The sequence below is a fragment of the Oculina patagonica genome, chromosome 14 (genome assembly GCF_052425735.1).
Source record: "Oculina patagonica isolate OP01 chromosome 14, crgOcupat, whole genome shotgun sequence".
Lineage (NCBI taxonomy): Eukaryota > Metazoa > Cnidaria > Anthozoa > Scleractinia > Oculinidae > Oculina > Oculina patagonica.
The window spans coordinates 14,500,005-14,634,503 of record NC_135771.1 but is presented as its reverse complement, the minus strand read 5'-3'; the positions used below and the strand labels follow the sequence as shown (position 1 = coordinate 14,634,503).

The 134,499-nt window shown below is 38.9% G+C and overlaps 9 protein-coding genes and 1 long non-coding RNA gene across 12 annotated transcripts in view; 3 read left to right on the top strand and 7 right to left on the bottom strand.

Annotated features, from left to right (window-relative positions):
* Positions 1 to 4,467, bottom strand: part of LOC144638004 (neuronal acetylcholine receptor subunit alpha-7-like) — a 12,598-nt gene extending 8,131 nt beyond the window's left edge. The window contains exons 1-3 of one of the 2 annotated variants that reach the window (XM_078497100.1): positions 4,383 to 4,467; positions 4,184 to 4,287; positions 2,550 to 2,698 (exon numbers count right to left, since the gene is read on the bottom strand). In XM_078497100.1, coding sequence (XP_078353226.1) covers positions 2,550 to 2,698; positions 4,184 to 4,287; positions 4,383 to 4,417 — 288 coding nt within the window. In that variant the 5' untranslated portion in view covers positions 4,418 to 4,467. Of the gene's footprint in view, positions 1 to 2,386; positions 2,493 to 2,549; positions 2,699 to 4,183; positions 4,288 to 4,382 lie in introns of those variants that run through there. The other variant, XM_078497102.1, reaches the window with a different exon arrangement.
* A 9,578-nt stretch (positions 4,468 to 14,045) lies between these two features.
* LOC144638709 (uncharacterized) lies at positions 14,046 to 36,993 on the top strand. Its single transcript, XM_078497929.1, has 6 exons — positions 14,046 to 14,349; positions 19,517 to 19,661; positions 28,854 to 29,081; positions 33,411 to 33,501; positions 34,420 to 34,530; positions 35,499 to 36,993. Exons 1-6 carry the CDS (start codon positions 14,269 to 14,271, stop codon positions 35,578 to 35,580), a joined length of 738 nt encoding a protein of 245 aa, XP_078354055.1. The 5' UTR covers positions 14,046 to 14,268; the 3' UTR covers positions 35,581 to 36,993.
* LOC144638989 (uncharacterized) lies at positions 28,783 to 32,960 on the bottom strand. Its single transcript, XM_078498257.1, has 2 exons — positions 29,929 to 32,960; positions 28,783 to 28,800 (listed from the first exon to the last, which is right to left on the bottom strand). Exon 1 carries the CDS (start codon positions 32,936 to 32,938, stop codon positions 29,945 to 29,947), a length of 2,994 nt encoding a protein of 997 aa, XP_078354383.1. The 5' UTR covers positions 32,939 to 32,960; the 3' UTR covers positions 28,783 to 28,800; positions 29,929 to 29,944.
* Positions 36,994 to 43,746: 6,753 nt separating the features above from the next.
* LOC144638055 (uncharacterized) lies at positions 43,747 to 45,976 on the bottom strand. The gene is made up of 2 exons (XR_013567876.1): positions 44,925 to 45,976; positions 43,747 to 44,449 (listed from the first exon to the last, which is right to left on the bottom strand). It is a non-coding gene; the product is annotated as an uncharacterized LOC144638055 (long non-coding RNA).
* Positions 45,977 to 46,460: 484 nt separating this feature from the next.
* Positions 46,461 to 73,903, bottom strand: LOC144638016 (G-protein coupled receptor 143-like). The gene is made up of 8 exons (XM_078497119.1): positions 73,410 to 73,903; positions 60,653 to 60,765; positions 58,382 to 58,473; positions 57,933 to 58,025; positions 52,381 to 52,487; positions 50,525 to 50,630; positions 47,654 to 47,762; positions 46,461 to 47,154 (listed from the first exon to the last, which is right to left on the bottom strand). Exons 1-8 carry the CDS (start codon positions 73,639 to 73,641, stop codon positions 46,834 to 46,836), a joined length of 1,173 nt encoding a protein of 390 aa, XP_078353245.1. The 5' UTR covers positions 73,642 to 73,903; the 3' UTR covers positions 46,461 to 46,833.
* A 3,758-nt stretch (positions 73,904 to 77,661) lies between these two features.
* LOC144637707 (spindle assembly abnormal protein 6 homolog) lies at positions 77,662 to 90,956 on the top strand. Its single transcript, XM_078496777.1, has 19 exons — positions 77,662 to 77,822; positions 77,904 to 77,961; positions 78,153 to 78,232; positions 78,470 to 78,574; positions 79,485 to 79,653; positions 81,554 to 81,631; positions 82,436 to 82,555; positions 83,302 to 83,370; positions 83,981 to 84,028; positions 84,461 to 84,535; positions 85,310 to 85,456; positions 85,958 to 86,095; positions 86,388 to 86,441; positions 86,685 to 86,738; positions 87,917 to 87,988; positions 89,107 to 89,188; positions 89,505 to 89,626; positions 89,700 to 89,774; positions 90,145 to 90,956. Exons 1-19 carry the CDS (start codon positions 77,761 to 77,763, stop codon positions 90,415 to 90,417), a joined length of 1,881 nt encoding a protein of 626 aa, XP_078352903.1. The 5' UTR covers positions 77,662 to 77,760; the 3' UTR covers positions 90,418 to 90,956.
* A 3,671-nt stretch (positions 90,957 to 94,627) lies between these two features.
* On the bottom strand, positions 94,628 to 101,927 carry LOC144638531 (solute carrier family 35 member E1-like). Of its 2 annotated transcripts, XM_078497725.1 has the most exons (7): positions 101,606 to 101,927; positions 100,274 to 100,278; positions 99,610 to 99,675; positions 98,568 to 98,705; positions 96,292 to 96,417; positions 95,524 to 95,766; positions 94,628 to 94,985 (listed from the first exon to the last, which is right to left on the bottom strand). In XM_078497725.1, exons 1-7 carry the CDS (start codon positions 101,925 to 101,927, stop codon positions 94,878 to 94,880), a joined length of 1,008 nt encoding a protein of 335 aa, XP_078353851.1. In that variant the 3' UTR covers positions 94,628 to 94,877. The 2 variants fall into 2 exon arrangements, with proteins under 2 accessions (XP_078353851.1, XP_078353850.1); XM_078497724.1 differs by lacking the exon at positions 100,274 to 100,278 and having other exon boundaries at positions 101,606 to 101,780.
* Positions 101,928 to 102,063: 136 nt separating this feature from the next.
* On the top strand, positions 102,064 to 109,932 carry LOC144637787 (N-sulfoglucosamine sulfohydrolase-like). Its single transcript, XM_078496867.1, has 4 exons — positions 102,064 to 102,348; positions 105,433 to 105,584; positions 106,748 to 106,931; positions 108,103 to 109,932. The coding sequence occupies exons 1-4, from the start codon at positions 102,081 to 102,083 to the stop codon at positions 109,035 to 109,037; spliced, it is 1,539 nt and encodes a 512-aa protein (XP_078352993.1). The 5' UTR covers positions 102,064 to 102,080; the 3' UTR covers positions 109,038 to 109,932.
* Positions 109,933 to 116,707: 6,775 nt separating this feature from the next.
* On the bottom strand, positions 116,708 to 118,411 carry LOC144638578 (forkhead box protein D5-B-like). The gene has a single exon (XM_078497768.1). The coding sequence runs from the start codon at positions 118,229 to 118,231 to the stop codon at positions 117,371 to 117,373; it is 861 nt and encodes a 286-aa protein (XP_078353894.1). The 5' UTR covers positions 118,232 to 118,411; the 3' UTR covers positions 116,708 to 117,370.
* A 15,429-nt stretch (positions 118,412 to 133,840) lies between these two features.
* LOC144638478 (uncharacterized) overlaps positions 133,841 to 134,499 on the bottom strand; it is a 2,757-nt gene continuing 2,098 nt past the window's right edge. The window contains exon 5 of the mRNA XM_078497678.1: positions 133,841 to 133,991. Within this exon, the coding sequence (XP_078353804.1) occupies positions 133,939 to 133,991 (53 nt within the window). The 3' untranslated portion in view covers positions 133,841 to 133,938. The remainder of the gene's footprint in view (positions 133,992 to 134,499) is intronic.

Genomic DNA, 134,499 nt, shown 5'->3' with positions numbered 1-134,499 from the left:
AAAAAACACAAAATATGGAAACGAAAATAAAGTTTTGGAGATTTTGCTTACAGATGGAGTCTACTGGTGAAACCTAAACCTTCTTACTGGACCAACTAATAGGAGTTTCTTTCAATGCATTAACACCAACAGAAGATTTATTATCGACGTCATTATAGCCTGTATATCAAATATTAGTTTATCGTAAGAACTCGTGAGAGTCGCCACCAAGTACCACCAGTAGTTTTTTTTTTGGAAAATCATTGTTTTTTTTTTTACTAATAAAGCAAACTTCCCGCCTAATTCGGCAATCATGTAAGTTAGATTACCTTGGTGGATTTTATAGTCATTTTTTTGGCTCTCTAATTTCGTAAATTGATTGGAGGGCACTCCCACAGTAAGCTGGCAAGCAAGCTAACGGCAAGCAAGCACGCTATACGTATGTACAATGCTATAAAATGCTTTGCACTCTTGGCCTCAGCTATCCGTGGTAAATTAATGTTTATGGTCTTTATGATTCTCTGACGATACTTTTATAAAGATTGAAATAGCGTCATAACGCTAAAATAAAACAATACTCGAAAAGTTAAAAGTACAAAAGTATAATAAAGTTCTCACTAAATGGGTTGAAAGTGCCTTTAAAATAGTTAATAGTTCCAAACGTTTCGGGCTTAGCCCTTCATCAGTGGACTTTCCACTGATTTCAGTGGACTGAAATCTTGACTTTCCACTAATGAAGGGCTAAGCCCGAAACGTTTGAAACTTTTAACTATTTTAAAGGCACTTTCAACTCATTTAGTGAGAACTTTATTATACTTTCGTACTTTTACAAGTGCCACGCAACACAAGGAAATTTATTCTTCCATTTCTCACTCGAAAAGTTAGCCTGTGAGTTGTTAACTTTGAAAACAAGTTTTTAGCGATGTTTCATAAACACGAGTAAAGAGGACGGGTTTTTTAACATACACTGCCATAAAATAAGCTTATATTTTTACTGCTGTTATCAATAGAGGCCCTTTTTACAAAAAAAATTATAAAAATTTACATAAATAGACATCTATTGCAAGTTGCAAACAAAACTAACGAATGTGTGACACCTCCTCCACCTTGCAGTGTTTTTAAGTCGTTGTCGTTTTGTTGCAAGTTGAAAATTGCCTTGTGTAACATGGCCTCTCTGCTCCAAGATACTGTAACCGGATCGCGGATTAAAAGTGTTCCTTTTCCTTAGTGACCTCTGCCTTAAATAATCTCAGAAACTTTCGAATGGGCGATTCTTTTACGATCTAGGGGTCGTTACTTTTCAAACTATGCGATCGTTATGTTCATTAAAACAGTTTCTAAAACCAGTCGAAATAATATAGCAAAATTGCTTTCTTGACATGATCTCTGCTTATAGCTAATCCTTCCCCTTTGAACGCCGGCCACGCAGGCTACTTTTTGGTACGCTTCGGCGGCATATCAGGCGAGTTTGGTCGAGCCCTGGTTCGTATTTTGGCGAGACGCAGTCGAGCCAAAATACCCATGGTGAGACCAAACGAGCCTGATATGCCGCTGAAGCGTACCAAAAAGGTACTATTAGGTATTTACCGTACCCAAATTCAGCCAAAACTCCGGTGATATTATTCGATCTGTTGAAACCATGCTTGCCAGACACGTAGTACAAAATTTGACCTGCTTGTATTGATACTTTTTTGGTCTTCAACACTTTTATCAAGTCCTCTTCTTGCATTTTTTTACTCGTTTGTTTGGAGTTTCATTCCCTAAATTTTCAAAATCCAAATTTAGCGAAAAATTTGGAATATCCCGACTCTATTTTTTCAGTCTGAATGTCTCAGTACTCGTCGGCAAACATCGCGCAATTGGCGAGCGCGCTCAAGTTTAGTTTTGGCGGGAAAGTTTTTCTCATTTTACGACCTGTAAACACCAGCTAATTAAAAATACTAGTTTCTGTTTTATTGGTAAAACCTCTTTTCAATTCATCGTACAGAAACACTACTTTAATTCAAAGTGACCGTGATATGGTGGCATATCAGGTCAGTGACTTGATATCGTAGGATATCAGGACAGTAGATCGCGCTTCTGATTGGCTACTTGCGAATTTGGGTACGGTAAACCACCATAGTATAGCACCACTGTTCAGGACATTCTAATGTTGTATTTCTTATAAAGTTTCTATTTCTTCTTTTCTCGGCGTTTGTCATTTGATTTTATAACATATACACAGCCTAAGTGCTCGCCTAAATGCCGATTTTAAAAAAGTTTAAGTTTTTGTACAATAACCATTTCTAGTAGTTTGAATACTTTGGCGACCTGTGACCATCCAATCAGAGCGGGTTGAGCACTTTATGCAAATTGTTAGAGAAGACCTATTTACGTGACCTTAATTTAAAGAAAGAATTGCCCGTACCTGTCGATTTTGTTTCAAATTCAGTGACGTTCCCATTAACTAAAGCCTCGCGGAGAGGGTTTTCCTTGCAATGACAATTTTTTTTGCGCCATATGATAAATTTGTTATGGACCTCGGTGTCCGGTCGTCGTTAGCTGAAAAAAAAAAAATGGGATTCTCATACCACTTTGACAAGCCTGCTGATTCTCAATGCGAACAACACCTCAACTTCTCTTTTGCCCTTTAAAACTGGCCGGACTTTTCTGTCGTAATTATCAAGGAGGTCCGCTCGGATATGATGCTCCCATGAAGGGTTTGTTGAACCTGAAGAACCTAACAAAAATCAGAGCGATCGGACAAGGTTAGTAAAAAGAAAAGTAGAAAACGAAAGACAGACACCGTGTTTTCACGAGAGAAGTTTACCTAGGTCTTCAGTTTTGTACCTTTTAATCGTATAAACGCTATAGTAAGCAGTCATGTCAGTGAAATTAAATGTAAGCTAACCAAGGTTTCCCGACAGTTGAACATCTTTCGTGACCGTTCTTGGTTGACGTTCGTAAAATACGACCTTCTTGATTTTTGTAAAACATATTTCTTCGCCTGGCTGTTCTGCAGTCTACCTTGATGTTATCAGTGCATGTAAAAACAATTCAGTTAACCAAAGTCAAGCTAACTCTCTCGTGAACACACCCGTCATAAGCCGTACAACGCATTCTTACAAACTTAGGAATATAGAAGCTATGCCACACAATTCAAGCAATTAGTCAGACAGACAGACAGAAAAGAAAGACTACAAGTCAGATAGTCACTGAGTCTGTTCGTAGCTTAACCGTTGACTTAGCTTGTTTGACCTTGTTTGTCAGTTACTTAAAGCAGTCAGGTATTCCACTGTTACTATTCAATTACGAAAAGGGCAATTGAAATGCAATCGGCTGAGCAGGCAGCACAAGTACTCATGAGTAGTGGGACCAAGCTGGAATTAGAGAATTAACTTTATGATCGTATAGCCTATGCATCTCCTTCTGAGCGTTGGCAATAAGTTTTTGTCTTTGCCTCGTGTGGTGTCCAATTTCCCGGCTTTCCAAGGTTGACTAACCCTCAAAAGGAAAAGGTAATATTTCTAATTATTAAAAAAAAAAAAAAAAAAAAAAAAACAAAAAAAAAAAAAAAAAACCCAAAAAAAAAAAAAAACCCCCAACATAATATCCTCTATTTATGGTCAGCCAGGTCACAGCGGTATTCATTATCTGCATTATTCCCGAACTTGCCATGAAGTCAATTTTCACAATCTCTTTTTAGACTATCATTGGCCATCCGTTCAGAGATTAAGCATCACAATCATTTTTTTTTTCGTGAGCAGCAGAAATCCTTCTTTTGCCGTCTAACTTTTGTCGATTTTCCGGTAAAACTGTGGTTTAGCGTTTGTGAACGTGAGCACACAATTCGAGAAAAAGTAAACTCACACAAAGGATGTTAAAAAATTACACCCTGCAGTTACGTACCTTACGTCAAATAGACTGTTATGCAGTTTAAATTGAAGCGTACGGGAGATATCGAAAATATCGAGAAATACGTGCATGTATACGATGGCTATACGCATGCGATTCAGTATGTGTCGATTATGTGAACTACAAAAACGTAATACCATGACAACTTTGCAACTCAAAAAGAAACTGAAATGAGATGTTACTTTAAAGTGAACAAGCTAACCGCTACGAACTTCAGAAAATGAATACTCTATTTCCCATTGTGTAAATCTATTATTAAAATAATAAATTCTTCCGGCAAGAAGGGCGCGATTTGTACGGGTTCACTTACCCTCGAACAGAGAGAGTATTTCAACACAGATCAGGACTGCTGTGATCGGATTCATCACAAAACTTGTGGAGAAAAATCCTTCTTGCTTGGCCTGAATTGCCTGGCTTTACAAAGAGACGAGGTCGCAGTTTAAGCTCTTACTTGAATGATTTGCGACGCAATACAGTCAAATCAAATACGTAAGTATGTTATTCGGTACCGGTATTTATCCGGTAGAGATCGTGCTGACATCATGCATGGGTCACGCAAGGAGACCTATCCACCCCCAAAAAGTAATGACTATGACAATAATGCCATAATAAGGACAACACAACAAGAAATTTATGACAAAGTTTTCCATGGGCAGAACTATTGTTAAACATTTTAAGCCAAACGCACAAGCGTTTACCGATGCAGTATTGTATCCGTTTCAGTGACGAGTTACGTTCCGGACCACAGAATTTGCAAGAACTAAGGGTCACTACGCAACCTGTTTAAAAAGAAGACATCTAATTCTGTGTCTTGTTGGTTCTTTTGTTACTAGGCTGACTGGGCTAACACATGGAGTCATTTCATAACACGTTTCTAAGGTAGTTCAAGTCTCACTCGAAAATGTTGGCCTGATCATTGAAAACTCTTGTCAAGATATCAACCATGATGTCAGCATCAACACAGCAGTAATATCATGACAACTTAATGGCAGGAACTCGTCAGTCAATATGAGAGAACGAAAAACTGTGCGTACTTGAGACTAATTGAAATAGTAATGAGGCTAAAACCCCTGTAAAATGGAAAAATTGCATTTATATTGAAAACACGCGTGACTTCAATCACTAACAACTGACATGCTTGTACGATTGGAATTACGCACGTCGCAGCAAATATTACTGATAAACGGAAATGACGCAAAACCCACATTGGATTAAATTAATAATTCATTTTTAAAAGACGGAATTCGTGTTGCGTTCGGGAAACTCCACCTTGCGTTAAGTAACCTGCGATCAGGCGTTATTTTTAAAATCAAAGTCTCTTCGAGATATCGACGTTTTTACATGAAGTATGAGTCGAAGGTTTATCCTGTGCGTTGTTCTTCGAACTTATCATTACAGTTTCTTCGTAGTTTAGTTTAACGATTTCCTATCTTCGCGGAGGAAATGCAGCCATATAATTTTGTCAAAAATGGCTCGTCCGCGCCGAGTATTTATACACATATTCCTTAACATTACACAAATAAACAGTGCAAATTCCACCGAGATCTGACAATTCTATACTTTAAAATTGCAAGGACCTTTCGAGGCAGTCGATTACGGCAGCGAAATTAGCAAATGAAACAGCAAAATATGCGTTCGACGCTTTGTTTTTGCGACGCCATATTTGAATTGTTATAGGTAGACCGCTGTTCAATGTGTTCAAGGCCGTATCGTTACGATTGCTCCACGAAAAAGCACGAAAAAAATACGGATATTTCCGACTACTGTCGGAGAAAACATTGCGCATATAATTGCGGCGTAAACAAATCGTTACACTCAAGCTGCGTTTTGTCTAGGCTCTTCGAAGGTCGGATATCAAGACCCACGATTAAACAAAAGCCATATATACAGTGAATGCTTTCGAATTATATTTGAAGATGAAATTCGAAAGAATTTTGCTGTCTTTGACTGAAATTCCACTCGAACTGCGTAGATACGATCGCATGTTGCAAAGCCGATTCATGCAACATTGCTGTCAACGGCTCAACGCGAGGTCTCTAAAAGCTAAAAGAAGCCCCCATCTCTTGCATTTGTTTTAACTTCAATAATATCTTTGAAAAGAGCGAGTTTTTTGGTATGGTTTATTTTTGACGTTTGTAATTTTTAAACGATGTAAGTGCTAGTGATTATTTATTCGTGTTTTAGTTACGCCATCCATTGTTTGTGCGACGCTTTTTATACCTTATTGTTACTTATTTTCGCGGGACTTAATTTTCGCGATTTCCGCGATTTTCAAAAAATCGCGAAATTAAAGACCCGCGAAAATTTATTTCAAACGTTTTCTATTGTATTTTTTATGTTAATTACGTATTTTTGGCCAAATCGCGAAAATAAAGTCCCGCGAAATATGCCTGTTCCATTTTCGCGAAATTAAGTTCCCGCGAAAATAAGTAACAATAAGGTAGATCGCCTTTCAGGCACACGTGCGTTGAGATAAGAAAGCTGACATGTCACTTTTAAAATTGTTGCGTTCGACGAAGGAGAGCGCAAGCCTAATTCTGTTTTGCGTCCTGTGTCTTTTGAGTTGGTAGGCCTGTGCACTGTTATGCGGAATGAATCGAGCCGTAATGCGCACGCAGGTGTATGGACTCCAAATTGGCCGCCCCGATTGATTTTTGCAGGGGCAAGTCTCGGCCGGGAAACTGGTGCGACGATATTTTAGTCTCGTTTTCGCATTGAATCGTCCCTTTTGTCGTCTTTGGTCGCTGTTCTGCATGCGTGCTTCACGAATTCGCTTGAACATTTCGTTTGGTCGCTAGATTGTGTACTTAGTAAAACTGTTTACTTTCGTTCTCGTACAAGAATCGCCTCTTCTGTCGTCTTTGGTCGCTGAACTGCGACCAAAACTGACCGTTGCTTGTGGTCAAATAGCAAATGTTTTGAGTTGTATGAGTTCAAACAACAAACTTTCCGAGTTATGTAGCTCGGCGGCTGTTGAGCCACTTGATCATTACTTGTGATCAGAACACGGCGTTATCGAGTGATGAGGCTCGCATTTGCGTTAAACATTTGCACGGTGTAGCTGACATCAGAGCAGATGAAGCGATCGAATACAACCGAACCATTGTTCAGTCGAGTAAATGCGGCACCGGAAGCATTCTTTTGTACAACGTGACCAAATCACGTCGTGCACAGAGTTCTGTCCAGACTTCGATAAATGATACCCACAATAATTATGATAGTAAACTTAGAAAGTGATATGAAAGAGATGTCCGTGTTGTAGCTGGAAAGAATGGCGATAGGAGTTGTTCTGTTGCTATGATCTCTACAAATGCTGAGAAATCTCTTGCTGTGAAAAAAGCAAAAAGCAACAGGAAACGAGACAGAGAACCATCTCGAATTTCTGTTCGTAGAGTTACTAAATTGCTTAGAAGAAAGAAATATAGAAGTAGACTTAAAAAACTACTGAAACATAATTTCGCAAGCTCCTCACTTATTAGAAATTTTTGTAGCAATTACAAGAAATGGTTTATTTTGTATAACTCTGAACATTTTTACAGTAAATATTTTTTTTTTTTTTCATAAACAAACAGAAAGAGAAAAAAAGATACAAGCATTGCACTGGTAAACAGAAAGAGTTATCAATCGACATGCTTCAAACAAAGTCTGACTTTTGGTCATATTTTCCAAAGTTCAAATTTAAAAGGAGGTATGCTTCCTGCAAATGACAGTTGTAATTTGCCTTGGGTATCTCTTAATGAGAGACTTTCATTAATTAAGTTTAATGCCTTATGATGTTGGTGGGAGTGGAGACTGTTTTTTTAGGTCAGTTTCACACCAACTGTATGGAACTGCAGAGTTGCATTTTCAAATTCGTGCTGCTGGTATTAGGCACGCGAGGTATTTTAGCCTTTGACGTCAATTTCTCCCTATTCGCAACCAAGCTTGGAACAAGGTTGTTTAATGGCGGCCATAAAATATCGGAAATAAACGTTAAAACAAAACGACTTCTGATGTTCGTAATGGATTGAAAATTTGCAAGGTGAGTAAGAAAGTCTTATTGTACACGAAAATATAAAAATATGGAAATCGAAAATTTGATCGTAGTAGCACTTTAATATATTGCTGTTTTAAGTTAACAGTGCTTTCTATGGAATTCACATGTTGCTGTTTCAAATATAAAATAATGTGTCTGTAACCTTAAAGGAACAGTGCCACAGCTGAGTTTAAGTTTGAACTTTGAACTGTGTCGTTACTTTCATACTTGTGTGTTACACATAACACACATTCAAAGACAAGCAATTGTCGTTCATTTTTGGAATTAATAAAGTTATTGTTCACAGTTTATTCGCCATCAATGTTGTTAAATTATTCTTACAAACATTTCACCTTTCTCATTTGTCCCATCACCAACAAATTGTACAAGAAAAAGGGGAAATCTCGGTCAACACCAAAAACTACCCCTCCCTTCAAGCCTTACTCGAACGCATTCCCCTAATCGCTGATAACTACTAGTTATATAACGTTTGTAAATGTGACAAGTCACGTTTTTTCCACAAGATCGCAAGTGATCACCCACAGCGGAAAGTAATCCCTTGAGAAATTAAAACAGTCCCTTGAGAAATTAAAAAAGTCCCTTGAGAGTTTACAAATATGTGGTTCCAAATCTTGTCCGCATAACCCCTATTCTACCAATTTTAGCTTGTAAATAAGCAAAAACGTCGAAAAAAGAAAGCCTGATCGCAGGTTATGCGTTAAGTATCCTGCAGAACAGGCGGTTTATTTTGCGGGTCGAAGCGCAAAGTGCGAGTTTATATTTTGCGGGTTATGCGTTAAGAAAATACACGGCAAGTTATTGTTGCCAAAAAAATAAACCACGAATGTTAAGCCGCAGGGGGGGGGGGGGGGGTAGGCCGGGCATTTAAAGTAAGCTGAGACTTTCCAAGAGCATTTGTATCACTAAGCTTCAATACAATGTTTAAAGAAAGTCCATTTATACGGTCAAAAAATCCGACAACGGGCAAACAATTGCTGTCAAATCCCCTGCCTATACTCGGCCTCACCGTCGATTTAAATCGATTGAAAAGAAATAGAAGTAGAAACCTCGAGCTCGCCAAGTTTGCGAGAACGAGCCGATAGGCGAGTGTTTCCACAGCGTGATCGAGTTCTTCCATCTTTTCTCAAGTGTTGCCACAACTCGATAGAAACACTGAAAACATGTTTTCTATTTCGTTTAGAAAACAGGGCAAGGAAAAAATAAATGACTGGTTTATTTTGATCATCAAAATGTAATGCTGCAAAGGACACAAAATAATGGATGGGTTAAATGTTGAAATGAATATTTTTCCCGTTTGATCAGTCATATTTTTATTCAGCTAATGTAAATGGAATCTATTTCAGGGAATAAACAGTTATGGGCGGGACTTCCTTATTACTTCTAATTTTCGCGACTTCAAAATAATCGCAAATGTAATAAGCGCGAAAAAAACTACGCGAAATTTGAACACGCAAAAATTAAAACCATATTTTATATTAAGACAATTAAAACTAAAAAATGTTTGGAATTGCAAATATCCTCTTCAAAGATGTCTGTCCGTCCTTATTTTCGACAAGCACCCTTCCTCTGATTACTGTTTTATCAGCTTGTAAATCGGCCAAGACCACTTTAGTACAGTCACCGAAGTTTCCGTTTGCAGGCTTCTTGTAGTTACTCGAACCCGACCTTAACATGTTTCCAGTAGTTCCTTAGTCTTGGAAGAATGATCTAGAAAATCCTGACAAAATCGCCGAAAAACTCAATACACTTTTGCTTTAAGTTTTCTTGCAATCGCGAAAATTAATATTCGCGAAATTCGGCACCCGAATTTTCGAAATTAATTTCGCGCGCAAATTAGAAAGAATACTGAGGCCGAAGGTAATGAATGGTTAATTATTAATTTCATAATGTAAAAAGGAAAAATTCACGAGCGCAATTTGCAAATCCGGAAAGTATGTTACCTAACAAATTGCTACTCGTTCAAGTATGTTCTGACAACTGTCCGAAACGGCTTGGAAAATTCTCTTGTAGACCTCGTCACATTGCACGTGCGGCGCAGGCAGGTGTTGTTTTCAAAGAGAACTTGTAGTCCATGTGATTCATACAGTTCTTGTCTTTTTACATTTTGGTTTTAATTTTTTAAAATGCCATGGAAACCTTAAACCAGGCGATGATGTTTAAAATTGTCTGTATTCAAAATTCAGTATTGCTTGTCGCAATATACGTACCTCGCTGTTAAATTTTCATTCACAAAATTGCTTTCTTTATTTTACGCCAGAAATTTTTTCTAATGATAATCCAAATAACGAAACTTGAGATTAAGTTCTTTACGGCAACGTCTTTTCTAATGTTTGTTATTAGTAAAGAAAAACATTCAACTTCGAATGTGCAAATTTTCGACTGTGTCTAAATTTTTACAAGAACAGCAAACAGAGAATAGGTTTACTTAAAAGCTTAAACGAACGTACAACTTGATACTTTGAACAGTTTAGTTTAAAGCGGAGTTATTAGTCTGTTGTCAAATTTGTGGTTTTGCCGATAATTGGCACTTTGTAATTCAAGGACTATATTGTATAACAGACACCCAAACGAACTATTTTAGTTTCCGCAACAGACGACAAAAATACGGTGAAAATACTGTTTGTTTGATGGAAAACTAATTTCCTTCCTGTCTTTTCCCTATAGCATTAGCCCGATGAACAATAAACGCAAAGGCGCACACTAAAACTCCCACAAACACAAATAAAGTTCCAAAAACGAACAGAATAATTATTGTTTCGTTGTCAACCATGGCACACGAAGCAGGTGTCGTTTTATCAGGAGCGCTGTTGTTTCTTCCAACACACTTGAAACCGAGGACAAGAAAAATCACTCCTGGTAGAAAGAACAATATGGTAGTGATGAGCAAGCCGCAGATGCTCAAGTCTAGTTTGCTGCAAAATCGCATTTTAACTGACTCGAGACTGTGTTTTGTATCCTCTGTACAGTTGAAGTAATTAACGTTGTGGCGAACTATATCTAATTTGTTGTTTGGATCTTGTAAATGCGTTCCGTTCCGATGTCGCCCGAAAAGTCGGGCCGTAAAGTTCTTTTTCTTTCAAAACATTTTTCCTTAAAAATTCAAAACATATAAACAGATCTTGCTTTTCTAGTGCGCTTCCCACTTGACTTGAACGTCGACTCACTTCCAGTTAAAACGTTTTCGCTCTGGTGATATATGTTTAGTGATATTTGTCTAGATGTTCATGGAGCTATTTTGAAGCTACAGTGAAGAGAAAACCTTGACAGCAGGTGTGTCTGGAGAATGGCGAAACCTCCTACGGTTTCCTTTCTCTTCAGAATAATGGTCCGATCTCCGATCAATTATGTGATTAGAATTTTTTTTTACAGCAAATAAAAGGCCCGGAGATTTCACCTTTCATTCCCGGTTTACAATAAAAAGAAAGTAATTTTACAGAATCATTTGTGATTGGATAAAGTTGTGCTGTACATTTGTTATAAGTGTTCGCGTGGGAAGTATCGTACAATTTGAATAATATCAGCTTACTTCAACTATCTGTTTATTTATTTAAGAGTAATGAAATTTTCTCGACGTCACAGAAAACAATACTTTTTTTAAAGAATCATCACATTTTAATTTAACACGACATAGAAAGTATTTGAATTGACATTGCTGCTGTGTCTTATCCGCTGTAAACAACAGATTTTTTGCCCGCCTTGACAATCAAAGTTATTTCATGTTATGCGTGAAGCCTCGCCATGTCATCAAACAAAAAAAGGGGCTACTGTAAAGTGCCAACTAAATCTGTCGAGTGAAGACTGCTTGTCAACACACTCGTCTCCTTCACACATTGAACTAGCTACAGCACACACGGTCACGGTGTTTTCAAGTTGGCCATTCGTAATCTTGTTTATTTTCGGTTCTTTGGTGTTTTTACCATTATTTTGAGGTTTCCTTTCATTTGAAATAACTTGTACGTCAGAATTTGAGATACGACAAAGCTCCTAATCAAAGAACTAATAAGGAAAATTTAATTATATATATGAAGACAAAGCCCCTACACCAATCCCCCTCCGTGAAGTAGTATTTGTGCTGATATTTCGAGGCGAAAAAATTGTTCGGCGCTGAATAACTTTTTGTTACGCACTCACTCAGAACGCCTTATCATTATCAGTTTTTACGAATGGTTTCAAAGACTCTATAAAAGAAGACTTTAAATAACTTTTTCCTTGCACAACAATAATTTGTTAAGGATAGCATCAGCCTTGTGGTGATGTGTTTCTAAATCACAAACTGTTGACACTGGAAACCAGGCAACCTTTAAACTATTTCAGAATTCAGGATCACGTTAGCTTGCAACACTCTGTATTAGTATAAAAATAACTATCACATGAATTGTAAAAATACATCATGCTATACATACTAGTTATGCAACGCTTTCGAGTGGTATACTATGGAATATCCCACGAGACACTTGTATTTTCTCGGTATACACACGAGCCTTTTATTTAGGCGAGTGTGTATACGAAGAAAATACAAGTGACAAGTGGGATATTCCATAGTATACCACGAGAAAGTGTTGAGTAACTATTTTATACCATGTCATAGAAAATACGCTTACTAAATTTTGTCGAGAATACAATCGCAGCGCACGATGGGAAGGTTGGGTTGAATACCGTCGAATATACAACGGCTTTCCTGTATTCTGATTGGCTGTATTTTCTATGGCATGGTATAAAGATCTATACATATAGCTTAGGGTGTACAGTCTACTCATCAGTTGCTATATCGCTAGCTAGCACTAGCACATCTCAGTTAGCTACGTTGGCAGTTTCCCCTCCCCTTCCCACCCAGGGTATTAATTGCGGGCCCAAGAGAGGCCCGCAACCCTAATCTTGACAGTGACCAGCGGATTGCGTTTTACGCGTGCGCGCCACGTTAATAGAAAGCGAACCGAAAACGGAAGTTGAAAATTTTGTTCTTCCACTAAGAACGATCGGAATGCGAAAAATGTGTCAATCACGACAGTTTGTCGTAACACCGGAAGAGAAAATCTGTTCTCCAAGAACGATTGTCACATAAGATCTAGGCTTCTGTCACATGGAAGATTGCAAACATTACAATTTGCAGACGTGTTTTACGCCCAGGGGGGGGGGGGGGGGGTACTCCGGGGTCCAAGTGACGGGGATGTGCGAGGGATTTTTTTGGGGTCGAAATTTTCGATTCCGGGATTTTTTTGGGTAGGAGAATTTGGCAGGTATTTTTTTGGGTGACTTGATTTAAATAGGGAGGGGACTTTTTTGGGTATTAAAATCAAACTAAAGTGCATAGCGCGGCCTTGGCAATTTAGGGGTAATTTGACTAGGGATTTTTTTGGGCGTTTTTTTTGGTCCAGGGATTTTTTTGGGCAATGTCAGAAGACTCAGGATTTTTTTGGGTCCTGAGTTTTGCCTCCATTCGATCATCCCCGTCACTTTGATCCCGGAGTACCCCCCCTGGGGTTTTACGGGTGTTGCTTTTGCGAAAATTTGCTCTGATTGTATCACGCATAAACCACGGCAAAGCGAATGATTCCAACAACGGTTATTCTCGAGAAATTCGTTATAACACTGACAACATAGCGAGTTTATCGACCGAGGAAAATCACATCTCAATTCACACCGCGTGCTCGACTACAGTTCACTAAACTGTCAATCCGACAAAAAACAACTCTAACTGGTTCGCGGCCGGTTACAGTTAGCGGCAACTAAGCGTGATTTATCATTAATCGCGCCACCTTAATAAAAGGCGAGCACAACATAGCGAGTTTACCGACTGAGAAAAATCACATCTCAATTCACACCGCGTGCTCGATTACACTTCCCAAAACGATAAAAACATGCATTCCTTGCGTGACGCGTTACTCGGGATAATTGTCTTTTGTCCATTTAATCATTTATTTATTGACACTGCCATCTAAAATTACGCACTCTCGTACCAGTACCTTTTCTAAGTGCGTCAAGGCCCGCACTTTCTAACCTGTGGTTACCACTAGTTAGTTATTATTTTCTAATCGGACAACCTTTTGACCTACACAGAGAAGTCAAAATAATGCGAGGAGAGGGGAGGGGGAAAACACAAACCAAAAATGTCGCTTTCGTCACACATGCAGTCGAGGCCAGCGAAGTGCCGTGGTGACCAAGTAAACAGGACAACAAGATGGCGACGTATGAGCAGAAAATGTTTGTAAAGCTATCAATAACGAGGCATTCCTAAAGTGTTTCAGCGAAGATGTTGGTTTGACGACAGCTAGAAATTACATATGTACTAAACTGACCTAAAAGTTGGCTACAAAGCCCCAGGAAATAAGATATACAACAGTCGAAATCACGGATATTTGATGGGATCTGCGGCTTCTGCCAACAGACGAGGTTCGATTTTAATTAGCCCAAGGGCTGAAGCTCTTACAAGGGGAAATGGGGTAAGTAAAATAAGTTGAAACGAAATGCAGTATTTAGTTTTCTAACTAATGCTCATTTCCATGGCTTTCGCACTCTTGTAGATTAGCACAACTAGCCCAAGTGCAAGCATGCCGTGAGCATATAAACGACATAAACATATGGATTTGAGCACAAGGAAACATGTTCCTGTTCCTTTTTCTTGTGCTTATTTCAACTTCATTCAAAGTTTTTATACATTTTAGCTGCAATATTGGACAAAGCTGTTAAAACACTTTGCACATTTTCACTAATTTAGCTAACAAAGTTCTTTTTGCACCCCCCCCCCCCCCATTTCAATGTTGTTTTCAAAACAAAGACTGTCGAGCCCCAAACCTCAAGAAACAATATGAGTGGGGAGAGAAGGAGATAAAAATTGTTTTACCCGCTTGCAAGTCTGGACATTTGTGAAATGTATTTGTTTCATCTAGTTTTTTTCAAGATTGTGGCAAGTGTTTAGTGCGAGAACACTAAAAGGAGACATGACAACTTCATCTCGATTTGAGTGTGTACCGCAAATTTTGCAGTCGTTAAGAATTCATATATTCAGTCTATTGTTCTAGCTGATTACATATTCCCACCGAGTAGTTTGCCGAGAATGTGGCATATTTCCGAAGAGCCTAAAGAGCGCAAACGCTTTGATGTAGGTTAGACTTTTTCCTTTTGTTTTGGTCGTTTTGTGAAGTTCAATAAAACCTGTGGGACTAACTTGCCGCTTGATTGATTCTGAAATGTCACTGTTTGGCATGCCGCAAGCCGGCGAGAAGAAGCGAACAACTTTTGCGGAGAGTTTAAAATGTGGCGTGGCGCGGGGACCGCTCAAAAAAATATGAAGTGATATTTAAAACAATGTTGGCTTAGCCGACACTGTAACAATCCCGTTGTTGTCATTGCTGAAATGCACTGAACCTCGCAAAATAAATTTAAAATGCTGTACAACAACCTTCGACTCAAACAATCGTCTCGCTCGTAATTGCAAATGTAAACATTGCTGTTGCTTGTGTAAATGAAAGTTTTTCGGGCGAAAATAACCTCAATTTCTTGTCTATACACTTCAAGGATTTTTTTCTGTGAATTGAGAAAAAAATTTCCCCGCTTGTTTCATGGCAACTTCAGTTCCTTCGTTTTAATTTATCAAAAGCAAAACTTCTTTTTAGTTGTTGATTTCATATGTCTGCGTGACAAAAAGTCGCGGAATGTTTTTGAACAAACTTCAAGATTTGACACGAAAAAATTAAATACCTTTTATAGAAAAGCATCGGTATTAAATAATGCCAGGTAACAGTACTTGAAGAAAGTAACTATTAAAATGTGATAGGTTACGTTTAAGTTGTTTGTTTAACTGAAGCGCTCACGTCGATCTTTCGACAAAAAATATTAAATCCAGTTGACTCAACCCTGGTTGCATACAGATTTCCACTTTTGGATTAAAACGTAGGGTAAACGCCATTCCAAATCTTCACTCCGTTTTGCTATCATTTTGATTAAGAAAAAGGCCTTACATAATTCACTTTTGTGGTCGGCAGTTACAGGATAAACACGCGCCTTTTGTTTACAATGCAGACAATGCGTAATTCCGCCGCGAATCTCGGCTTACAGTGGTCGTCAGAAGTCGTTCAACATCTCATTTTAATGGTCTCAAAATGCTCTGATTCTATAAAATAATACAAATCAGTGTTCGCATTACTGGGCAAACTGTTCAAATTCTTAAAATCTTCAAACTACTTTGACAAGGTTGTTCACACATTTACGAACAAAACAGTAAACAAAAGGATACTAATTCTACTGTCCAGTTCGTAGTCACTTAATTAAGCTATTGTCCTTCTCCTTTGAAATCGGTTAAATGTCTTTCCCGTAAATATCGCACCGTTTTTCAAGTCTGACAAAATGAATGGTACCGAACACTCTTCGGCGTGATGTTCGTAAACACCAAAGGTATTCCCTGAAGGAATAAACCGAGCCCTCAGGGTAAAAATACCAGCAGCTTTGCCCATTTCTGAATGACACTCTCAAATCGTCGTGAAGTTGTAATGGATGTTTTTGGATCTGAATTTTTTGCACTTTTCAAAAAATAACTGTTGAGAATGTTGAATCAGGACATGGCACTTCAAATTTTATACGTGGGATGCAGGGACTCGGAGTCTGGGACTTGGAGTCTGGGACTCGGGGACGTGGGACTCGGGATCTGGGACTCGGGGACGCGAGACTCGGGGATGTGAGACTCGGGGACATGAGATGGGGTGTGGGGGCACGACAAACAAGCAGTCACGGAACCAGGTTTTCTGCGTTAAATGTGTTAAATACAATTTCAGGAGGTGTTGAGAAAGGTATTAGATTCTGGAGAAGTTTTCAAATATAGCCAGATTCTTGGTTTTATTGAGAAAAATAAGAATAAGGATTGAAACATTGAAATTTTTACAATAACTGAGCGAATTCTCGTATGCTGATTGGCTAATTTTCATTGTCAATAAGAGGACAGACGCATAAAACTCGTTGCTGACGCAATCAGCGAAGGTTTTGTCAAACTTTTCAGCACTGATGAGAAAAAGGAAAACACAAAAAATATGGTTATTAAAAAAATAAAGAGAGAAAAAAAAGGAAATTTATAAGAAAAAAAAAAAGGGAGGAGGGGAAAGTGTGCGAATAAAAAAATGAAACGCGTTTTAGCGGATTATTTTGTAAACACTTTTCACTGGATTAAAGGTTAGTTGAACAATTCAAATTTTCTCTTGTATTTCTGGCTGTATTCTTACCAAACGTTTAATTTACGTTTTTAGTTTTTTTTGCGTCAGTCCTGTTATTAATGATAAATTTTGTCATGACATTATCAAAGTTTGTTGTAGATCTAGCAGCTCGTGGATCTACAACACTTTGACAATGTTATGACGCAATTTATCATCAATAGCAGGACAGACGCATAAAAAACTGATGTCCATTTGTTAAATATATGGTAATGAAAATAGATAGAGACAAAAACACTTCGCAAAGTGGAGAGCGCGAACAAGAGGTCCAATTTTGTTCACTTACCTCTTTCACCGTGAGAGATCTGGAACAGAATATTTTCAATGCAGGTTGCTGCGGTACCTGGAAAGGCAGGAAAACTAATGAAGTTATGGAGGATTGAAAATAAAGTAAATGACAGGTCTGCATGGACTCCCCATGGTGCATTTTGTGGTCGCGTCGCATTGACACCTTCAAATTATATTTTTTTGTGAGCTGATGACTTTGAGGGATTTTTTGAGAGATTGGAGGGTTTTTAAAAATTGTTTTAAGGAAAGGCTGATTTTGTATAAGGCACCAAAAAATGGTCCATCAGTATTAGCTTAACATTATTGAGGAGGCTCAATATAGTTTTTTGAGCTCTAGGGTTATTATGTTGAAAATAAAAATTCGATTGATGGAAATCTTGGAAACATTTCTGCTGGTGTTTTCATTTCTGAAGTCCCCTATCATTGTGAACAGTGGTAAATAAGACTTTGAGGCATTGTAGCAGTTCATGTGAAATAATTTGTTTTATTATTGGAAGCAAAACAACCACCATTGACGTTCCTGTAAGAAAACAAAGGCATCATGTTACAAGCTTTGCAAGATAAATTAAAGTATCAAAGCAAAGTAAAATGAGACAATTAAACATAAAACATCATTCTTTCAATGCAGTCTGCTCTATCCTTTCAGTCTCTGCATTCAAATTTGCTGTATCTTCAATTTTTGACTGAAACAGTTTCTTAACTCTAAACGTTTCAGTGGTGTGCTTGCTTAATTAAACAGTTTCCAAACAATTTTGCCCAGTTCACAGCAATATTTAACAGTTATTCCACTAGCAGTTGTTGGATATGAGATGGTAGATAGCTAACTTGGTGCTATGCACTTCATTGGAAATAACTATCTCATATCCAACAAGCCTGAGTGCAAAAATTGTTTTATTAAAAAAAACACCCAAAGAATTGCAAAATTTGAGCTTCCTGGCAGTTCTTTTTGACGCATACACCTACCATATTTGTGGACCTTGTTATACAAGCTCATATAACATGCGGCCTGTAAACCAATCAAAACACAGGAATTGCCATATACCATAGCTAACAAAAAAAAAAAAAAAAAAAAAAAAAAAAAAAAAAAAAAAAAAAAAAAAAAAAAAAAAAAAAAAAAAAAAAAAAACCCCCCCCCCCCCCAAAAAAAAAAAGAAAAAAAAAAAAAAAAAAAAAAAAAAAAAAAAAAAAATTAAAAGATTGTGGTTTAATAAGGTGGAGTACACTACTCCCGAGATGAGCAACTTTCAGTGGTTCTTTCTTTACTATCGCCACCACCAACATAATGATATTGAGCTGTATAAAAGATTATTTAAAGAACAAAACAAGAGAATAGTTAAGAGCTAAATTTGCTCTCCGAAATTTGACAAACAATCGCACAGTTGGAGTCCCAGCCTTCTAAAGTCTTCAGCTGTGTTTTATTCAAATACCAGTAAAGCCAGCTCAAATTGCATTGCATATACAGTGGCTATTAAGGAGGATAAAAATTGGTATATTTAACAGTTATTCCATGAGCGTTCGATATGAGATGGTATATAGTATGCGCCCAGTTGGCTTTAACTATCTCACATCCAACAAGCAGACTGAAGTGGAATAATTGTTAAATATTAAAAACACCCATAAAAATGAATTAATGCGTATCGGCTACCATACACCTGTATTTCTGGTGAATGGTATATGAGCTCATGTATCATTGCCTGTTAACTAATCAAAATTCAGAAATTGCAATTTACCATTGCTACAATCAAAGACAAAAGTAGTTGACACATTGACTCTGTTCTGCTGTTTTTATGGCAAGTTTACCACTTGTTTTTAAATTTCATGACTGTCTGCTAAAATACCCCCGACTCCCCCCATCCAGTGTTGTAAAATTGTAGCAAAGGGCTCCTAAAAACAAACTACAACATTGATAGGGGGAAGGGGGGTTGGAAAAGTGGGGCGAAAGGATGAAATTAGTCCAAATAACAATAAAATAGACCTGTCCTAAATTGATAATGTGTTAACACTTTTGTCAATGATTGTAGTTTTTAATAATTATTATAATAATTACTGTTGGATGAGTTATGTCAAGGACATTTTGTTGTTTGATTAATCACCAACAATATATTCTAAAATGTTTTAACAGCAACTCATGTTAGATTCGCCAGCCTTGATAGATCTGGGACATGGTACAGTACGTTATCGACTGCCAGATGAAAAAAGGGAACAGGAAAACACCAAAGTGAAAACTGGGTACTTCTATCACCCTCGCCTTGATGACTTCAGTGAAGGTACATTGTATGAAAAACTCATTTCTTTACACTTAACATGTATATTACATGTACCTGTGGCTAAACATGCATGTAGGCATGCAAACTGGTCAGCACAACCTGTGAGGTTACTTCTCAGGTACATTAGAGGGAGTATATGTTTCATTTAAATGTAGTTCTAAAATCCCAACAGCATATTGAGTAGCTTGTAAGCCTGTAAATTAACGCTCATATAAGCTATTCAAATTCCCTAGCCCGAGCACTGTAGCAGGAAAACGAAGCTTTCATTATACATACATACAACCTTGCTCCCCCTGGGCTTTTCAGTGTCATTATTTTCTCTCTAGATGATTTCATACTAAATATACTAGGAAGAATCTATCTTTGATAGTCGGCTGCAGTCTTCTCGAGGGGGCTCCATGGGTTCGTCTGACTTCTGTGTCGTCCTCTGACCCTGGCCTGGAGGATGTTCAGCATGTGCTTCTGGCACGTCCGCTTTTTCTCCTCGCACTCTGGGGGTCTCGGCACGCGGGATGTTAGACATTTGGGCCTGTGCGCTCCTGAAATTACTGGTCGCAACTGGTGCCATTTGCTCTTTTAACTGGTGTGGTGTCTTTTGTGCGTCTGGTCGCTTCGGCGGCAAGTTCTTCCTTGTATTTTTTTTTCTTTTTGTTTTCGCCCTCGTTGACAATGTTATTGACTTCGTGAGTGACTTCACTGAAGTCATTATAATTGTGGTTCTTTTCTCTGGAACAGAACAGAGTTTAGTTACAGTAAAATGACTGAAAAACGGAAGGGACCATCACCAGGTGTCTGTCTTATGGAGGTGTCTATCTTATAGGGGTGTCCGTTAAGAAAGAGTTGACTTTGTGCAGAAAAAAATTCTGCTTTGTATTCAGGGAGCAGGGTTCGATTCCCAGACCTGGTGTCATACTTGTACAACTAAGTGGGTTGAGTTTGGTTCTTGTCCTTGCAACAAAGGTTTTTGTCTGGGTTATCTGGTTTTCCTCCCTCCTGGAAAACCAACATTTCCTAATTCCAATTAGTTTTACATTTCTCCCCATTTTATTCTCCGAAAAAAAAACCCCCCGCCCGCGGTTAAAAAATTTTTTTTTTTTTTTTTTTTAAAATGTAAAATATTTTATATTTTGTATTCAAATCTTTTATATTTTTTATTAAAAAAAAAAAAAAACCCCCCCCCTTTTTCTATAAAAAAAACAAACCCGCCGCCCCCCCTTAATATTTGCCCAAAAAAAAATTGGACTCGTCGTCTAATTGTTAATTAGACCTGGATAGAGGAACCCGCATGAAAACCAGCAAGAGCTGATGTGGCTTCCTCTCTGACTTAATAAAAGTAATGTAATCTACTTAAAAAATAATTCAATTTTAGCCGTTATGTAAACAACACAGTTAACATCTCAGATGTAAGAAGATATTTTTGATGTATGTAGTCAATTACTACTGTTATCAAGCACTAATAGCCTGTGTACAGCCGTCCCGCTCCGTTAAAAAAAAATCGCGAAGGGGATGTCTGTGTTATGGCGTTCTTAATCGTGTTCCGCTGCGGGTGGTTTTCCCGGAATGTGTGGAAAATGATCTGATTGGCCCTTACACAAAAACCATTCATTCAACCTGCTGTAATTGCCTTTAATTTATGCAGGTGATAGCTTGTGGCGTTCCAAATTATTTCAGCTTACGGCGAGCATTCGACCTTTACAGCCTTTTGCGTCTCACTTGTTTCTGAAGGGCACAATATGCAGTATGCAGTATTATTTAAGGCCAGGACAAGCTGGAAAGAGCCGTAGTTTGGTGAAGGCCGTGGTATAGAAAATTTCTGCGCTGTAGTTTGAAACCTCTGTAATTTGCCACACCTTTCGTTAAACTAGTACGGTTTGTTTTGGCTCATTTTGATTTAAAATGTTTGGTTTGGAAGGACTAGCTCTGAAATTTATCCGTGAAGATGAATGACTACTTGGATTTAAGAGCGAATTTTTTTGTAGACCGCGTGAAAACAAAAAAATGCGGTACAAACTTCCAAAGTCATCTACCTTCATTTTTGGCTCAGAGATACCTTATGGTAAGTCAATAAACGTGGTGTATTTTTCTCGTTTAAATCTATTTTAATTTTCGAGAAAATATTCAGAAACTGTAACGAGTGCCCGGCGACATAAAATGGCCGAAACGAGAAGGACGAACATGGTCACAAGAACTTAGCTCATCAAAAGCGTAAATTGAAGGTGACCTTTCTCAAGTTTGTATATTTGTACAGGAGGCATTGACAAATGTTACGAGTCTAAAATAAGGATAATCAACTGAACTATGAAATCCAGGCAGGCGTTAAAAAATCACCATGATTTTCTCATTGTTTACAGATTTCATTTTGGAGACGTTTTTCACGAAGCACTTTTCCTATGTGGTATAACTCGGATTCGCCTGAAACTTTGGCTTAGATAAGTAGAAATGATATACTTTTTAAGTATATAAAAATTTGCTTAGGGCTTTTGTTTTTATTCAAGAAATAGACCGTCCTACTTCGAAGAAATCGCTTGACAGTGACTTATGTAAACAAAGCAAATAATCGAATTACGCAGTACACTTTCTCTTAATATAGCCAAAATTCGAACACAATCTTATCATTTAGCTACACACGAGTTTATTTATTAATATTTTACTCTTACCTTGCAAAAGCAGTGGTAAAACATTGTTTTTCCCCATTCTTGACATTCTTTTGTCGGCAAATTGCACGGGCAAGCGGCTATGTTGCTTATGATACAATCAGTTGCTATTAGCAAAGGCCCTCGTAAACATGGTATTTCTTGACAATTTTAACCACATTTCAGGTTTCATGCAGCCATTCGTACAAGGGACTTGATAACACGATGAACAGATTCACTTAACAACGTTTCAAGCCTCAAATGAGATGTTGTGAAATTCAAAGAACGGTTACATGTCATTGCTCGTGAACCCTCGTATTTGTCACGCAATGAGTCACGAACTCCCGGGGGGTGGGTGGGTACTGTACAGGGGGCTCCCTACAAAGTCTGCATTTTTTCAACTGCCATTTAGATACAGTAGACTCCTGGTAACTCGAATTCGCGTTTTAAAAGTTTTCTCATGCTCTCTTGTTCGTCCACATGTGCAACCGCTCACTCGGTCATAAAAAAGCCGCTTTTTGAACTCCATTTTCCCTTTTATTTATTTAATACAAAAAAAATCAAGATGTACAGACTTGAAAGAAAGCACTGCATCTAGCACCAACGGTACGGTAATTTGTACAGGCTTTTTATTCCTGTTAAAATTATTATACTATTATACAGAACCCCATCTGGGCGTGGTAAAACCTTTTTAATTTGACCCCGGAGCCGGATACCATTTCTATGTCTTATCAATGATCTGAAGACTGCCAACAAATCACGAGAGTATGTTTTACCCTTAAGTGCAGCTCAAAACGGAACCTGTGGTTAAACTGACAGGCAGCCTGCCATGTCCTGAACACCATATATGTGTGACCAAAATCCGTAACTTAACCATAATATGGGAGTTCACCCTTCCCACTTCCAATACACAGAGGAGTTTGTCATAAACGTTTTTACTTTTATTCATTTTATTTTGGGGGGTGATCAACTTATCAGTACGAGATCACTAGGAACGTCCCGCACACTTTTAACGGGATCGCGATAATGTTCGACTGCATTCACTTTGGCCTGCATAGCAGGCGTCAGAAGGGGGGGGGGGAGCTGGGAAGAGGGAGAGAAAGAGGGAAAAAACGTAGGGGGTTCCCCTTCCCCTTTTTCCCTCCCCTCTTTTTTACGCCAGCCGCGCAGGCTAGCATTCACTCGAATGCGGTGCTTTTGTTTCAGCATATTATTACGTTAGGAAAACGTTACATAATCGACATTTGTTATCAGACGGTGCTAAGCTCGATTTTATATATATCCGTCACCACCGTTGCCAGAATTTATCAGACTAAAACAGAGAAAAAGAACAAATCACATTGTGTTAGGTTTCTCCTTTTTTAACTTAATTATATCGCATTTTATATAACCACAATATTAAACGGACTGAGAACTGACTTACAATAAACCCCTTCTTACAATAAACCCCTTCTTCTTCTGTCTAGCTCAAATTTGATGACGATAATGCTCATTCATGAACATAGCGCACTCGAGGCGTCACAGTTTCTATCCTTCGAAGCTTCGCGTATTGGGTAATTTACGATTCCGATTATAATTACATAGTTTCTGGAGGAAGAAAGTGGCATTTAAATTTTAAAAGAGTTTGGTCTTGAATATAATATTCATGAAAAATTGGAATTCCGGACAATCGGAAATCTGGATAATCGAGGTTCGACTGTACTTTCTATAGAAAATTAAAAAAGACTTACCAGACCCAGCAGGGACAAATATGCCCGTACGCCGAAGGATCGTTCTCAAAACGCTTTGTTGATTCCCTGGGGGGACTCGCATATGAAAGTGATGGGGATGCTCATCGTCTCGCTTAGGGGTGTAAATTTTGGATATTCGGTCTCACTTAGGGTCTTCCGCGAAAAAATAGCAATATTTTCAGCCAAAATGGTCTCGTTCAGGGTTATACACGCAGAAAAAAAAAAATAGCAATTCTATTTTTAGTTTTTTGGAGTTGTCTAGGGGTCAAGAAAAGCTCGAGCCACACCCAGATTGTTCTCTTTGAGGGTTTTTTTTTCAAAATTTCTGATGAGCATCCCCGTCCGTTTCATATAGCAGTCCCCCCGGGTGTTGATTCCGCGGTCAGACTTGCGTGATTTCCCTTCTTTGGCATGCCTCGATAATTCTGCAGGAACGTGGAACCGTTGCGAACCTCTTCTCCATCCATTGCCCAGAGAGGACCGATGAGCTGGGCAGATAGTAATGTCCGAAATATGCAAAGGTACATTGAAGATTGATGCTGTGCTAAAATGATATCTACTTCTGACTCAACATCATTAACACCCGCAGCCAGTTTGTAAGCCGAGATATCTTTTTCACATGAACGCAGAGGCAGTATAACAGAACTTTTTTCCGCAGCTTGACTTCACTTATCTTGGGAGCAGTATCCCCCAACTAATCTTTGAAAAGAGTAATTGATTTCCATTCTATACTCTGTAAAATTCTCTACTCATTAAAAGCACGAATCAACAAAATCAACAAAATATCAGTTCTTGTTTGCTTTGGAAACTATGGCGCGACGCTCATTATATTGTTAGAGCTACACCTAATCTAGTTTATTTTTCCTTTCTGATTTGTAAATAGAATCTCTGATATTTAAAAATGCTATTTCTACTTTGTTAAAACAAAAAATATGTGACCCCTTTCTTTAATCCGTGCCAGACCTTGACGTTAAAACTCCTCCCCAAAATAAAACCAAAATAAAAATAAAAATAAAAGTTACTTCGAAAAAACAAAACAACCAAAAATACAACTGCAGTTACTCAGTTACTCAGTGACCTTCTCCGTTTCAGGTTTAATAAAATTTTTTTCTATAGTATCTTTAATTTATTGTGTTGTTTTTTTTTTTAACGTGAAAACGTACTTTCATCTACATATGCCGTGACTTTTTGGAAAGGGTTTTTAGACTTTTTATTACCCCGTTTATGTGCCATTACGTTTATATTAAGCCCCACCAAAACCACTTACGAAGTTGTATAAATCCAGGGATTATAACCGAAATTTTACAGTATTTCTCAAAGTACATAGCCCACCAATTTTAATTCAATGGGTAACCTCCCCTTAAGTGACATATCATTGCGTGACAGATGTCAAGCCGCCATTTTCGCTCTAGTTGATCTTCTGCAAAAACGACGGCCAAAACGGGGTTTTTAAACTGTGAAGCAAGTTTCTTCTATGAAGTGGCCGTTTTCACTAAAATTATGTGGTTGGAACTGTGAAGACCGGAATGCGGTGTTTTTTTTTTTTCAAGGACCTTCTGGCAAAGTTATTGCTGATTTGTAATTCTTGGGAATTCTGAATACTGTGATTTGGTAAACACCGTCCGACTCCGAGTGCTGGTAACGTATTTGAAACAAAAGTAGGATACAAAGCAATCTTCAACAAATTGTTATGCCAGGTAAGCTAAATATTGAGTTTTGGATTCAAATAGGGTGTTTACTAATAAGATTTTGTCGGAATTTTGGCTTTGAGAAGGGAAAGTGGAATTCGAGCCTTATTCGATTATTTGCGGTTGTTGACAAGTTGGTGTTGTGATTTCGTCCAAATTGAAAGGGGAAGTTCTTCGTAGCAATTAAAAGCCCCAGACTGATTTTTATACCATTAAAAAGAACATCATTTCCACTTATTAAAGCCCAAGTCTTAAGTGATTCTGAGTTATACCGCATAGGAAAAGAGTTCTTTGAAAAAATGCTCCAAAATGAGATTTTTAAGCAATCAAATTTTTGTGATTTTTAAACAGGCTCTAAATATTCAAATCGATCTTTGTAATACTGTTCTTAGACTTAAATCATTTGTAAATGCCTCCTTTACAAATACACAAAATCGAGAGAAGTCTACTTTATTTTGCGCTTGTGAGCAGCATCATTCTTATGCTCTTAATCGTGGTATGAAATTCGACCATTTCATGGCAGTTGGCGGGCGTGACAGTTTTTAATTTTTTTCTGCCAAACAAAGATAGCTCTTAAAGAAAAAATCATAGCACGTTGATCGACTCACCATAAGGTATCTCAGTCTGAAAAAAAATTGAGGGTAGGCTTGTTTAAAATGTACCACCTCTCACTCGGTCACGGGAAAAATTTGCTCTTATGATAATAATTGTGATTCCAGGTCCGGCTGTTGACTAATACTGTTGCACAATAATGTATTGTACGAATGACACATTTTAATATCTTTGTCTGGCTTTGCCGAAAACTGTTGTAGCTTTACTTGGAGAACAAAGAAGGTTGGTTAAAGAGATTTTGTGTTGTAAACGTTATGCTTCTTGCATTTTAGCGATCTGGCGCTTTGTCTTTGAGCTCGATGATATTTTATCTCCCTTGTTTGTTGTGTTATATTTGGAACCGCATGATTCAAATCTGGTCATCCGGATATCCGATATAATAATTTATGTGAAATTTAAATCTATAACAGCAGGATACTAGAACACGATTAAGAACGCCATAACACAGACGTCCCCTCTGCGATTTTTTTGAGCGGAGCGGGACGGCTGTACACAGGCTATCAAGCACTGAAAACAATATTTTTCCTGGAAGCATAGTTTTGCTTGTAAATGTAGTGGTGTTTTACTTGCTAGAATGATGTTCATTTCAGGCACAAAAATAACCATTTTGTGCAATTTCTTCAGCATTCATGCAAAAAGATTCACAAGATCTGACAAAAATTAAAATGAAACCTTGGAGTAGTATGTATGAAGTCTTCTTTTCCTTAGTATTTGAAGCACTACCCATTTTTTGAACCCTGTAGTTACATAATTGGGATTTTCTTCAATTATTGCAGACATTCACTCTAACACTTTGAGTCTAAATCTGACTTGCATGATTGCTATCAAAATGTGGTTGACAGGCCTGTTTTTTTTCAAGTAAAATAACAGTTAAACTTCAAAAGCTTGGTTTTAAGCTTTCTTAATTTTTCAAATTCTTTTTCAGTGTGAAATGAAATTATTTTTTATGCTATTTAATTGGTTCGAGTTAATAACATTACCTGTAACTGCAAGAATTTGTCAAGGAAGGTGGATCAAATCAAGAGATTTTGCAAGGAGGGAAATTTTGGCACCCTAGCACAGCACACTCAAACTGTGTGACTCATGCAAACTTTGGACTTAAGTGACTGCTTTTCTGAAGGTTTTTTGCTGTCGTGCATTACCTTTCAAGCTAAAAGGTGGTTAAGACTGAATCCATCAGAAAATCGAGAAATATTCATCTTAGTTGGACAAAAATTGAGTACCTTAATAATTTAAATCCTAATGCATTATATTTTCTATCCTTTTTACAGATATGTCCAGGATTGAACGCTAATGAGATGCATGTTCCTCATAACAGGCACCACAAAGTGTCCTCATTAATAAAAATTCACCAAAACACACCAAATTCTGTCAAATATGAAGCAATATGTAAATGTCAAATAACACAGTCAAACATGAAGTACCTATTAAACAATATTTGCGTTCAATCCTGGACATAAGTGCCTTTTTAAAAGCTAAAGATGTAAGTAATTATCCGTGATAACACCAACAACAATTTCTTTTCAGAGCCTGAGAAAATGAATTTCAAAGTTCATGAGAACCATGTAAACTATAGATAAAATTTCATGTGTAGCTTAATTTTGTAAAATTGTCTTTTAAGCGATTCAGTGGAACTTCAAAATTTGTTTCAGTTGTTTAGTGTATAAACTATTTCTTTTGATAAGATATTTAAAACAGTAACACAGAAGTTTGCAATAAGATGCCAAATGATTTTGGTACATAATGATTCCGTCCTTAATATTACAGTCAAAATAGTGAGCGCGTGCCGCCTAATATTCCGGAATAGTTTTGATTAAATTTGAATGTTTGAAACAAATAATGCAATCCGTTCGGCATTAATCAAAACTATTCCGGAATATTAGGCGGCACGCGCTGACTATTTTGACTGTAAATGCCTGGTTTTGAGCTTCATTTTTTTTATTTTCATTTTTTGTCCACACTAACACTAAACAAGAGCTCATAGAGCTTAAACCGCTTCTCGGAGCACTTTAGGGAGCCATGTGGGGGGAACAAAAATATCCCCCCCCTTCCTCTACCCCCCCCTCGTTCTTACTCCTTCCCTTATTACCCCTTTCCCCATCTCGACACGCACTACTGCTTCGCTCGTTCCTAGGCCTTTCCTTCTCGCCAACACTCAACAAATAAAAATCCTCATTTAATGTATTAACAATGCTGTTTTTATTTTTTATTTTTATTTTTTATCACTTCTTTTTTTCGTCTCACACTTGTTTCCTCCCGCTATTCTTTTTCCTTTGGCTTCATCGATATTTCACACTTTTTAATAAGAAAATGTTTCTTCTATCCGTGACTGGCTGACCGGTGGAGGTGGTACAGGTCACCGACAACAAAAATAATAATAAACCCCGTGCAGAGCAAGAACTGCGCAGCGCAGTTAATTAGAACATCAAATTAGACAGGAACAAGTATGTTGTTGTCTTCTTGCCTTTTCCACAACCTAAGAATAAAAGTACCAACACATTTTATTTATTTGTATAATTTTAAACATAGATGCTGAAGTTCGACCAGAGGACAGTTTTAAATTCCACTACGTGTTTAAAGGACCAAAGAAGGATGGTAAAGTAAAGCGGTTGTACTATGTCTATGGAACAAGTTTATCTGCTAAGGATGAAGGAATAAAGCAAGAACCATATAGACCAGTGGGGAAAGGCTATAATTGGCCAGAATCTTACAGGAAGGCTAATAACTTGTACTATGAGCTGACATTTGAAGATCAAGGTCAGAGTTGATCCATAATTCCAATGTGCATGTACCTTAGGTACAGCTTAGTTTCATGATCCTCTTTAAGTTTTGCTTATGCGCGAGCCGTCAATATTTTGTGGTATTGCTGTCTTACTTTCCGGTCCGTGATCGGTTCTAAAGTTGACATTGATGTCGGTGTGCTGAATTGGTTTCCGCTCACATAGGCTTTAGAATTCAAACTTTTCTGCAATAAATTGGGGGTAAACCTTTTCTCTTGCTGTTTGCACAGTTCAAACAACTTTTGCTGTGCACTTATCCATCTCTACAAGTTATTTAAACAGGGTAAAAAGGGACTCGATAGAAGCGAAAAAAGGAAGAGGTATAAAACATTTGAAAATACTTCAAAACAGTCAGTCTGTAGTTTATAGTGTGCGCTTTCTCGTGATAGACGGCATAATCTTGTTTTTCAGAACAAAGATAAGGTCGAGCAAAGTTAGTTTTGGTTAAGCTTTTCTCATTTGTTGTTGCTCATCACTTCTGAAAACCTGGCTTAGATACACTGTATGAATTTTGTTGAGGTTCTGTGAGAATATGTACGGTTAAAAGACGAAATTCAAGTAGCTTGTTGCGAAGCTGAGCAGTTATTGTGTGTTCTTTATTTGGGGTTCGTTGCTTCACAACTCCACCCATATTATACAGAATATTTTTCCTCTCAACTACTAGCCCTCACTATAATGTGGTATTACTGTCTCAAAATCGTAGGAAGTTTATAGTGTAGCTAAAGTTATTCATTAAATAAAACCTACAGCAGTCTGCTGTATGAATGCACATATCATAATGTACAGGTGTACAGTGCAGATGTTTATGTACTACTGGTACGAACCTAGTCATCATCATCATCAATTCTCGTCGTGCCAGTAGGCGCATAAGGCCGTCACGTTTTCTGTCCAACACTGCCTGTTCTGTGCCACTGCTTTGGCTACCTCCCAGCTTGCCCACCCTGCCTTGTTTCTTTCCTTTTCCACTGTCCTTCTCCAAGTTGTCCTTGGCCTCCCTCTTGCTCTTTGTCCTTCTGGTGTCCATCCCAATGCTGTGAAGCAGCCATTTGCACCTTCTCTCCTGAGTATGTGTCCCAGCCAGTTCCACCTCCTTCGTCGTACCTCACAGCTTATGGCGTTGACCTCTGCCATTTCAACCACTCTCTTGTTTGTAATTCTTTGCTGCCATCTAATTCTCAGTATCCGTCTCAGGCATTGGCATTGGAAACTGTTCAGTTTTCGTTCATCAGCTTTAGTGATCTTCCATGTTTCACAGCCATATAGCAGGACCGGTCGAACTAAAGTCTTGAATAGGCGTATCTTGGTTCTCCTTCCTATTCCTCTGGCTGCCCATACTATCCCTAGTCTCTGGAATGCACCACGTGCCTTCTGCAGTCGGTTCGTAATATCTTTACTGCCTCCTCCTTCTTTGTTTACCGTAGCACTTATGTATACAAACTCCTCAACGTCTTCTACATCCTCACCATTAACCACGGCGCCCTCTGAGCTACGAGCAAACTCAGTCCTCAGTGTCTTACACTTTCTTGCATTAAGTTTGAGGCCTACTCTGGCTGCTTCCTCTGCCAATCTCCCAGTCTTTTCTTGCAAATCCCTAATCTTGGATGACAGTAGTGCAATATCATCTGCAAAGTCAAAGTCCTCCAGCATCGTTGTGAAATTCCACCGTATTCCTCTTCTCCTGTCTGCTGTTACCTTTCTCATGGTCCAATCTAAGGCCAGTAAGAATAAGAATCCTGACATCACACACCCCTGCTTTACTCCAGACCTGATCTTAAACCATTCTGATGTCCCACTTCCATCAACAACTACACACTCGAAGCCCTGGTATATGCCTGCGATCACTCTCACCATCTTCCGTGGTATCCCATAGCTTTTCATGATGTTCCATAGGCTTTCTCTGTGTACCGAATCAAAGGCTTTTTCAAAATCCACAAAGTGCACGTACAGACCCGTCCTCCACTCATTTGCCTGCTCCAAGATGTTTCTTAGTATAAATATCTGTTCAGTTGTACTTCTCTTTGATCTAAACCCAGCCTGCTCCTTTCGAAGCTTCTTGTCTACGCCTCTCTTGATCCTCTCTAGCAGCATCCTACAGAATATCTTACTAATGACGGGTAGTAAAGTCACTCCTCTCCAGTTGTTACAATCCCGCAAATCACCTTTCTTTAATATCTTAACAACCAGTCCCTTCTTCCAGATTTCCGGCCACCTCTCGGTCTCCCAAAGCCGGTTATAGCATCTCGTCAACCTATGTGCAGTGTCTTCCATGTCCGCTCTCAATAACTCTGGGCCCACTTCATCTACTCCAGGCGCTTTCCCAGGCTTTGTCCCCTTTAGTGCGTCCTTTACCTCTTGTAATCGCCAACTTCCTAAATCTATCTCCCTGATCTCTTCCGGTTCTTCTATCTCATCATCTTCCACAGGATTCACCGGGTCATCTCTGTTTAATATTTCACTAAAGTGCTCTACCCATCTCTGCAGCCTCTCTTGCATTTCTGTCTTAAGCACTCCCTGTTTGTCCTTCACGCCTACTTCTTGTCTCCTCCGTTCCCCAGCTATTGTCTTGGTTATGCTGTATAGTTCCTTATTTCTACCATTCTCAGCGGCCTTTTCTGCTGCTGCAGCCTTCTTCTCTATCCAATTCCTCTTATCCTCCCTAGCACTCCTTTTCACTTCCTTGTTCTTCGCATCATATTCCTTTCTCCTTCTCTGTTTTAGTCGTTCCGACCTAGCACCCTCCATTTTTTGTTTCGCCTCTTTCCTCTTCTTGATCTTTTCCCACATTCTGTCACCTATCCATGGTTTGCTCTGCTTTTTAGACCTCCCGATAGCTTTCTTTGCAGCATCCCTATACGTTGCCAATATCAGGTCGTGCTCTTCCTCCGGATCTTCTATATCACCTAGGGCTTCAAACCTGTTCCTCACCTCGATGTTATATCTCCTACAGATCTCTTCACTTTGCAGCTTGCATACGTCAAACCTTTCCCTTGCTATTGTTTTCCCTTTAATCCTTGCCAACTTCAATCTTATTCTGGTTCTCACAAGGTAGTGGTCACTGTATACATCTGCTCCTCTCATAACTCTGGTGTCCAGGATTGATGTTCTCATACGTCCATTCACTAAGACATGGTCAATCTGGTTTACTGTCCTCCCATCTGGTGACCTCCAGGTCAACTTATGGATCTCTTTGTGTGGGAATATTGTACCAGTGATGACTAATTCGTTTGCACTACCAAAGTCACATAGCCTCTCCCCATTGTCATTCATGACTCCAATGCCAAACTTCCCCATAACCTCCTCTCTGTTAGTGTTGTTGTCTCCCACTTTAGCATTCATATCGCCCATCACCACAATCATATCATGTCTATTGCAGCTTGAAACAGTGTCCTGCAGCTGATTGTAAAATTCATCTTTCTCCTCGTCCACCGCCTCATTTGTTGGTGCATATGCTTGTATCACTGTCAGCTTTTTGTATTTTGAGTAGAATCGTGTTGTGATGATTCTTTTGCTAATTGGCGTCCATTCCATCAAGGCTCTCTTTGCTCTCGCACTCATCATGATGGCTTCTCCTCCCTGGTGCACCTTGTCATCTCCTGAGTAAACCACTGTCTCACCACTCTGCAGTGTTACTGATCCCATTCCTTTCCATCTGGCCTCACTTATCCCTAGCACTTCAATTCCATAGTTCAACATCTCCTTGGCTACCTGCCCTGCCCGTGTTGTTTCTGCCATGGTCCTCACATTCCAGCAACCGATGGTCGTCTGTCGCTTGGGGGCTACCATGGGGCCCATCGGCCTTTGGGCTTCCCGCTGGCTTTGACCCAAGAGCGTCATTGCAGCCCCAGCAGTGATACCCCCAGCTAGTGTTGTATCATTGTCTACGTTTCTGGTTTTTGTAACAATTCTGTTTTTATGGGGTAGGGTTGTTAACCCTACGCCCAACCCCCAACCTGGAGGACCAGGGGGTCACTCTTTGTCTGGTCTCTACCCTTCGACCTGTTCGGCATGGGTGGCCCTACCAAGAGTACAAGACTCCAGCCGACATAGCTCTAGGGGTCATTGAGACACACAAACCGCTCCACCACGATAAGGTGGTGACCCCATTCGGAGCAGACGAACCTAGTCACAGCAACATTACTTTGATCTTTTGCAGTAAGTAACCATTCAACAACTTTCAAATTATTGGGAAAACATGTACTATAATATTGACTTCTTTTTTTGATCCATGTTACTTTGACTAAGCTACAACCAGTTTTAAAATTGCTGAGACACTTCCTGAGCCAAGTGTATCATGCTAATATTTCAGGTGAGGAAGACTTTACAGACACAGACAGTGTGAAGACTGGAACAGATTCTCCTGAATTGGCTGATTCTGTTCCTGATAAGGATAACTTGAGGTATGCAAATCATCTCAATATCAGATTTTTTTACTTCTTTTTATAAAACTATTTTTATATTTTCTGGGCTGCCTAGAGTGAGCCCAGTTCGTAATTAGTTTGCTTTGCTCTTTCTTAGTTGAATCACTTTCTACCTTCACTTGACTAATTTGCAAGGAGAAGCCATGGAATGTGGCTGTATATTGAACACTGAGCTGCTATCCCTCTGCTATATTGTAACAGAGTATTTATATCATTGAATATTCCTTTTAAGCAACAAGCCTTTCAATTGAAGATTTAATCAATTATCGTTTTCTTAAAGATCGTAAGTTTGTATAAGCCTTGCTCTCATTGTGTGACACCTAAGGGTCCGCTGAGGAAGGTAACTTTTGGATCAAGACTTTAAAAATGCTTCTCCTTCACTTTCTTCTGATGTTATGTTTAATTTTCACAGCACCTTAATTATAACATTTCATGGGAAGGAATCACACCAGTTTTAACTCATTCCAAAATAAATGTACTTGTCTTTTACCGCACATGCAATTGTGTGCTTGCCTGTCACATGGCTAGTCTAGAAGGCTCCCAAGTTTGCACTTGCTAGATGAGCCTTGAGCTCATTGTGGAAGGTTACATGTAGTTGCAAATATATAATGCTACCATGCATTACAAATTGCTTTCTATTTTATCTGGAAAGTGTTTCAGGCTGAATTTTGCTATTATACATTTTACAAATACAAGTAAGTCGAAAACCTTGTAGGCCCAGGCCTACAGGCCTATAATCTGGCTACACCCCTGAGTGGTCGATTGATTTAACATTACATGCAGACAACACTTTAAATTTTTGTTGCTCTGTTTTGTAAGAGCCAACTGTAACTTTACAGGTTATTGCACCAATGTGGATAGAATCCATCTCAGTTTATTGTACTTTGCTTCCATTAGAATTGTCCTTGGTGAAATGGAAACAGTAGATTCCCTCAAAATGAGGATGTCTTTACGACTGTTGATACCCGCAGTTAACTTTCATATTCTTCACAACAAAAAGGAGCTAAGGTGGGTAATATTTTCTTTTTATTACTAATGGCAGAAATTTCATGTGTAATAAAGGTTCTGACCAATATTTTGCACATGATAAAACGATACATGTACATTATGTCCAATCAGCTTCCCCATTAGCTTTTTCCCATGTGAAAATACAGCCAATCAGAATCGAGATAAGATCTCCTAGCCAATCAGAGTATAGCAGTCAAATATTTTCCCAAGTTGTCAATTAAACAGTACCCACGCAAAGTATGTGTTAGTCCATATTTTTGAAAACCCTGGCATAAGCTTAATGTTTTGTTCCTCTGCAAGTACCTTCAGTTAGTTTTCCTGATTTTGAAGAGGAGCACACAACAAAAAATACCCCCATTTATTATTATTTTCTCCCGGTTTAATCTCTCATCTGATTGGTAGCAACACAATTGACATGTCTAAATTTAATCAAATCAGAAGGCAAAAGGGTTTAGGATTGCTGGCAGCAGGTTAATAAGTCAAGCTGCTGCAAACCCAACACCTTACAACACCTTACCTTACTGTATCTTCTGTACAGTGGTCTGACATTGCAACAACATGTAGATGACAGTACATGTATGTTATACTCTAGAGAACTATAACTAAAATTATTGTAAGAATGCGATGAGAAAGTGCTTTATTATATAAACATCAGTCCGGTCCGCGCCGTCCCCCTGGCCGGGTCCCGTCTTCCTCGCCCCTCGTGGTCGCTCCCTCTTCTCTCGGCTCCGGTCTTTGTGGAACGATATGTGCGACCTTCTGTTCCTCCCCTGATCTCACTGATAATCTTATATCCTCTATATATGGACCAGTAAGATCACCAATTGTCGACTGTGATCGATCAGCTGTTGTTCTTCTTCCAGCATTGTGCATTGTAACACTGAACACACACTACCCTGCAGTTGAAATACATACACAAATAACTTTTTCTTTAGTCTCAAATGTCAATTAACTTCATCTTAACACAGGCCTGAAGACATTGTTGGAGACCTGAGGACACCTGAACAAGGAAACTGGCGGAACTTTGCTGTTATTCTTCATTTAACCTAATTTCAAATTTCACAAACAAGTTCTCTACTGTACGATTTCAGTAGATCTGTATTGTAAATATTGACAAGTAGATGTACATAAATCGTGTTCATTAGCTCAACTTATTCAGGCTAAGGTAGGTTGTCTGAGACGTCAGCGCCAGTACGACCTGATACATTCATTGCCGGTGTCACTAACCATTCCAGACAAGATCGCAGGCATGCGCCGGGGGGTGACAGGGTTTATCGCCAACTGTCGCAGCCCCCAGAGGAGGTTTCGCTCCATCTCGAGTTCGCAACCAACGAGTTTGCTCCAAAGAGAAATAATTAAAAAAATAAAAGAAACGTCTTTGCATTGTTATTCCTTGAAATTCGAAGCAATATTCGGCATTGACGAAACATCCAAGAGTTTAAAACAAAGGTGACAGCTAACTCGAACGGGGCGAAACCTCTGGTTACTGCATAGTTAGTCTCCCTCTACTAACTATGGTTACTGCTAGCAAGTGTCTGCCATAATTAGACCAGCCTACTTTGTAGTCCTTGTCGCAGGTGCACATTAACTTCATATTATAAAATAGCAGCCTTTCTAGGTTGTCTAGTGGCAGCAAAACGGGACAATCAATACAGAACTGAAAAGGAAAGAAGTCTGCAAGACTTTTTCACAAACCTTATTGGTTTCCCCACTGTTTTCCACTCTCCAATAGAGCACCATTCTTGAGTTTGGCTTAAATGTACACAAAAATGTACACATTCGCTTTGGACTGTTATTAATTAGTCTACAAAACAATTATACTTTTATACTTCTCGCCCTAGTTTTCTTTGAGTGGTAGTCAACTCTGCTTGGCCTCGTTGACTATTCCCTCAAAAACTTGGGCTGGTAGTCTAATTGTTAAAATAAGTGGTAAAAACAAACAGTGTGTTCATCATTAACAGTTTGTTTGCAACGATTATTTATTATACGCTGTTGAAGTAAGTAGAATATAAATTAATTCGCATTTTCCACAAATTAAATTAGAATAAAACAGTCCAATCAAGATTAGTTAGGTCAATGTAATAATGGTCCGTCCCTTAGGAAGACGAGGAAGGTATTATTATAATAGAATTATTATTAATAGCTTGTCTGAAACTTCTACCTTTCATCGTTATCCTTGATGGGACTATTTTTTTTCTTTCTCCGGCACAAGAACACTGTCATCTTAAAACTGACAGCCTGAAGAAGAACATTAAAACTATTCAAAATGTCGGTTTTAAAAGACATTTTGTACCCTCAAAAATGTCCCTCCAGATGCAAAAACTTAATATTACATACAGTATTTCTAAATTAAACTGATATCATCTATGGGGGTGGGGTGGAGAAGGTTTTAAACGACTGTATTTTTAGTATTTAAAAAAACACAAGTCTAAAAAGACTAAATAAAATATATTTTTACATTCATGGTGTACCAGTTGTCCGTAGTCCTAACAGACCAGGGCTATAGTCACGCATCTCTGCAGTAACTTGAGCTGCCTTCTCTGTTTACGACATGGCCCTTGCATTTCCTGAGGCGATGTGCAGTGTTTCTCTGGGGGAGCAGCGATGGCGCAGTAGTGAGAGCGCTCGCCTCCCACCAAGCGGCAGGAGATGCGTTTAATTTTCCAACTTGGCACCTGCCAACCGCGCGGCCTCAACTTAGAGACATGACTTTAAATAAATACTCTCGTGGCGTATTTTTAACGGTCGTTTTATTTACGACCAATTTACCACTGATGAAGGGCTAAGCTCGAAACATTTGGTTTATAATGAACTTTTTGGCACTTACAATGTACTTTTTTTTCGCAATACTCACAATTAGAAGTGCCACGCAGCGAACGAAGATTTATTCTTTTTAAAAAACTAGTATTATCATTTCACTGCTGCGACTAAAGAACTACTGCTATGCCGAGCAACAAAGATTACCTCCACCGATTTCCAGCTAATGTCCATGAACCGACAGACTCTTTGGCCATGCATACGTTCTGCAAAACGAGATTTACCAGTCACATTAACTTCCTTGGACGTTTGCGCCGCAGAGTGGTACCAGTTAGTTTTTCCATTAAATTCCATCCGTCCAGTCTTCCCAATGGGTATGTCAAAACCATTATCTACTCATGCTCTAGAAAACTTATGCAAGCCACGATCCGTTCCATGACCACTAAACTTGATCTGGCTTCCCATGGTATCGAAGAACACTGTGACCAATTGCGAGAAGCTTGCTCTGAGGAAACTTTTCATCTCATAGGAGTATCAGCAAATCATCAAAACAACCGTCAATGAAATGATACACGCCAACGAACTACCGACATCAGCAAAGAATCTTGTTTTACAAACTCCATGGACTTCCAAATTCTATCTCCTCCCAAAGATCCACAAAGAGAACAACCCTGGCCTTGGGCGACCGATTGTTTCCGCGTGCAATTGTCCTACTGAAAACATTGCGTCGTACTTGGACATGTCTCCTCTCGTATGCAATCTTAAAACATACGTCAAGGACACAAACCACGCACTTGTGACCGTCTCTCAACCAACCCATTCACTACAAAGCCACTGATACCCACAGCTATCTTCATCACGACTCATGACATCCCCGCCACTGCACTGCCTCCCGCACAGTCAGTTTTTACGCCTACGACGCCTCTGTTCTACTAACTATGGTTCCGACAACGCCGACTTTCTCAACCAAGCCCATGAGATGGCTTCTTTCTTTGAAAGGCGTGGCTGCAATCCACAAACCCTCCAACAAGACCTGGAGAAGATAAAAGATCAATCCCAGACCGACGCCCTCATAAAGAACATCTCAACAGAGGAAAAGGTGAACAGGATTCCTTTGGTTCTTACATACCACCCTCTTAACAACAAAATCAAGCGAATCCTGCTAGACAACTTCAAGGTAGTCACTGACCACCCTGCGACTACTCACATTTTCCCTCAGCCGCCGATGGTCGTGTTTCGCCGAGATAGAAACTTGCGTTCAACACTAGTACACACAACCTCCAAGCAAGCTACCGCACGCTCAGGGTCTTAGTAACACCAACATTCAGGGCCCAAGGATTCTATTAACATTCGGGAGTCGTCCCTGTGTTCGTTCACAGGACTCATTCACTGCATCTCCTGCCGCCGCTGCCCTGCCATGATTTACATCGGCGAAACTGGACGCACTCTAAGGGAACGTTTTGGGGAACATCTAAGAAGCATTACCATTACCGTATTTTTAACGGTCGTTTTATTTACGACCAATTTACCACTGATGAAGGGCTAAGCCCGAAACGTTTGGTTTATAATGAACTTTTTGGTACTTACAATACCGTAGAATTCCGGTTATAAGCCCTGGGCTTATACAACTTCGTAAGAGGTTTTCGGTGGGCTTATAAGCGGAGGGGCTTATATCCGGGAGGGCTTATAAGCGGAATGAAAAAAACGTTTCGAAACGAACCACGGGAGTGTTGATGGAAATACGTTTTTTTAGTTAAAAACGCATAATAAAGTAACATTTGGCCCTATTTAGTACTGTCGTCCGGTAGAGGGGGGCTAGGGGGGGGGGGGCTTATAATCGGATGTATTTTTTTGTTTCCATGATGATGGGCCTATAACCGGGGGGGCTTATAACCGGAATTTTACGGTATACTTTTTTTCGAAATTCCCACCAATGCGACCCGGGTTCAATTCCGGCCCGGTGTCATATGTGGGTTGGGTTTGTTGTTGGTTCTCGTCCTTGCTCCGAGGATTTTTCTTGGGGTTCTCCGGTTTTCCTCCCTCCACAAAAACCAACACTTCCAAATTTCAATTGGATCGGGAATACACGGCCCCACAAGCTTATAGCTTTAATCCTTACCGTGTCTAAATAAAGGTAAAAGGTAAGGTAATAGGTGTCGGTTTTGACCATGGCATGTCCTCCTTCCTCCAAACGAGGAACCTCTTTTCGCGCATTTCTTCAGGTCTGTTACTCTAGTACTTGATCTAATTTTGTAGCTTTCAATCTTTTCAGTACGGGATGGATATGCTCAACCCTCCTCCTTGTTCCAGCCGCGCTTGGGACCTTAGCGGAGTTGCCCCCAACGCAACACAAGGCTCTATTTCCGCCGCTTTCTCAAGTCCTACTGGTCCGCTCTTCACTCGCGTTTGAGAAATGAAGGAGTGCGGGCTCATTCTCACGAACAGTGCCTGGTAATCGAGCCAGAGCGCAAGTTGACTTTCGCGTGTTGGGCCGGACGGGTTGACGTGAGAGTGCATCATGACCGTCACTGTCATCATGTTAAACATGAACTTGTTGGGTATTTAATCAGGGTCTCAAAGGGGGGTCCCTGGAGCCCCGGAGCCCTGAAATTTCTGCTTTGGAGCCTGGAGCCCCATCATTTTACTGACTGGAGCCCTGATCCTTTTTTGGATGCGGAGCCCGGAGCCCAAAGAAATTTTCCGCGGAGCCCAGTGCCCAGCGTTTTGAAATTTGATCATTCGCAATCCCAGATTGCATTTTTTTCTTGTTTTATGACTGCATTTTGTATGTTTGTGCGTGTAAACTGCCACAAAGAAACAGAATCTGAAGAGAGGATAGTACTTTTTACAAGTATACGTGATTATCTTCATAACCGGCTTCTTGGGTTTAAAAAACTGGTCGGAATTGTGGACGTTTTAATTTGCGGACTTGATTTAGCGTTGCAAAATAATTTTTATATTGTTGATCATAGTGGAGCCCGGAGCCCGAAAGCAGGTGATGTGGAGCCCTGGAGCCCTGACATTTTCGTCTTGGAGCCCTGGAGCCCTGCATTTTTTAGCCCGGAGCCCTGGAGCCCTAAACCCCTTTGAGACCCTGTTTAATAGCTTGGTTCCCTCTTTTTATCAGCAAATTGATCACAACACTTCTGTACTGATGGCAACTAGTACTATACAAATGTCGACTCAAAACTCTGCTTAAGGTCCTGCCCATGTTCTTTTTGTAGTGACCAGACTGCCTCAAATCTTAGAAATCTATGCCTACGCGAGGGCTTGCGCATTTTCCTTTAAGTAAAAGTAAACCTGCGTACAAAAAAAAAATTCTTGTGGATGTTTTGCATAAAAAGCTTGGGAATGCCAAGTAACTACAACCAGAAGCATATAGTCTATAGTTTTTATAACACTATAGTCTAACAATTATTCCACGAGCAAGCGTTGGATATGAGATGGTTGATAGCCAACGAGGCGCGTTGCACCGAGTTGGCTATAACGATTCCATATCCAACAAGCACGAGTGGAATAATTGTTTTATTAAAAACGCCCAAAGAATTGCAATATTTGAGCTCTCTGGCTGTTCTCGTTAACGCGTATCGGCTGCCATATTGTGGTCAATGGTATATGAGCTCATATTGCCTGTTAACCAATCAAAACTCAGGAATTGCAATGTACCATTTCTAGTTTTTTAATTACGTCGAATAAACGACGGCTTACCTGAATTCTGATTGGCTGTATTTTCTATGGCATGCTATAAATACCCCTTATTCGATGGTTTAAAACATAACACGTGCGGATATTTTGCGAGTTGCGTTGTATTTTTAAAAATACTAACCATTGAATAAGGGAATTATTATTTGATAATTTGTACTCTAAATTTGGGTCCGTATTCCGTAAGTTTGTCCGTCCGTCTTGTTGTCCTTTGCCCTAATATGGTTAAATGGCGCAATGGTGGAATAAGAACTGGTATTGCTTGTGACAAGTATCCAGGAAGGAGAGCCAATCTGACCAAACAAGGAGGTCAAAACAGTTTCAGCCTCAAGTGCACAAACAAGTTTTGCCGAAACAATCATGAATTTATTTGTGGTCTTACTAGTAGATACCCATCTAATACCACGCTTATCAGTTGAGTACGCAACGAGGGAAGTGTTGCGCCCAAAGTTTACCATTTAAACATCTGCTGTTTTCAGGGGCGACAGAGCTAGTTTCCATTGGAAACATCTCGTGCTATTGACGTCAGCAGTCCCGTTCGTGCAAAAGTGGGTCTCTGTAAAAAGATGACCGGATGGCGGATGAGAAAAGGCGGATGACAAAATGCGGATACCAAAAAAAATAAAGAAAGAACTTTTTTAATATATCAATAACTTAATCAATTAAATAATTTAATCGATAAATTAATCCGCCATCCGGTCAGCTTTTACAGAGACCCTGCAAAAGTTGAATCACTAAAAAGTGCGACAGACTGCTGACGTCAATAGCACGAGACGTTTCCAATGGAAACTAGCTCTGTCGCCCCTGAACACAGCAGATTTTTAAGGATTAGTGGAAAACACGGGGCCGGGGTTCCGTGGTCCCGGGGTGTGGAAAACACGGGGTGTGGAAAACGCGGGGTGTGGAAAACACGGGGTGTGGAAAACGCGGGGTGTGGAAAACACGGGGTCCCGGGGTCTGTAGAAAACGCGGGGTCCCAGGGTCTGAAAATAATTTTTTGGCTAAAAAGACAAGTTTAATAATTTATCATTAAACTTAGGATCTTCGTGAAACGTCTTTCCTTGCGTTGAAAAGCCTAATATACATGTCATAAAAAAAGTTTGTGAATCAAATACTTGTCCTTGTGATCTTTTGGGAATATCCGTTTTTTCCATTTTATAAAATTAACAATTTATCAGGAATCCGAAAATAAATTTTCAGACAAACTACGCGCCAACTTCGCCCATATAATTTTTGTTATCAAAAGACCAGTACAAAAAGCAAACCTGGTGTTCTGCCGAATAGGAGGACCGTAGTATAGCTGCCTGCCTCTAATTAATTTCATTACGAATTTTTTTTTTTAAATACATAACATAACTTTACTATTTCTATAGCGCAAAATCCATGCATATATGATCTAATGCGCTTAATACTAGTCTATTCCACTCTTTTTCTTCTGTACCAATCACCTTAGCGGCGTCTGCGTACAGGTTGCAAACATTGTCCGCCGAATAAAGTCAAAATATAATTCTTTTATCAACTACCACCCGATCGTGTATAAAGTCTGTCGCTCTCATTTCGGACTCCAGCAAAGACTCAACATTGATTTGCCATATTCATGTAGCTCCAAGCTGCAGCTAAAAGGAAACATTGGCATTTGCGTGGAATAACTTTGACATGCTACCGGTCATAAATCAATACACAGAAAACGGAGATTAGATATAACAACCATAATCAGTAGGGTACGGTGGATGAGTTAACTTCAAGGGTGGATCCAAATGAGACCCTCCCGATTTCTTCTTTCTCGCTTATTTCTTTCTACTGAAACTACGCAATTCCGTCCACAATTAACTTTTTTGGCCGTGTTTTCACGGTCGGCAGCTTAATAAAACACACCATTTCTTTTTAGTGCTGAAACCACGGCACCGTACGACGATTTATGAATGAAACTAGGCGAATGAAGACAATGAAGTCAGCACCTGTGCCAGATATGGGCGAAGTTGGCGTGTGGTTTGTCTTAATATTTATTTTCGGATTCCTGATAATTTGTTAATTTTATAAAATGGAAAAACGGATATTCCCAAAAGATCACAAACTTGGATTGCTTTTTTACGAAATGTATATTAAGCTTTTCAACGCAAGGAAAGACGTTTCACGAAGATCCTAAGTTTGGTGGTGATAAATTATTAAACTTGTCTTTTTAGCCAGCATTTTTTTTTACTTTCGTTTTATTTTTAGACCCCGGGACCCCGCGTTTTCTACAGACCCCGGGACCCCGTGTTTTCCACACCCCGCGTTTTCCACACCCCGGGACCCCGGGACCCCGGCCCCGTGTTTTCCACTAATCCGATTTTTAATGGAAAAACTTGGGCGCGAAACTTCCCTCGTTGCATTCTTACACCGTTTGCATTGATACGCGACGCCAGAAATCAAAACCCCTTCAAACTTTGATTGACGGAAATCTTAGAAACGTTTCCGCGGGTGTTTTGATTTCTGGCGTCGCGTATCAATGCAAACGGTGATAACTGATAAGTGTAGTAAACATTAAACCTCGACAACTGCAAGAGCGTAAAATACAATAGAGAATACTTGGAGCGGTTTTCACTAAAATGTCGAAAGTAATTCACGTTTACAGACCTGCCAACCCCTGATAAAGGAAAATGTGGAGACCCATGAAAAAAATATGGAGATTCTACAAAAAGTACCAGTGGTGAGATTCTATTTTTTCCCAATCAGATTGAAGAAATCCTCATTTTTCCAGCATGGATTCAGCATGGATTCCAGGTTCGGTTTACTTGTTTATTTCATTTTTTTAAAATGTTAACATTGCCTTTACAAGAAAAGGGGAACCAATATATATAAAGTTACATTTCACTTAATAAATCACACACACAAAAATAGCTTTTACATCGCTACATGTACTACTTACAAAGAAAAATACAATCTGACAATGCAATTTCACACAAAAAACAGTGTCTTATTATGAAGTTAAATATAAAATCTACAGGTTTGGCTAATGCTTAACTTGAACGCTGCGTAAAATTACTAACAGCAGAACCCTTGGAACTAGGCAAAAACGGTTAAACATAAGTACAAATCAGACAGAGAGAAGAAAAAATCGTGACAGTTGGCTGGTCTGCCGTTTGCTTTGGTTTTGCATTACTACGCTTTGTGATTGGATTAAAAAAAAACTCGTGCCACTTTCTCAGCCAACCAAAAGTAAAATGACGACTACGTGTATTTACTTCGAGTTTTGATTGGTTTTGGTTATATGACACTCAATTAAAAACAGCTCTTAGGGTAATGCTTAACTCACACGCAAACTCATATAATGATACGAGAATAATTTAACACTCAGCTAAGTGTTTGATGACAAAAACAAATCCATATAACGTCTCGTGAATAACAAAAATGTTACGCAAAAAGTTAAAATTTATTACGCAAGGTTTTATAAATAAAGTGTTATTATTATTATTATATACTACTTATTAACCGAGAGTGAGGTCATTACAGGGGAATCTCAGACCAAGGCCTTGATGTATTGACCGAGCGATAGCGAGGTCAATACATCAAGGCCGAGGTCTGAGATTGCCCTGTAATGACCGAACGGACGAGGTTAATAAGTTATTTATTATATGGCCTTTTAGCGCTATTCTAAACTGAAATATCTAAAAAACACCGAGGTGAAACTTGCTCTCGCTCTCTGTGGCTCTCTTCGTCGCTCATACTAAAGAAGTATCGGTATGCTAATATTTTTCTTTCAGTTGTTGAAAAGATAGTTGCATTTTGTCGGTATTTATTGTCGTTCTCGCAATAGCTTTTACTCACAACTCAAAAAAACATGTAAAAACCGCCGAGCCGAGAAATTTTTTCATAATGCCCGGTCATTACAAGAAAATAATGCCCGCTCAGCAGCCAATCAGAGCGCGCGTACTATTGTAGCCATATAATAACACTTAATAATAATAATAGTAATAAATAATATTATTATATCTCTGAGATAGTACGCACGCTGTGATTGGTCAATTTTACGGGCCGTATTCTGCAGTACGGCCCGCGAAATTTGACTGAGAGTTCTCCTGATGCCGTACGCCTTTGCAAGTTGAAATGTCTCGCGAAGAAGATTTTCAAAACTTCCTACATCGTTTAAAGTCAGAGGAAAAAAGCGAGGAACAAAGACGAAGCGAAGAAGGTCTACCGAACTTTAAACTCAATTTTTGTGATCCGTTGGAAGGAGAAAACTTCCCTGATGTGGCGGACTTAGAGCAACCCGAGCAGGATTCAAGTCAAGAACTTGAAAGTTTGTTTCATCGTGCCGAGAAATCTGCAAACACGGCCAAGAAGACGAAAAGTGAATGGAATCGGTTCGAAAATTATTGTCAAGAGCAGACTGATGGAACATTTCATGTAAAAAACCGTAGCTGCTGACGTCCTCGATAAGCTCGTCGGAAAGTTTTTCAAAGACGTACTCAAACGCGATGCAGTTGAGTACGAGCCAGACAGCATTTCAAGCTTTCAAAGAAGCATTCATCGCCGCCTTAAAGAGCTAAAGTTACCCTTTAACATCCTACAAGGTAAGAGAATGAATGCCGTCGCTCTTTTCTTCGGCAAACATTGGATCTATTTCCAATTGTGATTTTAATATCCAGCAAACCCGGGAGCAACCTGTGCCAAGTCATTTTTATGAATCAGCTGCACCTAGCACCTCTAGGGAAGACACAACTTAGCATTACGTGGACGGCGATATCTGAGGCTTTTTTTTCAAGTAGTTTCTTCAAACTTTATACGTGTTTTCTCGTTCAGTATTTTCTAGAAACACTGCCATAAGTTTTCGAAAGTTTGATAAGCGAAAACATGTTGTCAATCGCGGCACTTTCGTTGCCAAGCAAAGAACTTCAGAAGTTATTCCAAAGGAAACTTGCACTGTATCTAGTTTTCATCATGTCAATGAAATTACTGTAAAACTAATTGCAGAAATAAAGTAGTGAAGATTGGATTCAAATTATGTTTATACACTTATCAATCAAGCTATTAAACGGCCGAATTGTTTACGAAAGCCAATAAAATTCACTCGTCCATTCGCCTTTGACAAACGTCAGTCAAACGAAGCCGCTTCCCGCACGCTTGAATTGAAATGTTTTCTTTTCTCCAGAGTGAGAGATATAATAAATATCTTATTAACCTCGTTTTCTCGGTCCGTACTGTAAAATACGGATCCTCGTTTTTTCCCGTCGATTTATGGCCCGCGCGCTTCGCGCTTGGGCCATAAATGCACGGGAAAAAACTCGGTCCGTATTTTACAGTACGGACCTCGAACTCGATTAATAAGAGGTATTTATTATTTTATTCAAAAGTTGGAAACTTCCTCTTCCTCCTTGATTCCAAAAATAAAACTATAAGTGTCTATGTTACAGCTTTATAAATACGGGACAAATATCGTATCTATCGTATCAATATTATTAAAAAAATAATTTACTTTTAAAAAATATCAATTGTGCAAAAATATACTCTTTATACTTTCTGTACACTTGTTAGAAATTAATACAAACTCCACTATGAAAAATATAAAGCCTGATATTTTACCAAGGTAGCAATACTCAGAATAGAAAAATTGATACATTTGTCCATGTATTACTTTACACTATTTAAATTCGTTAAAGAATACTTGAATCTTTTCATTTGTTATTGTGTTTGCACTATTTTCATTTTTACACTTAGTGATCCTGATCAATCGACTCGAAATTGACACAAGGATAACCTAATTAAAGACCTCCATTTCGAAGATAATATTAAATAATATTCACAATGTACAACAAAAGCAAGGAAAGTCAGGATCTTATTTTCCCCAGCTGACCACAGATGCAGTTATCTTGCAAATTCCCCCAATAACTTCACCGAGAAAGGTGCTCTGTTGGGACTCGCCTCTAGTGGAGGCCTCCTACTGCCAGAAAGTAATGGCGAAATCTCGCTGACTGGAATTGTGACTCCAGAATAAGAGCTACTGTTAATAGTCAATGCCTCGTTTCCTTGCCGAGCATCACTTCCAGTTTTACGATCATAGTTGTTTGGGCTAGAAGATGAATTACTACGAACAAGCCCCAAAACATGGCTGCAGAATGAAGCAAACTGTCTGTGTTGTCCATACACTAAACAGTTTAAGAAACCTTGCTGGGTGTTTACCACGGCCTGTGAAAAAAAAACATAAAATAATACTATCAGATTGGTCCATGAAATAAGAGTGGTACAAGCTCCTTTAAGCTCCCGCCCATCTAATATACACCCCCCCATATACACACACACACGGTATATGGACGGTATGGAAACAAAGCCTGGTGAAATAAACCCCATAAAACAACATTGAGTGGGGGGAGAGGGGAATAACATGTTTTTAACAAGCTTGTACAGTCTGTGTAAGTCAAGAAAAATCTGCTAAATGCGATTGTCTCAACTGGTTTTGTCCCAGATGGAGCTTGATGATCGTTATTAGGGGCAAAAAGAAATAGAAATGGAGGTTTTCAAAATAACAACGCGAGAAACAAGTTTTATATAAAAAATTAACAATACTTCAAAGGTAAGAACTATTTCAAGGATGTACAATATTAAAAAAGAACATTACGGAGTGACAACCGTAATGCAAATGTTATTTTTGTAAATTGATTAGCAGTTAAAAAAATAATATTAATACCTCAAACATCCAAAGACTAAAGTGATTTGCATCGTGATCAAAATGTCTATAATCTTGTGTGATAAACACAGCAATATCGTGAAGTCCATCAACAAAGTTGGGTAACCAGCTGAAAAAATAGTAGCGAGTCATTGTAGGGGTATCAAATGGTCTTTGCGAGCATTTGCCAGTGATTTGCGAGCATGCGAGCAAAGCGTTTTTCTTTGCGAGCACGAGCACTGACAAAAGTTTGCCTTGCGAGCAGCGAGCACTTTTCAAAAGGTTACACCACTGAAAAACGAGCATGCGAGCACTTGTAAAAATGTGCAAGCACGAGCAAACGAGCACCCACTAAAATTTTGCGAGCATTGCGAGCACTGCAAGATTTTGAGGGACCATTCATGACCCCTCATTGTCCAAGAGAAGGCATATCAACTGAAGAAATTAATGGAAACATGACAAGTGCCTTTGGCTGCCTCACTGTGGTTTATGTTTAGCATTAGCAAGAAAAATTGGATTACAAACTGAAAATTCATGAATGCCCAGTTCCCTCTACGACATGCGCCTGTATGAAATCATGATAGTTGTTGTGTGGACTTGCTTAGACTGATTTTCATATGGTCCAAAGTCGCTCCCTCTTACTCGAGAGGAGGAATAGAAGTGAGAGCGAGTCACCTCAAACCATTAGGCTAGAACTTGTTTCACAACTGCCATGATTCCATACCAACCTTTTAGTTAAACTGCTTACTTCCCAGTGTTCTCCCTAGGATTTTGGGAAGGCCAGGCGGTATTCGGACTGTGATTTTTAAATGCCGTCAAAACCTGATTTGCGGAACTTGTTCCCCCACGTTTCTATCACTTTTCTATTTTTTTTTTACAGAGTAAAAATTTACTAATTTTGCTTTAAGAAGCTTTTAGTTTCTTTTCTGAGTAACCCGAGTCGGCTGAGTTCACCATTCTTTCCACAAACACGAGAATTTCGTTAAGTATTCCATGTACGACACCTTGAAGTGCTGTTGTATTCCTTTGGAAATTTTTGATAAAGCTAAGATAGCTGGCGTTCAAGGAAACGAATGAATTACACTCACAGGTTTGAACATGTTAATGCAAGGGTAAATAACTTTTATGATGATATTACAGGTGCGAAAACAGAGTAAAGAAAATAAGTGATTTCGTCTTTGCTTATGGATAGCAATCCCCAGATCTCAAACAGTAAGGTTACTTTGTGTTAAATCTTTAATTTTAAGCCAGGCGGCAACGATTTCCTTGCGAATCAAGCTAGGCGGCCCGCCTGGCCTAAAATACCTAGGGAGAACACTGCTTCCAGCAAATATCTTCTTTTTCTACGAATCACACTTCTTATTGATTAACATTTTACTGGGAATGTGTTATTCTACTAAAAAAAGTCAAATTTATGTTGTAAAATCAGTTTTGTTTCTTACATAGCATAAGATAGCTAAAGAAAACAATACATACATGCATACAATTGAAATTTTTCTAACGTTGCTACAAAGGGGGCAAAAGGTCAAGCTCAATTGATTTAATTCAGGCACAAGAAGTTTTTTTGTAATCAAGGGCATCAGACGCAGATCCAGGAAAAATAGTCACCATTTTCTAATAACACTGGCGCCGAACTGACTCGTCCCCAGTCGTCTGTTCTGTCTCTCCTCTGTCGAGGGAAACTGGGTCAAACTAAAAACGGAGGGAATCATGGGAAGGAAGAGAAAATGCTTCTCACGTTAATATTAATAGGCGAGACTGAGAGACGACTGGGGACGAGTCAGGGCGCCGAAGGCATGAGCCTGTTGGGGGTCCAAAGGTATGCTTCCCCGGGAAAAAGTGCCATTTCCAGGTATTTTGAGTCACTCGGACAAGGGGTAGACCAATTTCCGTAAAACATTGGAAACCGGTCTGGATCCGCGCCTGGGCATGATTACTTGCTCTGTACTGGATCAAAGCCGACTATTTTTCTCTACTGAGTTGCTTTTAGCTTGGCAATCATTGATTGATCCAATCAGATTTTCACAGGCGAGTTTTCTGTTACAATAGCTTGTTGATACTTGAATGGGAGACCTCAAAAAATGTTACCCTTTATGTGAAAATACAGAGGAAAACGTAGTGTCCACTTAATACACGGTGTCTGTTTAAAACAGGTTCCTAATAAACATGCTATATTATGTGTAAAATACTATTCAAAGAAATTTTGGGATACTTCTGGGATTACTCTTGCAAACTATACCCATGTGTTAATGGATTTATCACAATTTATCACATGATCATGTCGAGAAACTAGAGATGAAACAATTTCTATACAAATAAAACCAACTGAGACACGAGACAGTTTATGTTAAAACAAAGCATTGAATGATTATGTTATTACAAATTTTGTGAAAACATTTCATCTTCTGAAAAAAATGTTGATGCACGATTGCTTTGGCTTCAGGATCTTCTTGCTTTTTATTCTTTGATAAAAGCAAGAATTCTCCAGCAATTTAGAACTTGGTCAATCTTAAAGATTTGACATCAGGACATTTGTGTAATATATTCATTATCAGTGGCGGATCCAGACCTTCAGGTTAGTGAGGGGGCGATCATCCAGACCCTGGAGTAACCGGGGGAGGGGGGCTCTCGAAAATAATTTTTCTCAGCCCTCCGTGCCTTAGTTTGGCTTAAAAATCCACCACAGTTGACTGATTATAGCATCAACTGACATCAATGTATAAGTGGTGAAAGTGCTGGAAGCTGTTGCCAGCTACCTTAATACAGGTTTCACTTTACACAGAAAACTAATCCCTAGTTGTACTCAGGCCCCCATGTTCAACTATTCTAAAAATGACGTTTTGAGTTAAAACTAATATATTCCAGTTTGGATATGATGAAAGATGCACTCACCATAATACAAAGACAAATACAATTAAACAAAACTTTTTCCGCACTGACTTCTGTATTTTTCTCTCAGCATCTGTAAAATAGCCATTTCTTTTGATATTTTGTGACACTGAGGAAAAGAAAAAATAACTAATAATTATTAGTCTTGAACAATGTCCTGGGGATCACATGCTCTGTAAGCAGTAAAGCTAAGTACTTGCAAATACAAAGTTCATGTGTTACTTTAAATGCTGTCAATTGTTTGGAATCAAACGGCTTAATTAAAATTCGAATTTAAGAATATGGATTTTGCAACACCCTGATAAGTTTAAGACTACTAGTAAGAGCAGTTTTCAAGTAAGTGTTGTAAAACCAAAACCAAAGTAATCACTCTAGCCAATGACAAAGAACACAGAAAATCCAGTGAACCAATCAAAACTCGAAGCAATACATGTACTAGCTGGAATGAAGCGCAGGAAAACGTGTGTGAGCAAGTCATGATTTGTTTTGGTTTTAGTTCTGATTGGCTAAGAAAGTGGCGTGAGAATTTTAATCCAATAACTAAACGTAGCAATGCAAAACCAAAGCAAACGTGAATTACTTTCGACACTCAAGTGAAAACCGCTCTATTAAGCTTTCAGACTCACATAGATTGTTTATATTTCAAAAAAAAAAAAAAATAAATGAATATGAAATTCTAGTCAATTTGAAATAACCCTGATGATGTTCTTGGCAATGCTCCAATAAATAATTTAACAAAAATAATAATGAAGAAGCCATAACCATGTTGATAATGTACATCATCAAATTCTAAATAAGCATTTCAAAATACAAGATACAAAACGGAAGAAAGCAAAAACTTAAAATTACAAACAACAACAATGCATTTAATGGAGATAACAATAAAGAGCGCCTAGGTTCCCTGCCAATCAGCAGTGTTTGGAATGTGCCCAAGCGCCAGGGCTCCACGTGGCCAGAATTGAGATGTGTTGGTTAGCGTTTACAGTGAGCGTTTTGCGTGGGAGCCTGTCTTCAAGGTTGTTCCCCCCCCCCCCACCTTCCCTCCCTCTCTTTCCAATGTTTAATCAGTGTGGCAGGTGCCAGCTGTGTCCCCTTCTGCAAGGGGGCTCATGGCTGGGTTGCCAGGATTTGCCAGCCATGAGAGCAGTCTCCATCTAGGAGCTGGCTGCCAATAGTGGAAGCTCCTGGATGTATTTGGCAATGCAGTTGTGTTAAAGTTCTCTTTTATAACAAATATCTGAAAAGCTTTATTATACTTTTTCATTAACTTTAATATAATAACACTGCTCTTTCGCTCCTTATTCTTATCTACTCCGTCACTTTGCCCAGCACATACAATAACAGGTGTATGAAAGCTGTCATAAGTACAGTCATAAAGCAATCATCTCAATAATATAACTTGCATGTGAATTAAGAAGCAAGTGCAACCTCATCTTTGCTCTACATCCAGCCATGTAGCTCAGAATTGAAACTGGTGGAAGTTTCTTTGCTATAGGTGGGTACAAGCCAAGGAAAAGTGTTCAAAATCTATTGAGTTTCCCCACTTCCCAGCCTTCAAAGGTGGTGAAGGTGAAATTCATGTAACAGTCAGGTATTTTGCTTGGCTCCTGGCCTCAATCTACAGTACAACCATTATTCTCTCCAAATTCCTACAAATTATGCTTTTGCTGGAATTATTAAATGCAACTTGCCATTTTCCTAAAATGAGTAGTTGCAGTCAAAAGAATTTTTTTAGAGTGCCAATTAATAACACTACATGATCTATGCACAGCGATGCTATTTAGCCAGAAGTTGAATTTGACTAATGACTTTTGACTTTAAGTTGTAATTAATAAGGAGCAGTGATCATACAATCTTACCTTTTCGATAAGCCTTCCAGTAAATGAGGGGAAGGGCTAACATGACCAACAGCAGCGGAACATAGCAAACCAAATAATGAACAAGAGCTTGCTCATGAGATGAGCAACTACAAATGAAATATAAATAAAATTCCAATGTTGTTAAAATGCACACATAGCATCTAATTTATTAAATGTAAGCCCTGTAGTGAGGGCCTCCCAGGGGACTCTAGTACCCATCAAAAAATTTCCTTTTTCTCCCTTGCATCCCATTACATGCATTTTAGGCATCCTACTGATAAACGGTTATGGCAATTAGATATTTTCAGGAGCACCATCACGTTCATGGTCTGTCCCCTTAGAATTGATAAAATATAACTCAACTGTTACCTTGTAAAAGGTTTTGCCAAAGTTCCTGTTAACAGCAGAGATATCCATTGATCTCTCAAAATAATCCAAAAATATCCCTTATTCCAGTAAGTAATTCATCTTTTTCCCTTGTTCCCCAAACCCACTGAGGGACCCTCTGCAGTGAATGATATTTTTCTCTCCAAAATTAATAAAATCTCCCAGCATTTATGAAACAGTCAAGTAGCCTTATCGGCGCACATGACGAAAACTGGCGTACGTACATTTTCTGCTAGGCTTCCAGAATCTTGCCGTCGATTTTGTAAAATTTAACAACACAGGAGAAGCTTAATCTTAGGTATTTGCAGTACAGTGCCCAACAATAAAAAAATTGCAAATATGTATATCACCATACATGTATGATCCCCTCACTAATAACCAGAGACTCATCACATGCTAGGTAACTATTGTCTTGTGTGAATTTACCTGGCTTTTCCACACCGATTCAGGTTAAAATAGAAAATATCTATCTCTTCGAAAAAAAACTTCTTTAATCAAAGTCTCTTCGAGATACCGACTTTTTTGCATGAAGTATGAGTCGAAGGTTTATCCAGTGCATTGTTCTTCGAACTTATCATTACAGTTGCTTTGTAGTTTAGTTTAACAATTTCCTATCTTCGCAGAGGAAATGCAGCCATATAATTTTGTCAAAAATGGCTCGTCCGCGCCGGGTATTTATACACATATTCCTCAACATTACACAAATAAACAGTGCAAATTTCACCGAGATCTGACAATTCTATACTTTAAAATTGCAAGGACCTTTCGAGGCAGTCGATTACGGCAGCGAAATTAGCAAATGAAACAGCAAAATATGCGTTCGACGCTTTGTTTTTGCGACGCCATATTTGAATTGTTATAGGTAGACCGCTGTTCAATGTGTTCAAGGCCGTATCGTTACGATTGCTCCACGAACAAGCAGCTATTTCAAAAAGAAACAGTGTTTCGTTTCCAGATTCCGGAAGGGTGAGAATAGCGTAATGTTTAAGGAGAGATGGGTTTGTGGTTTACTTAATTTGGAGAAGGTCCTAGTGTATGTTGAATTTGCCGAATTTATGCACGAGTGAAGAATGAAAAGAAGATCTTCATATTCAGTAGTAACTTAACCCTATTCAGACCGGGGGGGGGGGGGGCTTTTGAGGCCCGCACTGACTTTGAACTTTTATAACTTTTTTAAGATTTAACCAAACGCTGCAAAACTTTCTGAGTTTTCCTAAAATTTATCTGGCAACAAATTGGTAGGGTTGGATGATGTGTCAGGAACTTGACATCACCATGGCAACGGCATTTTGACAGGCATGTTTTCCCAAAATTTGTAATTTTGCGTGTTTCTGTTAATAAAAATCAACTTAAATGGCATTATTTTTACATTTTTACGGGTTTAAAGCACATTTTTATTCATTTTGAGTACTTTGCAATGATTTTGGGTGGTGTTCTGGCATTTTGGAAAAAAATTTGAAATCCAAGATGGCGGATCCAAGATGGCGGCTGTTTTGACATCATGATGTAATTGTCACGTGATGTGACGTCACCATCCCACGTGACGTATACCAAAAGAAAGAGTTTCGGACGTACAATACATCCTATAAGTTTCATGGTGATTGCTTAAATATTCTGGAAGTTACATAGGGGGCCTACTCAGTGTCCATGTTATGTAAAGGAGACATAAACTACGTCCTGCTGCAGTTTGGCTTTCAAGAGTTTAAGTAACACATAAATATTTCTCTTTATAGAAATAGCATGTGTCTTTCTCTCCAAATTAAGTTAAGTGAAGGGAGCTTGCCTTTATCGTGTTTACTCATCCAGTGAAAATTAAAATGTTTTTTTTATTATTATTTCTGCAGAACACTTTTTTGCTTAAAAATGGCATCTGATAGCATAACTTTGAATGTTACATGAATGGAAAAATAACTTACAGAAAATATTTAAATATATTCCTATCAATGTGGGGAAACATCAAACCACAAGAGTAAAATGCAAGATCAGAGCAATGCAATTAATTTAAATGGTTTTGAAACAAACAATCCTAAAATAAATCAGTTCCATAAATAAAGTGGTTTGTGACTACTGATCTCTGATAAAATGCAAAACAACACTTTAATCGTAGATGAAATTATTACCTTTTGACAAAAAGCTTGAGGTATATACTTCTCTGAGTTGATCACATGCTCAAATCAAATAAATGCCAAATTCAAGACAAACCAAAACCTTGGTCGACAAGAACAGAGATAAGCACACTGTTTCGAAGCCATTTCTTCAAAATTAAATGCCTGTTGTCACTTTACAAAGACACATAAACAACCTGGGCAAATTGATGTAATAGCTACCAAACACAGATTTTTAACCGGGATTTTTAATTGAGCAAAATTCGAGTTTAAAGAAAGTTTTATGTTATATGTTATATATAGTCATACCAGGGTTGTATTCAGTGCTCGATCCGCGCTGCACGCTCTCCTGGCAAATATAAAATTATCTCCACAGAATAAGACACAGCCAAGTTGCTTCTGTTGTCAGTGTAACAGCCTTGCATTGGTAACACTGATAATAACGATTTGCATTTTTGGCGATACTGTGGAGTTTCGATCAGACCGCGATGGCTTTAAATAAATACCAAATAATGTTTATATCATTAATTTCATCTCAGAAATCTGCTCCAGCAGTTGCAACGTTAGTTAATGTTGAGCGTTACATCAACTAAGGAGACGAATTTAGTTCGATACGGCAGTTGCACACCTTGCTATACGATACTGTCCACACAAAATTTAAACTTTGAACAGAACTTGACTGTCTTCTTTTTCATTCTCAACTTTCTGTGCAGACTCGAATGTTTTTGCGACGTACGTGACACTTATCACGCAATTCCGGGTAGATCCACGCGAGAACCCACGCAATTTTGCGTGTATTCGCGCTGTTTGTGAAGTCGAAGATGCCGTGAATTTTCCTGTACAAATAGAATAGGGCAATCTCCCACATTTACACATTCTTGTAACATGAAGTGAAATTAACTTTGTAACTCACCTGCAATTATGCACTTCTCTTTGTAGCGCACTTAAGCTCTACCGTGTGAGCAAACACGAGATACGCTAAGTCATCCCGTTTTTCTTTGCGCTTGCAAACACTGGTTGGTGGAAATTTACTTCCGTTTCAGAATAATATTAAACGGTACGAGAGCTTTCTCTAGTTTCCTTACAATACATCGCTTTAATCAAACTTAAAACCATTGCAGTCGTTAGATATTTCTGTTTGCAACAAATCTCAATATTTTTGGTCATGCTGAGGAATATATTTCCGATAGTTGAAGCACATGTTTTTACGAAATTATTTTGCCATCGGTCATACGTATTTACTTTGTGGTTACGACCGTTCTTATGATTGGATAGCAGCCCCCCCGTGCGAGCAAACACAAGTCATCCCGTTTTTGTTTGCACTTGCAAACACTGATTGGTGGAAAGTTACTTCCGTTTCAGAAAATCGCTAGAATGTTTACTTAACAATTAAACGCTACGAGAGCTTTCTCTAGTTTTCTTACAGTACATCGCTTTAATCAAACTTAAAACCATTGCAGTCGTCAGATATTTCTGTTTGCAACGAATCTCAATACTTTTTGATCGTGCTGAGGAATATCTTTCCGATATTTGAAGAACATGTTTTTACGAAATTAATTGCCTTCGGTCAAACGTATTTACTTTGTGGTTACGACCGTTCTTCTGATTGGATAGTAGGCCCCACTGTGTAAATAGTTCACTTTAAAGCCAAAATAATACCGTATCGTTTCTGAGGAAACGAAACAAAAAGCACAAAAAAAAATACGGATATTTCCGACTACTGTCTGAGAAAACCTTGCGCGTAAACAAATCGATTCACTCAAGCTGCATTTTGTCTGGGCTCTGCGAGGGTCGGATATCAAGACAGCTTCTTTGTGGGCTTAAGAAGGATTAAACAAAAGCCATATTATACAGTGAATGCTTTCGAATTATATTTGAAGATGAAATACGAAAGAATTTTGCTGTCTTTGACTGAAATTCCACTCGAACTGCATAGATACGATCGCATGTTGTAAAGCCGATTCATGCAACATTGCTGTCAACGCGAGGTCACGTCCCTAACGACCTAGGCTGATGACGAAATAGAATGGCGCTTGTAGCGACCAAATTTGGCCTAATTTTTAACTGCTCCTAAGCTAAAATACCGTATTTTCTCGATTAAACGCCCCCGGCGTTTATTTCAAACTTGGCCCTATAGGGCCGGCGTTTATTTGAATTCAGGAGTTTTTTCAAGCCCTATGTTTAGACATTATTAGACATTATTTTTAAAGCATATTCAACCTTTAATAATTGTCTAAGGGGTTTATTTTCAAATACAACTTGGAGACCCGGCATAGGTTTTTTAACTTAATTCGAATTTTTTTACAGTAATTAGCTGTTTGAAAAAGTCAAAAACACAGTGTTTCTCTCATACATTCTTTTGAAACATCATTACTGCAAATATGAAGACCAGACGTCCAGGAATCTAGGGCTACCCTGGTAAAATAAAGTTCCTTACTAACTTAGCGGTTCCAATGAAATTAAAACCTCACACAGCATTACTGACATAGAGTGCTGCCAAGGCCTAGCTTTTTTAAAAAGGCTGTATATGGAACTCTGAATTGCAAAAAATAACAACAAATAATATACCTTATTACGTGAAATTTTCGCACACTTATTTTTTGCTTCACTTTAATATCGCAATTTTTTTTAATAGGGAAATTTGTGAAATTAACATGTCAAAAAAAATTCATGTTATAAGGTAATACACTTTGTTTGCTGGTTTGACATATAATATGCACGGATATTTTGTGAGTTGTGTAGTATTTTTCCTCATGCCTACAGGGCTTGGAAAAATACAAGCAAAGAGCAAAATGTCTGCTTGTGTTATATGTTAAACAATCGAATAAGGGATATTCCACAAGGTTTTCCACTTAGTTTGGGTCTGTAAGTTTGTCTGTCCATATTTTAGCCCTGTTCTACAGTGTAATAATGTGGCATGCTTTGCATGTTCCTTTGTCCTAATATGGTAAAATGGTGCAAAAGTGGAATAAAAAATACTTTTGTTTGTAATCCCTGCAGATTTAATTAGTAATCCAGATATACATACTGTGTAAACATTTAAAAATTCAACTGACTTACTAGACATAACTCCCAAAATATGCATATTGACCCCATCCTACAAGCCAAGCCGCTACAGGCCACGACATCAGGTGGTACAGTTTACTGTTAAAGCTGAAAAGAATGTGCACAAATATAAGGATTATGATTTTTTTGGTCCTTGACAGTTCAGGCAGGGCAAATTACACAGTTTACGGTAATAAAAAGACCAGGTACAAGTCCTGGGCTTAAAAAACTTTGTAAGGGGTTTTGGGTGGGCTGTTAACTGGGGAAGTTTATATCCGGGGGACAAAAACAGCATTAAAAACCATTTTGAAATACCTGATATGAAAACACAGTAGTTTTTTTGTGTCTTTCCCATTTGTTTAAAACTCTAAATTCTTACTTTATTATATCTTCATTCATTATTTAATAACACAGTCTACTCAAACATTATTATTACTGTAACAGTGCCCTTACAAATTAGTTACCATGAATGCCGTCTGTGAACTTGAAGACAGACGTCAAGTGAATAAAACAGTGTCCACATATAGGATGAAATGTATGCAAACATGGTGAAAGACTGCAAGAAATAATTGAAAGAAAATAAATTATTTTATTGGGAGTACTTAAGGTGGCTCATATTACAGAAGTTGTGGTTTGATTGATCAGTATTTCCACAAATAATTGCACAAACGGGGGGAGGGAGCAAGGGAGGGGCAGAGCCACGTAAAATTCTCTACAATTTAAGGTCGTTCTGAAGCCATGCCATAGAAATTTTTAAACTTTGCATTTTTACAGGTTATACTGTTGCTATAGTAACCTTCAGTTTTACATGACAAACATAGCCACAACTTGTTCACCAATAATTTATAACAGTTTTTATTACCCATAAATGATTATGCATTAATTTTGTCAGATACCATTACAGTCAACTCTCTCTTAACGGACACCTCCATAAGACGGACACGTGGTGATGGTCCCTGCCATTTTTCAGTCATTTTACAGTAAGAAAACTCTCTGTAAGATGGACACCTCTCTAAGACGGACAACGGACACTTTAAAACCGCCGACGGACACCCACAAAAAGTTATTTTTAAGTGAATAATACTTCAAAACTTGTTATCGACATGTAACATAGTAGGTCAGCGCCTTTAGAATACCAAACTTACCAAAAACAGTCCGCTAAAACATATTACTTCTCTGCTTAAGTATATGGGCAGCAAAAATTTAATGGTAATACTGTAAGTATTACCGTTTGTTACAGCGTATTAACAAACAAGTTGAATTTCTGATATTATTTTTGTTCCACTTTATAGGTTTTGCTAACGTAAGCGACTCAAAACAGACGTGTATTCGTTGTGCATTGCCGTTTAGCTTTATCGTCCCAAAATTTCTGGTGTCACGTTACCTCCACTCTCTATAAGGCGGACACCTCTCTAAGACGGACATTTGGGGCCGGTCCCGACGGTGTCCGTCTTAGAGAGAGTTGACTGTATTATAGCATCAACTGATAAACAGTGGTAAGACTGACCCATCAACCTAGATTAAAGTGCTGGAAACCATTTAAGACAATTTCCAGTCCATACTGTGCAATCACAACCCACAATGTTTATTAGAGTCTCACATGAAGGAAGGTTTACTAATAAAAATTTCAAGGCAAACTTTATTATTTTCTTCATTATTAATGCCAGATATCCTTGCAAAACAATAACGAGAAGAACCTTTATGTTACTCCAAGCCGATTTCAGCCTATCAAGCATTCCTAAACAAAACAACCCGTAATGGCAGAGTCAAACACTTCAATGTACACAATTACCAAAGTGCAACAGATGAACGTTTCACGCATTTTCTACTTTGTTGAAAGAACTTGGTTTCGTGTCATTTGTTGTTAGCAGGCATCGACAGGAAGGTTTAATTTGTTTAACTAAGCAACGGAAATGAATGAGTTTTTTGAGAAAAGTTAAGAACGAGAACATGTTAATGGAAACCTTGATGAGTTCAAGGTTTTTAGAGGGAATTCTTCGCAAGGGATTTCACAAGTGCAAGATGTTGTATTAAGAAGAAAACAAAAGCAGTTAAAAACTATCGATCGGCCGTCAAGACTTTCCCACAACGGATTCAAGTCAAAGTCAGTGATGTTTTCAGTTCTTACATGTTATTTAGTTGACAAGTATTTTGTTTGATCACAATTCAGTTTTTAGTGTTTCTGTATCCTGGGCACGGGTGCTTTGTATTTTCTATGAAGACAAATGCTGATTTGCAAAAACTAGCTCGATTATTCAGAAACAAATTGAAATAAAAATCAGCAACATCAACTACATCTGGTCTCCATATAATAAAAAGAACATTACAGGTTGGCTCAAAGATATGAATTTTATGTTCTCGTGGCAAAAACGATTTCTCACTCGTTCGCTACACTCACTCGTTTATCGTTTCTGCCACTCGAACATAAAATTCATATCTTCTCGCCACCGTGTAATATTCTCTACATATTAAGCTGCATGATGCATGGTGAGTGTAACTCCAAACATTCCCAAACAATACACATTATGGCCTAAACATTTGATGTGTTGTCTGTTTGGTAGTGGTAGCAGGTACATTCACAGCCACAGTGACATGCATATGTGGCCCTGGTGGGTAAGGATGCCTCTTCATGAGTCATTCTAACCACCACGAGGAAAGTGTCAAGAATGTTGGACAAATGAACAACAATACAGCCACAGAAACAATGTAAAGGTCAACTGAGTTTGTTTGCTCACCTCAATGGGTGTTCCAATCCACACATAATATTGGTGATAGGGTTTTGGATGTTCACCTTGAAGCTTTACGGCAGGTTTAAATGAAAGAAACAATATGGACATTGATATTGCACCTAACAGGAAAACAGAACCCAAAAAGAGTTAATTAACAATTATTTTGAGCTTGAGATTTCTATAAAAACAATAGCCTCCATATGGCATGAATATATGCACTGATATTTGTCTGTCGACATAATCTATTCCAAGAAGCGAACATTTTCCAAGAGTGAAGCTCAAGGAAAACTGAGAGCTTTGAGGAACAGATAATGTCCAAGCCAAGCCAAAAATCCATGCATATTTTTGAAGCCAAACTGAGTTCTATTTAACCTTAGTATAAGCAGTATTCAGAGAGCTGTTTGGAACTGGCCTGGTAAAACTCTTTCCCCAGGGGCACCTTTCAATCGCTCCAACTTTTCTATGCCGGATTTTTTTTTTCTCAAAGTTTTGAGTTTACCTCACCCCCACTAACTGCTCCTGGGTCTCCAAGGATGGCCAATGCCGGGCAGAGGAGCTACTTAACGGAAAGCAACATGTTCTCTGTAGCTTGCGTTGCTAGAAATGCAAATTTTACGCATTTTTATGTCCTTAGACATTATCTGTCCCTTGAATATCACAACTGTTTGCTTCTTGGAACAGATGACATCTGTGGTCAAATGTCAGTGCACATTAGCCAACCACCTAAACCCTACAGAAACTGAGCCTGCATGAGACGTCTAATTGTTTTAGCATAGCCCAGAGACCGATCCATTCAAAAATTCAGTAGTTTGTTTTAGTTTTGGTTTGTGGTTTCAGCCATTCAACTTCTGCATATTCCCATGGCAGTCTGTCGAAAATTAGACTGCACATGCGTAGCCAATTGCGAGTTTGCCTAATAGTTGGTCATTAGGTTAATAATATGCAAATTGGTATATAAATTCACTCCTTCAGTCAGCTGGTGCATTGGAGGATAATGCCCAAGGCTGAAAGATTGTCCAAAAAAATAAACAATTGGCCGATCGAGGAGGGCAACATTGAAATTTGAGGACAAGTTATCCTCCAACATTATCCTCCAACACACCAGCAAGCCAAAAAGAGGTTTATTTATTAAATAAATTATTACATATTAATTTCTACAACATGCTTTATTGCGGTGATCACAATATATTGTTACGGTTTAAATATGTGGAAGTTGAATGGTGGAAGGATTATTTTACACTATGATTTGATTAAAAAGTTAGACCTGAAAGAGTGACTTTGTTCATTTCTTTTGTATTTCTCTATAAAAATGGGTGACAGATTCTCAAATCGGACGGGGTATTTAGCAACTATTCCAGAAGAGCGTTGGAGATGAGGTGGTAGATAGCCAAGGACCCTTTCTTTCTTTGCTCTCCCTGTTTTCCTGATAATTATATGTACTTATATGCAAATAATTATATGTACTTATATGTATATTATATGTCTTATATGCATTCACACGACATTGTTGAACCAACCAAACAAGAATGTTGTCTATAAGATTCCATGTGAATGTGGTAATTAAAAGTAAAAATTGGGAAACAGGGAGGGCAATGAAAAAAATCTCGATGATTTGGTAAGTGCAGAATGCAATATGGAACAATTGAAAGTATGATGTATATATGTTCGTGTTTATTTGCTTTATTTTACTTTCGGAAAAACTGTTCACAGGCTACTTGTATTCTTTCCCAGGTGTTCCTTACGCTAATCTTTGCAAACGTAACACGACACTTTTGTTCGTTTGTAACAAAATACTTTTGTCTTCCTTGAAAATGCGATAACATGAAACTTTTGTTTTTTGTTTGTTTTACGGCGGCATCGATGACATTTGTTTAATTTAATTAAGTTACGATTTCGACTGCACGAAAGACGATTCTCAAAAACTAAAGAAACAAATCTAATCAAAAAACATATTTTTCGACAGGTTTTTTTTAAAACGCAGTACAGCTAGGATATTTGTTTCCTGGTTATCAGGTGTTCACGCCGAAAATCCCGGTGCAAGTTTTTGCATACCTAATTACGAAAGCGCTGTGAAGGTCTCAAAATCTAATTTAATTAATTTGCGGTTTTTACTTGGCGCCAAGAAGTCTGCAGGAAGCCTACCGCAAACACGCAATATAAGCGATGTTCATGATAGTTCCAGAAAACAACGTAGACTAATCTGCGCATGCGTTTGGTGTAAATTACGTTGAGTAGTACCACAAGGAGAGCAAAGGTTTTACTGAAACAAATATATACCTTTGAGATCCTCATATAAAAGTAACGTAGATGTGCTCTACGTTTTACTTGGGGGGTATGGTCAGGTGCTCCCACCCCAACCCCCTCCACAGGAATAATTAATTAATTGATATTAATTAATTAATTGACTATTAAAGTTTACACGTTAGCGCACTAGCGGGTTAGCGGACGACAGCCCCAACAAACCATCACAATAGTGCATTCTGCACTAAAAAGGATCGAAGAATACGACAGAGATATACCGCTTGCTCATACTTAAAGCTCCACAGTTTCGGAGTATGCTAACAAAACGGGGCATCTTCCTTTATGGAACGAAGTTAAGGTATCAGCCACCGTTTAAAAGTGCAGTTTTTCTAAATTTGAGATTTTATGATGTTCAGATAAAGCTCATCAAGGGCGTTCTTTTACAAAAAAGTTTGTAAAAAATCTTATTTCTACGCAAAGTTATTGCGCGATGAAGTTTTTGCAAGGTTAACGGGCAATTATTGTCCGTTGAGATGTTCTGTCAACGCGCCATGAAATTCCAGCTCCATTGTTCACGCCCCGGGGGGGGACTCGCATATGAAAGTGACAGGGATGCTCGTCGTCTCGCTTAGGGGTGTAAATTTCGGACTTTTGGTCTCGCTTAGGGTGTTCCGGGGAAAAACGCCCAAAACGCCAATATTTTTAGCCATAATGGTCTCGTTTAGCGCAAACGTATTGTTTTTAAAGCTCAGACACATTGTACATGTATGTAGCTGTTTTTTTTTCTTTTTTGTTTGCAATAAACTATTAAAAAAAAAAAAAAAAAAAAAAAAAAAAATGGTCTCGTTTAGGGTTACACACGAAGAAATATACAAATATAAACTCCATTCTTAGTTTTTTGGTATCTTTTAGGGGTCAAGAAAGGCTTGAGCCACACCCAGATTGGTCTCTTTTAGGGGTTCTTTTCAAAATTTCCGACGAGCATCCCCGTCCCTTTAATATGGGAGTCCCCCCCGGGGTTCACGCAAGAACATATTTGCAAGTACAAGCGCTAGCGGTCAAGCGCCAAATACGGACAGTCGGTTTCCGCACCAACAAATGAGAGCCGATCGGAAATTCATGTTGAAGAACTGGTCGAAGATCTAGAAAGTGGCCACACTGAATAGAAGACGCGTTACTGTTCAATGGAGACAAGCACACATCAATATTAAAATAAAACTACTGTGACAGCGGATACTGCCTGCGTTGTGAAACATTTAGGGTTTACAATAACGATATTTGTTGTCTGAATATATACCTGATTGAAGAAACGTTGACCCGTGAAAAGCTCAAACCATGAACGATACGATATGGAACGATATGGAATTATGGGTAGATAGCATTGGTAAGCTTAGTACTATTTTATTAAATCATAATCAAAGAAATATTTTCTTTGAGTGCTTTAAGAGCATAATTTATGCAACCTGCGGTATGATAATGTTCCTTCTTTCACAGAAAACGATTACTTATTCCTATTTGCCAGTAAACATTTGGGTCACTGATTGATGAGCCCACTGATTGGGTGAGTAACCTGGTTGTTGCGACAAAGGAATCAGGGGATTTGAGACTTTGTCTAGACCCACAACAACTGAACAGAGCACTAAAAATAGAAAGATACCCCCTACCTGTGATAGATGATGTACTGCCCAGCCTCTCACGAGCCAAAGTATTTACGAAAATAGACGCCACGAATGGCTACTGGCATGTGCAGTTGGACGACGTATCCAGCAAGTTGACCACCTTTGACTCGCCCTACGGCAGATACCGGTGGAAACGACTCCCCTTTGGAGTCAGCGTTGTCAGTGAAATTTTACAAAAGAGGCTGAACCAGGCACTTGATCGACTTGATGGCCTGCTTACAGTAGATAATGACATGGTCATCTATGGCGTAGGAGAAACGCAAGAAGAAGCAACCGCTGACCACAACGCTAAGCTGCTAACGTTCTTACAGCGATGCAGAAAGAAGGGCATAAAGCTGAACAAGAAGAAGCTTAAATAAGTTACTTTGCACAGAAATCCCCTACATTGGACACTTAGTAACAGCAGATGGTCTGAAACCTGACCCAGAGAAGATAAAAGCAGTACACAACATGCCCAAGCCCAACGATGTGAAAGCTGTGAGGCGATTTTGTGGCTTCGTGAACTACCTGGCAAAGCTCTTGCCCCGTCTGGCAGATGTACTAGAGCCAATACAGCAGTTGACACGTAATAAGGAAGTACCATGGCAGTGGCAACATGAGCTTGATGCAGCATTCGAGAAGGTCAAACAGCTCGTAACTCAGGCACCCTTGCTTAAGTACTACAACCCAGAAGGAGAGCTCACTGTCCAATGTGACGCAAGTGATAAGGGACTTGGGGCCGCCCTTATGCAGAACGGGCAACCCATAGCATTTGCAAGCCGTGCCCTGACAGACCCAGAAACTTAATATGCTCAGATAGAAAAGGAGATGCTAGCAGTAGTGTTTGCGCTTCAGAAGTTCGATCAATATGTTTATGGTCCCCCAGTTACAGTCCAGAGTGACCACAAACCGCTAGCTGCGATCTCCAACAAACCACTACGAAGCGCACCAAAGAGGCTACAAGGGATGCTGTTGAAGGTGCAGAAGTATGACATTGTGATCGTCTACAAACCAGGCCCAGAGATGTACCTGGCTGACACTTTAAGCAGGGCATTTCTTCCTACCACAGAGAATACCCAGGGAGAGTTTGAGCGAGTGAACGCTGTCAAACTTCTGCCAATGACGGATGAGAGACTGGAGGAGGTGAGAAACAGCACCCGTGTCGATGAAGTGCTACAGCAGTTAAAAGAAGTGATCCAGACCGGCTGGCCAGAGGTGAAGGAGGAGCTCCCAGCAGTACTAGCTCCTTACTTCAGTTTCAGAGATGAGATGAGTTTTTATGATGGTCTTGTCTTCAAAGGAGAATGACTCCTTATCCCGAAGCAGATGCGGTCAACAATGAAGGAACGTCTGCATAGCTCACACATAGGCGTGAATGGTTGCTTGAGAAGAGCCAGAGAGTGAATGTACTGGCCAGGCATGACAGACAATATGAAACAACAGAGAGAGTCGTTAATGAGCCATGAAATTACAGAACGCCCGTGGGAGAAGATTGGAACAGACCTCTACACCATTGATGGCCAGGACTACCTGATTGTCGTTGATTATTTCTCGAATTTCCGGGAGATTGACCACCTTCCCAACACAAAGGCGAGCACTGTCATTAATTATGAAACTGAAGTGCCACTTTGCACGACAAGGAATCCCGTACATTGTAGTGAGTGACAATGGCCCACAATTTGCATGCGAGAAGTTCACAGATTTTGCCAATGAATGGGGCTTTGAGCACTGACCGGGAAGTCCTGGACATCAGCAAACGAATGGCAAAGCAGAAGCCGCTGTTAAAGATGCAAAACGCCTTCTGCGAAAGGCCAAAGAAACCAAAGGAGACCTATACCTTGCAGTACTGGCACAATGAAACACCCCAACTGAGGCAATGGGAATCAGTCCTGCCCAACGATTGCTAGGCCGATGGTGTAAGACACAGCTACCAACAACCAAAGAGCTACTGAAGCCGCAGTCTGTTCAAACAGAAGCAATCAAGAAGAAAACCCAGGAACAACAAGCAAGACCAGCCAAGTACTACAACAGGGTAACTCGAGACCTCTGCCCCTTAGAGGAGGGTGACCTAGTCAGAATGAGACCATTTCGACTTGGAAAGAAAGCTTGGGAAAAGGCAACTGTGACCAAGCGACACGATGAAAGGTCCTATGAAGTCGAGACTGAGAGTGGAACCTATCGTAGGAACAGAGTAGACCTGAAAAAACTGCCCACCCCTTCAAGACCGTTGGAGCAGACGCCCAGTCCTACACCACCCATGACTCCAAACAAGGATAAGGTCCCAGCCGAAGCTAACAGGCCACCTGAGACATCTGGCACAAGCCAACAACTGAACGAACAGCAGACGCCTTTTTCTGCTGCTGTGTCACAACGTCCTAAAAGAACCATCAGAAAACCTGCCTATCTTGAGGACTTTGTGCGCTAGGACCTAAGAGACCTAGGACATTTTGATAGGATTGACTTTGTGATTATCGAAATTGATTGAAATCTTGATCTTTTAAGAATTGTTTCTATTTACCAAACGAAGGGGGATGTTACGTGACTAGTGCATGTTTTTAATAATGTCATATCCGTAACGTATTCTTATCGTATCATACAATCTTGTGTATACACTCGGTTTTGGTCAGTTGAATAAAGGAGTTTAGAACTTAACAAAATCAACTTTTATTCTTACCCAGATAGAGCAACTAGTAATAATAATAATAATAATAATAATAATAATAATAATAATAATAATAATAATAATAATAATAATAATAATAAGACTTTATTTAATGAGGGTAACATAATTTACTGGTGGCCCAGTAGTTAACAATATGGCCCTCCCTAATTAATTACATATTACATACTTAACTACAAATTATATAAACCTAACTACATATTATATACTAAAGACAGTGATAAAAATTTAAACTTAATTAATACAATGAGAACTAAAAATAAAAAATAAAAAAAAATAAAAATGTTAAAAAATGTTGCTAATTTTAAAATGTTCTATATAAACCTAACTACATATTATATACTAAAGTGATAAAAATTTAAACTTAATTTAATACAATAAGAGCTAAAAAGTGCTGCTGATTTTAAAATGTTCTAGTCCAGCATTTTGTTTTAGTAGCGTTTGGTGTAGTTTTCCTGTAAACTGTTTGTGCGATGCAGCATTACGAATAGAAGCGTCAACATTGTTCCAGAGGCGGGTTGCGCTGGCGTGAAAGGTCCTGCCACCTGAAATTCTTTTATATTTAGGAAGAACTACGTTGTTCTTTGTTGTAGCTTTAGTGTTGTAGCTATGAGTGTTCTTTAAATAATGTATATATGGAATGAAATAATCCGGACAGTGTCCAAAACTAATCTTATGTAATAGATAAAGCTTTCTGCTACGTATAATATCGTCTATGGGAAGCCATCCTAATTTAGTAAATAACTCCACAGAGTCATCAGAGAACTTAGCATCAAGTATTAATCGTGCACTAACAAGTAGTATCATTACGGCCAGCCTGTTTTCTTTCGTGTTGACTGACCGATATTTTGAGGCTTCACCTTCACTTTCAGCAGTAATTGCTGTTTGTTACCGGCTTTGTTCCGCTTTCGATGAATCGTCACACAACCAAACTCGAAGCATGTCAAGAAAATTATATAACAAAAATGCGGCTCCGTACGTGGAGTGGGAATTTTTGATTTTCTATAAACTGTGCATAAAGCCACGATTTGTGTCCAGTCAGAAGATAAAAATATCTCGCCACATTCCACGTAAATGTTTTGCCTGCTGAATGTAACCTGTCAAGCATCTATTGTTAGAGAGAGATGACCCTTCCTGGTAAGCATCAACCTTCACATTCCAGGTGTTATAATCCCCTTATGGGTAAGACTCTGCAAAAAATATATTTTGCTTTTTTCTCGGAAAGAACATTTTGACAAGTTAAACATACGTTTTCAACTCCAAGTCGGGAGCCCCTGAACCGATTTGGCTGAAATTTGGCCAGCTTATTGCCAGATAGTTTTTCTCCAAAACTGTGTCTGTGATTTTTGTTTTCTTTTCTCGTTTTCGGATAATTTATATTTTTCTACAGGAAGTGCAGATGATTCGCCTCCCCTAGCTTTATCTTCCCATTACAAAAGAACAAACGCACTTGTCAAAAATCTGAGACATGTTTTTTAAAGAAAGGTGTTAAGAGGCAAACGTGATGTTTATCGTTTTCTTCCGCTTATTTTCGGCAGGCCTGGAGCTTGATTTACACAGACTTATACTTTCGCAAAAACGTCTCAATTTTGCCTTTGTTTTAAGTTTTCGTCATTTTTAAAGGAATAATTCATAATCTGGAACTATTTAGCTTTCAGAAAATGTGTGGTTTGTAGGAGTTTGAATTAAAAACAAAAGCGCTGGAGCGATCTGCGCATGGATTGTCCTGAAGGGTGACTGATACCTTAAGTTTATTGATTGTGACCCTCACTGGTACACATGTAGGGTCAAAGAGGCTATTCAAATACCCTATTTACTCGAATAAGCGCCGCGGCGCTTATTAAATTTTTCGCGCCTCAAGTGCGGCGCTTATTCGAGGGCGGCACTTATTTGAGGGCGGTGCTTATTTAAAATTTGGACGCCACAAAGAATCTTATCTTTTAAAGAGCGTCTTTTTGATTGTCAGTATATATTTCTTGCTGAGACAGAAGTAGCGCTAGCTATCGTGGCAAAGTTTGCGGCCTTCACAACATTTACAAACTACGTATTGTAAGAGTGCTGAATAGAAAAACTAATGGGAGAGCGATAAAACAATCACTCATAACTGCAAAACATCGCTTTTGATGCAAAGAAATGTTCAAGCTTGTTTTAGAGTTTCTTTGTAGTGCCGTTTTAAGTTAAACGAAATTCTTTTAATAAGCGTCGCATCGGGACTGTGGTGCTTATTTGTGGTTCCAGAAAATATCCATACCCCCACCACAGAGGGAATTTTACGTAAGACCCCCACCTCTCTGGAAGTTCCGTTTTTGTTAAGAAACCCCCCCCCCAACCCCCACCCCTCCGGAATTTCCAAAAGTATATTGCATACCACCCAGCCCCTCTGGAAAAAAATATAAATTGTACAATGCTCTAAATTTTAGGCCACCTCTCTTGTAAACAGTTCTGGTGTATAACTGATCGATCAGAAGATAATTATGTCAAAACTATACATAAGCTTACATGTACATGTACTGTTGAAGACAAAATACAGAAATTTCCTTAAAAGTAAACAGACAAAATATCTGGTAGTCACTTGTCAAATAACCTTGTTGTAAAACCATCCATCCCTTTTCATTTCAATCGCTTTAGAGAACCGCTAAATGTATCAGAACACAGATTTGAAAAGTGTTGATATAAACATTCACCGTAGAAGTGATCGCAAAATCGCTAATGCTCGCTGAGAAAGCAAAATTTAACAGGAAAATTACAAACAAATAGCCAGAAATAACAAGAACAAGTTAATCTTGAGTTTCTGACATCATTACACTATTTTCATTGCTAATAAACATGAAACTTTTCACAAACAAGGACAATTTTCCTTCGACCGAACGTGAAACAAGCAACGCTTGACACCAGTGCATTTCGGTCAAACCACATGACAAGTTTCGGGGGCCTGGTAACAAGTAATGGCGGCCACATCAACTGACGAACATGGAGGATTTTAGTGAAATTATTTGCTTTCAGTGTGCTTTCAGGAGAAAGAAAACCAGTTTTAAATGTAAAGCGATTGTGAATCAAGAACCCAGGGTGCTATTTTTGCTATGTAAAACATTTGTAGAGTAGATAAGAAACGATTTTGGAAACTAGTTTGCACTACATCAAACTTGACCGTCTGGAAACGTAATTTCACTGGCAACCCCCCTCCTCTTTGGAATTTCCTGGGCCCTTGAACCCCCCCCCCCCCCACTCCTCTGGAATTTGCAATTCCCTCTGTGGTGGGGGTATGGATATTTTCCGGAACACACATTCGGGGGTGGCGCTTATTAAGAGGGCGGCGGTAATTCGGGGGCGGCACTTATTTGAGTAAATACGGTAAGACTTCATCCTTAATAATAACATCAATAGAGATAGTGGAATCTAAATTCCTGGAGCTTGGATACCTATGATCAAAAAACACAACAACTGGACAACATCAAAGCAGTGCTCAAGCCACTTTTAGCAACCCAAAAATGGGCAACTGGACAGATCTGACAATCACAAGCAATTAAGCGCAATGAAACATGAAATGCAGTTGAATGCCAACATGGGATCGTGAGTGCGAAGCGATACAAGATGCCTCTGAGGCCATGTCGAGCCACTGGTTAACCACAAGACAACGACTCATGAAGGATATGATTGTTCGGAACAACAGACATCTGAAAGCAAAACTAGTGTTTGGTAGTCCTTAGGCGATGCTAAACAATGGTTTACGGTTGTTTCGAGACAAGTCGTTTCAAGACAAGCGGAGGTCGATTCGAAACACATGTAAAGTTGATTCAAGACAAACTGAAATTGCTTTGATTTAGAAGTAAACTTGACAAAAGTTCAGTATAAGAGTTTTAGTTCGGTAATTTTTGTTATCTCTGTGACAAATAAGCTAAAATTCGCAGAAGCGACTCGTAACCAGTTTCCCCGCAACACAATCGATCAACCGATCTTGTTTTATTTCTCAGGCTGTATTTACTTGCTACTTACACAAAAGCCGTTGCACTTTCCTGTTGAATTTTTTTGTTGTTAAGTTTTTGAGCTAAACAACAATAAAAGAGCCGTTTTGTAAAGCTCGTGGGCCATTGAGGTAGGAACAGGCCTTTGGCAGTTTCCTTGCACTTTGGGTACCAGAGTTGAACTCATTCCATAACTTGAAGATCTTGGTCTGGAGGTCTCTAAACGTTTTCTTTGGATGTCCCGTAACTTCTTCTTGGAAACGAGCCTGATCTGATCTGTTTGTTTTGCCATTTACATATAGTGTAGTATTTTGTATCGAAAGGACTTCAAGTAACGTGAGCTTGTCTCGAATCGACTTTATGTGTCTTGAATCGACCTCGACTTGTCTTGAAATGACTTTGTCTCCAAACGACCAGACACATGTCAGATTAAAGCCAAACACTGCCCTTTGAAAATTGATTTGGCAAGAAATGCAAATGAAAACCTTGCAAGCAATACATATCAACCACTCGCAACTTGCGTCACACGTTTTTGTGACTGTGTTGCTCACTAGGCCACTTTGCGGCATAAAGCCTAGTTTCCATATGATCCCAGACAGTCGCAGTAGATCGCAAAATTGCAGAAATTTACTGAACCGTGTGATCGCAATGATCGCAGAGCGAACCGTTTCCATATGATTGCAAAAGATCACAGACGATTGCAAAAGTGTCAAATGGTGATGAATGATGGGATCGATTATCAATATTATGGGATAAGTTTTGATCGCAATTGATCGCAGTTGTGTTTACATATGATCACAACGATCGCAGACGATCGCAGGGAATAGAACTTGGTTCTATTTTCTGCGATCGTCTGCGATTGTAGACGATCGCAAACGAACACAGATGCGTGTTTCCATATGCAATCCATGCAATGCAATCCATTGCGATCGTCTGCGATCATATGGAAACCAGGCTTTAAGCTCGCTTTGCTCACTTAATTCTTGTGAGGTTGACTTGTATAAGGGCCTGTTTACATGGAGGTGGGGGACCACGGGTAGGTGAGGTAACCCGCCCAGCCGTGGTCGAAAATTAGCTCGCGTTTACATGCAATCTTATCACCCCGGGGTCCCGGGGTGACCTTTTCATGAGGTTAGCACGTAAACAGACAAAATTGCTCCGTTTATTTCTTTCTCTCGTTCCTTTCATTGGTTTCCTAGACTCAGTTACTGAACTTCGGAGCCAAATTCGTTTCTGTGAAAATCGAAGGCCATACAATGACATATTTTCGTGAAGTGCAAGCCAGTTCGGTCTCGAAATAAATTTCATTGAAGTCGCCTATCGCATTTCATTTTGTAATTTTTATATACAGTATTTACGTTGGATTTCTCTCATCTTGTGGTTTCGACTAACTACTTGATTAGGCAAAGTATCAGTCGAAGCATTTGTCGAAGTCATTGTTGTTTATAGTCGAAGCGCGATACTCGCTCGGGCCTACGCTTGATGCTTCACTTTCACTTTTAATTCTTCAAGCATCTTTCGCACTGTCGTTTCACGGGCAGATGAAACTATAGGAAAAACTCGCCGGGTTTGTAGCCGTAGCTGAAGCCGTAGGTAGCCATAGGCTTGTGTAGTTTGCATTTGGCGAACTTTCAGATTAAACATGAGTCGACCCCGGGTAGGCGGGTTACCCCACCTTAAAACGTTTACATGGCAAAACACGACCCCGGCTGGGAGGGTTACCCTACCCAGCAGACCGGGCAACCCGCCTAGGCGGGTTACCCCACCTATCATGTAAACACGATCGAAAAAAAATGAGAGTTTATATAGACAGGCGGGTTACCCCACCTAGGCGGGTTACCTCACCTACCCGGGGTCCCCCACCTCCATGTAAACAGGCCCTAAGTCTACTGATACACCCTGTCCAAGTTGATATTTGCCACTCAGTTTTACAAAGGAGTGCAAAACAAACGAACAAAGTGTAAATAAACGCTAACAGAAAACTGTTTAAGCTCTCCAATGGATAGTGATCTCCAAACTACAGCAGACTGGAGAAGAATGGATGGGTAGGAGGGCCTGATCTTGAAGGATCGATACACTGTCTGCAGCACGTATTTAATTTCACTATTTGTTTTGTCTTTGTCCACTGACATGACAAAAGGTTTTGTATAACTTAGCATGGACTTTCAGTTTTCTACCCAGCCCGCATGCCGTTCCTGGTCCCTATAATCAGTTATTCCTACCTACACAGGCAAACAAATCCGCCAAAGCAAGCGAAAACACGATATGTGGTGTTGGAGAGGGGATTCTCCTTGATTCTTTGGCCATCATCCTCCTGTACCAGTTGACGAGTTGAACGATTGCTCCAAAGGAAGATATTGTCGCTGTGGTAATGCACACACTGCTAAATACAACTCTTCTGTCCATCTCTTCCTTCCTTATGCAGTAAATTGAACTTCCTCGCAGAAACGCCATACTTTATACGTTCTTTCCCCCAAATTATCACAGGGCACAGAGGAGTCAAGTTTGTCCGCAGTTCAAAATCTCTACCGTGCAAAACGACCTTCAAAAGCCTTTCAAAGCGATCGTGTAAGCCGTACGTGATACAGCGCCGTCTTGCGATACCACAGGCTTCCCAAGCTCAAAATTCGTCTTTTTGATGTGTTTTTGAGCCTTTCGGGCGGCCGACTCTACATACGTGGTGTATGCGACAGCTTGTGTATATAGAGAAATGTATGGGAAAATCACGAGTTCTCTAAAATCGGGTAAATAAATATATATTTTGAAATAAAGTTTACCTACCTCAAATGTGTCGCTTACTTGTGTCTTGTGCCGAATTTGGAGCCATTCCGACGCCATTTAGCGAAATTATTCGAAGTCGAACGACTTCGAATAACTTCGCTAAATGGCGTCGGAATGGCTTCAAATTCGGCACAAGACACAAGTAAGCGACACATTTGAGGTAGGTAAACTTTATTTCAAGATAGATAGTTATTTACCCGATTTTAGAGAATCCGTGATTTTCCCATACATTTCTCTATATACACAAGCTGCCGCATACACCACGTATGTAGAGTCAGCCGCCCGAAGGACTCTAAAAAAACAATCAAAAAGACGACTTTTGAGCTTGGGAAGCCTGTGGCGATACTTGTTTACAGATAGTCTGGTCTGGTGATATCGTATTCGTACCCTCATCGTGCCTCGTCGGAAAGCTTCGCTTTTCGAAAAAAAATCGTCGCCCTTCGGGCGACGATTTTTTCGCCCCAGGCGACCATTGTCAGAATACGATATCACCAAGCGATCTGCAAACAAGTATCGCATGACGGCGTTTGTATCACGTACGCTTACACGATCGCTTTGAAGGTCGTTTTGCACGGTAGAGATTTTGAATTGCGGACAAACTTGACTCCTCTGTGCCCTGTGAAATTATGAGTTGTCATTGGTCTTTTGGCCGATGAAGCCTAGGCACCATTCTCGTCCCAGGAACCAGTGCTTCGTCTGGCAAATCAGATTACGCAAGCGTTAAACGCAAACGTAACAGTGTCACACGTCTTTATATCATTATATACTTCATGGATGAATTCCATAAGTGCATTGACTGCCATAAGTGCATCATTAGTCCACAGCCCTCTATTTTTTCGTGTTTTTTCGATCGATGAGCGCGCAGTGAGAATGGCGAGAGAACTGGACGCCAGCGCAAAACGCCCCCTCCCGCGCACTCGCGCTTCGCGCTCGCTTCGTTTGCTTTTTTGCGTTGAAAAATCGAGAGGCTGTGGGACAGTCTAGTGCATCATGGGTTTTATCAGAAGTTACGTGCTTCTGGTTTTATACTTTTTGAATGTACAGGTGAAGTCAAGTGCGCCAAGTATAAGCATTTATGGCATTCATACAGTCAACTCTCTCTAAAACGGACACTGTTGGTACCAGCCCAACTTTCCGTCTTAGAGAGGTGTCCGTCTTAAAGGGAGATTAGCGAAAGAAACATGACTGAAAAACGGCGGACGGGACCGAAAACGGTCCCGTAAAGCTCCCGAAAACTATTTTGCGTGTTTCTCAAAACACCCGAAAATTTACGGGAGCTCTTGCCCTCCCGAAAACACTTCTCGGGACTTATTTTGTCGCTATAAAATTACATCTCCGAAGCACTTTTTTGAAAACAAAGGGCAGTGAAAGGCTTGTATGAACAGGACTAACCTGCGATCAGGCGTTATTTTTCTCGTGGCGGAGGGGTCAACTAAAGGATGTGAGAGGGAAAGACTTCTCGCAGAATTCGCTGTTTTATTGAAAAATTTTAAAAACAAACTCCCGAAATTCATTTAGAGTATGTACAGCAAGTCTGCCAAATTACTGAGTGACAATGGGAGAGAAGAATTCAACCAAAAGAAACTTTATCATGTCAACCTTAAGGCTCAAAAACAAGACAATGGCTGTTTGAAGCACGAGCTTCGTAAATTACAAGCCGCGAAAAAACAAAATTAAACAAACAGAAACGCTTTAAACACTTACATCAAGCTGCCGTACATTAAGCAGCCCAGAGGTGAAACAGTGTTAAAAAAATAAACATTGCTGAAACTATACAAATCGCCAGAGATAAACTTTGCAGACGATTCATCAAAAAAGTTTTGTTTTCTCGGGACTTTTAAGAAACGGGCCCTGTCCGTTTTAAAGAGGTGTCCGTCTAAAGAGGTATCCGTTAAGAGAGAGTTGACTGTAGACCGACCTCTGAGAGCATAATCGGGTCACTTAAATATGTGTCCCCATGGCCGCTCATTCCGTCCGCAACTAAGGCCTGCGGGTCCTCATGAAGCGCAAAATGGGTGCAAAAAAAGGCGTTTCTGCTGACCGATTTGGCTCGAAATTTCGTGACGTCACCAAATTGATAGGTTTTTTTTCTTATTTTGTATTAATTTCCTCACAACAGTTTCGTTCATTCCCGTGATGAACATTAAAGATGATTTTTCAAGAGTCAACTGTTGTATATAGTGGTTATATGCAATTCAGTAATTGGTAGGTGACCGTTTGTATAATTTGCCTTTTAATATAAAAATAGCATTGAACTGATGTGACGCTGCACAATGTTTAAAATTACGTCAATTGTGTGAAGATGAAGTGTTCAACATGACTCGAGCATGGGACAAGGAAAAATTCTAAGTCCCCGACGGGAATCGAACCCATGGCCACCCAGATACCGGTTGGGCGCTCTAACCAACTGACATGAACTGAGCTACGAGAGACTCGTTGTGAGCTGGGCCATTTTACAAGGTTGATAAGTGACACGCGTCCTGCATACTGCTGATCCTAGCAGTATGCAGGACGCGTGTCACTTATCAACCAAGCAAAATGGCCCAGCTCACAATGAGTGGATCAGCAGTATGCAGGACGCGTGTCACTTATCAACCTAGCAAAATGGCCCAGCTCACAATGAGTCTCTCGTAGCTCAGTTGGTTAGAGCGCCCAACCGGTATCTGAGAGGCCATGGGTTCGATTCCCGTCGGGGACTCAGAATTTTTCTTTGTCCCATGCTCGAGTCATGTTGAACACTTCATCTTCATTATTTATTACCGAGCTTAAAATTTACCATCTTTATTATTTTCTACGTCAATTGTGTTTTACACCATGCCATAGAAAATACAGCCAATCAGAATTCAGGAAAGCCGTTGTATATTCGACGGTATTCAACTCAACCTTCCCATCGTGCGCTGTGATTTTATACTCGACGAAACTTAGAAAGCGTATTTTCTATGGCATGGTATAAAATAGTTACACAACACTTTTTCGTGGTATACTATGGAATATTCCACTTGCCACTTATATTTTCTTGGTATACCGAGAAAATACAAGTAACTCGTTGGATATTCCATTGTTGGATATGAAATCGTTATAGCCAACTAATGTATGATCGTGTGAGAGTTTCTGACGAGATAAGTTTAATTTGCACTGATCTGTGTACTGAAGTGCTGAAAAATCGATAAACTGTCAATTATTAACTTGGCAAATTGAATATTTAATTGACCCCGATAACTCGAAATCCCGCTTACTCGAACTATTTTTCGTTTCCCTTCAGAGTTCGAGTTACCGGGATTCTACTGTAGCTCTAATTCTGTTCGGACTAAAACTTTACAGTAAGTTACTGTTCTTAAAATAACTTAATTAGTTTCTTCTGTAACTGTAACTGCAACTGTAACAAATTTAAACTAAGGAAACCTTAATATACTTTTCCGTGAAGTCGGATAGATCGATCGTTGTGGTTTTCCGACACCCCCGCATCCCCACCCATCTCCACCTACGGGCCGTGATTTTGACAGTTTTCACTCGCGTTCATGAACCAAGATGGTGGCCTGTCGGCGGCCCGACAATCGAACTCTACGAATTTACGAAAAAAATAGAGGACTCCGAACAGTCTAAATGAGTACAAGTATTAAGGAAACCTGGTACGGAAGCCACTCACTCAAAATGGGTAAAATGCTGTAATGATATAATTTCTTTTTTATATATAAAGCAAGATCATACATCCGCTTTTTGAATTACCCATGAATCAAAGCGTGCAGGGAGAACTCGTGGGGTCTGGGATCAGGCGCGAATTTTATTTCCAAGATGGAGGAATATTTCAACAAAGTTGTGTCTGTCCACTTGAAATCTTCAAGCCGAGAAAGCAGGTACTATTCCTAACGAATGAGTTTGAAATATTTCGTAATGAGGTATCGAATTAACTTATGAAAGCTTTGTTTATTTTGTAGGAAGTCCGTAGTACGCATCAATGTCGGTTTTCGTTCTGTTTCTTCGCCAACGAACAAGGTACTTTGCAGAACCTTCAAATGCAGTTTTGTTTATTAAATGTTGAGATTTCAGCTTGCTACATGTGTGCTAAAAAGCTGGCTTTATTGGTTTTGCTGATATGCGCAGCTTTAATACGAAGCTTGATTCTCGTAAATTATATTCAAATAGGGTCCAAATATATATAAAACTCTTCTTCTTTTCTGTTGAAGGAACTTGTTATCCGAATCACAGATGAAGAGGATCTGTTCTTTCTTTACAATCTTGTTTTGGGGGAAGGTGATTTTCATACGTGAGTTCACTATTCAATTATTGCATGTACACATGTACACACTTGCTCACATAATGCTTCAGATCACTGGTAGATCAAATTGACACTTGTCAATTGATCATTTGTTGTCAACAATTTATCAGCTAATAGTTAAGCTTATATATATTTGAGTAAGCTTTAAGAGAACTGATTTTATACCATAAAGAATTTATCAGTCATAAAGAATTTATCATGGATATTTCTTATTTACCTGTGCAGGTTAAAAAGTCAGCAAGGGCTGCTGGTTGACTTTTGTGCCTTTCCTCAAAAGTTTGTTGATCTATTAGAACTGTGTCGTGAAGAGGAACAACGCGACAACCCAAAGTAAGCTTCCTTTGAAAAATCCTTTCCACATACACTAGAATATTTTTTTCCCTGTCAGGTAACATGTCCACGTTACTAATTTAATGTAAGTTCTTTTGTTATCCAATTCCTTTCAATAGAATACAAATAATGAGTGCAATCTAAATGAGTTATGGTAATTGGCCATGAACCAATTCTAGAAGCTTTGGCAACTAGCAACAACCACCAGTTGGGATACTGTACATGATTACAAATTGCTTGCTGCAAATACTTTCTTAAATTTGTTTTACATGTTCATATGCATGTGTACCTAAACATATTAATGCATTAATTGTTGTATTTTGACAAAGTTCTGATGTGAGGGGTGGCTCTAAAACTAAGATCTAAGACCTAAGAACCCTTTTAAATCTCTAAAACTAAGACCTAAGAGTTTTGGAGTGGACCTTAGCTTTAGATATTGAGAGGAGATATAAGTTCTTAGTTTACATGATTTGGAAGGGGTCTTAGGTCTTGGTTTCAGAGATTTGGAAGAGCTCTTTGTCTTTGGTCTTAGGCATTAGGCCTTACTTTAAGAGACACCTCTGATGTGAGACCAAATGTTAAAAAAACAATAGAAAAATAAAAGTAAGAGCTGGAAACGCTGGTCCAGTACCCAAAAGCAACATAATAATAATAGTCATAGTATTACCATAGTGGGAACATAACCTAACTATGGCGATGCTCTTTCCAGGTATAACATGAAAAATGCAATTTTCAGGATCCTTTGCACAACCCTGAAGACATATAAAACATCAGTTCTCTTCCTTGTCAGCTAACCTGCTTCAAACAAGCTGATTATAGTTGATTTCAATGTTATTGAATTTGGATTTTTTTTTGTATTACTGGAATACATGGTAGCACTACTAACAGGCTGTTGTTGTTTTGTTGCCAGGTTTCTGCTCCAGTTTGTTGTTGGTATTGGTTTGGACCAAGGGGTAGCCACTCTTCATGTTGTAGAAACCAACCCATTTAAACACTTAACACACTTGTCATTAAAATTTCTTCCTGGATCTGATGCTGAAGTCAAGAAATACCTGGCAAGCTGCCTTAAAAATCTGCAGGTAAGAATGCAATTAGATGGACAGTATTGTGCGAAAGGTAATGGAAAGATGAATTTTGTTCTTTGCAGTCTAGTGAACTTGTGGTGGAATTTCAGTCCAAACTGTGATAATGTTTTGCCATTTGGTCATAATTTTGAAGCAAAATGAATATTTGTCAAAATATGTGCATCAATATTTTATAGATACTTCAGAGTCAAACAATAATTAAAGCTAATACAATCAGTCTTGATTGCTAGAACTTTCTTTAATTCTGATGTAAACTGCCCATACATGTATTTTTGTTAAATCTGGACAAGAATCTGCAGACGGTGCTTTTCATTTTAGCTATAAGTTACAACAATTAAGAAGGTGGCTGTTTGAGCTTGATCAGGTGTCAGAACTCCAGAATTAACAATAAGTGAATTGTGTGAACAACATGTTGAAACGAGCAATGACACAGACAACACATCTTGAAAAACCTAGCAAGTCTTTTCAAATTTGTCTTTTTAATCTGTCTTAATTTTTGTCAGTCAAAACCATCCTTGGATATTTTCGCTTTTTTTCTACTCCTTTGTTGTTTTTCTACATTTCAAAACTATTATTTTGAAGTTTTCCTCAATGTGGAAAAAATCAGAAAAATGACTTAAAATATACTGACAATGGGGACTTTACACCGCTTCTCTTATTAAAGCGTGAACACTTAAAATATGTCTGGAATGTTCTTTGTCTTTTAACCAATCACATGCGAGAACTTCAGACCGCAGAAACCACATGGGTTTCCATCGGTCACGGAACAATATTTGGTTCTCGTTTCGCTCCAATTTAAAAGTAAACACACTAATTGTAATTCCTTCCTTTTTGAGAACATTCACTGCTCCACTGAAGAATAGGTTTGAGTGATTTTTTTTATAGAAAAAATTGAAAAACCGATGCGCCCGACGCTACGATTTGCCCCAGTTGCCGCCAATTTTCAAAAATTGTAACGAATTTGTATCTGCAGTTACCGTTCGCCTGATGGCATGTTACAATTTGTACTGAGGTAAGCTTGCATTTTCCGGTTTTTATCTCACCCCAACTATTGTAGCAGACCTAAACACTGATAGAAGGAAGGTTTGTTTCTTCGATAACAGCGAAACGATAGCGGGAAGGAAAAGCGAAAATCAAACGATTGAGCGATTGAGGTGTTTACTTTGCACCAATCACGCCAACATTTTGAATAATTTTCGTCTGGAGCCTTTGCAGTTTGCAGTCTTACGATCACGGAACCTCTAATTGCCTAAGGGTTGAAATCGTTTGCCGAAATAAATCGAATCCCTTGTTCTACCGAAAAGATTTACAATCAGTAACGAAAACTCCACAATTTTGTATTTTATATTCGGTTTATCGTGTTTACATCTTATGTCTAGACATGTCTACAACATACTGCATGCACTGAACCATGTCGTATATCGTCGCTAGAGAAACCGTCCTTTTTTCTTTCAAAAATCCCTGAAACCATGTTCTGGATGTGGCCCTCGATACGAAAGAATAGCAGTTCTTTAAATTCTTAAAAAAGACAGAGCGTGTATCTTGAAACAAAATAAGAACTAAAGTTGCTCCGTGACCGATGGAAACCCATTTACTGTTTGTGGTTTTTGCGGTCTGAAGTTCTCGCATGTGATCAGCTAAACACAAACATTCCAGACATATTTTTTAGTGTTCACGCTTTTATAAGAAGGAGTGTAAGTGCATCAACGGCATTATATGAGTAAATACGAATATTTGATTTTATCAACCACCTATTGCCACCATTTGGAACTGCTGAAGGGGTAATTCTTGAAACATCACATATCTCTCTATGACTAGATACAGAAGTGTCACACAACTTGAAGGCCTTGACTTCTGTTGGTACAGAACAATATATATTTTGAATTTTGTGTAGGATGAAAAGCAGTTGTTAGAAAGGCGTCTTGCTAGCACGGAGGCTGATCTTCAACAAAAGCTTAGCACCTGTCAAGAGGTAACTATTTACAACATACATGTGCTGTGATCAGTCAGTGATGTCCACCAAGACTAACCTAGAGAAGTGAAAAGCAAAAATGAAATTTGCCAAGCAACTGAGAGACATGACATCTCCATTAAGGAAAGCAGCTTCACCTGACCAGCTGTTATTTTCGTTCTGAGAATGCAGCTGTGTGTCGAGGATAGGTTCCTTCTCACACTAAAGTCTGAACTCATTTCCCAAACTGAAGCTACATGTAGCCATCATTTATTGATGGGTGTCCTTAAATCTGTCTTTGTTATTTGTGACCATTCTTGCTTATCTTCCCAGCATTTTGTGTGGCTTCTATAGCAAGTTGATTCTTATTTATTGTATTTCCTAAATTTGAGTTGAATGCTTAAATCAAACATGCCTCTGAATTCTATCAGCCGTGTTCTATTGAAAATCCGCAAATCTGATTGATTCTCCCACTGTTTTCTATTCGCTAATAGAAAACGATCGCGCACTCAATGCTCATTTAAAGATTAATTTTTCTTTATTTTTGGCTTATTAATATGTAAAATTGTAGGTTTTTGGACTGCAGTCCTTTAAGAGTTTCTACTAATTAAAACAATTAGACTGCTCGCCCTTGCTTTCTATGAAAACTTGGGCTTGTAGTCTAATTGTTAAATAGTTACAAGACAAGTTTAAAATTGGTGGATCTCCTATTAACAATAACAATTTACATTTTACATGTTAGCACATGTAACATGAATTGCAAGTCTCACTACAGCAGCTTAAAATAGGAGCAATAAATAAATTGATGCTTTGATTAATTTACAGGTGCTAGCAATCAAAACAAGGGAATTAAACTCAGTGCAGTCCGACTGCTCTGCAAAATCCTCTCAGTTGGAAAACAAACATGCACAAGAACTCACAGCTGAGAGGGAAAAAGCACTGCAGGTATGATCATAAAGAGGTTAGTTGCCCATCAGGTCAGCGCCTAACCTCCCGCGCCAAAAGCATAAAGTGACTAGGAGAGGAGTACATGTACTTAGAGAATCCAAGTGCTCCCAACAGGAGTCCAACCTATAGCCTACTTGTGAATCAAATGCTTAGGGCAGAGTGCGATGGACTTGCATCCAAGGAGGAGTAGAATTTCCCTCCCCCCCCCCCTTACTAAGTCAAAAAACAACAATGACAAAACACAAGGAAGTAAAGGGACTTTAATGTAGTTTTTTGTTTAACATGAATTTCATGAGAGTCCTTACATTGTAAGCAAATGTCTATCTTTTTCTCAGGTGGGAATTCCATCTTATTTAATATGTGATCACTGTGCCTCTAGCATTGACCAGCAATCACTTTGTGCAAATAATTGATTCTTGGAATATGTTATATGCGCAAACATATATTATTTAAGAGTTTTTCTTAATACCTAATGGGAAAGTAAAAGCAGTGCATTTTTTACAGTTTGAATACTTATCTTGACTCACTCACCAAACAGGTAAGATGTTAATGCGTTGCTCTCACCTGGATGAGCAGGTTAATAACCAGCCCTGTAAAATAACATTCCTTCAGATGCAATTGAGACTAAATTTTAAAAAAAATTATGTGAAATACATTGTATTGGTAATAACAAATTTTGTAAATCAGATTTGTATAACAATGTGGTGAACAGAGAATCTAATTTTGCATACTGCTGAATTTAGATGGCTGCTACAAGCCAACAGACATATGAGAAGGAAAAGAGAGAGATGGAACAGAATCATCAGTCACAGGTACAAATTATAATAATCATAAGAGACAATTCTTTTGGTATGAAGATTTTTTAATCACAACTTTCAGGTGATCCTCAGGGCTGTCATTAAGGGGTGGTAACCCATAACACCTGTTATGGCTGAGTTCACTCAATGTTACAACTGAAGTTGTTGATTGGTGTTACTTTAAACTTGCATACAGAGAAAAATGCTATAGATGATTAATTACTTCAACGTAACCGCTGCTTTAAAAATTAATGATAGCGCTAGTCCTCACTTTAGAGGTAGTCAAACCGTGTTGTTAGTTAACAACCACTGAGTATCCTATTGCTTTGCGGTACATGACTACTATCAGCTATCCTTAAACATGTTTACTAATATACATGTACAGTTTGAACGTAGGGGAAGGGAGCTTTTTTTCTTTTGACAAGTTTAGAAGCATCATTGCTTTTGCATAATTTTTTTTACTTGTGGCTGGGTGTTGTACTTAGAGCTACTGTATTCTCTAAGTTGCCATTTGCCACAGTCTTTTCAAATAACCATGCACGTTTCATTTTTAAAGTGAGTTTCACATAAATGCTCATTTACATGTATTTCCATGGAAATTGTTTATTGTTCATTTTGTTTTTAGGTCATGAGACTAGAGGCCAGACTTAAGGATGTGGAAAATTCCAATAGGGTAAAAAAATAACAGTTATTGCAATTGATTACTGTAGTGCTTGTATTGCGTTTTGACCGTACTGTGGTATCCTTGTTTACAGGTAATTTGTTTCTACACAAAATCCCTTTTAAGGACATTGATGCAAATATTTAACATTGATTTTTTTTAAAGAGCTCAGTTCCACTGTCAGTTTATGGGATATTCATAAAAAATGCACTAAAATTATTGTCCTTCAAAGTAATCTGTTCCTCAGTTTTCCATTTCAGAACGGGTAATGCCCATGGAGAAATATCAGTACATATTTTCATGCAAAGTGAAGGTTTTTTAGGTTCAGTTCATTTCAATTGTTAATGTCAATTTTTAGCCGTGTATATACCATTTTTACCCTTTTAGCGAATATTATGTCAACATTTTAACAATTCTAATGTTCTTTTAAATATGTACATGTAGGACCTAAATCAAAAGAAATATCAGGCAGATTCCTGCATAAGAGACCTAAAATCAAAGCTGGCAGCCCTTGATGAGGTACTGTACAGTTTATTTTATCTGGTAAATACATGTGACTGTACAGTGTTAATGTACAATAATTATTTACTTTAGGGTTGGGTATCTTTGTTAGCTCAGTTCTGTGAAAACGAAATCAGGCTAAAGAATGATTTCTGACTTTAGTGACCAGTACAAAAGTTGCAATGTCTTTTAGTTATTTTATCATTGTAGATATAGACAAACTGGAAATTAAAGATTCAGCACTTTATAAGTTCAAGTTCTGAAAAATGTTAAACCAATAAATTTCTTTGTGGGATTAGTTCAAATCATTGGTTAATTGCGGGGTTATGCATACCATTGGGCATGGATTAAGCCCATTAAAAAAACACTATACAGCAGGGCTCGTATGGTCATGGAAAACCCGGAACGTCATGGAATGTTAGAATTTAATTTTCCAGGCCTGGGAAGTCATGGAATTTAGGTGTGGGTCATGGAAATGGTAGTGATTGTACAAAATAATTCAGGCAGGTTATTTTTTGCGAAGAAAAGGGAAAAGTAAAAAAATAATAATTTATTTGAAAATTTCCAAGAAAAATGGTCAAATTTAGGTCGTGGAAAACTTTGAAAAGTCATAAAAAAGGTCATGGAAAGTCATGGAATTTCAAAAGCTCAAAAGACTATGAACCCTTTACCTGTAGGCATTTTAGACACCCTTGCCTAAAGAGACCGCCTACACTAGGTGCATGTAAGACATGTTAGGTGGTCCTCAACAGGAGGTTTACTTCAGCTTTGTTTTTTTTTTTCTGTTCCCAGGAATGCAAGTTTGCTAAGCAAGAACTGCACAAACTTTGCCGTGAGAATGGGTCACTGGACTCTGAGAGACATGAACACAGTAAAACAGTCAGTCAACTACAGACCAAGGTGGCTGTACTGGAACAGGAACTCAGGGACAAGGAACAGGTATATCAGAGTCTGAATTCTCCTTAATAATAGCCATACATTTTTTTGGTATTAGTTCTGAGAATAAGTGGTACATCAATACACTATCTCCAAACTCATGATTGTATTTAGAGGCACTTATCACTATGTGCTTAAAAATATAAGGTGGGAACTTAGTATGATAAAACGTTGTGTCATAAAGCATGTGTTTTTTTTTAAAGGCAAAACTAACAACTTTTAAAAGCTTTTCCCAGATACATTTATAAGCAGATCAAAGAGGTTAATCATTGTGGCTTTCTTACAAAATATCGCTCATCAGAGCCCTTGAGTCGCTTCTTGTCAGCTCACTTCCAAATGATGTCATACGCCACTTATAAGCCCCCACCCCAACCCCGCCCACAAAGCCCACCCAAAACCCCTGACGAAGTTGTATGTGCCCAGGGATTATAACCGACATTTTATGGTATGTACAGTCGAAGTCAGTGGAGTCTGTTTTTGTAAGTATTGAACGTTGTGTTCCAGGTCATAGCACGAACCAATGAATTGTTAGAGAATTCCAACGAACAACGTAGAAAACAGGAAAAGGTTTTGGAGGAAAAACAGGAGCAGTTCAACAAGGTTGAAGCCAACATGAAATCCGTAACAGGCGACGTGATCAAGGTAAATTAAGAGCTACACAATAAGCCGATTTTATTTGTAGGATAAAGCAGGTCAATTTTTTCATTGAAAGAATCTTGCTTAAAATGCTCCTCTTTGTATGTTATGTATTTCATTTCCAGTGCAAAGATTAGAGTTCATGATAATTAACGAAAATACTGCGTAAGAAGGTCACGTTAGTTATCACCAAAAAACCGTTTACATTCTTTGGTCTTCTATCACTCTTACTGTTAACTGCAATGTAACAATATGCTTTTGCCATAACGGCTTGTGTAAGTTGTATTTTATTTTCAAGGGGAATGAAATTATCCAGAGATTACAGTCGGATTTACGAACCTACAAGTCAAAGGTACGAACTATTTTTTTAACTGGTATTCTCTTTTTGTCAATTAGTGGCAGATTGAGCGGATGATTTCTTGTATCATGCTCAACCTCATCCAATAATTGCTAATTGACCAGAATTTGTACAAAGTCGAGATGTAGAACTGTCTAAAGATGTTAGTTTTGGCGGCAAAAAGGAGGCCCTTTAAATTACAATAAATATTGCAGAGTTAAAAAAACTTATTACCTTACGACTTGTATTGTATTCCAGATGAAGCTAAAAAGTGTGGTTATGACTAAACAAGAAAAGCTTCTTGCAGAAAAGGTATTGCAGTTTGCAAATGCCAGAATGGAGGCATCAAGGGAAATAGTACATGTATTTTGTTGTTGAGTTCATTGGATCAATTAACAATTTGCGATACAACACACAACTAAGGTTCGCCTCGTTTGGATATGAAGCAGTTGACATGTATGATAGCAGCCTTTAGATCGTCCCACATGGACGCCAGTTTAGACAAGTAAAATACTGACCGGCATTTCCTACTTCCAAGCTTATAGTATTGCTTCCCTTGTGGTCCATCGATTGGTTATCGTTACCTACCTGCCTGATAATGTTCGAGAGAAAATAGGGACAATGTATTATGTTGTATGGAGAATAAGAGCCTGGAACTAAAGGGTTTAAGACGAAATCCACTAGGAAGTCGAGTAATATTTATTAAACTTGGACAAAAATCAAGTACCAGAATAATTCAAATCCTATTGCGTTATTTCTTACCCTTAATAAAAGGTAAGAGATGTAAGTAATTATCCGTAATAACACCAACAACAATTTCGTATCAGAGTCTGAGAAAATGAGTTTCAAAGTTCACAAGCTATAGGCAAAATCTCATGTGTAGCCATTTTGTAAATTCGTCTTTAAGCGATTCAGTGGAATTCAGTGGAACTTCGAAATTTGTTTTCGATGTCTGGTGTTGTTAGAAAAGATTTCTTTTGATAAGATATCTGAAGCAGTAACAAAAAAGATTGCAATAAGGTGGAAATAATTTTGGTACAACAATTTCTTATCAGAGTCTGAGAAAATGATATTCATAGTTCACAAGCTATGGGCAAAAGCTCACATCTTTTAAGCGATTCATGGGAATTCAGTGGAACTTCGAAATTTGTTTTCGATGTTTGGTGTTGTTAGAAAAGATTTCTTTCGATTAGATATTTGAAGCAGTAACACAAAAGCTTGCAATCAGGTGTAAATAGTTTTGGTACATAATTTTGTCCAAAAACTACTCGAAGTCCTGGCGGATTTCCTCTTAAAGAGTTCTTCGAAGCTGCATTTGATGTTGTGGTCTTTCGTTAACTTCTGTTTATCTTGCTGTGGTTTCCTGAACTACAACCGGAGCAAATACAGAATGCAGAGCCACTTTTTTAGACCGCGTCTCTAGAATAAAAATCAACCCAAAGTGTTTTTTTTCTGCTTATAACATGTGAACCATGTTGTTTGTGTCTCAGGAAACAGCTCTTGAAAGACACCGTCAAGAAAACGCTAGCTTGGAGACTACTGTGAAGAATAAAGACGAAGAGGTAACTTATGGCGGCCCGGGGAAATGGGAATTTGTGTGAAAAGATAGTGGAAAGGAAATTATTTTTGAAACACCACCAGACAGTTAACCCCACGCAAGAGACCCCAGGTTGTCAGGGGATTGTTTTGGTGTCCATCTTCTAAATTTTCAATACTTCTTATTTCCCAACATTTTACTAACCCTTTGAGAAAAACTATTTCCTCCCAAGCACCCCCCAAAAATTGACAAAACACCGTAATTAGCATATAGTGTTTTGAATTGCTTGAAAAACGCGAATGACATTAAACCCAAGTTAGCGGTGGATAAACGGCGCTCAGGTGCACATGTACCTTAACCATCACCCATCTTCCCTATTGGTTTCCCAGTCTCGCTCCTAAATAGGTCGTGACACAACGTTTCAAATACAGTAAAAACCCGGTAAGAACCTGTTCAGCCTGGGAAAGAAAAATAGGTTCACAAAATAATCACTCCAATCTTGAGGGTCAAAATTCTGAATTTTAATTGTGTGAGAAACTTCTGACAAAAAGTCATGTGTTTTTGTTTTCTTTGATTTACATTTTTTTGGATTTTCACAAGAAATATGTTTTACATAAAGCTACAGAGCATACGACAACCTCTGAAAAATAAGAACCTATTAAGAACCTAATCAGCCTGAATTGTGAAAAACTACCCTAAAATATAAGAACCTGTTCAGCCTGAAATTCTAAGTTCTTCTAGCGGGTTTTTACTGTAACAGCTGCCAAGGTGCCGTGTCTGAGCCCGCAGTTTTTGACAAGGTTGATACTCGGCAACATGACATGTCCTGATGGCGCCAAGGTCACGTGACAACTTGTAGCGGAAACAAAAGCCAATGACAGGACAACTAAATTTTTCACGGGCAACAACCCCTCCGAGGGAGGAGTAAAACTTGCTTTGTCACCGACATTAGTAATAGATCACCTCAATAACGCTATTGTTGGACGTACATGTCTATTTTTATGCTCTTTTTAAATAATATTGCTTTTACATTGAGAATGACTGTTGAACGGTCAAAACGTTGTTCATTACTTGCGTTAACTTTTATTGCAAAATCAACTTCAAAGAGCTTTTTATAAAGACCAGTGTTATTTAAACATTTAGGTAAAGAAGCTGAGCGAGTCACTCGAGACGACAACAGCAAAACTAGAAGAAAGTAAACAGTTGTTGAAGACCAACGAAAATGGTGAGAATGCCTTGACAAAAACTTAACTAAAACAAAACATTCATAATAGATGGCAAATGGCGTTATGTTCATTGGGAATGCGCAACAGCTCCCCACCGTTGTAAGGAAATATTTTGATCTGTGCCCAGTTGTTAAAAGGATGGAAAACACTATCCACCGGATAAAGTTAATTTGTTTTGTTGACACTTACCTGGAATGAACAGCGTTATCCATCCTTGAAACAACCGTGAGCTACCCAGCGACAAAATGAAACGGGGAGGTTATCACTCGAGAAATAAGCAGCTAAGATAATGCTTTTGTTTGTTTGTTATTTCAGTTATCAACTGGTTGAACAAGCAAATAAATGATCAGATGATGTCACAGCAGCGCCTTGGACCGTTTGAAATGCACACAAAGACCGTGTCCCCGCGAGGACCGGCCTTGGTTCCATACAACAAGGTACGCCCTGTTGTGTTAAGAAAACAATGAAATGTTTCTATCTTATGTAACGGTTTGTTGTTTGTTTATGCAGGCAACAAGCACGACTGCTGGTTCAAGTTCAGCAGGAAACAGAACAGACATTCCCCGCTACACTGAACCAACACAGGTGAACTGAAGCTTAATACCTCGCTGCAGTTTTCGTTCCCTCTTGCAACAGGTGCAGGAATATATAACTCCCTAGAAACCATATTTTCAACTCGTGTTTGATCAAATCGTGTATCTTGAGACTGCAGCAAGTAAATCTGTGATCCGAGATTAGTTTTTATGAAATTTAGAATCCTGACTGGTTTTTAGTTGCGAGGTATAACAAAACACTTCATAACTGGACCCATTGAAAAGATTCATGTTGGTTTTTCCCTCCAAGGTGGAGCCAAGTTGAACCATTCCTTTACACCTGTTTGCGTTACTAAAGCCGCACGTGACTTGTGTCTTGTGAGCTGCAACTGTTCCTAACCTGTATCCCCGTTATTCTGCAGATGCCTTACAGAATGCCACTGCCTCGTCAAGGAATGCTTCCTCATCCAGTAGGCCAATCAACCCCTAATGTACCATCCGCTGTACTACCAACAGGGGGTACCACCCCACTCAGCCGCCATGTTACCGGTACATCACACAACAATGAACCAATACTTGACGCTAAGTACTTCAATCCCGCTGGAAATGGAGCCAACTCTCAGAAGCCTGGTGCCGAACCTCCTCTTATGTCAGCTTACTTTCCAAAACCACGTGGCACATTGCCTACCACGTGATCGTCACGTGTGTTGAGAAACAGTACGCTGACGGCGACAGTCATAACAAAAACACGCGAATTATCCTGCAGTTGGACCCACCAATCTAAGCCTCACCATAGCCAGTCAGAAACAGGCTTGAGAAAATTGCATCCATCCAATGGAATTGTCTGATTTTGCTCAGCGAACTATTAGCTAATCAGTCAAGTTGTAAAACTACTTATATCTTGTTAGACATTTCAGTGTGCGCATCGCTGTATATATTAACGAGTCTTGCAGTATTTGGCAAGTCCTTAGTTACGGCGATACAAACTACAAATGTATAGCAATACTACATACTAAACAGTTATTATCCAATCCCGACTTTCATCATGTGGTTCTGTTATTCCCCCTGACCGGTCCGGTGGTCTTGTGAAGTGCAAATATCGCGAGTTATTTGTAAGCGGAATTGGATAAAAGAAGGTTAACTGCGAGACTCAGTAGCTTTTAGATATAAAGTCTGCTGATACAACACCAAGCTCGATGTACATAACTGAAATAAAATTCATCAACGCTTTTAATTTTGTAAGTATTGTGTTTTGATTCTTACTAAGGCACTGAAACATGGAAAGGACCATTTCACATTGAGGTAAATCGTCTTTTATTACAACTAAAGAGGAAAAGCCATGTTTGGGCAAGTTATCTTTAATCTTTCATTCAATTCCCGTCAGGGACTTGGAGGTTTTCTTTATCCCACGCTCGTAACAATAGAAAAAAAACTTTCTCAATCTTTGTATCAGTTTTTACCGAATGGTAATGAGGTTATGTTATGGGCCGCATTTTCTCACTCGAACACTCACTCACTCACTCGATCACTCACTGGATTCTGATATCAAACCGCAATTAATTCATCATTAAACGAGAAACGTGCTGACAGAAGGGTCCTTTAAACGCATTCAGCACATGTCAATCAGAAACAAATTATTCTTCAACCTCGTTCCAGGGTCTCTCTCTTTCAGGGAACTAAATTGAATTTCACAAAACAAATCGAAAGAGGATCACTTACACTTATCCTCTGGTGATAAAAGAGAATAGAATTCGCTCAACGAAGCCTCAGAGCATAGGCTATCAATGACCCATTCACATAAGAAAACATTCAAAGAAGCGTTTTAGTGAACACAACATTCATGCACGTTTTTGTTTCGCGTCACATCATCTTCGTGTCACGTCATCCGTTCTTGATCTATTTGAGTCGTGCAGAAACGCGCATCTTTCTCTCAAATTTTATTCGCTGCTAAAAAAAAGTAAACATATTCACAAAACAAATTTACTTAATGCTAAAAAGATTCAAAGGTTACACTTAAATATTTTTGTGATAAAATACGGAATTGGCGCTATGAACTACATATAGTTACGCTTAAACTGTTATAAAACATTATTACGCTCGCCTTGTGACGTGTTTTAGTCAACACAACATCCACGGCACGTTTTTGTTTCGCGTCACGTCACCTCGTGTCACGTCATCCGTTTTTTTCGGCTTTTTTGCTTGTTTACAAGCGAAAGTAGGAGAATAACAGTTATGTTAGGGAAAATTTCACATTCTTGTAAACTCTCAAAGGATTTTTTTAATTTCTCAAGGGACTGTTTTAATTTCTCAAGGGATTACTTTCAGCTGTGGGTGATCACTTGCGATCTCGTGGAAAAAAAACGTGACTTGTCACATTTACAAACGTTATATAACAATTTAAAAAGTGACATGTCAGCTTTCTTATCTCAACGCACGTGTGTCTGAAAGGCGATTTATAAAAAGCGTCGCACAAACAATGGATTGCGTAACTAAAACACGAATAAATAATCACTAGCACTTACATCGTTTAAAAAGTTACAAACGTCAAAAATAAACCATACCAAAAAAACTCGCTCTTTTCAAAGATATTTTTTAAGTTAAAACAAATGCAAGAGATGGGGGCTTCTTTTAGCTTAGGAGCGGTTAAGAATTAGGCCAAATTTGGTCGCTACAAGCGCCATTCTATTTCGTCATCAGCCTAGGTCGTTAGGGGCGTGACCTCTCGTTGACAGCAATGTTGCATGAATCGGCTTTACAACATGCGATCGTCTCGACGCAGTTCGAGTGGAATTTCAGTCAAAGGCAGCAAAATTTTTTCGTATTTCATCTTCAAATATAATTCGAAAGCATTTGATATGGCTTTTGTTTAATCCTTCTTAAGCCCACGAAGAAGCTGTCTTGATATCCGACCCTCGCAGAGCCTAGACAAAACGCAGCTTGAGTGTATCGATTTGTTTACGCCGCAATAATATGCGCAATGTTTTCTCCGACAGTAGTCGGAAATATCCGTATTTTTTTCGTGCTTTTTCGTCGCAAAAACAAAGCGTCAAACGCATATTTTGTTGTTTCATTTGCTAATTTCGCTGCCGTAATCGACTGCCTCGAAAGGTCCTTGCAATGTTAAAGTATAGAATTGTCAGATCTCGGTGAAATTTGCACTGTTTATTTGTGTAATGTTGAGGAATATGTGTATAAATACCCGGCGCGGACGAGCCATTTTTGACAAAATTATATGGCTGCATTTCCTCCGCGAAGATAGGAAATTGTTAAACTAAACTACAAAGCAACTGTAATGATAAGTTCGAAGAACAATGCACAGGATAAACCTTCGACTCATACTTCATGCAAAAAAGTCGGTATCTCGAAGAGACTTTGATTCGTCTTTTTGAGTCGAGCAGATACACGAAGTGTTCGGGCGTATCTTTTCTCTCAATTTTTTTCCGCTGCTCAAAAATAACGCTATACGTGCTGACAGAAAAGTAAACATATTCACAAAACAAATTTACTTAATGCTTAAAAGGATCAAAGTAATACAATAACCAGTAAATATTTTGGTTGTGAAAACTGAATAGCGCTACGACCCCTGCGAGCACGAGCCATCAATGACGCAACTCACGTGGAAAAATAATACAAAGTGAGATTGCTTTACGTTACTGGACACTTATTTAGAAAAAATGCGGAGGTCAGCACTTCATTCATCGAATTACCATGAGGTTGCTCGAAGAGCCTTTGATTTACTTTCGCATTTCTGTACAGGTAAAAAACAACAACAGGAAAACCGTTTTTTGTGGTTTATTTATCACCTTAAAATTCAATTTTTTACCACCACGTCGGCGCCAGCGACGTTTATAACAATTTAAAAGCGCTGCTTACACAGCGACTCTTATTATTCTATTCCTGGCATTTGTCCTGCCTAAAATTACTATTTTGTAGTAATCTGAGTAATATATATTAATGTATGTCCATTAAATATACAGTTAATGATGAGCCGTATTACAATAGAAAATAGTTTTTTCTTTTTTTCCACTGGAGTGATTTAAAATAATTTGAAACGAGTCTCTTGAAAAAAAAACTGGGTTTGGTGAGAAGCACAACTAAATAAAACCGACAAATTGGAAATAAATTAAAATTAGTAAATATCGCTCTTTTAGCTGCTTTGAAAATAAGATCAAGATAAATAAAATTCCCAGTTAGAGGCCTTAATTATGGACATGTCCGCGCTATTTTTTGGCAGTTTTAAGTTAATAACATCTCTAAATACCGTATTTACTCGAATAAGGACTGCATTTGAGGTAAAAAAGTTGCCGCATTCCCGATGCGGCGCTTATTCGAGTAATTCCGTATACCTAAAAGCCACTACAAAGCAACTCGAAAACAGCACTGAAAATTTCTTTTTGTCAAAAGCAATGCTCTTCAGTTTAAAATGATTATATTTCACAGCTCATTAAGTTCTCTCTCCAGAATTCTTGCAATACGTAGTTCTATTGTGAACGCCCTGTTTGCGATTATAGTGCAAGAGACAGATGGTGACGAGTCTGTTAGCTACCGTAAAGTTTCCGACCAAATAAAAATATGGCGTTAAATTAAAAGTAAAGATTTCTTTGTGGTGTCCAACTTTTAAATAAGCGCCGCATTTGAGGGGCAAATATTTAATAAGTAAATACAGTACCACAGTTTGTCTCAAGTACTTCATACAAAACACGGCCCGGTCAAGTAGATACAAAGCAGAAAGACTTGATGGATCTTTTCCCTTTGAATCCTTGTTTGTTTCTTGGAATCGCATCTCATACTTTCCTGCGTCCTGGTGTATGTTCGTGCCGTTTATATAAGAAATGAAGGTGTCCAGTCACTTCAAATTACCCAACTCGCCTGTTTTGGCAATTATAAAGTTCATCACTATTAAAAGCTGTTAGTCATCATGTTTGTATTGACATGATCGGGTAGCAAATTCCTATCACCCGCCCCACTGCATTTGCTATAGCATAGCAAGGAGAAGTTAATACTTTATCACTGCTAGATTCGAACAGAGGTACGCAGGCTCTGCCGCGGCAGTCTGGTATTCACGGGTAATTCCTTGCTGGCATGGTGCGATCTCCTGATGTAACTCTCATAGGTAATTTCCCCACTGGTTATCAATGTCCTTGTCTAATATTAATTATACAAGGTGATAGTGTCTGTGATTGTTCGTGACATTGTTAACATGATGTGCGTGTTTGGTATGTACTGGCAGTTCTTGCTTTCTTCTGTTCTCTTCATATTTTGCCTGTTAATTAAACAAAAATAAGATTTTTATATATGTACTCTCCGATACACAAAAAGAACGGGTATAAACAGCGCATATATAGAATGCAAACAACGATGTTGTTTGGCTGTATTTTGGGCGATGCTCCTAGGTATTTGGACAAAATGAAAACCAGCCTCAGTAACTGAAGTGATAATTTAGAAGTGAACACTGCAAATACTAACAAGCAACCACATGTCGTTAATACAAAGTTGCAAATTTTCTTACAAAAAACACTTTTGCAAAAATTTAAAGCGGCAAAAAAAAACAAAGATGTTACATAGGGCAGGATTGTTGTCTTTCACGCGCGTTAACGTAAAAGCCTGATTAGGTATAGACTGGGAGATGATCATTTGATGCTGTAGTCTGTTTGCAAAAAATAAAAGGCAAAGGATTTGAACGAGCGGAACGTGAAGTATCTATAAAAAAGGCTGGAGAAACTTTAGATGCGAATGATGATGATAGCTGTAGGCGAAGTGTTAACAACAGACAGCGAAAACAAGATATGTGTTGCACTCACCTTATTATAAAGAAAGACTCCAAAGATGGCGACAAACATTCCCAGCACATTGTAAACACCAACAGGATTACGCAGGAATATCACAGACACTGTTATAACGACAATCCTCTTTGTTGCCGAGGCAACCGCATAACTCAGAGGCGCGACTATTGATAAAACTGTAAATGCTACCATATTCTGTGCAAAATTTAAAAATCCGTTGATTGTTAGGATCACCAACAGCCATAAAATATCCTGGTCGCCCTGAAATAAAGACAAACAGATGTGAGAAAATGCTGATGATGAAAAAATTCCTACCCCTCCCACAAAACACATCCCAGCTCCTTCTACAGAGCATATCCCTTCCCCTTTCACTGAAGGTTTTTTTGTGTTTGTCAGTACATCTGATTAATTAAGAATTTTGAATACCAGTACCTCACATGTCAACGACCTTCATTCAATGCTTCTAGAAGGATTTGCGTGAAGCAAAGAAAGTCAGTGAAACTTTTTTTGATGGCGAAGGCTGTTTCAAAAGACAAATTTCGTAAAAGCGGAATTTCCAAAGGAGGTCAAACTAAAAAAAAAGTCCGATGGGAGCAGGTGTAGAGATATTTTCTGGAACAACACATTGTGGTTGCAGAACAGAAAGTTTATTTTTACACAGAGTGCAAGGGACAAGTTACTGGGGTGTCTCAGGAAGAAGAGCATGGAATAAAAAACTCTCAAAGTAAAAGGGTCTATTCTTAAAATGATACTGAAATCTAATAAACATGATGGAAAGACACTCACTAATTCAAGTTCAATGATAATCCTTCGCAAATCATACAGTGCCCAGACTGGCACTAACATAGCAGATGCTATACTTGCCATCAGCAACAATAAACGTAAATGATTAAGTTGCAAGTCTCTCATTGCCTGCAAAATAGAAAAATAAACAAGGTTAGGGGACAGGCCTTTATATCCTTACAAATTTGTCAGCTAGCATGTTGGTGGAAACATGATATAGCAGTCCTCACTACTGAGATGAAAAAAACTGCATCTGAAAGAAAGATAAATTTAGAAAGTAATTCACCATTATTATTTTGGTACCGGTATTTAGCATCCTTTTTCTTTTGCTACTTTCTGAGGGTCACAACTTTCGGGGCATGGGGTGGTCACCACTTTTGAGTAGCTAGAACATGTACCATACGTGGGCTGATACATCTTAATATCAAAGATCTCTACAGTATGGGGCCCTCGACCGCGGTCAAACGACAGAAATATGCAAAAAATAAGAAAAGTACTGCAAAGATAAGGTTTTAATTTTCACATATTATTATTATTATTATTATTATTATTATTATTATTATTATATTACTAAAAAAGTTCTACGTGTTTGAAAATAGCGATTTGCGGACTTGTCGGCGCCATTTGTCAAAGCACTTTGGTACGGATGCGGAACATTTAAAAAGTAAAAACACTCGTTTACCTGAGGAAATGGGATTATGCTTACACTCAGCAACTATTTTTATCTATCCTTGCTCATACTAACACTTAAATACGAACAAAAAACGCCGAAATGGAAAGAAAAGCTGCCTGAGACGTTTGACCGTGGTGAAATGGGGGCCAGTTCTCGGCCGGGTCCAGTTCTCGGCCACTTTGTGTTCAACGCGTTTTTTCACGCCACAGTTATAAGTTTTTTCCTTCAAACGATAGACTGATTCTTGTGATCTTAGTATCTTGCGTTTGATCTTTCAACTCGCTATAGAAAGCTCACACGTCGAGTTTATGTGAAGGTAGGTGAATTTGTTTTTTTCGAAAACTTGGTTGTTTACGGCTCCTTAAAATTCATGGATGTAGTTAAGGGCCCACTGACGTATATATTTGGACCCGTTGCTAGGGACATTCACGGTTATATAGTTTTAGCAATTTTTCTTGTTTAGTGTGAGCCCCTACCAAACGAGCTGATTTTTGGCATATAAAACTTAGAATAATTCAGCATTCTGCCTAAGTTAACTTTTTGTTGAACTGCTGTATATTTTGGTCTTAATTTACTTCGAAATTTTTTCTTGCGACTTTTGCGTATTTGCCAGTTCTCTGCCACCCTGCTCGCTATCACAGTTTAGTGCTTTTGTTTTAATATAATTTCATCTGCTGCAGCAATAATGAAAGAAATAAATGTTTTAAAAATAAAGTTCAGTTAAATATCTAAGTTTTGAGCTGACTTTTGTCTTTTCTATTATTTCTACAACACCTAACTCTTTCAAGACCTTTTCACTGCAAAATAAACCATCTAAATGCATTGGTCACACAACGTAGTTCTGCGGGTTTGCCAGACCCTGCACATAGGCAAGCAACTAGGCGCGTTAAAAACCTTCTTTTCCAAAGTAAAACAAATTCTCATAAAATAATTTGGGATCGACATAACATAAATAAGTTTAGAGAGTGATTTTATGACTGTAGAAATTAATTGAGCCTTTTTATACAGAATATTACGCACAAGCTTTTTGGTGGGCGAAAACTGGGTCCGGGTGGCCGAGAACTGGGCCCACAAACGAAGCTTTTATTTTTATTATTGCTCAGGCAAATTAATTATTGACCGGTCGATAGCTTAACAACAAAAAGCTGAATAATGTAGTTAGCTCTGGGCGGCATTTCAAGTTCTTGCGGTTCCTCTGAGGTAAGAAATACAAGTTTACGTCAAAAGTGGCTGAGAACTGGGCCCCATACTGTACCGACTATTTTAAGCAAATGAAAGATCATCGCAGTAATGTACTCAGTTGAGAAAAGCAGGCCTGAAAAAAAAAATAAAAAAAAATTTAGGCTTGAACGGGAATCGAACCCATGACCTCTGCGGTATCGCAGAGGTCATGGGTTCGATTCCCGTTCAAGCCTGAATTTTTTTTTCAGGCTTGCTTTTCTCAACTGCTTAATTAAGTTGAGTACATTACTGTGATGATCTTTCATTTGCTTAAAATGTATATCCGCAGTACAAATATTTGAATTTCATATATTCATTTCATATCTTCTCCATCCACGGGTATGAAGAGAAGGTATGGTCGGAGTATAAGAGTACATGTACTTACCTTTTTTGTAAAAATATTCTGTAAAGAAAAGGTTAAAGTTGCTAACAAGGCACTAAGAAGTCCAACTACGTCAAAAGATAATTCAGTGGCAGTAGCAATCATTACTCCACCAACAACAGGAATTAAGGAACAATAAACCTGAAAAATACCAAATGAGATGTTAGAACTACACAGGCATGTACAACTGAAGATTAGACGATTAAAACTTGGTGATCATTCCAACTCAGTGGACTATATATATTGGTTATTCGATAATTTGTACAATTATTCTTCCTAATCTTAAAATCATTCACTTTAGTATCATCTACATTATATCATATTAATTCATTTTTAAAACAAATTTGTCCTAAGTATTCATCCCAGGGGGGGGGGGGGGTACTCAGGATTTCAAGTGACTGGAATGATGGAATGGGGGCTAAAATCAAGACCCAAAAAAATCCCTAGGACTTTCCACATAACCCCCAAAAAATCCCTAGATCAATAATTGACCCCTCAAAAGTCAACAGCAAAACACGTTTGTTTGTAACTTTATTCGCAGAACTAAGCAGCCAAGGCACTACCATGAATTTTTAGATTGTTTTTAATACTCAAAAACATCCCTACTTAAATAAATAAAAAAATTTGCCAAATTTTCCTACCCAAAAAAATCCTAGAATTGAAAATTTCAAGCCCAAAAAAACCCTTTGATCATTCATCACTTGAAATCCCAAGTACCCCCCTCCCTGGCCATGGGTATTCATGAGGGTTATACATTATTGTTGTGGTTTACATTTATTTTTCAATTGGTTTAAAATTTTTCAACCCAGTTGCTGGATATTGTAATATCTAGAGAACGATTGCATGCTGGGAAACATTGCATGCTGGGGAAAGTAGATAGGACCACAAGGGAAACATCATGGCGAATATCTGTTCTGTGTATTTTTTTCATTGTCTCACATTCATTATCATAATGATTAGTCTGTTCAAAACAAAAGGAAACATGTTCACTAGTACTGGTCAAAGTGTAATGTAGAAAAACATTTGCTACATGTATTGAACCCACCTCTGTTGATTGTGTCTCTCCTAAAATTGTTCTTGAGAGAATAACTGTAAAAACTGGCATCGTTGCCTACAAACATAAAATAATGTTATATTGATTTTGTAGGTACTATATCTTTGAAACGTTACACCAAAAAACTTTTCCAACTACTTTTGCCATGATTAAAATATTTGCTACCAAGACGAAAAGCACATGGAGTGGGAGAGAATCCCCAGTCTCTGAGGTTATATAGACTGTTCACAGTCCCCTATTTTTTCATGAAGTGAAATGAAGAGAACAATTGTTGTGTTTGACAGGCTGCCATCTTGGTTCCTGAACACAAGCAAAAACTAGGGAGAGTGCATTTTCCGGTGGGTAGGCACAGTATAAACACCCCGCACCCCTACCCACGGGCTTTTTGCACTCTCCCCAGTTTTTGCTTGCATTTAGGAACCAAGACGGCAGCCTCTCGAATGTTACAATTGATCTCTACAACTTCATGGATAAATAGGGGACTGAGAACAGTCTACAGATAATATGTCTGCTTGACTCACACCACATACTGGTAACTTAATCAGTTTATAGGGTACTGGAAACTTAACAATAAAATTAAATATTTAAAAGAAATAATTCAGTGTACCATTACTTGAAAATAACCATTAATATGCAAAGAACGCCAATCACTCACCTTTACTTGGATGTGGTGCACAATGCAAAAAGAAAAAAAAAACATATATGAGTACCATGAAACTGTTAACAAGTCAAAAGTCCAGTCAATTTCTTCTTTTATTGTGGTTGATTCTCATATAATTACCCTGAGTGTTTGCAACCACCGAGACAATTGGAGACAATCCAAACAATTGAGAGCAACAAAATAAAGGGGTTACCATATACATAAATGTAATTACCCCGATCATCTGGTATGAGCAAAGCATGCAGTCAGGGTCTAGGCCCAACAACAATCTGTTGGCACGAGATTCAACAGTGGCAGCCTTGGATGAAGGAGCAAACGTTGCAATGACCTCCTATCTTCTTATTATTGCCATTTTACCGTGAAGAAGGGAAAGAGAAGCTAGACAGGAATGTAGATTTTGGATTCACGGAATATTTAAAAAACGAGAAGAGTGTGGATCATACCATTTCTCTTATAGCTTTCTGATAACAATTATTAAATAGTTATTTTATGGGAGGGGTGGTGGCCAAATGGTTGGTGCACCGGACTCCGGATTAAGCAGTCTGGGTTCAAGGCCTGGCTGGGAGCATTGTGTAGTGTTCTTGGGCAAGAAACTTTACTCCCATAGTGCCTCTCTCCAACCAGGTGTAAAAATGGGTACCAGGGACATAATGCTGGAAGGTACCCTGTGATGTAATAGCATCCCATCCAGGGGAGAGTAGACATATTCCTAGCCGCTTAATATTACAAAAACCAGGATAAGCTCCGACAGGTACATATATGGGCCACTTTTTATAGTCGTTTATTTTTATATACTTCTATTTGTGGATTTCTTCGATGAAGAAGGCCTGGTTAAACTCTACGGTTTTGGCAGCCATGTTGGGCGTGAGGTCCCCAGCATTAAATTTACCAGCACCCATTTATACACCTTGGTGGAGATAGACACTGTGAGAGTGATGCCTTGCCCATAAACACAACACAACAATGACCTTGGTCAGGGTTCAAACCCGGACTGCTTGTTCCAGAGTCCAGTACGCTAACCATTAGGCCACTGCACCTCTCACATCTTGTGAGGAGAATCTTTACATTTCTGGTTTAAAGATTTCTCTTCCCCCACAGAGCCTCAAATGTACCATAAGTTATAACGACCCCCCCCCCCCCCCTTTTCTATTTTTTTATGTACAAGGCAAATATATCAACTGGGCAAAGTTTTAGAAAAAAATCATTAACTAGTACTCTTTTTCGATAGAATCACCACAAGTTTCGGATATGGTGGTTTTAGCTGTAATAAGCAGGAACTAGAGAAAGAAAAATAAACTATGAACGCGAAAATTAAAACCAACCTACCTGTATGAGAGTAAGAAACAGGTACTTTCCATATACTGACATGTGCTGTAATCGCCGCAAAAGCCTTTCCAAAGGAAAGAGGTAAGATCAGGTTGATAAGACTTGATTTGGGTAACGATTTCATCGGAGGGACGTTCCAAATACGAAGTGTTGGCGACAAAAATAACGCTGTTGATACCACTTGAACCATTGCTACGGTGACAGGAAAAGGGAAATCTGTAAGTATCTTCTTCCCAATGACACTGTTTGTTGAGCTGATCGTGTACCACAGCGAACACAGTAAAATTATTCGAAACGCTTCGGTACGAAATCCCACAGCCATGTTTCTCTCGTCTTCAGTACATGCCGGTTTGCATTGATTGCTCGCATGCGACACGTCATTGCCATGCAACCACGCTTCCGGTTGCGCAAGGGACTTTGTTTACTTCCGGTAATCGTAGACCGTCCCGTTCGTTCGCAGGCTGGTAAATCAAAGATGGCCGTAGATAAGGTGATTGCTGTGCGGTCACTTCTTTTGTTATTAACATTGGTCTCGATAACATTTTCCAAATCAGAAAATCCTGATAAACGAAGAAATGTTTTGGTTTTGATTGGAGACGATGTTGGTTTCGAAACCCAGGTGTACAATAACACGGTTTGCAGAACTCCAAACATAAACGCTTTGGCAAAACGCAGTGTGACTTTCAGAAACGCCTTCACATCCGTCAGTAGCTGTTCCCCTAGCAGGTCATCCATCTTAACAGGTAAGAAAATACGTTTTGCAAACGAAATAACAGCTAGAGACTGTCTGCACTGACTATCGACTGACTTTGCATGTTGAAAATCAGCTATGAAGACAAACAGCTGTTTTATACACATACGTTTATAGTCTTATAACCCCGGGGTGTCTGTTCGCTGCAAAGGTCATCGTGCACGCATTAGGTTATAAGACCTGAAATGATCCATAAAACTGAAGTCCACTATACTAAGCTTATAGACCAAATTCACGGTAGCCGCCATGATGATTTCTTATCATAATGCAAATTAGCCACGTTGTCTGTCAGTATGAGCATAAACCAAAAAGCATTTCAGATGCCCTTTCTCGGAGAATCGGCTCTTCTAATGTAAATCTACTAAGAGGGTCCAAACTAGGTTGAGCGGGATGCAAGGTCCCCTGTTTTATGAGTCAAATAAGGTCATGAGTCGATGAGTCAAGGTGATTTTTAGGTGGCAATTTTTAGGCGATAACGTCAGTCAAGCCAAGATGTCAGGGGCAGTGGGGGGAATTTGTACCACTTTCTGTTGCGATCGACCGATCAAGAGAGCCGAATGGGACTAAGAACGCACTATAGGAATAAATGTTACGTGTGAATGGAGATCAAGTTAACAAGAAATCGCCGCAAAAAACACGGAAGCAAAACACTTTTGGAAAGTTAGAAAGGCCTGATGCAAAGTATAATTGAAAGACACAAATAACATATGAGGAGTTGACTGCCAGTGCCACATAGACTCCACCCCCATCAGTGCCACAGACTCCACCCCCATCAGTGCCACACAGACTCCACCCCCATCAGTGCCACAGACTCCACCCCTATCAGTGCCACAGACTCCACCCCCATCAGCGCCACATGGACTCCACCCTCATCAGTGCCACAAAGACTCCACCCCCATCAGTGTCACATAGACTCTTCTCCTCAAAGACTCCACCCCCATCAGTGCTACAAAGACTCCACCCCCATCAGTGCCACGTAGACTCCACCCTCATCAGTGCCACATAGACTCCACCCCCATCAGTGCGACATAGACTCCACCCCCAACAGTGCCACAAAGACTCCACCCCCATCAGTGCCACATAGACTCCACCCCCATCAGTGCCACAAAGACTCCACCCCCATCAGTGCCACAAAGACTCCACCCCCCATCAGTGCCACAAAGACTCCACCCCCATCAGTGCCACAAAGACTCCACCCCCAACAGTGCCACAAAGACTCCACCCCCATCAGTGCCACATAGACTCCACCCCCATCAGTGCCACATAGACTCCACCCCCATCAGTGCGACATAGACTCCACCCCCATCAGTGCCACATAGACTCCACCCCCATCAGTGCGACATAGACTCCACCCTCATCAGTGCCACAAAGACTCCACCCCCATCAGTGCCACATACTCTTCTCCCCTCCCCCCCATTAGTGCTAACAAAGACTCCACCCCCATCAGTGCCACGTAGACTCCACCCTCATCAGTGCGACATAGACTCCACCCCCATCAGTGCGACATAGACTCCACCCCCAACAGTGCCACAAAGACTCCACCCCCAACAGTGCCACAAAGACTCCACCCCCATCAGTGCCACAAAGACTCCACCCCCAACAGTGCCACAAAGACTCCACCCCCATCAGTGCCACATAGACTCCACCCCCATCAGTGCCACAGACTCCACCCCCATCAGTGTCACAGACTCCACCCCCATCAGTGCCACATAGACTCCACCCCCATCAGTGCCACAACTCCACCCCCATCGTGCCACCTCCACCCCCATCTCCACAACTCCACCCTCTCTCCCCCTCCACCCCCATCTCCACTCTCCACTCCCCTCCCCCCCTACTCCCCCTCCACACTCCCCCTCCCCTCCCCCCCCACCTCCCCCCCCCACACTCCACCCCATACTCCTCTCCCCTCCCACATCCCACCCCTCCACCTCCACCCCCATCCCCACTCCACCCCCATCATCCACATACTCCACCCTCTCACCCCAAAACTCCACCCCCATCATCCACATACTCCACTCCACAAAACCCCCCCCCCCCCCCCCCCTGCCAACTCCCCCCATCGTGCCACACTCCACCCCATCAGTGCCAATCCCCATCAGTGCCACACTCCCCCCATCGTGCCATCCCCCATCTTTTTCTATTCCTCCCTCCACTCTCTCTCCCTCCACCTCCCCTCTCCATTCCCTTATCCCAACCATCACACATTTCCTCTTTTCCTCCTTCTCCACCATCACTCCCATCATCTTTTTCATTTTTTTTTTGGTTGTTTTCTTTTTTGGTGTGACTAACTCCCCCATCAGTGCAATAGACTCTCCCATCAGTGCCACATAGACTCCACCCCCATCAGAGCCACATAGACTCCACCCCCATCAGTGCGACATAGACTCCACCCCCATCAGTGCAACATAGACTCCACCCCCATCAGTGCCACATAGACTCCACCCCCATCAGTGCCACAAAGACTCCACCCCCATCAGTGCCACAAAGACTCCACCCCCATCAAGTGCCACATAGAGTCTTGAGATAGGATAATCCCAAATCCAAATAAAAGGCTAACCGCAAGGTACCTAAACTAACTGTAGGCTAACCGGAGTGCTATTTAGGCTAGCCAAAGTGCTATTTAGGCTAACCAATGTGCTATTTAGGCTAACCGAAATGGCTCGCATGGCTCGCTGGCTCGCATGGCTCGCTGGCTCGCAGATTATCCAGACCCTAGAGTCTTTCCTTATCAGTGTAAAATAGAGTTAATTTGTTGTTTTGTTATTGCAATCAAAAGGATTTATAATAAAAGTAAAAGGCTGGGGTACATTTTCTTAATGAGGGTGTGACCCTTTGGGGGACTTTGATTCATAACTCAACATTCTCTCATCCTTGCCAAGGAGAATCTTCAATTCAAGTTTATTCACATGCAGTATCCCCCAGGTTAATTGGTGGTCTACTCCTGCGCCATGGAAGTTGGTGAATTTTATGTGCATTATCACAAAAAATTGGGTGCTTAACACCAGAGGAGTTATTTAAGCCATTTTGTTAAGGTCAAAAACCTAAGAACTGCTTGAAATAATGTGTTTGACACCAGGTCTTCCCCAACATCAGAATGGTATGTATGGCCTTCATCATACATTCCATCACTTCAACTCCTTTGATGCAGTCAGGAGCCTTCCTTTGGTGTTACAGAAGGAAAATGTGCGAACTGGAATCATTGGCAAGAAACATGTAGGACCTGAATCAGTGAGTATAGTATCTTAATTATATTATAAAACAAATATTGTGTTGTATAATTTGCAAATCAATGAATATGGTTGGTTCTGCAGATATTTCCCGATAGGCCATGCTCATGGATGTTGTCCTTGATGGGAAAGTTATTTTTGAAGTTTAGTTAAAACTTCCTTAACTTTTGGTATTTGACTGCTATTACACTGCAAAACAGTCTCATTTTCTCTTGGCTAAACAGTTTGCTTGATGCACAAATTTGGGGATGGCACACATATTGCAAGTGAGCAGGAGAGGAAGATAAGAAGAAAGATTTAACCATCTCCCACCATTCCCCCCTAAAAGAGCACTTTACCCCCAAATCTTTTTGGCTAAAACAATTATTGTGCTTTGTCAAGTTTTTCTGCGCAAAAAATGTTTTGATTTGGTTAAATCCTTGATTTTTTGAGGTTGAATGTCGTTTGGTTCACAACTCTCTACATCACATTTGGTTAGTGTTTTTCCATCTACTGCCTGCACTTATAATGACCACCCTGGGTTTGAGGCAAACAATGCTTGCAGAAATTATATAGCTGTAGTTCGTAGCATGATTTGCAGGACTAGTACTTAGTATTTAACCAGTGTACAAGTTTTCCTGTTTCTTGTGTGGCAGACGAATGGCATTCAGTGTGTGACAATGAATGTAGAGTACATATTTCCTGCAGAGGAATATGTAGCTGTAGCTCTTTGCACTCATTGCAGGCCTACTATTTAGCATTGTTGGCATGCATAAAGTTCCGTAGGCCATGTGGCTGTAAAATTGTTTACAAACTTTGCATGGTATATTAAGGATGGGTATAAGGTATTGTTTAAAAAAAAAACGTTTACATCTTCAAGCCGCCATGTAGTTTACATTTTACTATACATGTATCTCAAAGTTAAACCGAACAACCCTGCAAAGGTGGAAAATGACCTAATTGATATTCTCACTAGTGAGGATATCAAAAACATGCCACTATGGTCCTGGGTGTATGTATTGTTACATGTAAGTAGAATAATTACAAACCCATGAAATAGTTTAGATCTCCAATGCTGATTATAAACTAAATCACAAACAATCATAGATCAGATTTTACTAAATAAATGTTAATCAACTATTTGTAATCCTACATTCATTTTTCTTCTGATTCTTTCTTATTCAGGTTTATCCATTTGAATTTTCATACACAGAACTGAACTGTAATCTTCTTCAGTGTGGCCGTAATATCACTCACATGAAAGACCTTGCTCGCAAGTTCTTTCAAGGATCACAGAATGACTCCCGGCCATTCTTGTTGTATATTGGATTCTTTGATGCGCATCGCTGTGGAATAACACAGAAATATGGTGAGTTTTATAAACAATAAATTCTTGGACAGGTTTTCAGAACCTGATATAGGCTGCAGAAATAGTTAAGGTTGAAATTATCACCCCAGTAAAGGTGATCTGATATCTAAGCAAGTCAATACTACTGGAGTGTGTTCTGTTGAATAATTAATGTGTATGATAAAATTATTCCAACATTATAACAACTAAGAAGTAATTGGCAAACATTTTTGAAAGCTTGAGAACTAGGTTGAAGCTAGGAGAATGTTACTGAAAAGAACTGAATCAGATACTTTAATTATTTGTTAAAATCCTGTAATTTATATGTGCAGTAATTACCATAATCAAAATACTTTGGATTACACTGCACACTGACGTTACATCTCTTGAATGACATGAATACCGTGAACGCGAACCTTGCTTTCTTGGGCAAACTGGCTTATAGAAAGTTCATTTCCTAGTACTAGGAAACTAATTGCAGAAGCACCCAGCAAGGGAATCTGAAAGTGGCAGTGGCATTTTTGTTTCAACTTGTAACATTATTCAGTGCTGAAAAATGTTACTTTTGAATCGAACTGAAGGGTCAGTCAATCACGTTGGCGAAACCAGACTTTTTTTTTATCTCATTGGAGATACAGTAGAATCCTGATTTCTTGAACCCTCGGTTTCACGACTCCCGATTTCTCGAACCAATTCTCGTTTTTCATTGGATTGTACTTCTCTGTAATTTTACCCCCAACTTCTCAAAGCAATTTTTGTTTCCCCTGGAGATTCAAGAAATCAGTACATCTAGGAACTGGAAGTATATTACAAAATGGCAACAATTACGTGCATTTCAAATTAAAAGATATGATTTCGTTTTCCGTTGAAACTACTTACAGTAATTGTCAATATGCACTGTATTTCATGACGATAAAAACCTTCAGTGAAAGGTCTGGGGTTTTTCTTCATTTTTTTAAAAATTACATAACAGCGAGTAATTGTGCATGACCTGTTCGGCCAAACAGTTAAAGGAAAAGTTGTGCAAGAACGTGTTACTCTTTCAAACCATGGTCCCGATTTGCTGAATATCCGTGCAACTTTTTTTCCTTTTTTCTTGGACTAATTTGAGTGTTTCTTCATAACTTCTTCCTGCTTGCGAAAAAGCTACAGGCGTCTTGCATGGTTTCAATAAACATCTGTCTTGTTGTAGGAGAATTTTGTGAGAAGTTTGGAAATGGTGAGCCAGGTATGGGGCTAATACCAGATTGGAAACCACTACACTACTCCCCTGAGGAGGTTATGGTGCCATATTTTATACAGGACACGCCAGCAGCGCGGCAAGAGATTGCTAACCAGTACACGTCTGTCAGCCGTCTTGATCAGGGAATAGGGCTGATACTAAAAGAACTTCGCCAGGCAGGCTTTGAAGAGAACACGCTGGTTATTTTTAGCTCTGATAATGGGATCCCTTTTCCTGGTGCAAAGACCAACTTATATCACCCTGGTATGGCTGAGCCCTATCTTGTCTCGTCTCCTTATGCCCCTGAACGCTGGGGTCACCTAAGTGACGCTATGGTAAGCCTACTGGATATAGTGCCTACTGTACTGGATTGGTTTAAAATTGATTACCCCTCTTACAAGTTGTTTGGGCCCAAACATGTGAAGCTGACTGGTAAATCTGTATTACCAGTGTTACATCAAGAACCACAGTCAGGATGGGATACAGCTTTTGCCAGTCACAACTTACACGAAGCCACAATGTACTATCCAATGAGGGTATTGCAGAAGAAAAATTTCAAACTTGTTCACAACCTTGCTTACAAAATGCCGTATCCCATTGCCGTGGATATTTTTACATCCTACACATATCAGGACCTTTTGAATCGCACACGAGAGGGGAGACCCACGGGATGGTTTCGTACACTAAAGCAGTATTATTACCGAACACAGTGGGAACTGTATGACTTGAGTGCTGACCCTGAAGAGCTGGCAAACCTGATTGACAAACCGGCTTATCAGGAAGTGGTGAAAGAGCTACGTGATAAGCTGTTGGCTTGGCAAAAGACAACAGATGATCATTGGATTTGCACCCCGGGAGGGGTCCTGGTGGGAGAAGTTTGTCAGTCTATGGATAATGACCTGTGATGGACGTCTTTTCTCAAAAACCCTCGCACTTTGTAATAATTTTAATCTTCTTGATATTTATTGATTGCAAACATTAGAATAAATAGAACTGCGATATTCTCAGAATCTCTCGAAGTTTAACTTTTAGTGTGTATCTTAAACTGTAATTAATTAATAACAAATACCATGCAAATTGATTTTGTCAAGTTTAATATTCCTCGCCAAAGTATAATTCCAAGTAAGAAATTATGCAAGGCGGCAACTGGTGTTCTTATTTTTTGGCAAATCGTAATCCTGTCGTTAGATCCGCGCAATACGTGAAAGAGAAAATTAACATGTACCGGAAGTAAACCTTTTTGCTAGTTGATACGTATCTATAATTAATTCGAAAAAATTAATGTATATACATATCTATAGTTAATATATATCACATAAGTCCTGAAAATGGGTCCGCCTAGGTTAGTTTCTCTCAACATGTGACATTGACCTTAACGAATGAGTATTGTATTCTGTGCTGAATTACGGTTTGTCTGGTTTCAATTAGACTGATTTCTACTGTAAAGATTTCGAAACCATTTGGTAACTTTCTTATTGTTAAGATCTAGTTGACTGGATCTGAGGGATTGAGTAGTATAGTGGGAATTGCGCTTTCAATGTAGTGGGACTATAAAATTACTTTCAATTTTTTTTTAGTTTCTTTGAAAGGATCCCCGCCCTTGTTAGTTCCTTCGGAGTGAGTCTGATCCTTCTAATTTGAACATTACAGTTTATTTTATATGTATCGGTAGGGTTCTTTTACGTAGCAGATATTATACATTTTATAGGAGGTAGATTTTACAATACGCTAATTTTACAGTCAGTGAGATGTAATAAAGAGGTATTACTATGTTATACAGATAATTTTTTAATTGTCACAGTGTTAGTAAGTATTATATTTAGTCTTCATTTAACGAGCCACGTAGCACTTAGAAATGTAAAGTTAAAACATTAAATTACACAACTTCATTTAAACCGAACAAGTTAACAACGGTTGATCCATGATACGATAGTTGACGATACAATTCGATGAAATTAGAAAAAAAGACAAGACCTGGGCAAAATATTATTTTCCAGACTTATGCACCTTAGATCAGTACAAACAAGTGCAACCAGCACAAACGAGGCAAAGCGAGGCATTAGGAGCAGACGGGAACAAAACTCTACCAGGTCCACCCCCGCATGGAGTACAGTCTGCGATCGATGCAGTCTGCATCCTGACACCTTGTTGTAGAAATGAATATTCTTGGCTCCAGTCTTCTTCGAGAATGGAACAAGGCATAATTGGGGCGTCACGTGACCCTACACCTGATGCACTGACGTCGGAATGTGATGTTAGGTGTAAGTCTCGATATGACGTCAGAGTGACGTCATATGACGTGTCACGGCTGACTTCCTGCTCAACTGCGGAGTGTTTTCTAAAGCGTTTCTTTCGTCTCATAAAACTTCCTCCTTCAAACATGTGCGTGCTTTCTGGATGAAGGCTCCATAAGTGTCCTTTACTCGGGTTCGTCGGATCCCGAAACGTCTTCACGAAACAGTCGTTAAGAGAGAGATTGTGGCGGATTGAGTTTTTCCATCCTTTCGCTGGACAGTTACCGCCGTAATACGAAAACCGTTTCTGGATGTACTCGATGATGCCACTTAACGTTTGGCGGCGATTGGGCGATTCTAAAATGGCCATTACTATCAGAGATATATACGAGTATGGAGGTTTACCCTTCTTCTTTTCACATATATCCACTGACCCGTCCAAATAGTCAAGCCTGGCTTTGGTTCTTCCCCGCCTCATGGCTTCCTTTATAGCGACCGGCTTCTCTGGAAACTCGGGCGTCATCTTCGATCAAGATTGTATCTTGAGTTATCTCAGGGAACGCACCACAATGTTTTGACTCAAGCAGAACTCTGCTTAAATAAGTTGCTTAATTTCGGATTGATTTCAAAGAACTGGCTGATCATTCTCCGTTATAACACCGCCGGTAATCCCCCAGTCTCTGTTTTCACAATAAATGGTAATTAAAGGTAAATGAAAAAGTCGAGAAAGTGTGAAGCACTACCTTTGCCGCAACAGTTATTTCAAAGAATGCAATAAAACCATGAGAAAAAGCTCGCTTCAAGCACCCTGCTCAATCATATTGGCATATACAGTAGTTTATTAACAAATTATTTTAACAATGTTGTATAATTTATTTTTCACCTGGATATAATTTCCAAGAGTCATAAACGTTTTATTTCCCCTCACAACGTTAGGAGTTTGTCAGGCAGATCGGTTAAGAGAATAAGGAAAATCATCAACTGTGGGAGGGGAGGCGGATTTTAATTTCTTGATGTACCACCATATTCGAAAGCTAACATTAAAAGGAATATATAGTAATCTGCAATGAGGATTAATACTCAGACCTGAAATGAGAAGAGTTCATGAAAAGCTGCGACCAGACTGGAAAGGTACTTCAAATTAAATTTAACATATTGCTATTATTTACCATATTGATGAGAAGTAATTTATATTGTAATATTCTGCCGCAGAAACCCTTTTCAAAATGGTTTTTATTGTTGTTTAAATGAAAGTTTAACTAAAAAAAGACGCTCAAACAACCCATTAATTGCCATTTTATTCCATATTAAAATGAGCATCATATTTATCGGCCTGCTTTAGCTTCATGACATTAGCGTAATATTTAAAGAGAACGATAAAAAAAAACAGATCGAGTCTGAGCTACGAAAGCTCTACAGAAGCATTGGTGGTTTACACAAAATGCGATTAATCACACTTTCCCGTCCTAATCAGTGAGCGAAACCCGCAAATTTCGTATGAAAATTGTAACAGTTTGTTAACTCAAAATTTAAGGGGGATAAATGTAACTTACAATTCGTGGTGTAAAGTATTGAGGCGACAATCAAATTTATTTAAATTAATATTTTCTCAGTTTGAATGCTTTGGAATAAAACGAAGAAGGCACTCTCTGCGTAAAAAAAATATAAACTGGTCATTTTTACCCTTGCTTTTGTTAAGATTTCCTAAAGATATGTTAAAACCTTTGCCCATATATGAAAACAGCGAGATCCCTTCAGCCTGTAGCTCAAAAAATCAATTTGAACGTGTCTTTTGAGTAGAATGTGTTTTATGAAAAGTACAGACATGTAATTGCAGTTACCGTTGTAACAAAAGAAACCTTTGTTTAACGCAAACATTTTTATATATTTTCAGGATATGATAATTCTTGGGAAGACGTAAGCTGTGAAAAAAAATTAATTACTTTTGTTCGGTAGAATTTCGTTGGTTAAACGATAAAGCGATGAAAAGTGAGAAAGAAAATAGAAGTGATTTTTATTTCACTGATGAGTACCTACTGAATCAGTTTGACAGTATTTTATTTGTATTTAGGCCGATACAAAAGCAGTACATATTAAATGATTATCTATGCAAACAACTCACCGCTTCTATGTACACAAAAGTAAAATAAAGATAAACAGATGCTAGGGTCTCGAGCAGTCTTTTGTCATAACTGTGTCAAGTTATCAATATTTTATCTGTTCACGCTTCCTACATGTGCAACGTTTCGCTGCATTAATTTTTCCTTTCTTAAATTTACTACCAAATTGCTTGCTTCAAGTTTTAAAAATGGGATTACAGACAATTGACTATTTAAATTGAGTGGTTTACACTTTTTGCGTTAAATAATATAACGTTTAAGCATTTATTAGCTTTTATTTATAAGGAGTTAGCTAATCTTTGTCGTGGGAAATTAATTGTGAGACACTTGTGTTCCTTTGCAAACGTTTTTATTTTAGTTTTCAAAACAAAAGCATATCTCAGTTGAATTCAACATAACAGGGTGTGTTTAGGACTAAGTAGCTTTTTATCACTGTTTTATGTCTAGTAAGTGAATGAAAACAAGTCTTCATTTAGATAACAACATGAAAAATAAATAAAAGTACATTCAGACAAATGTAAACTCCCGAACAAGCCAATGTAGGAAGAAAAGTTCTACCAAATGTACGAGCGCCAGTAAACAAGGGTCGTCATTAAATGACCTTATTGTTTGAATGTTTCAATGAATACGCGTAAAGGACATCTTTTGTCGTCTACTGTACACAGAGCGTCAAAGCTTCAAGTGGATAATAAAATTGTCAACCACAAGATGAATAAATGTTTTGTTCGACCGGCATCATGAAGTGCTTTTTGGGGGCATTTTGTATCGAAAAAAGCCAATTATTTGACCAACAAAACCAAGATGCTTTTTTTAGAACCAACAAAAGGCTGCTTTGGACTGACAGTGATGTTTTTGACCAACGTACTGCTTATTTTTAGCCATCAAAATTATACTTTGGGAAGGACAGTATGTTACATTTTAAACCGTCAAAAGCCATATTTTAGGACGACATGCTACGTTTTTGGACCAACAATCTCTAACGCCTCATGCATAAATAGTAAAATACAAATGTTAATCATCGAGGAGGAAATCTGCGGATTATCTTTCGCATCTTTGGTAATGTTATTGTCCAGTCACTCAAACAGGTCCTTTTTTTAGTTTTAGTACTGGGAACTAACCCAGTTTGGTTTTATATATTTTTGTTATGGTAAGAATTCTTTTGTAGATTTCTACCGACGTTTCTTTAAACTGTATTGACTTATGCTAAAAAAAATTCGCATAGAAATATTCAATAAGATTAAGTCTGGACAACTAAAAACTGCAAACGGTATTCGGAATATATAGTAATAACTGATGCGAGTGCGGCCATACTGCTGAAAAAACCTGTGAGACAGGCGAGGAAAGACAAAATTTATGTATGGGTTATTTGCAAAAAGCCACGCGGGTGAATTTTGCGTGTGTGTCAGAGTTTAGGGTGCAATGTGCCAAAGGTGTAGCGCCCGCAAGCAAGCAACGACGTACAGCGTACAGTATACTCGAAGTGTGCAAACGAACGTACATAGATCATGACGTGGTGTAACTGTCATATGTAGACTTTTGAGTCGTGTGTGTCTGGCGTGCGTTTACGACTTTTACGGGTCCTTTACGCAGTTAAAGAAGCAAAGTACAAACTACAGGGTCAAGCAATGCTGAATTGACGAACTGTTTTCGGTTGTAACTGTCGGTGATTGTCCGTCTCAATATTGAAACTTTTATTTGGAATAATTTTAAGAGGTGGAAATGAGTATTCGCTTTATACCGCCTTCGTTTCGCCCAATGTTTGAACATACGAACGAAGGATGATAACTATCGTTTATAATTTCAATTTATAATATCAAGGAATTATTAAGAAGACAGGGAATGAGAACAAAGAACAGTGTCAATTGTGGTATATTGACTTGGTTTAACACCAAAGTGCATTAAATGAACTGTGCGGTAATCAGTTAGGAAAATTTGAATTTTGAACAAGACATCGAATTGGAATTTTAAAAATTGTTGAGATGCTGTGGGATTAAGACATACGCTATACATTATACGAAAAATGTTCATGTAGAACAAGCACGGGTGATTGAATAGTAGAATTTTTTGTCAGAACATCCTGCGTAAAGAAGTCTTAAAATACGAGCAAGCAAGCATTGTGATTTTGTCGAACGCGAGCATAGGTTGGGCCTTTTTCTAAGTTTGATATTTGGCTTGGAGAGAAATATCATCTACACTTCTGGAAAGAGTGTGAGTTTGCACAGAGTGAAGATAGTTCGCCATTTTTACCCCAGACTTTTTGTGTGTACAAAACGTTCGTGAACACAGCAAAACTTTCAATCTTCTGTATTAGCTCATATTTCTTTAAGAGTTTGCCATTTTATGGTGTTCTTTCCAGCAGAGCATTAATTTGTTCTTCTTTATGAACTGAAGGCCATAAGCGCAAAAACGAAAACAATTGCTTTGCAAGTTAGAGTAAAGAGATAAGCACAGGTATTTTGACGCCCGATCTGCTGGACAAGGAAAAATTAAGTGTCGGTGATTATTGGCCCATATTGGGTGGCAAGAAAAACACCGAACCCGTATCTTCGAGGTGAACATTTTACCATAAAGGTTCGAAAGTAGCAACCCGTAAATTTTAGATAACGACGCTCCAACAGAAGCAAACTCAAACGCAACTTGTTATGGAGAACAAGCAATAGAACAAAACAACAAACAAACGACAAGCTGTACCGAACTAATCTGGTGTTTGTATTAGATAAGCCTTATTCCAAAGGAAATATTGAATATTACTATTCTAATGCGGTATAACTTTTTTTCAAAACGATTTCTCCTTTTAACACGCACTCAATCTTCTTCGTACTCTTGGGCACATAAGGTGATTTCTCCTTTATACTCTACATATATTCAAAACATTTTCATTAATGTTTATTAACATGCACTGGCCGGCATAAGGTGCGCCTTTTTGGCAAAATAGCGACCTCCAGAAAGTTGTGACCCTTTCAAAGTAGCTACAGGGAAAGGCTGCAGAACTTAATGGTAATTCAATTGAGGAGTTTTGTTCAAAACTTTTCGGGAAAATAATTTTTGGGAATAATAACTGATGAGTTTGTGAGGGGGACTTTGTACTTTTACTGGATTGGAATTTTCCATAAAATTGATATAGCATAAACACAGGACTGAGTGATGACTACAGAAAAGTCCTTTGTTCGTGCGACATGACATAATATCTCTGCGTGTAATATTTATGCAATCTTTTGATCGCTTTTATACGGTAAGAACTGTTTTTGTTACCAAAACGAACAGCGCCAATTCAAAAACAACTTCGAAAGGTAAACACTCCGACTTAACAATTAAAACATCTGAAATAATAACATGAAACAATGCAATACTCAAACGTTTTCTTTGTATGTCTTCTCAAAAGAGAAAACTAAGGATTCAAAGTTATTTGTTGTTGTAGTTTATGGTTGTTTTTAGCACCGTAGGGTCTACACAAAAGCAGTTCGTGTGAAAACGTACAATCGACAGCAGATGTTAAGTGTAGGTCTTCCTTTACCCCTGCAGTCTTCTTAAAACCGCCAAGTTCCTGAAATGTATATATTTTCTTTTCCTGATGTTTTCATCGATTAAAGAAATTTCCCAAATTCATCGAGCTTAATACAGTCTTCGTACTTCCTCGAGATTATATCGAAGAGAGACATTTAAATAGATAAGCGCTGCCAAACTGAGCCTCTAAACTAGTTTGTTTTGGACTTGCCCCAACCCCAAATCGTTCGAAAACTTAATTAGCAATTTTGCAATTCTTCTTTTCTTTAATTTTCTTTAATATTGAAATACAAATGTCAAGTATCAAACGTGCTAGATATTGATGAGTAAATGAATGTTTGTAATTGCTGCTTTGTGAGCTTTCAATTTTGCTTTTCGGCAGCTTTGCGTAATTGCAACATGAATTGGTTACTTACATATTAAAGCTGATAGCGATAATGCTGAGTGACTAATGACTTTTTTTGTTTACATTTGATGTTCGTCAAATGATAAATGGTTAAATTTAAGGTTTGGCAAACATCTGTAGTGGCAGCATTCATTTCTATACTTCGATGCGTTTTTATTACAAAAACTTGGCCACAGAGGAAAAATAACAAATAGATTGAAATGAGAAGGTAATTTGCGTTTCGTGGGCGATATACGTAAGAAATTCTAAAGCGTTTGGATATGAATAAAAGCTCAAACGTCTTCCCTTCAAAGATTCACTTTATTTTTCAGTTAACCATCCTTCGAGGAACTTATCGTATTGTTTCACAATCAGTCCATATTTACACAATTTACTTATTTCTGGACGGCTGGACGGTTAAAATTACAATTTATCTATAATATTTTCCTACAAACAGAAACGTACTTTCGCAACGGCATCCTAAATGAACAAAACTCTATTCGTTCAGTTCAATGTCTTGGTCATCAAACGGATAGAGTATCCATTTGCGGGCTTTGTTCTGTAGCAGTTTCATTTTAGCTTTAAAAACCGTTTCATTCGCCATACATTATATGCGAACTTTCTTGATTTATCTCTACAAATAGTACTTAGAAAATGTGAAATTCATCTTACAGGAGAAGAAACAAGCCAACTTAATTTACTTTTCCTATTACGAACGCCATGCACTAGTAGCAAAAATGTGTCAATAAAATCTCGTCAAACTAATACATCATAACGAAGTTTGATAATTTTCGCTAGAGTTCACTATTTCGGCAATTCTAGAATAACTTCAGTATTAAACGACAAGCCTTTTGCTTTAACTGAATCTATATATAACTAAATTGCAAATCGCTGCCCTTTAGTAAGGGAAGTTTGGCAAATGAGAAGAGGTTGCACTCTAAACAAATGCTATATCGTCTAGGTTATTCAGAAATGAGTGTTACATTGTTCATTTCTTACCGTTTAGCAGCCATTTGACTGCAGTAGGTACAGTAGGAAGTCGGCGATACAATACAAGGCCTGATTGTGCTGCCGTAAGTAGATCGCACAGACGAGCAACATGACAATGGTGGACTCCCTTTGCTGGTCGGGGCTGGGTATTCTTCGGTGTCCGAGCCAATGATACTCGCGATTGAGAACTTTACAGGTCGTTCTCTTTCTCGCACAGCCGGTTCGCTTGGTCTGGTCAAAGCGGGCGGCAGACATGCCAAGTACCTTGGGACAGGAAAGTGAGAGTACAGCGGAGGACGCCAGCTTGAAGAATCCACACAGTTCCAGTAGTACTGAAAGCCAAAGGCACCAACAGCTCCGTCTGGTGGTCGCGGCCTCTTGAATCTCTTCCTCCGTCTCAGAAAGCTGCCGTTATCAAACATTCCCTCGCTGGCTGGGTCGAGTGTCCAATAGTTGCCTTTGCCTGGATTTCCCGGCTCACGGGGCATCTTCATGAAGCAGTCGTTGAGAGACAGGTTGTGTCTGATTGAGTTCTGCCACGATGGAAACTTTTCGCGGTAGTACGGAAAACGACGCTTGATGAAGTCGCAGATTTCGCTGAGAGTGAGTTTTCTTTGGGGCGATTGCAGAATAGCCATTGTAATCAGAGCGATATAGGAATAGGGCGGTTTTGACATGGAAGTTTGCCTTCGGTTATCATTTGTCGAGTCCTGCTGGCATGTGTTAGGATCTTGTTTTGTTTCTTCTTCTTCTGACTCTTTATCCATGAAGACGTCTTCTTCTTCGTCATCGCTTTTTGTTGTTTTAAAACTCTGTATTGCTATTTTTTCCTCGTCTTCGTGTTTGTGATTTTCTTGGAAAGCCATTGTGGCGCTCAACCCGCTGCACGGAGTGTTGTGCAGCACGCACTGATCTTCAGACACTGAGTGGGTTTACTCTGCGGAAGGTGGCGAAGGAATGATGTGTTTTCAGTCGGCAAAAGTTGTTTGAATAAGTCAAGATACACGGAGACCACCCACCTGAGTTATAACCACTTATAACAACTGCTCTCCCTGGGGCTATCGGCGATTTATTCACACATTAGCATCAAAAAGGTTTACTCTGCTACATCCTATCTAATAATTACCTCATTAAGGTGGTGTTCTTTGTAATTAGGCCGTATAAAAACTTTCTCTTTGGTCGGTAAACTTAAACAGGAAGAAAACGACACTGATTATCAGTCGCTCGTGTGCGCTTGTGTTTTCAAGGCACAGAGATATTTTGTTAAACGAAAAAAGTGGAATTAAAATCTTCTGAAGTTTTTTTGCCGGTTCTCTGTAATGCTCGCCCACTTGTTTAGAATTCTTGCCTTGGTGTCAAATTTACGCAAACAAATTTTATAAGGCGAGCCCAAATCTATTTCAAATTATTCACAGATGTCTTGCCATTTACTCACAATATCAGATAAGGCTTTGAAAGTCAAGCTAAAAGCTATAACGTCATGGAGCGACGGACGGAAATTAGTTGGAAAACCGTGAAGGCAATTTCAATAGCTCAATTAATGGCGGGAAAGATTGTAACCATTTGTTAAACAGTGCTATCAATTCTTGTTTGATTTTCATTTTGCTAAGAGCAGTTTGTTTACAATACACTTCTGAGATAAAATGGTTTTATTATGTCTTTCCTAAGGCAAATAAACAGAGAAATCATCTGCATGAAATTAGCTTCCAGTAAAAAATAGGAAATCTATATAACCAAACGAAAATAACTCTAGAAATTAGATAAAAAGTTTTTTAAAACCACCTTGAATAAAGTCAACTTATATTTTTTAGGAGTTTGTTCCAGAAAAGCGCGATTATTTTTTTTTCATTGGGATTATAACATTCACTGCGACATATTCCAAGCGTATCTATCTGTGTTCTGATCGTTTGAGAGGGTTTAATCCTCTAAGTTAACCGTTTGCAAACAGGGAACATGATAACCCCAAACGGTGCCGCGGAAACACAAGTATCGTTTTGACCCCACAAAGATATCGATTAAAATATCTTCTGAATTATTACATGGTTTTGTGTTTTCTTTTCCTCGAGGGCCATCTTTTTTTCTAATTCACCAAAAATAACTATTTATAGAAGGAAACCCTCTTTACTCATTTTTAATGTAAAAAACGAGTACGCTGTAAAATAACTTTTTTATTACCCGAAATCCACACACGGGTTTTGCATTTTATATTTTTCTAAAGCCCAGAAATAAAAGTCGATTTCTATTCGCAAAATTTGTTTTGTTTCAATTTACTCATGATTTTTAAACGGTTTTATCTACGAAATATTTCTTTTAATGTAATTTTTTCCGGGTCATTACGAAATGCTTCTCAACAAACGATTGTTTTAACGTGAAAGTTATGCCTAAAAAAAGTATGCAAGGCGATATTTTAAAAGGGTCTGCATTGAGCAAAATGATCTTGTCGACAGGTTAACAGTTTATATGGTCAAATAGTGACTGCAGATGTCAAATAAAAATCGGGAACAAGGCTTTGATATAGTGTTGAAAATCGCCATCGCCGCAGTAGGTGAAAGAGCAAGGTGTCGTTTTATTTGAGTTTCTTACTTACAATTGTCGGAAACTTCAAGGCTTCTTATTCGCTCGTGTCAAGAAAGTAAATGTACATAAGGCTGGGTGTGATGACGGCGTTAAACGAACACACTGCGATTAAAAGTAGATAGATTTCATAATGACAAAGTATGCTGAAATGCAATTATTTTAGCAGGCTTGCATAATTTCCCTCGTATTTTCGCTAGTATTCGTATTCGATTTCAGCTGAAAGGAACATAATTTGATTAATAAATTTGACCGTTTATGGTTCTCTCTCTTTAGAGGAATCATTCGACCAAAATTGTAAGCAAGCGGTGAAACTCAGCTAATCCTAATATATTGTTTTTCATTCTCAATGGCTGTTGTTTTGGCCTTCAATCCTGCGAGCGTGTAGGTTATTAAACAAATAAAACTCACTATTTGCCCTTGATTACACTAAATGAAAATTAAGACTCGGCGAACTGAGTTCAGCAAGAATCAATTTGAAATTTAATTAACTCTTTTTGTCGCAAATGAAACTGATCATAGAAAGCGAACAGTATCAAAGATATTTCTTGACATCTTCAACGAGTTGTTATTTGCCTGATCACTTCACAACTATTAATTTCTCAAACTCACTGATTACAAAGCCATAATTTCTGCGTGGTTTAATTTCCTTTTATTCTTTCCGAAATATACAAACAATTGTCAAACAAGGTTGAATATGTGAAAATTGCTGAAAGTAGTTTTTGTATTGATCGAAAACAGAGATAAATCCGGAACTACCGCTTTAGTATGTGTTTACAGGAGATTTATAAAGAAATTCATATCTTTTGCGTTCGCTCCTTATACCTCAAGGCGATTTTTTTGTTCTTTCAGTGAATCGCTGTTGTTGAATGTTGTAGTCTTTAGAGTAAAGCTAATTCAAGTAAAATTAATATGACGAGTGAAAAATTATCCTCTCAAAGGTTGTAATTTTGTTATATTCTTTTGTTGATAACCGATATCGACAAAGACCTCTAAGCACCTGTACCTTGTATATGCTAATCGAAAAATGTTTCATTTCCACTTTCATTCTTTCATTAAAAGTTATCAAGGCGAGAATAAAAAGCTTTAACAATTCATCATCCCTGCATGTTCCGCGAGCTTTGGGGGGAATTTCATTATATTTCTCAACCTTACAGGAAATTGCTCGCGAGTTGGTAAGTAGGAAAAAAGAGATTCATAAACTTGCGACAATGGACAAGCGACACTATTGAAGACCTTTTCAATGACATATTTAGTATTTTTCTGTCAACTAAAAGCGTCGATTATCATTGGCAAGATAAGTGACTAAATTTCACGTAATAAAAAGATCAAATAAAATAGGCACCGCACTTCAACGCTAATTCAATATTGTCGACTTGTAAATCACAAATAGCTCTAAAAACGATTCGAAGCAGCTAGAAAAACGCATGAAAAACTATCCATATGTTTGGCTTTTTAATGCATACATCCCTCCAGGTTTATCTTGTTTGGTAATATCGCTTTCTGTGTTTTTCATATATACACGTACTTAAGTAATTAAACTGGCTGGGGAGGAGTTAGCAGACAATATTCACCTGGCACAGTAATTAAGGCCATTCACGGCTCTAAATGGGGTTTCTAACTTGAAGAAACCTCTCGAATAAATAACAAGAATTTGTTAATTGAGGCACGCACACGCGAGCCATGAAACAATTTTTTGTAAATGGCTATATGTTTTGTGTCGTAATAGTCTACCTTTATGATCCATTTGAAGCGATTCTACTTTCTTTATTTTATCTGCAGAGTATACTTCAGTGAACACTTCGTAAAATAAAGAAGGAAAAATATAACACATGCAGTGGTCTTATACAATTTGATGCAGACCTAATACCATTTATGTCTTAGTTATATCCTTCGCCGTTCATTTCGAGGCTTCCAAAATGCGAAAGTCATGTGAATTTTACAATTTCTCAAAGCTAACTTTAGTTTTCCTATTAAGAACGAACCACTGAACCAGGTAAATCGAATTTATATATTTTTTTGAATAGGTATTTTATGTGTCTTATACTGCCAATATAAAAGAATCATCTGCTTCCCTGCGACATCAAAATATCACTTAACAACCACTGAAATACAAATAAGTAAGAAGAAAATCGTTGGTACTGCTGTACTGAATAAGTCGCTCGTACGTACAGACAAGCTTTTTTGCCTTAGCAAGATAGATTTGCAAGATAGATTTGCTTACAAAGGAGCAACCCTCGAACACTCCTACATAATACTCCCCTGCAAGCCAGGTGATTTTTATGTTCTTGATATTTTTGCTAATTTTCGAAGTTTCCCAGTGGCTAACAATCCGTTGAAAATTCGCTCGATGTGTCTGTTAAGTTAAAAATCATACTTTTAAATAATACTTTTACAGTACATCGCATTTATAACGAAAATTTAACTAGGAGTTAAAGGTTTTTTTGCCTTTGTGAGCGTCGAAGCAGCAGAAGAATACAAGAATGATCTTTTCATATCTCTTCATTCTTTCTCTTTCTGTTCAAAAGGCGGCAGTATTTTTTGGACCAGAGACTCTCGCTTGTCTCAAATGAAGCAACCATTGTCAAAAACTAAAGAGAACTGTTTGTGCGCACAATTCATGTTTTTCTAAAAGGATATGTTTGCGTGTAAATAATCCATCACTACTCGGCACAAAGCGCATGATATAAAATCATCACCCCCTTCAGATGAAGGGAATAAAAAGATACACGAGTCTCCTCCTTCTTTAATAACCTTGCAATAGTAGCTACAACAGTGTCTCAGTAAAACAGCAGTCTGCTGGCGACAGCTTAAATTCTTTTCGGTGTCTTTTGTTCGGGTCTTTTAAATAGTGTTATACATGGTAACTGAGCAAGGTTTTTAGCAGCGTTTTTGCTGAAAAGCGACAACTGAGAGAGCGGCGGTCAATACGAGTAATATTACATTGTCAATTTCAGTAAATAACCGCAGCCATGGTTAGATGTGTCGCAAATTGTGTTTAAGAGATCACTAAATTACCGAGTATAATTGATATTAGGTTCATAGGAAGGTGACTTTACAACGCCGCGTCACGGCAATTAATGTTTTAATACTCAACCTAATTACTCTTATAGCCACAAACCAATGCACGTGTGTCGTTTTATATGTGCGCAAAATGTTTATCTGATAAACGAGAAACAAAATCGCCTTTAATTCATTAACGTGATTGTCAAGCAATACCTCGCTTTTAGAGCAACAACTCTTAATCCAATTTCACTTAGCCTGCTTCGGGTCTTTCTGTCTCCGGCAAAGCTCCTTGCTGTAACACATGCTTTGCACATGCCCGCTCTATTGTCACTCTTTTATATTGGATTCTCAAAACGTTGCTATAATCGGGTGTGTTATGAACGGCGGCTTGAAAGCCTTTTTTGCTAAAATAACTCCGTGAAAAATATCAAAGCAATTTTAAAACACGTATCGATAGTTAACTCTGTTTAATATTTTATGAAAGGAAAAAAAAAGATTGGAAAACAAGACGTGTTTAGTTGATCTCTTCCGTATTTGAAACAAGTTTTTATTTAACAGTGGAAAACACTAATCTCCCTTATAATTCCGCTTAAACTTTGCCCGAAGCAAACTTTCCTTTGCGCATGTCACAATAATTTATTTGGACATTCGTTCCCAGATCAATTCTTTTTGCCTGCTAAGCGACTCGTGAAACCTTGGGAACGAGATTCAATTTTGTTTTTGTCATTTTTGTTTTCTTTTTCTTTTTTAAAAAAGGAAAATGACTTGGATATGTGGGTCTTACTAATAAAACGATTAACTAACATCTCATCGAGACGAATCCTTGTTGTTTCATGCTCCAGAAACTAGACTAGACAAATACCAACCAAGCTCACAGAATTTATTTTGCACTTGGACAAACACGAGCAAGTTGTAGCTGTATATCAGGATCAGCAACGAAATATAAACAGACTCTTTTATAGAAATGCAAGGCTGATCACAAAGCTGATAACACCAGGAATTGTTCTTTAATTCTCCTGGTATTTTGGTTGTTTCACGGTGGAGTTATTTGAAAACATTCGAAAATCGTTTTCGCACTTAAGGTGACATTGAAATCTCCAAAAGAAGCACAATATAAAAAGATGGAAAACAATGTAAACATTTTTAGTTTATTCGATTAAGAATACAAAGCTTACTATGGTAATGTAACTATGGTAACCAGGGCACTTTACAAAGTCAGCAGCTAGGCTCATTGACCCCTTTCTAACAATTCACGCAACATAACAATGTACTTCTTTGCCAGCCTCAGAATTTTAATTCTAGAAAGCCTGTCTCCAGGCTCTCTCTCGGAAAAATAATCTGGTATGACAGCTCGCAGAACGTCAAAAGCTTCCCGAATACGTTCCTGTCTTACACGTTCCCTGTTAGTGTTGTTTTCTCGTCGTTTACACGCTTTCCGCTTTGAAGCCGTCACGCGCTTTGTATTGGCGTGGTTTGACATTCGTTTTTCCGTTTCTTGGTGAAACTGGTCTGCCCATGCAGTAGTAGTATGATTTGGTGTCAACACCTTTTTGGAGTAGGTTTCCTCCCGAGGGCGGTTCACCATTTCTGCTTCGCTACGCAAATAGGTCGGGTTAAGCCGCATCTACAAAAGAAAAGAAATCTTCGAAAATATATCTGTGGTGTTTTGGGTCTGGAGGGGCAGAGGGTGAGGGAGGCGATATACGGGTGGGTAGGGGACCGGTCATTATTTATCGCCTGGAGGGGTCGCGGAGGTTTTTGGGCTAAACAGAGTGAAATTTAGGTGATCCCTTTTAAATGTTATTTCACTGAAGTGATCCCCCTCATTTCCATCGATAACTTACGTGATCCCCCCTCCGATGTCTTTGCACCGTATTCAGTTATAAGATATGGAGCCCTGGCAAAATCGCAGAACCCACAAAAAAACCCACACTCCACGCATTGCCCAACAGATTAACGAGTCTGTGTTTCGTCACAAGTAATCTGGGTTCAGGGAACTACCTGTTTGTACAACAGCAATTGCGATGGGCGCTAAATAAGATAGGGGATCTGTCAAACTGAACAAAGCGAATAATTTACTAAAGAGTGAGGAATACGGAGTGCGCAAAAACATAAAAGTTAATTTCAGGCATAAAGAGCTGCATTCGAATGCGAAGAGCTCGCCTATTTAGAAGAAGCACAAAAGCGAATCACTGCGCTGTATACGGAACCTCAGACAGCTTCAGACAGGTTTACAACAACGCGTATCAACCTGTCAAATAAGTTTCCTTATGCCAAGAAACTTATCAGTGTCAAGAAAAAAGAAAGAAAAAAAAGGAAGGTCCGAAAAACCAAGGAGAAGCGACTCTAAGTAGAGGGCACGTCATCTCTTTAGAAACTTGACCTCAATCAAGATCACGGGACAAATTTTCGGTTCAATCGAAGGGAATGATAGAGTGTCCCCTGTAGATAGCATCAATGCTGACTTTGCTTAGAAAATAACAAGGCGCTTGGATCAAACCCTTTGCTGTGGCAAAAATATATAATAAAATTCTCACTAAATGAGTTTAAAGTGGCTACTAGGAAGGGATATTTTTAGCATGGCCTTAACAAAAAATCTAGAACAAGTAGCGGCATTTTAAAGGAATAAGGTCCAAGGACAACCTGCTGTAGGGGACTAAATGTTGTTGTTGAATCGGATGATGAAGCAGTAGTTTAAGAGGCAAATGAAGTCGTCGTATCGAATGTAATAAAATCTTTAATGCACTCTTGCCTTGCAAAAATGTTATGGATGATGAGGCTCATGGGGCAAAAGAAATTGTTGAATTGGATGACGAGGCTCAAGATGAGGCAGATGAAGCAGTTGAATCGGATTTAGTATAGAGCTGAGACAGGAACCCATTCCTGAAGAGGCGATAAATACTTTACATGTTTAAACAAACATGCTATTTCACAATGTTTCAGTTATCAGGAGTTATAGTTCACAATTTAGAATTCACCTGCCATGTTCAAAGATGAATCATTAGCTAAGCACTTTTTAAAAGGAAAAATATAGTATAATATAAAATATATTTAAAAAAAATAAAAAATAAAAATAAAATAAAATAAAATAAAATATAAAATATAAAATAAAATATAGTATTATTAACAAAAAAACGTCCTCGATATAAATTGAATTGTGCACATTCCCCAGTATGACAGCATCCATTTTTTATATAAAGTTGAGTTAGAACAAATTGCAATTGAGACCGCAAATGCTATCATCTCCCAGTAGAATGGGAGCATTTATTTTGTATGCCCTCAAACTGGCATTATCGAAACAGATTTGAGTGCATGGTCCCGCATCTGAATCCTTCCAAAATTTTTAGTGATCCCCCTTTTTGGCTCTTCAGTTACGGCTGATCCCCCCTTCTCTTTATCTAAACACCAAGTTATCGTCCCCAAAAACCTCTGCTCCCCCCCCCAGGCGATAAATAATGACCGGTCCCTAGGTAGGTAAGTGGGTAGGTAGGTAGGTAGGTAGGTAGGTAGGTAGGGGTAGGTAGGTAGGTAGGTAGGTATTAGGTAGGTACTTCATTACATTTGTTCAGTATTATTCGTAAAAACATTATATTAGAGATGCTTCACCATCCATTAAAATTCTCTTTTTATTTATACTGCCTCATTTTTTAACTGGATTTGTTCGTTTGATTGCAGGCCATGTACCCACTGTCACGACAAGTTTCTTTGTAATTTGGTTTTTATGGAGTAGTGAATTGCCGGTGTCAAAGTAGGACTTACTCAAACTCGCTTTACAATTAAAATTGACAATTTACTGCAGGCTGGCAAAAGTTGATAAAGCTACATCGCTTTATTAATTCATCCATAAAATGTACTAGGATCGTTTGCCAAGTTTGCAAGCGTGTTGTCGTTCGCAGATTGGGAAGCTTGAAGAAGACCGCAAAGGGCTCGTTGTTAGTGATCACGTGATTGTCCAGGTTGCATTTAGTACAAAACAGCCATAGTAGATAGCTCAGGGTGGACTCGTAACGTTTGGCACCAAAACATATACTGACAAGACTCCCCAATTAAATCAAAGACTCAGGCGGCCCTATTTGCTGGCCTAACTTGCCTCGCTCGACATGTATTTGTGACTAGTCGGAGCTTCTACAACAAGCTGTTTTCTGCCCGTAATGACCAAACGAACGAAACAAAAGGTTTAGCAGCGAGCAGAACCTACTCATGTCACCGAATCTGAAAGATGTAAAACTTTGCCGCAATACTCGATTTAGTATTTTACCTGACAATTTTAATGAGAAGTGAGTACAGATCAGAGGTTGGCAATATAATAAGAAAATTGCCTCTGCATCTTGTTCTTGTACAGGTGATGAAACGTGTCTTACAGATCAAAATTTGCCGGCTAGTTAGTTCGTTAGCTCTCTTTTGAGATAAAAGATAAAAGAGCGGATTCAAGTTGTATATCCAGTGAGGGTTTGGTTCTCCAATTTCCTTTAATTTGTTTCGATGTTCATTCAATCAAATCATGGTTTCCTTATTGTAATTTTGCTGAAATTAAGTCCAGTTTCAAATATAAATCATAAGAGAGAATGGAGGTTGCGTTAAAATCCTGATTCAGGTAAACTTAATAAGCCACCGCACTCAACAAGCATGGCCAGGGAGGCGGGGGATGGAGACAAACACCCATCCCCGCCCAGCGTCTGATATAGCATCACCTGTCCAAGCTCCTATCAGAAGCGTGCTGGTCGCGGGGCTGCCATTGGAGATTCTGAAGGTGCAAGGGCGAATGGCTGGCGCCATAAACCAGCCTGCTCCGAGCATATGGAGCTCTCAGTCGTGGAAAGGCAACCCAGGTAGATTTTATTACAGTAGCAATGAAACGAGGGGTGACTGTATGACTAACTGCCAAATTGCCAAGCAATGAAACGAGGGGTGACTGTATGACTAACTGACAAATTGCCAAGCAATGAAACGAGGGGTGACTGTATCACTAACTGACAAATTGCCAAGCAATAAAACGAGGGGTGACTGTATCACTAACTGACAAATTGCCAAGCAATGAAACGAGGGGTGACTGTATCACTAACTGACAAATTGCCAAGCAATGAAACGAGGGGTGACTGTATCACTAACTGACAAATTGCCAAGCAATGAAACGAGGGGTGACCGTATCACTAACTGACAAATTGCCAAGCAATGAAACGAGGAGTGACTGTATCACTAACTGACAAATTGCCAAGCAATGAAACGAGGGGTGACTGTATCACTAACTGACAAATTGCCAAGCAATGAAACGAGGGGTGACTGTATCACTGGGGGGGGGCGGGGGTGTGCCGCCCAACAAAAAAAATTCACCCCAAAAAAACCATACCCGTTTCAAACTGACAAATTGCCGGAAGCAATAAAACGAGGGGTGACTGTATCACTAACTGACAAATTTTTTTCTCTCCCTTACTCCTCCTTCTGCCAAGCAATGAAACGAGGGGTGACTGTATGACTAACTGACAAATTGCCAAGCAATGAAACGAGGGGTCCCCCCGGGACTGTATCACTAACTGACAAATTGCCAAGCAATGAAACGAGGGGTGACCGTATCACTAACTGACAAATTGCCAAGCAATGAAACGAGGGGTGACTGTATCACTAACTGACAAATTGCCAAGCGTTAAGTGAACATCGTCACAATAATCAAAATCAACTTTCTTTTGACATGTGTTTGTTTTCAACGTTTTGAGTCTTGAAGACGACCGGAAAAGACCCCCAGCACCTACGAAAGACGTGATTTATCCTCCACGATGAATTTGGCAGCTAGAAGTTTATAAAGGCAAATTAACCACGTTTCGTTGAAGCAATTTGGGGTCATGGATAAGTTGGACACCAAAACGTAGGTACACAAGACTCGTCTTAATTAAACTCCTAGCAAACGACTGTAGTCTGCTTGGTATCTGAGGCAGCTACACTTGACAGCACGTGTTTGGTGTTAAGACCAGCATTTGTAACAAGTTTTGCTCTTTAGATTCGATTCGAACCTTACGTAATAAAATCTTTCGATGTTAATTTACTGAAAAAGGGCTTCGTGTTATTAATGTTGCGGACTATAAAGTACAGTTCCCAAAATGTAACGTGTACCAGGGAAACAGATTTAACAACTGACAGCCGGAGTCGAAGTTGTGATATAGACTCAATAAAACAGATCAGTGTTATAATGCAACAAGAAATTACCTAAATGTCTTTACCCAATACATATTTTTACCGGTTAGTACAAGTGAATGTACTAACCGTTCAAGTGAATATCATCATAATAACTTGCAACAACTTTCTCCTATTGGTGCTGAAGACGTGGATCATTCGTAACAAGTTTTGGGTCTTAAGACCCGTTACATCTAATCAAATCTCTCAATGTTTATTTTCTACCATATCGCTTCATGATAGCAATTCTTCGGATTATGAAGTACGGTTCCCAAGATAAAATGTTACTAATAAAAATAAAAAGTTTAACAACAGAGGTGGAGTCAAAGTCCTGACAGACGCTATAAAACAGAGAGCTACAGTGTAACAAGAAATGACCTGAACATCCTACGCAATGCACATTATTTACAGGTTACACATTTTATTACACGTTTAAGTGAACATCGTCAGAAACAACTCTTTTCTATTTTTTTCCCACGTGTTTTGTTCTCAATCTTGAAGTGGACAGGAAAAGCCCCCTTCATTATAGGTAAAGATCACGTGATCTTTCCGACACAATGAATTAAGCACGGCAACCAGTTATCGGTAATGGATGGGTTAAATAAGTGGCGGAGCAAAAAGGAAACCAAAACATACGCAGACAAGAAGATGGTAAACGGGCTTGGTGGTTGAGGCAGATACACTCGACAGCAGCACGTGTTTGGTGTTAAAGACGAGCTTAGAAATATGGTTTCGTGATAACAATTTTGTTCATTGTAAACTACTGTCTCTAAGGTAAAATGCTTACCAAAGAAGTAGATTTAACAATAAAGGCAGAGTCGAAGACCTGATAGGCTATGTGAAACAAAAACTTACAATTAGCATGTGGCATTTAACTAGAATTTTAGTACATTGATATTTTCCTCGTGCTTGGACACAAGTTAGCGAGAATTAGATAACCTGGTATTTCGGCTTGAAAATTTATATTCTCTCAATATTGAGCTACCAAACATACTGCACAAACACCCTTTATCCACGAAATTTCAATATTGAATGGGAAGAGGGGGGCCCTGAAAATGTTTGCATTCGACAATGATAAAGTATAAGCGTAAAGTATCGTTATTTCAGGCGTCTTTCGGTAAGCATTCTAACTACTCAGACTTTTGTCTACGGTTGTAGGAATATTTCCTGTTTCGTATTTTAGTTGAATCACACTCCTGCAAGAATGTGTTCCCGGCCTTTAACTACGGTTTTGAGTATCTCCTCGATTTAATAATCTCGTTTTGTGCATTCATTTTACTGTGGCGGTTGATCTTGTAACTTTGCTACATGAGAATTTAACTAACTTAACATTTTACCCTCGTATAGTTGCTGGGATCTGTTTTACAGATTTAAAATGTGAACTAATCGATCCCCATGCAGCGATCGCTGGGGTAAGAGAAAACGAGGACTAAAAAAAGTCAATGCTCGTTCTTTTGAAAGCGAGTACAAGTTGACAATGTGCCTAACAGTAGGTTTTGGTTTTGGAATTTCTTCGAATTTCCTCGTAATTAAGCGATCCCAGGAGCTACGACTGCCAGTGAAACTTTTCCCTTATTAACTCACCTTTTTCCTTTTTAAAGAATGTACACTGATTCCGGTGCACGTGTTTGAAGCTGAGTGACTTGGAATCTTTGTAACAAGTTGTTGTTCTTCAGGCTTGACATCAAATCAAATGAAATCTTTCGATGTTCATCTGCTGAAATGCGGCTTCGTGTTTGTACTTTTGTAGAAAGTAACGTTTAGTTCAAAGATAACTGAATGTGGACAGGAGGAGCACTGAGATAATAGAGGCGGAGTCGAAGTACTGATATAGGAACCCACTTCTATCATCTTCTATCAATTTTCCACGTGTAATGTTTGAAGTCTCCTCTGTTCTTACCTGCTGATAGACTCCACCTCCACTATTAAATATTCTCCATCCATGATGGACTGTCTGCATGAGAATGACAACAGGGAAATGGCCTGTCGTGTCTTGACCAAAGCATCTGACAATAGAGAAATGCTTAAGAGTGTAACTGACACTTTCCTTGCAGCTGAGATTTATGCCATTAGTTGGCCCCATTTATGAGAGCGTAGTGGCAGGTTTGATAGACGGTTAATCAGAAGAGCGAGACATTTTTAAGCGCAGAGGGGGTAATGTTGACGGAACAAGCCTGCACGCGAGGACTACAAACACTGCTGGCTAAGAAATGTCACAAGCCATAAGAGTGTTGACATTGGCCTGGTTTAACTAAAAAGACAAATAACACATCTCAATCGTATAACGTGATTTGTGGGAGAAGTACATCACGGTTTTTCCAGTCTAGAAGTAAGTGGCAACAAAATCATCGAAGAAATGAAGAAAAACACACCGACACACACACATTCTCTCTCTCTCTCTCTCTCTCTCTCTCTTGATAAATTTAAATGTCTAATAGAATATTTTACATCTTATGTTTATTTAAGACAAATCAACAGTCTGAGACTTATTATTCTTCCTACTAAATAAACACAGCCATTCAGACAAGAACGTCTGCGTAGGAGGCTAATCAGACCACGGAGTAGCGTTATTTAAGTATAACAAAGAACAATCATTTTATCCTTAGCTTATGTTTATCGAGCTGTGGCGTGACCTCGCGATTGTTAGCAAGTGCTGCTTGTATTTAGTTTAGTAACAGCGTAACGAGACCTTTCACGCATAGTTTATTATTTTCTATGTACAGAGCTGAACACCTACGAAACAAACACTTAAGACAGAGAAAGAAATGACACTTATTCTTTGTTCACTCCGACACAGACATGAAGCCAATTCTAACTACAAATACACCAAACAATAGTTGTTTTATTCTTTAGTTGTGTTTATATCTAGTGATAAATGCCTTTGGGTCAGGCTGTTTTCTGGGTAAAAGCAAATCACGCGCTTTATTGATCTGTTGCCAATTTTGTGTAGAAGTTACATTAAAAGAAATTAATAATTTGCCTACAAATAGAATTTTTATGTCTTGGCTCCCTGCTGGCTCCCTGCACTTTAGTTCCTATAATTGAGTTGCACTAGTTCTAGACAAAGAGCCAATGACCCTCTCAGGTTGTCACGTGACCAAGCAAACCATGTGCTTGCCATTTGCCCCAATCAGCCCAATCTATCTGCACTGAAAAGAACTATTTTCACTTCGAGGTAAGTTGGATTATTTTTTTGTGCCTTTAGTCCCTCACATTGTTCCCAGCTGGGTCTCTTGTTTCCTTTCAAGCGTTCCGTTAGCCAATTATTGCCCAGCAAACAGAGCTTGGGCAAGTATAATTATTTTTGACAACGGGACGTTCGAATGTATTTTTGATATCATGTCAGTGGATATAAAAAAAGTCACGTGGTGTTACTGAAGTGGATAGGTTGCTAACAAAAGAGTAAAGGGCAACAGAACTTGACAAGATCCGCTGGTGTTCACAAATTCAGCGCAAAGTGCGTGCTCCTTGCAAAACCATGCAATTCAAACCTAGAAACATAAAACAAACGTTGGACTAAAAAAAACAAGTCTTCTCAAATCAATGTATTTCTACATGTAGAATCAACGAAGGAAATTGAACGGCGAAATGATATTAACGGTGGTGAAAAGACACGGTAATGCAAGTTAATAAAAAAAACTAAATGTATTTAGAAAAAGTACCAATGGCAGCCACCCTAACCAGGCACCGCGCAGCAAGTTTTGGAGTGGGGGGGGGGGGGGGGGGGGCTAAAGAAGAACGCGTGAGCGAAATTTGGGGGGGGGGGTGGGGGGCAGGGTTGAGGGTGTGCAGGCTTCAAAATTTCAATTTTAATACATCTAAAAAGCCAAGAAATGCATTCATCTAAAGCAAACTAAATTTTAATTCCCAAACGTTCAGTGCTGTTGCTATCGGATAGATTGAAATATTTATCCGAATTACTATCACTCGTTTGAAATATCGTTGACTGTTGTACTACTGATATCAACCTTTAATTACTATAAATAACCCAGAAATCCAACGTTTTTGCCTGAGCTACCGTGAACTCAACGGTGTATAAAAAATAAAACAAAACGGCGAAGTAATTAAACAGTGGCTGATATTTACTGTACATATGACCCCAGTTGTTTAAATTGCGGACAATGCTATCCACCGTATAAATCACTATCCAAGTGGATAGCGAAGTTTTTTTTGGTTAAACAGTTGTCCACTGGATAGCGATTTATCCGGTGGATAGCCTTCTCCACCCTTTGAACAACTGGGACCAGATACTATAAAGTTATCAACATTTCTTTTTCTGGTACCGTTGCAATCTGTAAATTCGTTTGCTATGTCAAGAAGAGAAAGTCTGTCTGTTCTTTCTTTGTGACTGTTGAAAATCGTTAAGTTGCTAAATAGCTCTTGGGTTATTGTTGAACGAAGCCATGTTTCTAATCTCTGGGCAGTAGAAAACGATGGTTTACCAGCTGCACTGGTTGCTGCATTTACCAGTACAAGTTTGCATACCGTGATGAAAAGCCAGGACGCAATGGCGGCATAACAGTACCATTATTAACTGGACTCGACAACCGAACAATTTGTTTTGGAATCGCGTTATACGCCTTACCCAGTGACGAATGCTGCAGCTACATTTAGCAGGGACAAAGTCGCAACGTGTACACAGACAGGGACATGTTGCACAATGAAACGTTTGGGGAAGTTTCCCTCGAGTTTTCAATAAATGTTACCCTTTAAAAAAATAGTAAACTACATCAAGACTAAATGCTTTATTGAGGACCAAACATGGTCGTAACCACGACAAGCTAAGTCACGAAATCTTGCTCACGGTAGACAAAGAGTAAGTAGTTGTTTACTTGACCCAGCCGCCCAGGTCAGTGGAAAAACCATTGAGTAGATCAGGATCTAAAAAAGCAAAACAAAAACAAAAGATATTTTACAAATCTGACAAATGGAGGCTGATAGTCACGAGTGATGTAACAATTTGAAATTAAGATAATCCTGGCTGATGAGAAAAAGTCTCCTTAACAATCGATTTTCAAGTATGTAAAGTAAAAGTCAGAAAAGTGAGCGGTGGCGCGGTGGCATAATGCCTAGCGCCCACATTGGACATGGGATCGAGAAATCCGGATTCGAGCGCTGTTCAGGGTCGTTGTGTTATCTTTAGAAAGGCAGTGCATTTCCTCATTCAGAAGCATAAGTGGGTACTGTCGTACTGTTAGGGCAAGCTGCGGACAAAATGCTGGATAAACCTACATTGGAGTATCGTCCCACTCAAGACTGATTAGGAGCCCTAGTCGCGTCGTCGTTGCAGTGGCTGGTAAATATAAGGTCCGCAGTGTGGGTCAGTTTGGCTGTCATCCACATTCGTTTTTGAACTTTAAACCTCATGTTAACAAGATAGATATCATTG

Coding starts and splice junctions, on each gene's coding strand:
- LOC144638016 (XM_078497119.1), bottom strand. CDS start 73,641: ATGGCGTTTCTGCGAGGAAGTTCAATTTACTGCATAAGGAAGGAAGAG. Junction 58,026..58,381: donor GTTCACAGACGGCATTCATG/GTAACTAATTTG, acceptor CATTCTTTTCAG/CTTTAACAGTAAACTGTACC. Junction 52,488..57,932: donor TATTTTGGGAGTTATGTCTA/GTAAGTCAGTTG, acceptor TTTCATTTGTAG/TTGCTCATCTCATGAGCAAG.
- LOC144638531 (XM_078497725.1), bottom strand. CDS start 101,927: ATGGCTGTGGGATTTCGTACCGAAGCGTTTCGAATAATTTTACTGTGT. Junction 98,706..99,609: donor GAGAGACACAATCAACAGAG/GTGGGTTCAATA, acceptor GGTATTTTTCAG/GTTTATTGTTCCTTAATTCC. Junction 96,418..98,567: donor AGAATATTTTTACAAAAAAG/GTAAGTACATGT, acceptor TCTATTTTGCAG/GCAATGAGAGACTTGCAACT.
- LOC144638578 (XM_078497768.1), bottom strand. CDS start 118,231: ATGGCTTTCCAAGAAAATCACAAACACGAAGACGAGGAAAAAATAGCA.
- LOC144638989 (XM_078498257.1), bottom strand. CDS start 32,938: ATGACGCTCTTGGGTCAAAGCCAGCGGGAAGCCCAAAGGCCGATGGGC.
- LOC144637787 (XM_078496867.1), top strand. CDS start 102,081: ATGGCCGTAGATAAGGTGATTGCTGTGCGGTCACTTCTTTTGTTATTA. Junction 105,585..106,747: donor AACATGTAGGACCTGAATCA/GTGAGTATAGTA, acceptor TTTCTTATTCAG/GTTTATCCATTTGAATTTTC. Junction 106,932..108,102: donor TGGAATAACACAGAAATATG/GTGAGTTTTATA, acceptor GTCTTGTTGTAG/GAGAATTTTGTGAGAAGTTT.
- LOC144638709 (XM_078497929.1), top strand. CDS start 14,269: ATGGGATCTGCGGCTTCTGCCAACAGACGAGGTTCGATTTTAATTAGC. Junction 29,082..33,410: donor GCTGACATTTGAAGATCAAG/GTCAGAGTTGAT, acceptor CTAATATTTCAG/GTGAGGAAGACTTTACAGAC. Junction 34,531..35,498: donor CACAACAAAAAGGAGCTAAG/GTGGGTAATATT, acceptor ATCTTAACACAG/GCCTGAAGACATTGTTGGAG.
- LOC144637707 (XM_078496777.1), top strand. CDS start 77,761: ATGGAGGAATATTTCAACAAAGTTGTGTCTGTCCACTTGAAATCTTCA. Junction 81,632..82,435: donor AGCTTAGCACCTGTCAAGAG/GTAACTATTTAC, acceptor ATTAATTTACAG/GTGCTAGCAATCAAAACAAG. Junction 86,739..87,916: donor AAAAGCTTCTTGCAGAAAAG/GTATTGCAGTTT, acceptor TTTGTGTCTCAG/GAAACAGCTCTTGAAAGACA.